Below are 144,179 nucleotides of genomic sequence, written 5' to 3' on the forward strand. Positions count from 1 at the left end.
AAAACTTTCCTTTAATGCTTGCTTTACATCCTTCCAATCTTTCAATACCTGGCAGTGTGCTTTCCACCATCTTGTCGATGTTGCCATGAGAACAATGTCCAAGAAGGGAATTCTCTGGTCTTCTGGTACATCTTGGTCCATCCTATCCAGGAACTGTTCTATCAGTTCAAGGCCACAGTACTTCGGGATGTCTTCCTTTCCTATATCTCCCCGATTTAGTCGGCTCATCATTGCACATCGTTAGGTTGTTAGTTCATATCCACCCTACTGTCATGCATCCCATGTAGCTTCTGAACTAGCTTCTAAAATTTGGGTGATCCTCCAGCTAACCGAACCTCTGGCTATAGGATTTATGTAATCTTCCCTCTTTCTTGTCATGAGAGTATACAGCTGATCTAACATCCCTAGTTCTTCCCTGTTGTTTGTTGGTTCTGTAAACCTGGGTCCTTGATAAGGGTCCAACGGCTGAATCACCCTCAAGCCTTTTGCTTTGAAGATCACCAGTTCCTTTTACAAATCTATGACGGCATAGCTTTCATATGCCTAGTCAATCCCCAGGAGTGTTGGATATGGGTCTCTATCCCACATAATGTCTATTACTTCAAATTCAGTGTGTGTTTTTACTCCTGCTACATCAACCTCTACATTCTCTAGTCTTCGAATGGGCTGTATACAGTACTGATTTTCCATTCTCAACTGAATTGGCGAGTACTTCAGTTGCGGCTTCCCCATTGCCTCCCAGGTCTTTCGGGGTAGGATGTTTACATTTGATCCTAGATCTAGCATGGTGTCCTTTATCTAGAATCCTGCCACCTGCGCATTGATTCGGAATTCCTTCCTGCTTCTCTTCTTATTCCACTTTACCCTCCTGGAGGCTTTCTCTGGCCAGACTTCACAAGGTTGTCCCACGTCCTCTCGCTCTATGGACACCGTGGCTTTCAAGATTTTCCATAATTCCCTTAGCATGGTCTCATCTTCAACAATTTTTAAGAACAATTTAAACCATTCCCCAATGGGTTGGGCAGGGTCGAGCCCGCAGACTTGCAGACCTCGGGTGTCCCTATCTTCAGTCATCCCTTCAAACAATTTGGCTGCTTCTTGGTAATATTTTTTCTGGCACTTGGGTTGATACACCTTTGGTGGTGATGTTTCTTTGATGATCACGGTGGTTTCCTCGGCGTAGCGATCTTCCCCTGTCTTCTTCCCTCCTCAGGTGACTATATTGATATTTGCTGCGAGGAGACCCTCGTCGTTCCGAGGCTTGGCATTCACTAGGCTAGCCCCTCGCTGTCTGGTCCTCTCTTCCCATTTCACGATGAGCTCTGGGCAGTCTTCTGTTGTGTGGGTGTTAGCATTGCACTATGAACACCATGGTCTTCTCTAGAGCGGGCATTCCCTTGTGACATGTCCTTCTTGATCGCGATTGTAGCATCTTAGGGGTCCTCTGCCCCATGATCTACCTCCGCGTCCATTTCCTCCTCACCCCCCTCAATTTGCTTCATTGACTCAGAACGTGGATTTATCTAGTCTTTCTGCCAGAGCATCCAGTGCGCGGCATTGATCGGTGTTATGCGTAGTCGATGTACAGAACTCGCAGTAGTTGTTATTGGGGACACTAGATTACTTTTGCAGCATTGGACACATCCGCGGTAGGTGTCCATATGTTCTACAAATTTCACAGAAATCTACGTTATTCCTTCCTGGGAAGGGTCCTTGCACCCCAATGGCCGCAACCCCTACGGTCAGAGTGGTTCACGATGACCCCGCCACCCCTCCTGCTTAGTTAAGACCTCGCAGTCGTGGGCATTCCATCGTAACGTGCCCCTCCACCAAGCCATGGGTGCACCAAACATTGGGCCTGGCCGGTCGTACGGGCTAAAGATACCTCAGCTTCTCGGTCAGGTTCCCGATCTGGCTTTGCAATCCCATGATTGTTGGATCTTACAGACTTGTGCCTCCCTAATATTCATGGGATGCCCTGCCATCACTTTTATCCGCGATTCTTGCCCTAAAGCATCCTGCAGGGTTCCTATCTTTTGTTGTGTCAGTGGTGTCCTGGTCAAGGGCATGAGCGCCTTGATGAACCAGTCCCGCTGGTGGTTCAGGTCCAAAGTATAACTTAGCTTGGCAATGGTGTCCTTAAACATTTGCATGAGCTCCCACATAGTCTCTCCCTCCCTCTGCTTAATTTCCTACAACTCCGATAGCCCTTGCTGATCAGTTTGTGGTACCCTGAATTCTTGCACAAATCCCTTCTTAATGTCATCTATGGTTGGGTTTTGGTTTTTCTCTACCCACTTTATGAACCAGTGTAGGGCCCGTTCCCTTAGCGTGGTCTAGAATTCCACCGCCTGAACGTTATCCGGAGTCTGGCGAGCTCTCCAGATGGTTTTGCAGAGGTACCAGTGTTGCTCCACATCCTCATTCCCCTTACTTGCAAACTCCAAGTATCTTGTAAATGATCCCGCCATACTGTTTTGAATATTAGCTAACAACACAAACCCGTTGGTTCCCGGCTGTAGCGACCCCTATAGTCCCAAGTTACTACTATAGCCAGTTCTGGTATCACTCCCAGTATTGAGACCAGTCCTATATTTTTCTCGTGTCCTGTATACTCGCGCTGCTTTTATTAGGTTAAAGATGAATTCTTCTGGTTTGTGATAAGGTAGCACAGGAAGTTTGGGGAGATCGTCACTTGTGATTTGGGGTTGGGGCTACTGAACTTTGGTGGATGTTGGTTCTTCATCGAATAACTTACTCATTTTGTCACCCATGTTGTCATCATCTTCGTGCCAACATGGGTGTTGATCCTCCGGTTCTTCTTCCGAAGCCTTTGAGGAGGATCCCCCATATGTTCCCAGTTGTGATCCCACATCTGCAACATTCTGAGATAGTCCTTCTCCAGTTCCCTATTAAAATCCTATTTCTGCAACTTACAGGGAATGTCTTTCCTCCTCTTCCCGATTCTGACATCCTTTCGTCCCATCTTTTGGTGCCCTAGCGTCCTCTTCCCCCTTCATCTCAGCTTGGGAATTTTCCATTGCAACTCCTATTGGGAAGGACGCTCTCCTTCTTTTCCCTAGGGCTTGAGCTGCTCTTACCTACCACTTATCTGCTAATAGTGCCCTTCTTTGTGCTCTAACATCCCTCACTTTCTTTAATCCTTTTGCATCCATCCCCCCTGCAGCACCCTTATCCCCTTGTGGGCAGCATTTTCCCCTTTAGTTCCTTCCCCTGATAGTTGGGTTTTATGCTTCCATCCTGACAATGGCTAGAGATAGCATTCCCTCTTCTACCAAAAGCATCTTAATCCACATCAGGATTTCCCCTATCAATTCCCCCCTTATCTCAGAGTTGAACACCGCCTCCGCCTTTGAGTAGGACTGATAGATTTCTGCAGCAAACTCAACTACATATCCCTCTACCATAGTTCTTACCCAAAAATCAACTGCTCTCATCTAATTATTATCCAGTTGTTGTAATAGTGCAGTCTTGGACAAAGTCTAACTATGGCAGGCTCTCACCGATCCACTCGAAGGACTTTGTCACTTCAGTTCCCTCAACCAATTGTACAAGTCCTCAGGGAATTTGCACCAGAAAATTTCATACTGGTCATCTGATCTATCAGCTTATAGGGTCTACTTATGCACCCTACCGATCGGCTGATTCTTACGGGCAGCTCTTTCTACCACAAATTGGTCTTTTTTTTTTATTCCACTAGCTTCCGATCTCTCTCTTAAACACCCTCAATAACATATTCTGAACTAGTTCTCCTAATTTCAAGTCTCAACAATGGAACCATTTGTTGGCTCGAATCATTCATCAGGGGAAAGACCCTGGGTTCAGGCATGGAAGGCCAACAATGGTCCGCTATAGTCTAGGACAACGCTGGCATTTTCACCTCACCCTGAAGGGCAAAGAGTCTCCCCCAAAGCGCGTCGCGACCAAAAGAGGAGAAGGGCCTAGCATGGAATTGAGGAGGTCTAAGTTAGACATAGGTAGTCATACCCATATGCTTTCATAATACATGGAACAGATATAATGATATCCTAAACTCATACACAAGGACTCATCATATATACCACATAACTAACAACATACTAGTATCGATCTATCAAGCACCAGCTTCATGTAATAAGGACACTATTTAAAATTTTGATAAGCCACAATACATGATATGAAATACACTACGAGTCTTAACAATCATCAACTTGGATTACATTAAAGTGACAAAATAAAATAAATTATAACTTGGCCTCTCACCATCAACAATACATAAAATACCCGGCTCGGTAGCTTGGGTTAGATCTGCTCCACAACCCAGTTCCTTAGTTTCCAGCTCTTCCTGCTTTTGCTCTTGTGTTTATGTACCTCCTCAATGGCCCAATCCTTTAGTGCCTGATAGGTCCATCCTTAGCAACAACCCCGACGATCAATGAAAATCAACACCAATAGTAGCAACACCAACAACAACCAACCTCTTCATTTCTGCTCTTCCTCTTTTTATATCCTTCCTGGCTGCCTAGACTGCCAGTTCTCATTCGACTGTTTGCTTCCTTAGTTGCCTCTGCGCTTTCTCACCTCCTCAGCTGCCTTTTCCTTCCACTGCCACCTTTCCATCACCTCCCTGCAACTGCTTGTTCTGCCTCCAAACTGTTGCTGCCAATTGTACCTTCCCACCCTACAGTTGGTTAAAATTGGTCAAAACTCTTCAAAATTAACGAAGGCTCCAAAAGGTGTTTCTCTGCTACCAGCAAGCCTGGACAGTACATTTGCAGAGTGACATAGGAACACAATTATGGCTCCATTTCCAACAAGCCTGGTCAGAACCCTGGTGGAGTTACTTTCATCACCTCTCTGCACAAGAAGCCTTTCTCTTTTTTCGCCTTATTCATTTTCATTTTTTTTCAAATTTTTTTCACTTTTCCCTTTTTTTCATTTTTCATCTTCGTAATTGTGCACAACACTTATTCATTTCAGAGGCCGAAGAGGGATCTCTACTTATTTATAGCAGAAGAGGTTTGTTACACAGTAATTTGTCACCATTGGTCACCGTCCCTGTTACCCCTTTCCCATACTTTGGAGGACTCATTCCGGGACCTGTGAGCAGTGACATAACCTAAAAACACTTGCATTATGTTCCCCTAAGTATGTACTTCATGTTCCCTGAAGACACCTGCTGCGAAATATTCCTAAAAAGTGCTCTTTTTCCATTAGCGCGGGTCCACAATGTACTACCTGTGCCAATCAATGAGATTCTCAAAAGAGGGTGCGACCATTGGCGCTCTGTCTTAGAACAACACCCGCGCCAACCAAGTTTGGTAAAGATTTTTGACAAACGCGCGCCTAGATGTTTTTTCCCTTCAAGTCACGAAGTCTTTTGAGGATAAAGCTCATCTTCTAGATGTCGAGAGTCATCATCTATCCTTGACATCTATCCGCAGCAGCTTTTTGGAGATAATGCCAATCCATAATGGGTGTCCTGATGCATTGTATCTTCCTCCCCTTCTCCATCTATAAAATTCTGTCCTCATGCATTTGACAAGCTAGTTTTGGAGTAATGCTAGTTGTGATAACGCTTGTCTTGAGTGATAGTAAGAGTCTTGAAGCATAGGGAGGTTATGCTGCCGGAAGTCTGAGAGAGAGAAGGTCTATTGCAAGACATACATAGCTGCTCGCCCAGCCAGAGGAGAGGTTCAACGTCAGAACCTTGGTTGTATCTTTATCTGTTGATTATTCATTAATAAACGACTATCATTATGGTTCCGATCTTACTGTTTATGATGATAATGTTTGATCTATTTCCTTTCTGACTAAAATATAGTTGTACTTTAGTGGATTTTATGCTTGTATTCGCTTCGTTCTTTGCATGTGCAGGTATCCATTCGCGGAGATCATGAGGATTGTGACCTGCCGAAGCAAGGGAACGGGAGTATCAACTCTTCTTCGACATTAGCGTTGGACTCCAGGTTGGTTCTCATAATCCACTTTCAGTTTGCAACTAGGAACTTGCATGGTAGCGTGAATTGATTGTTGCTAGACCCATTTTGGGCTAGTGGGATCACCTCTGTCCGCAGAGGGGATTTACCTCTCCAACAATTTGGCGACTCCACTGGGGAGGAGCTATTGTTGTTTGATTCATAAACCTTGGACGGAGCCTGAAGCACGGCCAGGCAGCCTTCAAAACGCTATTGCTTTGCATTAGCGGAGTAGATCAACGCCACTTCAGTCAATCTCCGGTTTGGTTTATGAACGGAACAGCTTGGAGTTTGTCTTGCATGTTAGTTTTCTCTTGCTTGCTTGCGTAAATGAGCTTTCTGGGTCAGTTTTAAAGTTGTTTCTTGCTGTTGGATCTGTCTGAATACTGTCGACCAGACCCTAGGCTGCTTTATTTATTTTTTGGGCCAGCAAACTGTGTTGGTGCGTTTTTCTGCCTGACAGTCGCGCCAGTTGGTGCATGTTGCACAAGAGCAACTCGCGCTAATTCCTTAATAGCGCTAGTTACAGGCTGACAGTCGCGCCAGTCCTGTGAACTTTGCCAGTGTGTTTGTTGGAAACTTTGTAAACTTAGATTTCTGTCTTTTCTCAGCTACTGGAGTGTATCAGAACTCTGTTTGACTGGTTTTTACCGTTATCCTTTGGGTGTTTGCCTATTTCCATCGATTTTATATCCCAGCCCTAATGCATCTAGTGGCTTTGTATATCGAGCCTTCCGTGGGATCTTTCGGTTCTTTGATTGTCCAGTTAACTTTTTGGTTGTTTTCTACACTTGTCTAGTGGTTGTCAAAGCTTATTATTCTGTGCTTCGAGCAATTCACCTCTAGCTTGTTTGGATTTTGCTTGGCTTCGTTTGAGCTTAGATCACATGGTTCATTGAGGTCTTTGCGATTTTCCTTGTTTTGACAGTTCATCTTGGTGTTTCAGACTTGGTTCTATTTGCATTGAGTGAAATTTGCCTATTTATGTTTATTAATATCTCTTGAGATTTGTTAAGTGCATTATGCCATTTAAAAAAAAAAAAACAAATGATCTTTTTGCATTATATTAGTTAGCATTTATTGTTATTGGCAATTAGTCACTTTTAAAAGAAAAAGAAAAAGTTTCATTTCTTGCTATTAGCTGCATTAGGATCTTTGTTGCTTGTTTGGTGATCATTTTGTTTTTTTGAAAATCTCAAATCTTCTGTAGTTAGCATTCATTGAACGAAATGATATAATTTTGGCATATAGTTTGCATTTAGGAAGTTTTGAGAGATCACATACGGTAGGACCTAAAAACTGAAACCTAATTGAAGATCAACTGTAAAATAAACCGAATGAATCTAACAACGCATTGGAACCTAACGCATACATTCTAGAGGTCTAGGCTAGAGACGTGTTCCGGCGTCGTTAAACCTAGTCACTGTTGTTTCACATTACGGTTGGGTGATTCCTCCTCTTGTGACTCGATAGTGGTCTAGCACGGACTGAGCTCCCACGTACCGTCGCGTATATAAGGGAGACCCCACTAGGTTATCATCCTTTATCCACAGGAAGCCGTGTCTGCCGCCTTACAAGCCGTAATGCACTGAACACAGCATTCGGGAAGATTGACTGTCGTACAAGAAGTCCTTGGTTTTCATCTGATTGCCAAGGTGTATAAGCAGTTTTACGGATTGTTTGGTAAACCCTTTGCCTAGAGTCTCCAGAGTAGTCACTTTTGATCCTTTTCGGACTCCTTAAAAGAAAAGGTGCCAGTGAGCGTCTTGTCACTTCGTGCTCATTAAACATTCGAAGGAGACTAGAGTCATCTTTTTGTCCTTTTCTCGACTCTTAAAACATGAAAAGGTCAAGTTGTGTCTTTATGTCTTAAAATTTATTCGGCCACGATACATATTTACCCGGTTAGATTTTGTTTGCGTTAGCTTGAGTAAGGTTCTTTCTCATTTTCAATGGCAACCTTCCCTGAGTCTACCGGCCAAGGTGTTCCCCCGGATGGAAACCCTAGTTCATTTCCTTCTTTTGGAAATGCCGGTGCTCCGTATATGGCAACTTTGTCTTTGCCTGGGTTAACCATCGGTTTGCCCGTATGGTTGTTTTCAACCTCGGTGGTCCCGAGTGTGATGACTCCTGTTCCACCGTCTCCTCCACCCGAACAACATCATGTTGATTCCAAGGTGGACCTCTCCCCTTCTTCGCCTATTTCTGCGTCCTCATCTTCTACTTCGCCTGGTGAAAGTCTGGATTCAAGTAACCAGGTGGCTAAGAAGAAGAAGAAGAAGATGAAGAAGAAGAAGACTCCTAAACGAGAGGTTAAAAGTACAACTCAAGTCGAGCCACCTTCTGCTCCTCCGCGGAAGGTCAAATTTCCTTGTAAGTTGTGCAAGGAGGACCATCTTCTTCGCGATTGTCCTGGCATTCCGAGGGTTTTAGAAGTATGGTCTCACGATCCAGCCCGCCCCTCATCGTCCTCTGGAGATCACAGCGATGTTACCTTATCACCTGGAAATGGTAAGGGAAAAGGGAATATTCAAATCCCCTGTAGATTTTGTGAAGGCAATCATCCCCTTCACCTTTGTCCGCTCAAGGATAAAGCATACGCTGTTTTGGAAAGTCTTACAGTTTCCTCACCCCAACTTCCCACTGGTTATCAACATCTCTCTGCACCTGCAGATCATCCCCCTGTTGACAAAGAGATTGACTTAGAATCTTCTCTTGTCCAGGATCCTCTTCCCGAACCTAACTGTGCCACACCTGTTCCAGACCAACCATTGGTCGGAAAGAGTGACGACTTGAGTTCACCACCCGTCGACCACTCTGTTCTGGAAGAGCATCATTCCCATGTTCTTCTCGTCTCCTCAGATTCTTCTGAGTCCAGAAATGACTCTCCTATCCCAGCTGCTCCCGAGAGTCCTACTTCGGTCCCTTTAGAGCAGGGGGGCAATCATACGATTCCCCCACCAAGTAGTTCAGTCATTTCCTTCGACTGGAGTCGTTTGACTACCTCCCGCCTTCCATCCCATGTGCCTTTCTGGGTCACGGTACACGCCTATAATAAGGCGATACATGGCACTGTTTTGGATGAGGGTGCATCTGTTAGTCTTATGCCTACCACTACTTGGCAAGCGTTGGGTTCCCCACAGCTTGTGCCAGTCGCACCGAATCTGATGGCTTTTGACGGAGGAACTAGCCAACCATTAGGGATCCTTCCAAAGTTCCCTATTACTTTGGGAGGCAAGACCGTCTATATAGACGTATCGGTTACCCAAGGTGCTTTAGATTTCAATCTTCTCCTTGGTCGTGACTATGTATATGCCATGGGGGCCCTTGTCTCTTCACTTTTCTGTGTGGTTTGCTTTCCACATGATGGAAGAATTGTGACTATCGATCAATTATCGTTCGTTCGTCCACAAGTCCCTCCTGCACAGTCATCATCCCCTCCTGGTTTTCATCCACCAGTTGCATCTGCCCCAGCACAGATCAACTACGTGGCCACCTATCCCATGCATGTATCCAGTGATGCCGCCGTTGTTCATAGTGTCCTGGGGGCATTGGGTCCTGACTTCCGAGATGTTATCCTTCCACCGGGAGTGGCACTCTTGGAAGACCCAACTTCCTGTTCATTATGATGAAGTTTGGGCCGAGGATAGTTTCGATCTTATGGCGACCTCTTTAAAAAATGAAACAAGATGTTGGAGCATAGTTCCTTTCCAGTGTCAAGCTCCTTAAAAAATGAAACTGGGTCTGGGGCAGAGCATAGTTCCTTGTCTTGTGTCAAGCTCGTTAAAAAATGAAACAAGGGTTATGAGGATAGTTCTTTTACTGTGTCAACCTCATTAAAAAATGAAACAACTCCCTTTCCAAATCGAGTCTTTTGATTAAGATCTCGTAAAATTCAAGTCGAGTCTTTCACAGATCTCGAGAGTGAACCTTCATTCCATCCACCTCGTTGAATGCAATGAAGCTTTGGGGGCATGTACCTCGATTTGCGTTATCATGCTGGGGGCATTCGAACTTATAACAAGCATAGTTTTTCGTTTCAAGCTTGTGTAAACATGAAACCGAATCCAAGTAGAGTTCTTCATGGTTCAAGCTTGTGTAAAAATGAACCCATATCTGATTTACATCTCATGACTGCTGCCTATCTGCTAAATTCTGCTAGATGAGCCTTGGTTGTTTCTTTCCATCGCCACCATCTCTTTGGCCGATCATATGCTCTCACTTGATTGTTTATCCTTTCCTGAGGAACCGCAGCGATGAGTGGTTTTATTAGCCAGCCTCTTAACTATTATATGTTTTGAGCAGTTCCACCATTGCCGGAACCAGTTGCTACCCTTTATACCACTCGTTCCTTCAGGACGAGTCGCCTTTACGCTCTTTTCTGACTCGTAAAATATGAAAAGATTGCCGAGTATTTTTCCTTTTTGACTCGTTAAAGAAAATAAAAATGGAGGTCTACTTTCAGCTCTTTTCCGACCATTTAAAGACGAAAAGATTGCCGAGTTTTCCCTCTTGACTCGTTAAAAGTAAATAAGAGGCAGTCATTTTAAGTTCTTTTTGTTGACCGTTAAAACATAAAAAGATTACCGGGTTTTTGTCATTTCAGACTCGTTAATGGTTACGAAACGACGTGGTTTTGATCACTTTTTTACTTTTTCAGGTCGAAATCACTATTTATGAAAAGTACTCCTCGATCGTAATGGTCGGGCGGTTCTTTCGAGCATTGTTTTATACTTTTTCGGGCTCGAGAGACACAACTTTACGAAAAAGGACACCCTTGGAGTTTCCTTTTTTGCTGTCTTTTCAAACTCTCTAAACATGAAAAGACGCCGAGTTCTTCCTTTGTCAGACACGTTAAAACCTGATGACAGCGGATTTTGTCGAAATGACGCACCACAAGCATATGTTATCCCCATCAAGCTTGTTAAAAATAATTGGGGTACTTGCCAGAAATGGCAGGGGAAAAAAAGGAACCATAATTATTGTCATGTTGGCAGTATGTCGCTCTTGAACATGGCACTTGTCTGTTTTTGTGTCTGGGTGGGGATATCTCATCTCATTTTTCACTTGCCTCCGTGGATTTGGGTAATCCTGTTTGACCTCTCATCTGCTCATTGCCTCGTCACCATGACCTCTGATCCATTGATGTCAAATACTGCCAATTTCCACTGTCGTGCCGCCGATATGTTCAAGAGAAATTGACCTCTGCAAAGAAACAACCTCCCTCTGATAGCTCACACAATCCTGATTCACAACTTTATCTCAATGTCTCGTGTCGATGATGTGGGAAACATTATGGCCCACCTTCGATCAAGGTCACTTCCTATCGACTTCAGCTCATTATCCAGGAGGCTGATCTAGAGACTCCCTTCCGGTGCCTTGGAGCCTGCATGCCTCAATGGCAAGTTCTTCGTGTTCGACATGAGGTTTTCATCATTGGCCTCCGATCGAATGATTCTACGGGTGTTCGACGTCAGATCACTAATTCGCACGTCGTAGATTGTACCTGTAGTACCTTGAGGGCCATTGTTATTATTGGTGGTACCTCTTGCGTCTATTAACAGTTTTCATTATTGACTGGTAATCAGACGATGTTCATGCATGTTCGACTTCAGCTCATATATTCGTATGCTTGAACTTGTACATTTGTTCGGGTCGAGATGGAGCCCAAGACCCTGGATTTTGTATGTTGTAATCCAGGCATGATTCTTGTTACATGACTCATTCACTGGATGGCTGTGACCATACCTGAGTCGATTCATTGATCCTAACCAGATGGCTGCGCCCATACTATGGATCTAGATTATTATGTACTCTCTTATGGATGGCTGCGACCATACCACATATATCATGTACTTGAGCTATCATTTGTATCTCTCGATGCAGATTCTCGGCGGCAGCTACATGTGTTCTTGTAAAGCATTTCACCCCTCTCTCTCTCTCGGGCCTCATGCTTTAGGGGGCATCTGTTACACAGTAATTTGTCACCATTGGTCACCGTCCCTGTTACCCCTTTCCCGTACTTTGGAGGACTCATTCCGAGACCTGTGAGTAGTGACATAACCTAAAAACACTTGCATTATGTTCCCCTAAGTATGAACGTCATGTGTCCTTAAGACACCTCCTGCAAAATATCCCTGAAAAGTGCCCTTTTTCCATTAGCGCGGGTCCACAATGTACTACCCGCGCCAATCAATGAGATCCTCAAAAGAGGGTGCGACCATTGGCGCTCTGTCTTAGAACAACACCCGCGCCAACCAAGTTTGGTAAAGATTTTTGACAAACGCGCGCCTAGATGTTTTTTCCCTTCAAGTCATGAAGTCTTTTGAGGATAAAGCTCATCTTCTAGATGTCGAGAGTCATCATCTATCCTTGACATCTATCCACAGCGGCTTTTTGGAGATAATGCCAATCCATAATGGGTGTCCTGATGCATTGTATCTTCCTCCCCTTCTCCATCTATAAAAGTCTGTCCTCATGCATTTGACAAGCTAGTTTTGGAGTAATGCTAGTTGTGATAACGCTTGTCTTGAGTGATAGTAAGAGTCTTGAAGCATAGGGAGGTTATGCTGCCGGAAGTCTGAGAGAGAGAAGGTCTATTGCAAGACATACATAGCTGCTCACCCAGCCAGAGGAGAGGTTCAACGTCAGAACCTTGGTTGTATCTTTCTCTGTTGATTATTCATTAATAAACGACTATCATTATGGTTCCAATCTTACTGTTTATGATGATAATGTTTGATCTATTTCCTTTCTGACTGAAATATAGTTGTACTTTAGTGGATTTTATGCTTGTATTCGCTTCGTTCTTTGCATGTGCAGGTATCCATTCGCGGAGATCGTGAGGATTGTGACCTGCCGAAGCAAGGGAATGGGAGTATCAACTCTTCTTCGACATTAGCGTTGGACTCCAGGTTGGTTCTCATAATCCACTTTCAGTTTGCAACTAGGAACTTGCATGGTAGCGTGAATTGATTGTTGCTAGACCCATTTTGGGCTAGTGGGATCGCCTCTGTCCGCAGAGGGGATTTACCTCTCCAACAATTTGGCGACTCCCCTCTGCGGACAGAGGCGATCCCACTAGCCCAAAATGGGTCTAGCAACAATCAATTCACGCTACCATGCAAGTTCCTAGTTGCAAACTGAAAGTGGATTATGAGAACCAACCTGGAGTCCAACGCTAATGTCGAAGAAGAGTTGATACTCCCATTCCCTTGCTTCGGCAGGTCACAATCCTCACGATCTCCGCGAATGGATACCTGCACATGCAAAGAACGAAGCAAATACAAGCATAAAATCCACTAAATACAACTATATTTCAGTCAGAAAGTAAATAGATCAAACATTATCATCATAAACAGTAAGATCGGAACCATAATGATAGTCGTTTATTAATGAATAATCAACAGAGAAAGATACAACCAAGGTTCTGACGTTGAACCTCTCCTCTGGCTGGGCGAGCAGCTATGTATGTCTTGCAATAGACCTTCTCTCTCTCAGACTTCCGGCAGCATAACCTCCCTATGCTTCAAGACTCTTACTATCACTCAAGACAAGCGTTATCACAACTAGCATTACTTCAAAACTAGCTTGTCAAATGCATGAGGACAGACTTTTATAGATGGAGAAGGGGAGGAAGATACAATGCATCAGGACACCCATTATGGATTGGCATTATCTCCAAAAAGCCGCTGTGGATAGATGTCAAGGATAGATGATGACTCTCGACATCTAGAAGATGAGCTTTATCCTCAAAAGACTTCATGACTTGAAGGGAAAAAACATCTAGGCGCGCGTTTGTCAAAAATCTTTACCAAACTTGGTTGGCGCGGGTGTTGTTCTAAGACAGAGCGCCAATGGTCGCACCCTCTTTTGAGGAGCTCATTGATTGGCGCGGGTAGTACATTGTGGACCCACGCTAATGGAAAAAGGGCACTTTTCAGGGATATTTTTCAGGAGGTGTCTTCAGGGCACATGAAGTTCATACTTAGGGGAACATAATGCAAGTGTTTTTAGGTTATGTCACTGCTCACAGGTCCCGGAATGAGTCCTCCAAAGTACGGGAAAGGGGTAACAGGGACGGTGACCAATGGTGACAAATTACTGGTAACAAGGTTGTTCTCGCAGAGAAGTATTTTACTATACCTCTGATGTGCCTGTTAAGGTTTTCCCACTCACCTTACTCTACTTGACTGGGCTGACAAGGGTTAACCCAAAAACAACTGACTATAGTAGGTGATACTAGTTAGCATGCAAGCATTGTGTTTTCACCAAGGTTTACTTCAAATAGTACGTATTTTCCATTGATGTATCATGCACTAAAGACAACAAGTTCTTACATAAGAGAGTGGACAACAGATAACCAAATGTTGATAGTTGTACAAGTCCTCTTGTAATTTACCCAGCTTGTTTCAAGAGTCATACATGGTTTCATGCGAAACTAACCTACGAACAAAAAAGAAAACAAACAACAAAGAAAAGCAGAAGTAGAAGCAAAAGCGAAAGCAAAGCAAGTAAGCAAACAAGCAAGAAGACAAACAAACCAACCAAGCAAGTAAGAAAACAAGCATGCAAGGAAACAGACTAAAAGAAAACACTACTTCTACTCCTAAGCTAACGGTGCATGGGCCATATCATGTGAAGTGATACTTCCAATGCAGCCACTGTGCATTGGTTGACCCATGTTGGTGAAGGCATGGTTCGCAAACAAGACAATTATGCAAACCAGCAAACAAGAAAGATGTAACAGTGAAGACAAACACACTCTGAGTTTAAAAGCATCCACATAACAGAAATGAGTGAAAGCGCATGACATGCATTATGTGGAGCTGCCATGGTGTTGTGCTACACTGCATGCAGATGTTGAGTGTATCCATTCTCTTAACTGTAACATGCAAGCAAAAGTGAGAGAGGTAGATGTGTGCTTGCTATGTAAGATTCCTCCAATGTATGAGCGATGGGGTCGTGTAGTTCGAGTGGAGGAAATGAAATCTGGGTGTTTGGTTGATCTTCAATGCAAAGCAGAGAGTGATGAGGAGCCTTCAGTGTTTCAACAATTTCCTGACCGAAAGTGAAACCAACCTTAGGACAGAAAGGGCCTGACATAACCACCAACTCGGGTTGAAGTGCCCCAACAGTCTATAGGGTTTCAACTTTGTTGACAGATAGATCATCATAGACCAGTGCCTTGGGCATATTAACTACAATTGAATCAACATCGTGATCAGATGAGGAAGTGGATAGATCAAGACAACCAAGATCAGATAATTCAGGATGTTTGTTGGCATCCTCATGATTTGATGAATCGTGTAGAGGGGTAGATAAGAAGCAAATATGTTCACCCTCTATGTTTTCAAGAAATATAGATGACAAATTGGATGGATTTTCCAAGGAAGATGTGTCCTCTCTACACTGTAATGACAAACTAACATCCGACGTGTCATGTGAATGATTGGAAGTAGAAACATTCGGAAATGAGTTTTCACAGGGGAAATCAGTAGTGATAGAATCACAAAGGATGTCAAGATAAAGCGGATGAGGCACGGCTAGAAGGGAGTCATCCTTCACCATAGGTTCTTCTTTATATCCCTTCAAACACTCATCATGAATGATGACGTAGGTTGGTTGCACAACACCAACTCCGTCTACAGCTTGATGCTCATTCACAGCAGGTGAGGAGTCTGGAATGGAAGAGAACAAGACAGTACAATCCTGAGGATCAATAGAACATGGGGATGAAGGTTGAGGGAACAAATCCACGTGACAACCAACAAGCTTGCAAGCCAAATCTATGCAAATATCAAGAGCAGGTGGGGTGGGAGGATGTGACAGTTCAACATATGTGTGTGCATGATCTCCCACACCACTCCGGAGTGGTGGAGCTATTTGATGAGGTGAAGGTGGGAAGTCGCTTATGACAGAAACTGTGCCTACCTATGATTGCACAACTCCATCACCAAAGTGTGTTGAGTGAGATTCAGATATGTGAAGAAGATACTCAAATCTTCCATCAAGAAAATCCCAATCAATATCATCTTCGAGGAATCGGTATGCAGGATTACAAAAGCATGTGTAAAACTGTTCAATGGATTTATCAGGTGTTTTTCGTACTTTCATAATTTCTTTGTTGAGTGCTTTACAATCAAAGTGATTAAAATCACGGCCTATCTCTACGACCATATGAGTAAGAGAATGAATATATTTTTCAGGTAGCTTGGCACACCAGTGCATTAGGTGCCCTCGAAGCCTATAGACGAATAGCGTGCAGGTCGTGTATTCTTCAAAGATTCCATGCCTTTCGCATGAGCCTACAACGCCGACGCATGACTAACACAGGCTGTCCGGCCTCCACCATCATATGTTTTATGAGACAAGTTATCTGAGAGCTTTTTTGAGATAATGAAATTGTTTCCATAAGACATACATTCCGGAAGAGCAACTTGATAGTTAGTCATGATAGATATGTAGAGATTCAAAAAAAATGTGAGGACTCATCTTGTCATCTGGCCCTCCTTCTAGCACCAAAATGTTGATGGTGCTGGAACCCCCAACCTGTAAGGGAATCTCCCCAGTAAGAAGTCCCAATTAGACCTCAGATCGTTTGGTGTAGGAGTCCCAGCAGTGGGTCGTATGGTAATGCCTTGACCGCGATTTCGCACAGAAACAAGTACGATAACTCTGTTGGTAGCAAGGGTGTGACAGCTACAGTGAGCCAAGGAAGATGCATGAGAGGTTCTAACACATGGGGGTTAAGATGAGTGTGCCCCTTGGAAACCTGTGATAGCATGCAGTTAAGAAGAGAACACACGAGCAAAGATGCATCACAACATGGAAGTCAAGTTAGGAAGAAATTCAAAATGATGGTTAAACCAACAACACATTTCAGAAAGATTCATACATACATACATACTTACATACACAGATAGCTATACATGCATGCGTAAGAAAACCAATACATATATCATTTAGAGTAGACTAGATAGCATAGAATACAATACAACATATGCATGAAACGTGTTGGCTCTTGTTATATTAAGAAGTGTAAGTTCCGGTCATACAATACATCCATGTCCAACCACCAATTCTGATAGTGGAATGTTACAGCCACAACCGCCTGCACCTCCAAAGAGATATACTAGCTCTGCACAGTGGAGAAACCAAGGCTCATTACAATATTGTCCAATCTCTCTCCAAGATAGTCTTATCGGAAGCTTGGCTGACCAAAAGCCTCTACAATGAGCTATGAGGTTCTATTTATATCAAAGGGTGGGGTGACCCTTCACATTCCCCTTTGTGACAGTTCATCGACCCTCATGACTCTTCATCTACTCTATGGCTGTTACATCCAACTATTGACACTTGAACTTCCACTTGAGAAGACGTTACATTACAATGCACATGTGCCCATGTGAGACAAAATAGCTTGAGCAAGCCATGCAAGACATCACTGACACTCGGTCCGTTGTGGTGAGACCAACTCTTTGGCATGCCTGTGATGGTGAAGGTGGTGAGCTGATGCCAATCTTGGTCGTTCGTGATGGTGTGCATGCGCTCCATGGTGACATCTTGTTGAAAGCAAACTCTTGCCTCTGTTGCATCCCATTGGATTGGTGTGGCTCCTCCATCCAAATCATCTGCTAACATGAGCATGGTCTTCTTGGGTGTGGCCGATCCAAAAACACAATGATGCATAGCGTCCGTGTTGATCTTCCAGTGTGTGTTGTTGGTCATGCGCATCAACTGTCAACTACATGTTTAGCTCCAGTTGGACTTGTTTCTTATCTTTGCCTCAGTGAGTGTGTTGAATGGGTAGGATTGCATGCATGCACACGATGACATGCATGCTGCTGAATTCCCTTGCATGCAATCAAAAACACTACTCACCATGTCTGCTCTATGCCAACTGCTAGGATGGATCTTTAACTTGCACAAGCACAGTTTCATCCATAAGTGCATGTTCTGCACGCTATTGTACTTTTTCTTCCTTGAGTTGTTGCTTCAACACATGCAACTCCTTTTTTTGTTCCAATCTCTGTCTTCACACGATCTTCATGTCGCGCCGTCACCTCATAGCCTAAGTCTCTAAAGTTGTGTTCATCACAAGTGGATCTACTTAAGCTTACAACTTTGTTTCTCCTTTGTGTTGTCAATATCCTTCCTCTTGTGTTCATTGCATCCGGTATGCTGCCTTCAGCTGTTGTTCATGGTGCTACTTGTTGTGATGTTATTTCCATCATATCTTGATGTGCTTCTCTACGAACAACTTGATGTCTTCATGGATAGGCAAGTTCATAGACACTTGATCAACTTCATCCCCAAGTGTGCTCTCAACCGTGTCTTTGTTTCTGCTATCTTGGAAATCATTGTAGCTATGCTGCTGAGAGGCAAATGAATACCTATGATACCTAGAGACATGGCAACACTCATGGCAAGCAATCTATCAGTTGAAAACAAAAACAAACTTGAGAACTGACTTGCAACATACTTGTGTGACTGATCATGAAGGTTATGCAATTTTTGCTGGGAGGTTGGGAGACTGGCTGCCAAGAATGTGCAAGGCATAGTCTGGGCTTTTGGAAGGATGACTGACTATTGGAACTACACAATGCAAAGTCCAGTCTGGCTTCTGACTACTGGAATTGTACAATGCGCAATCTCCGCTAGGAATGGTTGCAGGCTTAGTGACTGGATTACACAATTTTATAGGCCAACAGTCATTGTCCCTCAGAATTGCAGAATGCAAGACTGGAGGATAGTCACTGGATAGAAATGCGCATTTCTTGAGAGGAAGACAGATCATTCCCTCTCAGGATTGCGCAATGTTGTCTTAGTGAGGCAGAGTCCAGGCCAAGGCTGCCCAGACTCGCTAACGGGCAATTGAAAACAAATGCGAATGTGAATGCATGGCGATACTAAGTGTAAGCATAAGTGAATGATTGTGCATGCAAACTGTGAATTACAGATTCAGAAAACAGAACAACATACATGTGGGTGAGGTGAGTCGTTGAATTGGTGACCATTTGTGAAAAACAGTTTTATGCATGTGACAGTAGTGAGATATTAACGAAAACTTAAATGGTGCTAGTACAAGCTAGTATGTATCAAAACAACACAAGCGCTCACTGAAATCAAGCAGACAACATTCATACGAAGCGAAACACAAAAAACGCCAGAAATGTAACACAAGACATGGGAAGCGGGCATACCCCAAAATAGCTGAGTTGAATGTGCCAATAGCTTCTAGATGCGATGTGGGATGTCAGAGCTGCAAGATTGATGTTAGGAATGAGCTCTACAGTGTCTAGTTCATGAGTTTTGATAAAATCGAAGATGTGACGTGCATGCCACAAATCTAGGAAGAGCGACACTTGGTGGGAGGTTTCCGAGATGATCCTTACATGCAACCTCCAACTGCTAAAAGTAGATACCTGAATCAAGGGATGCCTTTGCATGCTGCCTTGGGAGTAGTCCATGCATGCAAATCTATTTTTCTCAGTCTGGGAGGGAACCAGTCAACTCAACTTCACATGCAAGAGGTTGCTCAACTGCTGGGAGAAAATGCGCATTTCTTGAAGGGAGTTGGGTTGGCTTACCACGAGATTTGCGCATTTTCTGGGCAGAGCAGCTGACTACTTCCCAGGATTGCGCAATTCTTGGGCTGAGCAGCCCTGCCAGGAGGAATTGCGCAATTTTTTGGATGAAGCATGATTGGCATAATTGCACAATTCTGGAGCCCAGCAGGCTTCCAGACAGAATTGCACAATTTCTTGAGGGCGCTGCTCAGCCTACAACTAGACCAAGTCTGGAGGAACAACCTGTGAGGGGAATGCGACAAGCTTTGATGGACAAGCTATCATTCTGCAAGAAAATCACTGAAGCTTGTGTACTTGACGAAGCAAGACATGCTGTTGTAAAAGGTTGGTACTGCATATTAAGTGTTTGTTGTAGTGGCTACAACCACTCTTGATAAAGACAGAACACCAACTAATGAAATCAATGAATTCATGTTTTCTATAAACACATTAAAAGTGACAATATTGTTGTATTATAATAATTTTAATAAACACTAACCAAACATGTATACATAGTGTGTTAAAAGTAACAATATTGATGTATTATAATAATTTTAATAAACATTAACCAAACATGTATACATAGTGTGTTGAAAATTACACATCGTGCTCGTACTATGGTAGAAAAATATGTCTATAGAAATCATTGTTTGTGAACTATATATCAATAGGATTTTCAATGTTATAGACCAATTATTTACCAACATTTTAAATATCTCTATTAAATGTTCTATTAATAAACCATTCATCTTTTCGACTAACTATATATATATTTCTAATTTAACAATTAACCATCAAATAGTTAATTTATTAGTTCTGAAATTTTTAAATTCCCATAATTATTATTAGATGAATTCTCACCATGCAATCTTGCATCTTTCATATGAAAAAAAAAAAAAAAATCTCAATTATAAATTTAAGCATCCAATAAATCAACCGTTAACCTCTCTCTATACACTTACAACCTAGATAAGAATACCGAAATAAAAATGCATATTTAAATACCGAAATAAAAATGCATATTTAAATAGAAAATTGTCTAAACAAAAAAACATGTAGTAATTGCACATTTTCTGTAATTCAACCAAATCAAAGCTGTAAAAACATGTATTAATTTCACATTTACTGTCATTCAACCAAATTAAAGGTATAAATTGATAGATAAGAAATACCTAAATAAAACGCATATTTAAATATAAAATGCTCTAAACAAACAAAAAGCAATTCACTAACTACACAATTTCTGCCATTCAACGAAATCAAAGATATAAAATGATAAATGGATGGATAGAGAGAGGGAAATTCCAATGCAATCAATGATACCAAATACTCACAACTTAAGTCTTGGGATATCTCTTAATATCCCACGACTACCTACTCTGGTTAAATAAACCAGTAGTAGAAATTGTTTTAGAGGAGCCAACCCTGTCTTTTGCAGTGAAAAAGAATTTGGTCCAACTAGACAAGGCTAGGGGAAGATCCATTCATTCCCAAAGATTTGTGGATGTGGGGAAAGGCGAAAAATGGCTAGTGAACAAACCAACACCAATTAATCATCCACCGGCGTGCCTACAAAAAATAAACTTTACACAAAATAACGATTTTAATATCCAGTTCTGGTAAGTGATATCACATTCCCTTGGAGAGTACGCTAGCTCCTGGTTTCAACGTCTCTCAAATGTCTCTAATGGCTTTCCCACTTTCTTCATCCTTCAATAGCATAGTATAATCGCCATTGAAGTTTATTTCCAATATTGGATCTGAAGGCACCTACAAATTTATAAGGTTAGTTGTAAATAGTTTTTTAAGAAAGAAGAAAACAAAATTTGATTATTTAAATATTATTTTTCAAAAATATAACGTTACTTATTAATATTTGTTTCTAATAAATTAATAAACTAATATCATAATTTAAATATTATTTTTCAAAAACTAGTAATATTTGGTTTTAACAAATTAATTTAAATATTATTTTTCAAAAACTAACCGTTTAATATAGCCATTACTTATTAATAATTTTTAATAGATTAATAAACTAATATCATTATTTAAATATTATTTTTCAAAAACTAGTAATATTTATTTTTAATAAATTAATTTAATTATTATTTTTCAAAAACTAGCCATTTAATATAGTCATTACCTATTAATATTTTTAATAAATTAATAAAATAATATCATTATTTAAATATTATTTTTCAAAAACTAGTCGTTTAATATAGTCGTTACTTAATAATATTTGTTTTTAATATATTAATAAATTAATATCATAATTTAAATATTATTGTTCAAATATAGCCATTACTTGGAAATTATGTCTCTACATTGCTCTCTATTTAAGCCTTTGTCATGGTCTGCCTCTTCATGTGGTCCTGATGATGAACTACACTTGTTGGTTCGAAACACACCAGCCAAAAATTTCTCTTATGTGATTTCTACCGAAAGGCTTTGCTGAATTTATTATGGATAGCAAAAGCTTGAATACAAAAACTCTGATTATATTAAATATATATCGAAGTTTACATAGGACGTATTTATACTTCACCATAGGTCATATTTATGTATGTAATTAGCAAAAACAGATCATAGAAAAATTTCTTACCCAAAGCATCAATAACAAGCCACAAATCATGAAAAAATTGTAAACAAAGCACCATCATGAGGAAGTTTATCAAAGTAAAATCATGGATGCACAATGTGTATAGACCTGAATAAATTCCACAATAAAAAAGCGATAGTATTAATTATAAGAATCACTTATTTATACATATGCAATCTAGGTACAAGACAATTGTATCTTGGTAACTTATTAATGGTAAGAACGAAATCTAAAACTAATTACATGACATATAATAACAATCCTGAAGGATTAGTTAATATTCCCCTCTTAATCTGAAGGGACATATGACATGCAAAGTAACATTACAAACTTTTGAAACTTTTCATGTCCTAGTGCCTTAGTAAATATGTTTGTGATCTACTCTGAAGTAGGACAATGTGTCAAATGAATAACTTTGGCCTTTACATAAAGTCGAATCAAGTGGTATTTGGTATTAATATGCTTGCTTCGATCAAGAAACTTAGGATTCTTATGCAATTGAATTGCAGAAGAGTTGTCAATAACTAGTGGAGTTGAAGCATTTTGTTTCTCCTGTAAGTCATCAAGTATTTTGCGAAGCCAAATGATTTATTTTGTAGATGGAGTTGCTGCAATATATTTGGCTTCAGTGGTAGAATCAGTAGGAACATATTTCTTTTGTGATCTCCAACTGATGGTTGTTGATCCAATATTCATAAAATAACCAGAAGTAGAGACCTCATTCTCCTTATCTCCATCAAAATAAAAAATCCAAATAACCCGTGAGATGAAAATCTGCAACTTTGTAATAATTGATGCCATGTGTTAGAGTGCCTTTCAAATACATGAGCACTTGCTTTTGTGCACTCCAGTGACCTTCATATCACTGATGTATGAACCTGCAAAGTATCCCTGTATCAAGAGCTATGTCAAGTCTAGTAGTAGTTAAAAAATTCAAACTTCCAACAAGTTGACTATACTTTGTTGGATCTTCAAACATACTTCCTTTAGTGGATGTAACCCCCCCTTCAGTGTGGAGAACATCATTACCAGATTCAAAATTAAACTTTTTGGATTAAAATCTCTCCAAATGAGTCATTTTCCTGTCAATATGGAATTATCATTATTTGTTTCAAGAAAAATAACATCTCTGAAAAGAATGAACTCTTTATTTTCTTCATCATATAGCCTGTATGCTTTGGAAGCATTAGAATAGCCTAAGAATATACATTTTTTACTCTTTTCACATATTTTATTTTGTTGTTGCTTAGGAGTTAAAGCATAACATTTAGATCCAAAATCTATAAAATGTTCAAAAGTTGGGAGCCTATTATACCAAAGTTCATAAGGAATTTTGTTATTGATAATAGAAGAAGGACAACAATTTCTAATATATGCTACAAAAATAATTTCTTCCTACCAAAACATCAACTTCACATTTTTAAAAAACATATTGGATCTAACCATATTAAGCAGTGTCCTATTCATACGTTCTGCAACACCATTATGTTGTGGATTATAGGGTATTGTAGTCTGATGTTTGGTGTCATTGTCCTTCGAATATTGTTCAAAAGCATTAGAAGTGTACTCACCACCATTATCAGTTCTCGGAATGCCAATATTCAGTTGAGTTTCATTTCTGATCATCGAATAAAAAGTTTTAAAATTTTCAAATACTTTGTGAATTTTCTTTCAACAAATAAACCCAACAAATTCTTGAAAAATCATCAGTGAATGTCAGAATATATTTATTACCATTAGCAGTTGCTATAAGCATAGGTCCACATAAATTTGAATGTATGAGACCTAATTTTCTTGAAGCTCTGGAAGAAGAACAATAAAAATGCTACTTAGAATGTTTCCCCAAAATGCAAGCATCACATGGTGTAAGATTTTTGGAATTGTATGAAATCATTTTATATCGTATTATCTCATAATTCTAATGTTGTCATAGTTAATATGACTAAAACAAGCATGCCATAATAAACTAGAAGACAATATCATTTTGTTGTACTAAAAGAGCAGAACTGTCATGAGAATTTATAGTAGATGATGTGTCATTTAGTTTTAAAAGTGTACCTTCTTCAACACCAGTCATAATGAATGTATGATCAGATGCTCTATGTATCTAAAAGATGTTATTGAAGATATGTATGGAGTTCCCTTGTTGTCAAATATGTATAAGAGACATTAAAATTCTTTGAAATTGTGAAATATAAAGGACATCTTATAAAACATAATTTGCAAGATTTGGTATCTTTAAACGAATGGATCCAGTTCTTGAAGGCTTGATTTGAGATTTGTCAACAAAATATTCTACCCCATCAACTTGGTTAGTGAATGTTTCAAAGAAATCTCTCCTAAAATTCATATGGCATGTAGCTCCTTAATCCAAAATCCAACTATCTTGCCAAGAAAAAAAATTGTACTAAAAACATCATTAATATTAAAATTGCAATGAGCAACAATGTAATGTGGATATTCTGATGATTTTCCCTTATTTGGTGGTGGCTAATCTTTGTTTTGATTAAACTTTTCTCTCCTTTCACTAACTTTCTCCCAAGGAATTCTACAATTAGTAGCAGTGTGACCAATTTCACCATATCTAAAACATTTGATAGTTGATTTATCATTAAAATTAATTTGTTATCTACATTCATGATTATTCCCCCTCCCCCCCCCCCCCTCTCCCCTCCCCCCCTCTATAATTTCTCCTACCACAATCTTTGTCATTATTATTACTTCTAGCATACACTTCCTGAGACTTTTATTCTTTTTGTGCTAGACACAAAGTCTCAACATTGGGATTGGGAAGAGGCTCTTTCTTTCCAAAGGCCTTCTCTCTTTCAACAATTTTACCTACTAATTTATCAAAGTCTAATTCTTTTAATTTTCCACTAGCTTGGAGAGATTCCAAGTAGTGTGAATAACCAAGGTAGAGAGCTTTTATAAAGGTGGTAAGTTGTAAATCAACCTTAACACCAGTAGATTCAATTTCATAATTGATAGCTTTAATTTCATAAGCCAATTTCAAAAGATCATTATCTTTCATCTCTAGATTAAACAACTTCAATAGTAATTGAATGATCTCCAATTTTGAATGTGAATCATATTTTAATGTTTCTAATGCTTCACATGTTCTTCTACTTTGAATAATATATCAACTTACACAATTTTATTCTTATTCTACCAAATTGCTAGTTGTTTTTCCTCTTCAGGCTACTCTATCATGTTACCTCATTTTCCTTCACAAATTTTGACAAAAATTGAAGAGAACAAAACAATGGAGCAAAGGACTTGCTCTTCTTAGTATTACAAATCACTTAAATAAGATTACATTGGAAACATCATTAATAAATTACTGGAGTCAAACTCAAATTAAACTGGACTTAGTGAAATTGAACTAGGACACTTGGAGGGGAGGTTTTGACACCTAATAGGTGGTTGGAATTATATTATCCAATACTCTCCCTTCATTGCAACCACATAAAATTCAATTAAGATACCTGCTAGTCTATGTCTCAACTGGGTTTACAATTTGAAATTGACTTCAACTTTTCTTCTTCTCTTTTTATAGATCCTATAGCCTCTAAATTGTTTCAATATTTTCTTCTTGTCGTAGGATTCAAATTTCATATTCTTCAGTTGTTGGTGCAGGTATTTCATAGTTCCAAGCTGTCTAAGAAAGTCCTGGAATTCTTCAAAAAACAAGTTGTATGTGGGCTGCTACCACATATTATCTTTTGCAATGCGCTTTTCATCTTTAATCTAATGCAACATAAGACCATAATACAATTTCATCTCTTCAGGACTCCAATACCTGAAATCTTCATTAATTTGTTCATCATGCATGTTGTCTTCAAGGTTCATTTCTACAGCTTCTATGCATACCTCATCAAGGCATGGTGTCCAAGCCATGCTTCAAGGAAATTTAATTCTTCTTCATAATCATTTTGTGTACCTACACATTGGAAATCAATGTTAGAATTAAAAATATTTGTAGAACCACAATGGTTCTGTTCATTCTGCTCTGCAATGATAGCTTTCTCTTGTTGTGATTATTTTCATGCCTCTTCCTCTGTATTTGTTTTCTCTTTGTGGGTTATCTCTGTCTCTTTCTCTGTCTATTCCACTTTTATATTAACTTGTGCTACTACAAATAAGTTGTTTTCTACTTGGTTTTCAGATTCAAGTGGCATTATCTCACCAAATAGCATCATGTCAATATGATGTTTTTGTTGCATCACCTGCAACCATTCATCTTTAGCCAACAATTCTTCATCAAATTTTACATCAGCAATATTAATTGTTGAATTCATCATAGCATTGACTGCTCCAATGGCAGTTTCATTGTCCTCATCAAGATTTTTTGCTGGATTCACCAAACTTTCATCAACAAGTTGTGTTGTTGGATTCACCAAAATTTCATCAGCAAGTTTTGTTGTTGAATTCACCAAACCTTCATCGGCAAGCTCTGTTGCTAGAGAACCAAATTTTCATCAACAAGCTTTGTTGTTGGATTTACCAAATCGTCATCAGCAAGATCTATTGTTGGTTTTACCAAATCTTCATTAGCAAGATCTGTTGTTGGATTCACCAAACATTCGTCCACTTGTGGTTGTGCGCAATGGGGCTCACAAGCATCTTCATGCTCCTTTTCTACTTCTTCTGCAAATTCTTCACTCATCATCCACTTATGGCTGAGAACAGTGGGATTCACTAAACTTTCATCTCATTGTCGATCTGTTGTTGTAGATCCACCTTCATCATCAACTTCAGTGCTACCCCTTGCACCAAAACACCTCTCAATCATATCCTAGGCCTCCTGGGTTGTCTTGTCTTCTAAAATCAGGGGAAGAATGTTGTCATCTACATATTCTTTTATGCATGTCAATGCAAAGGAATCATTTTTCCTCTTCACTTCTACATCTAAAAAGATCTCAAACATCTCTTGTTGTCGCTTTGACCTTCTTAGCCTCTTGGCTTTTCCCATTTGTTCACGATCTTCACACATAAGTTGGACACTACAATTCCAACTCTCTCTCTTTACTCTATCAACACTCCCACCTTTTGATTTTCTTAAAAAAAAATCCTTCTTTGAAGAATAAATTTTCAATTTCACTAAACAAATTTCACCTTCACTTAAATTCTTCACCCTTTTTTAATTTTTTGAAAAACCTCCTCAAAAATTTGAATGCCCTGTTTAAAAAAAAATTACATCTCTCAAATCTCATAAAAACCTCATCTCATAAAAATAATCAATGCAATGAAATATTACATGGGCACTTTTGAAATTACGTATCTTTTTACAAAATAATACCATGCACTTCTCATTCAAATCACATGGACAACTTTAAATGTTTCGTTCAAACCTTTAAACCTTCCATGTTGTGCACATTTACTTTGCATGCTTCATGCACCCAATGGGATTCACCATACTTTATCTTCAATAAACACTTTTCTTTTTACTTTTCAGATAGAATGGTGGCTGTGGACTTTTATGAAGGAACTTTGACATTGTGGAATTTTGTTACCTTAACGCTCTGTGCGTTGAAGAGAACGTGCATTGAAACTAATGCGTGCGTTGAAACTAACGTGTGCTATGTAGTGTCTTTGAGCATTAGTAATGCTAACGCATTCTCTAAACCTCTGGGTTACATTAATAAAGCAGGTGCATTGACTTCTCTAATGTTTTGCTGTGGATAGTGTTCAGCATTCTTCTTCAGAACTAGCTCGTTCTCTTGTTGTTTCTTCGTAGGCTTCTTCAAATTTTTGTTGCTCTCTCAAAGAGTCTTATGCTCTCTCTATTTCTTCACAACAGGATTCTTCAAACTTCTACTACTCTATCAAAGAGTCTTGTGTCGGCTCGTCTATTCTCTCTGCTTCTCTCTCTTTGCTCACGTTGTTTCTCTCTTAGGGATTCTTATGCAAACTAGCTTATCTTCTCTTCTGTTGCTCTCAAGGAGTCTAGCGCAAGCTAAGATTTGATACCATGACAAAAATTGAAGGCAACAAAATGAAGTGGAGCAGACGACTTTCTCTTCTTAGTATTACAAATAACTTAAATAAGATTACATTGGAAACAACAGTAATAAATGACTGGAGTCAACCTAGACTTAAACTAGACTCAGTGAAACTAAACTAGGACACTTGGAGGGGCAGTTTTGACAATGTTGATGGTGCTAGACCCACCAACATGTAAGGGAATCTCCCTGGTAAGAAGTCTCAATTAGGCCTCAGACCATTTGGTGTAGGAGTCCCAACAGTGGGTAGTACGATAATGAATTGACCGCGATTTCGCATAGAGGAAAGTAGGATAACTTTGTTGGTAGCAAGGGTGTGATAGCTGCAGTGAGCCAAGGAAGGTGCATGAGAGATTCTAACACATGGGGGTTGAGATGAGTGAGCCCCTTGGAAACCTGTGATAGCACGCAGTTAAGAAGGGAACACACGAGTGAAGATATATCACAACATGGAAGGAAAGCTAGCAAGCAATCCAAAGTGATGGTTAAACCAACAACACATTTCAAAAAGATTCATACATACATACACAGATACTTATACATGTATGCGTAAGAAAACCAATACATATATCATTTAGAGTAAACCAGATAGCATAGAATACAATACAACATATGCATGAAACGTGCAAGATCTTGTTATATTAAGAAGTGTAAGTTCTAGTCACACAATACATGAGTGTCCAACTACTAGTTCCGATAGCAGAATGTTACAGCCACAATTGCCTACTCCTCTAAAGAGATATACTAGCTCTGCATAGCGAAGAAGCCAAGGCTCGTTACAATACTATCCAAGCTCTCTCCAAGATAGTCTTATCGGAAGCTTGGCTGACCAAAAGCCTCTACAACGAGTTATGAGGTTCTATTTATAGAAAAGGGTGGGGTGTCCCTTGACATTCCCATTTGTGATAGTTCATCTATCCTCATGACTCTTCATCTACTCTATGGTTGTTACATCCAACTATCGACACTTGAACTTCCACTTGACAAGACATTACATTACAATGCACATTTGCCCATGTGAGACAAAATGGCTTGAACAAGCCATGCAAGACATCACTGACACTCAATCTGTTGTGGTGAGACCAACCCTTTGGCATGCTTGTGATGTGAAGGTGGTGAGCGAATGCCAAGATTGGTCATCCGTGATGGTGTGCATGCGCTCCATGGTGCCATCCTCCCGTTGAAATTCTTCTGCATATACCTCCCTCTTCATTGCTGGGAATTGGAACCCGTCTGTGAAGTCATTGTCAATGAGGTTCGACCGGTCGTATTTCCCATACAGGTCATCCATAACTTTGATTCTTGCATCTAGTGCGATTTGTGGAACTGATGTGATTCTCTTGGCCATTGCTCCCCTTCTTCTGTAAACAATTTGCACTGGTGGTCTTCTGTTTCTCCTGTCCTGCTCCTGTTCTTCTGAGTGCTTCTGGAATCCTTCTGGTGTTTGAAATTCTACCATTCCCTGCATTCTCCTAAGATTTATGTAGCTGGTTCTAACACGACATCCCCTAACTGACGAGGCTTTAATCAACTAATTACTCCAGCGGCCTTTCCATGTATTCTAGCTATCTTTTTGCCGCCATCGGCTGACTGGTATGTGCCAACTATGACATGGGCTTGAAAAGTACAGAGTGGGCTGCATGGCGTCTTTATTCTACCATGATGGGCTTATTTATTAACTAATTCTATGCTTAACAGGAAAGATTTTGCGACCCTACCTTGACAGTTTCCTTATTGATTACTTAATCAGGAAATAACTATTGGTATGACAGATGGGACGGGTGCGTGTGTGGCCATCAATTTTGGAAAAAGTTCAAACCTACGTGTATTCTGCTGATGGTGTTTGACACACACAGCTACTGTTCCTACCAACTAGGCCTGTTGACTCTACTGACACTACCCCCCTGACCACAAATGGGTTGCAGTATCTCTCTACTGACCGCAACCTTATTATGAAAAGTAATTTTTTTTTGCGGAAAGGTTTCAGGCATGCGCCATTCACCCATCCTGGCAGTAGGACTCCATCCAGTTGCACGAGTCTCACCGCATCTGATTCCTTTATATGTGAAATTATGAACAGGCCTAACCAGTGCATCTATAATTTTCCTGGGAACTTGAGGAACTTGCTGTCATAGAGGAGCACTTGGTCGCCAACCCCGAACAATTTCTTCTTGATGTGCCTATCATGCTAAGCCTTCTGTCTTTGTTTCTCAATAGACTGATGGAACTCTACCAGGAACCGCATTTCATCGAGCTCTAACAGCTCGCTCAGTCTGTCCCACAAGGCACTGCTATTGGTCATTCCTATTGCCTTTGAAATGAACATGCTGGGAAGTACAAACTCTGACGGCACCACCGCCTCTCTGCCATATACTAGCCGAAATGGAGTTTGTTGTGGAGTCTTTTAACTATTTTTCTATATGCCCATAGTGTTGTTGGAATTCTTTCATCCCAGTCATCTCTATTGGTTGATACGATTTTGGTTAGCCCTTTTTCTAGTATCTTGTTGAATGCTTCTACTACACCATTTTCTTGTGGATGGTAAGGGTTTCTCTTGTGATGTTGTACCATAAAAGTTGTTAATACAAAATGAATTGTCTCATTCATGAAGTGTATACCCTGGTCTCTTGTGAGACTCCATGGGCATCTGAACCTTGAGATGATGTTTTCAAAAATGAAGCGCGTTGCAGTTTCTGCTCTGTAGTCTTTTACTGGCATGGCTTCTGCCCATCTTGACAGGTACTCTGTGGTGGTAATTATGTGTTAGGCTTTGGAGTGATGTGCTAGTGGGGATATTGGACCAATGAAATCTATCACCCACTTATCGAATATATGCACTCTGTGGACTAGGTGTAGTGGTAGCTCATCGCATCGGGAAGGCCTTCCAACTCTTTGACAGACATCGCATTCATTGGCGAATGCCTTCGAATCCCTATGTACTGTAGGCCACCATAGTCCTGCTTGTAGTATCTTCCTTGCAGTTGCCTTACCCCCTACATGTCCTCCCACAACCCCTACGTGGCACTCCCATAAGATATCTTCTCTTTCATGTTGTAGGACACAACGTCTGAGTATCTGGTCTAAGCCCATTTTGTAAAGGTGTCCTGCTATGAGTTGGTAATCCGCTGCTCTGACCACCAGGTGCCTTTTCTGCGTTGCAATGTAGCCCTGTGGACAACTGCCTGTTGTGAGAAAAGTAGCAATTTCCTGCAGGTGGTCGGGTATGGCTTCTATCTTGAACAAATCGGCATCGAGTAACCGGTCATCTATTGCTCCATCGCTCTCCCCTGTTTCCAAGCGAGAAAGGTGATCCGGGCCTACATTTAGTCTGCCTGGCTTAACAACTACTTCAAACATGAACTCTTGAAATAATAATAGCCATCTGCATATTCTTCCCTCCAGTACGGGCTTGTTTACTAGGTATTTTAGTGCAGAATGGTCTGTGAAAAATTTGAATGGCGCCCCCAATAGGTAGTGCCTAAACTTTTGGAGAGAGTAGACCATTGCTAGAGCCTCTCGTTCTGTTGTTGTGTAATTATTTTCTGCCATGGAGAGCTTTCTGCTTGCGTAGTATACTGGATGATCCATCTTCTCTCGTGGTTGCGCTAGGACTACTCCTAGTGCTATTCCAGATGCATCAATATGCACATGGAACATTTTGTTCCAGTCAGGGTACACCAATATGGGTGCACTTACTAACCTTTGTTTTAGTTTGTCCAACATTGCTTAACAATCTGTTGTCCAAATGAATTCCTCCGTCTTCTTTAGCAGTCTCTCCATTGGGGCTGCTATGGTTGCATAGCTTTTTATGAACCTTTTGTAGTACCCCGTGTGGCCTAGAGTTGCTCTTAGTTGCTTTATGTTGCGGGGTGGTTCCATGTGGATGATTGTTGCTATTTTGGCAGGGTCCACGCAGACTCCATCTTTGCAAACAATATGGCCTAGCAGGGTTCCAAAGGGAACCGCGAAAATGCACTTCTTCAAATTTAAAGAGATCTGCAATTGTCTGCATCTTTCGAACATTACTCTCAATAGACTGGTATGCTTTTTCAGTAGGCTATACATTGTCCAGTCGTCCATGTAGACTTCTAGGAACTTATGAATATAGTCTCGGAAAGTTGCTATTACAATCCTTGAAAAGATTGTTGGCACATTCTTTAATCCGAATGGCATTACATTGTATGCGTATGACCCCCACTCCGTCGTGAATGTTGTTTTCCTTTTATCTTCTTTGGCTATTCAGACCTGGTGGTAGCCCGAGAAGCCATCTGTGAACGAGTAAGCCTCATTCCCCGCAACATTGTCTAGGACTTCGTCGCTGAAGGGTGTGGGGAACGGGTCGTGCACGCATGCATTGTTTAGGCTTCTATAGTTGACGCATACTCTAATCTCAATCGCATCCTTCTTGTTTTGAATAACTATAGGGCTTATCCGGTCAGCTTCATCGACCAAAAAAATGATTCCTACATCTAGCATTTTATCAATCTCCCTTTTAAATTTTCTTTGACCCTTGGGTTATGTTATCACTCAGGTTGTTCCCTTTGACTCCTAAGGGAATACGGCCGAGGTAACCACAAACCAATCTTTGGACTGCAGGTCCTAGCCTACCTGCAGTCAGAGAGGGCTCTCTCTTTAGGATTTAGCTTTGTTTAAGGGATGATTTTAGGCTAGATATGATGCACATGGGTTTAGTTTGAGTTTGGTGGGATGGTTGATCTATTCAAGCAGAGTTGGCATACAAAGTGTAAGAAGTTCAAACCAATGGGCATGGAGTCAATGAATGTGAACTGAAGGGTGCGTTTTCCTTGGAAGAAGAGGGGAATATGGAGCAGGATAGCTACGCATGGAACAATGATTAAATGCTGGAACAAGGATGAAATGGAGGTTAGGGGATGAGAGGCAATTAAGGATCTCTCATCCAGCCAAAGAGGGAAAGTGGATGAAGACTATATAGGAGCAATGAAGGATTCCTAAACAGCATTCAGAAATGAGAAATAGCTTAAACATGATCAACTAAGTATGCATATTTATCACTAATTCAGAGGAAATCATAGAAAAGTTACAAGAATTGAGCACAGAGGGCATGAAAGCCAGCTCTGAACTATTCCTTCTTCTTGCAACTTAGATTATGATATACAGATGATACATATACATATAAACTGATAAATAGAGGGAGGAAAGACTTATTGAACCATGAGCAAGCACATGAATTCCACATCAAGCTCTTCAGCCATTGAAATCACAACCAGCCAGTTCAGATGCAAATATTCCAGCAATCTTTGATTACAGAAGTTCTTAAGCTTATAGCGCAAGTCTGGAATGAGAAATACAACCAACCAACCCTTTACACTATAGAGAGGGTGGTCTTTATAGAGAAAATATCTAAAAATATGTACAAACAGCAGATCTGAGGGCAGATCTGGAGAAATGAATGATTGTAACCTAACATTTATTGGAATGAATGAAAAAATATCTATCTAACAGCTGCGCAGGGACAGCAGCCTCAAGAATGAATTAATATGGTCCTTTGGAGCTCTGCGCTGGCAATTTGCCATAACTGCACCTTGGGAACTTGCAGCGCTACTCTCAGGTGTCTTTATACACTGTTCTGGCAATAACTGGGCTTTAAACACTTGAATTGCCTCTTTAGGCGGTTCTGCTACTGCAAAGTGGCTTTAATGCTGGCTTTAATGCTCATAACTGTGATCTGGTGGGCTTTGATGGCTCTGAGCTGCTTTATTGACTTTGATGGGGGCCTCTTTAATGTTCTGTTGCTTTTAGGCTGCTGATATTTTGAACTGATACTCTTTGCCGCTTCCTCTGATACACTTTGACACTGAATTGGGCTACTTTCTCTCTCTGATACTCTTTAACTGTCAAATCGCCCCATTCTGCTCTTTGAATGCAAAATAACTGCTGTAAGTGCTTTTCGTGGCCCCTAGAATGCTATTGGCGCATGGCCGATCAAAAATGGTCCTTAAACTGATAAATTTTGCAATACTGGGTCGAATAAAGGAGCTCTGGCAGCATGCCGAGGAGAAATCTCTGCATTTGGAAGTATTTGGGCCCGGAGAAATCTCAAAATGGCCAGGGAAGGCATCGCTCCTTTGCAGTTGTGGCGGGTGAGAGCGCTATACACAAAACTTTAAAAATGGCCCTTTTATTATAATACAAAAATGCTTTCAAAATTGCGCAAATTCATGAAATTTGGGCGCAGGCGGCAACTGTTCATTTTATTAAATTCTGGCCGTTGGATCCGGCGCGGGCCGATCCAACGGCCCAAATCTCATCGCCATATCGCATCGGGGCGGACCAGAGGGGCAGCACATAAACAATTGCCGAAACGCGCGGACCCGAAATGCTTATAGGCCCTTTCTTTATTTCAATCAGGTCCGGCCCATCGGCGAGTTCAAATCGGCGGAACAAAACATAAGCTCCCCGAAATCATCAGACCCGAAATGCTTTTACAGGCCCACTTTATCTCTTTTTGGGTTCGAGCCATTGGGACCCGCATATTGGCGGATTTACAATTGAAAGGGTCCGCGGACCCGAAACCCTTAACACTGCATTTATATACCATTTCGGCTCCGTTGGTCGGAGCCATATACATGGGGTGATCGCCGATATAATATGGGCCGTTGATTTGGTGAGGGCGATGGACGGCTGAGATTGAGTCGGCACTTCGCTATCGGCGGGGTCATGGGGGCTGCCACATAGAAACGCCGAAACCCATCGGACCCGAAAACTTTATAAGCCGTGCTTTATATCTTTTCGGCTCCGCCCAGTCAGAGCCATATATAGGAATGAAGCGATAAAACATTAGCCATTGATCTGGGGCCCAAATGGATGGCTGAGATTTGGTCGGCGTTTCGCTGTCGGAGCAAGCTGGGGGCGGGACATTATATACATATGACTGCCGATGCGATATCGCAATCGGCGATCGGTGGACCATTTGTCGGGCTTATATACATTGTTTGCAACCATGCGATACGCCGATCGGCGAAATCGCAATCGGCCTTTATTGATCGGACTCCCATATATGCATTGTGTTAACACACGACTCCCCTCCCGACTGCGATATCGCATCGGAGGGGGTCCAAATAGAACTCTTTTGCAATCAGAGCAAGGCCCAAGGTAAGTGATGCGGGCTTTTATGATCGGAGGCAGAATTTTTGATGTTTTGAAGGGATTTCAAGGCATCGGAAGGGGTTCGAAAGCCCAAAAAGGGATTTTTCATGCCTTGGAAGGATTCCAAAGGCACCTGGGAGGATTTTTATGTGTTTTGAGAGGGGTTTAATGGCCTTTAAAAGGGTTTGTGCCTTGGAAAAGGTAGAAACAAGGCCAAAAGATGGTTTTTTATACATATGAAGGGAATTTATGCTTTGTGAAGGAATCAAAAAGCACTAGAAGGGTTTTATAGAGTGATGAAGGGCTTTATGCATCGAAAGGAGTCCGAAATGCATCTGGAAGATGGTTAGAGGAGGACAGTGTGGGTTCTTGCTGAGTTTCTGATAAACTTAGCAATTCCCGAGGATGTATATGGTTATCTTTCAACCAGGGAAGGGGATAAGTATATAGGGGAGTAATATACATAGCTTTAGTAGGGGAAGGGGAAATAGATAGGGAGCTACATAGTAAAGTTAATAGTTAATATGACAATGACGAGAAAAAGCGCTAAGTATGATGTCTTAGGCTATCAAATGGGGGAAAACGACTGATAGAAGAAGTGTGAACATTCCTTGAGTGAAGCAGATCTTCACCAAGGCAAATGATATGGAGAATGATGAAACTAAGAGGTATCGAGTAGATCTTGACCTCTTTAGGGGAAATTAGTGAGTGACTTGGGGAAAAAGGAAGAAGGGAGGAGTTAGACATGCCTCGCTTGAATTCCTCCAACTGAAAAATTGCCTCAAACCAAAAAATGGATTGCTTATCAAAATTGGAACACAGTAGTGGCAACGAGACTAGCACACTCTCATGGACACTTCTCTGGCCATCTGTAGCAAATATGGAGCATTGCAGCATGCATAGTATGAAATATTTGGCATGTAAAAATGTCGATCATGAAATATGATTAACCTGCTGCAACAATAGGCTAACAGTGGCTCCACTTGGGGATGGCTTTTCCTTGTGAAAAGCCAAGAACAGCAGGTCAGACTGCCTTGTATTCAATTGTTGCTGTGCTCTGCAAAATTCCCTTGGTTGGCTGCCTTATTGATCCTACCTACCTACCTACCCTAACTAGCACTTACTTTGCTGTTAGGTGAAGTGAAATAGCCAATGCAGCCACTTAAGCAATAAAAACATGAGTGGGCTTTGCTGCTTGTGCTTGCTGGTGAGACCAACTGAGATCTTGCAATCTGATGTGGCTTTGTTAATCTTTGAGAAGATCAGGAAGCTACTGATCTCCTTCGTTGAACCTAAAGACTGTACAAAAGGGTCCTGCAACATATATACAATAGTGCTGAGCTGAAATAAACAACTGTACAAAGGTTTAGGATCGTTATCATGCCTTGGAATGTGGAAACCATCAACATTTTGATATTGAGGCACACAGCCCGCTAATGGAGAAAAGCGCTGATCTCTTTCATTATTCTGCCAGCCAGTAGATGGGTCATTCAAAACTTGCAAAGGTGCTTGCACTTTATTACATACAGGCTCATTTGGAACCTGAATGAACTGCACAGGCTACTCCTCTTCTTCTTCAAATACCTGAGATGGCTGAAAACAAAGCGGCAGGGAAGGAAATCGATTTATTTGCTCAGGTGATGCTGCCGAGTCTTCCTCAATCTGATATTCGATGGCTCTTTGGGGCTGCAAAACTAGAGGTGATGCATCTGGAACAATATTTTGATCATCCTCCAGGTAGTCAATAACAAGACTTGCTAACAAATGCTTATTAATTGCATGATAGTTCTCCTTAATAAATTGAAAAGATTCAAAACAGAAAGGTAAAGTTCCTTCGCTGATATCAAAATTTTCTGCGCTTTCCTCCTTTACTTCATAGCTGAACTGGGCAAGCTGATCATTACATTCAAGCCGCTGAGCCTGAACTACGCTTCCTGCCAAAATAGGAACTGATTCCTCTGCAAGGCTGATTTGGTCGTTAGGCTCATAAAAATCATCATACTCGTCGTATTTTGGCAAGCAGCTGAAAGAGGGGAAGCTATTATATTCATATAGCATATCCGGAGACTTCTCCTTCACGTATGGCTGTATGAATACATCATCTGTTCTGTGGCAGGTTTGTTCGTGAATGTCACTACTTTCCTCTTGCACAACAGATGTGTTGTGGTGCTCTAAACATTCCACTTTCATTGTGATCAGCTGCATCATTTCCTCTGTCCTTTGTAACACACTATGAAGTCTCTCTTCTTGCTCTGCTTTGCGTTGTTCCTCCCTCCTCTTTAGATTTGCCTCCACGTCCACAGCGATGTCCTGCATTTGTTTCAAAGTGGACGGGCATCTTTCTCTCAAACGGAATTCCATCTCTGGGTCAAATGCTCTAGGATACTGCAATAGAGCTAAATCAGGGGGAGGTCTTATATTTAAAGGCATGGACTGATAGACTTGATTGAATCGATCAGAAAATTTCTGAACAGATTCATTTGGAAGCCTTTTTAACTCATCATAGTCTTGAATGAGTGAGAGGAAACTAACTTTGATCATCCATCTATCAAGGAAGAGCTTGGAACACTACTGAAGATTTGAGATGCTGGCCTCAGGCAATTCTTTAAACCAAGTCCTAACTTTGCCTTGCAAAGAAAGGGCAAATAGTCTAAGACTGACATCTTCATCTTCTACTTCAAATATATTAAGATAATCTTCAAAAGCCTAGATATGTTTCTGGGCAGTAATACCATTTTCTCCATCAAATCTAGGGAGATACTCAGGATGATTTGCAGGTAAAGGATTCAGCACAGGAGGCAAAATGAGAGGCTTATATCTATCAGGAACTTTACGAGACACAGGAGTATATACAAGAACTGTAAGACTGGGCTCTATTTTTGGTTCCTCCTTGGTTGTATGATGATCTTTAACAACATTTGAAGACTGTTGCTCTAATGTGCAAGGAGGCTTTTCAACAACATTTTCCAAAGGAAAATCATAAAAATCTGATATAGAATCGTCTTTAAAATACAATATACATATCTAAACTTTATGGAGAAAAAACATGACCTCTTGGATAGTAATCCAGGTCAAAACCCTGATCTGCTCATATATCTCTTTTGGGTTCATTTCTCTAGTGGAGTCTTTATTATGAGGATGATGTGGAGTCGCCAGGTGGATGAATTAACCTTGAAGTGCCTGATCTCTATCCACCGTCACAGATCAGAGCTAAACATGAAAAGCTCTGAAGAAAAGGAACACTTTCTCCAGAAAACAAGGCAAACTGGTCAAAATTGGGGGTTTACAGTAATAAACAAATGATTCAGGTCCCCAGTGGAGTCGCCATTATGTTATCACTCAGGTTGTTCCCTTTGACTCCTAAGGGAATACGGCCGAGGTAACCACAAACCAATCTTTGGACTGCAGGTCCTAGCCTACCTGCAGTCAGAGAGGGCTCTCTCTTTAGGATTTAGCTTTGTTTAAGGGATGATTTTAGGCTAGATATGATGCACATGGGTTTAGTTTGAGTTTGGTGGGATGGTTGATCTATTCAAGTAGAGTTGGCATACAAAGTGTAAGAAGTTCAAACCAATGGGCATGGAGTCAATGAATGTGAACTGAAGGGTGTGTTTTCCTTGGCAGAAGAGGGGAATATGGAGCAGGATAGCTATGCATGGCACAATGATTAAATTCTGGAACAAGGATGAAATGGAGGTTAGGGGATGAGAGGCAATTACGGATCTCTCATCCAGCCAAAGAGGGAAAGTGGATGAAGATTATATAGGAGCAATGAAGGATTCCTAAACAACATTCAGAAATGAGAAATAGCTTAAACATGATCAATTAAGTATGCATATTTATCACTAATTCAGAGGAAAACATAGAAAAGTTACAAGAATTGAGCATAGAGGGCATGAAAGCCAGCTCTGAACTATTCCTTCTTCCTGCAACTTAGATTATGATATACATATGATACAGATACATATAAACTGATAAACAGAGGGAGGAAAGACTTATTGAACCATGAGCAAGCACATGAATTCCACATCAAGCTCTTCAGCCATTGAAAGCACAACCAGCCAGTTCAGATGCAAATATTCCAGCAATCTTTGATTACAGAAGTTTTTAAGCTTATAGCGCAAGTCTGGAATGAGAAATACAACCAACCAACCCTTTACACTATAGAGAGGGTGGTCTTTATAGAGAAAATATCTAAAAATATGTACAAACAGCAGATCTGAGGGCAGATCTAGAGAAATGAATGATTGTAACCTAACATTTATTGGAATGAATGAAAAAATATCTATCTAATAGCTGCGCAGGGACAGCAGCCTCAAGAATGAATTAATATGGTCCTTTGGAGCTCTGCGTTGGCAATTTGCCATAACTGCGCCTTGGGAACTTGCAGCGTTGCTCTGAGGTGTCTTTATACACTGTTCTGGCAATAATTGGGCTTTAAACACTTGAATTGCCTCTTTAGGCGGTTCTGCTACTACAAAGTGGCTTTAATGCTGGCTTTAATGCTCATAACTGTGATCTGGTGGGCTTTGATGGTTCTGAGCTGCTTTATTGACTTTGATGGGGGCCTCTTTAATGTTCTGCTGCTTTTAGGCTGCTGATATTTTGAACTGATACTCTTTGCCGCTTCCTCTGATACACTTTGACACTGAATCGGGCTGCTTTCTCTCTCTGATACTCTTTAACTGTCAAATCGCCCCATTCTGCTCTTTGAATGCAAAATAACTGCTGCAAGTGCTTTCCGTGGCCCCTAGAATGCTATCGGCGCATGGCCGATCAAAAATGGTCCTTAAACTGATAAATTTTGCAACACTGGGTCGAATAAAGGAGCTCTGGCGGCATGCCGAGGAGAAATCTCTACATTTGGAAGTATTTGGGCTCGAAGCGATCTCAAAATGGCCAAGGAAGGCATCGCTCCTTTGCAGTTGTGGCGAGCGAGAGCACTGTACACAAAACTTTAAAAATGGCCCTTTTATTATAATACAAAAATGCTTTCAAAATTGCGCAAATTCATGAAATTTGGGCGCAGGTGGCAACTGTTCATTTTATTAAATTCTGGCTGTTGGATCTGGCGCGGGCCGATCCAATGGCCCAAATCTCATCGCCATATCGCATCGGGGCGGACCAGGGGGTGGCACATAAACAATTGCCGAAACGCGCAGACCCAAAATGCTTATAGGCCCTTTCTTTATTTCAATCGGGTCCGGCCCATCAGTGAGTTCAAATCGGCGGAACAAAACATAAGCTCCTCGAAATCATTGGACCCGAAATGCTTTTATAGGCCCACTTTATCTCTTTTCGGGTCCGAGCCATTGGGACCCACATATCGGCGGATTTACAATTGAAAGGGTCCGCGGACCCGAAACCCTTAACACTGCATTTATATACCATTTCGGCTCCGGCCCGTCGGGAGCCTTCTTTTCGCTGCACTAGGGGCCCTTACGGACCCGAAAACTTTATAAGCCGCGCCTTTATAATATTTCGGCTCCGCTGGTCGGAGCCATATACATGGGGTGATCGCCGATATAATATGGGTCGTTGATTTGGTGAGGGCGATGGACGGCTGAGATTGAGTCGGCACTTCGCTATCGGCGGGGTCATGGGGGCTGCCACATAGAAACGCCGAAACCCATCGGACCCGAAATACTTTATAAGCCGCGCTTTATATCTTTTCGGCTCCGCCCAGTCGGAGCCATATATAGGAATGAAGCGATAAAACATTAGCCATTGATCTGGGGCCCAAATGGATGGCTGAGATTTGGTCGGCGTTTCGCTGTCGGAGCAAGCTGGGGGCGGGACATTATATACATATGACTGCCGATGCGATATCGCAATCGGCGATCGGCGGACCATTTGTCGGGCTTATATACATTGTTTGCAACCATGCGATACGCCGATCGGCGAAATCGCAATCGGCCTTTATTGATCGGACTCCCATATATGCATTGTGTTAACACACAACTCCCCTCCCGACTGCGATATCGCATCGGAGGGGGTCCAAATAGAACTCTTTTGCAATCGGAGCAAGGCCCAAGGTAAGTGATGCAGGCTTTTATGATTGGAGGCAGAATTTTTGATGTTTTGAAGGGATTTCAAGGCATCGGAAGGGGTCCGAAAGCCCAAAAAGGGATTTTTCATGCCTTGGAAGGATTCCAAAGGCACCTGGGAGGATTTTTATGTGTTTTGAGAGGGGTTTAATGGCCTTTAAAAGGGTTTGTGCCTTGGAAAAGGTAGAAACAAGGCCAAAAGATGGTTTTTTATACATATGAAGGGAATTTATGCTTTGTGAAGGAATCAAAAAGCACTAGAGGGGTTTTATAGAGTGATGAAGGGCTTTATGCATCGGAAGGAGTCTGAAATGCATCTGGAAGATGGTTAGAGGAGGGCAGTGTGGGTTCTTGCTGAGTTTCTGATAAACTTAGCAATTCCCGAGGATGTATATGGTTATCTTTCAACCAGGGGGAGGGGATAAGTATATAGGGGAGTAATATACATAGCTTTAGTAGGGGAAGGGGAAATAGATAGGGAGCTACATAGTAAAGTTAATAGTTAATATGACAATGATGAGAAAAAGCGCTAAGTATGATGTCTTAGGCTATCAAATGGGGGAAAATGACTGATAGAAGAAGTGTGAACATTCCTTGAGTGAAGCAGATCTTCACCAAGGCAAATGATATGGAGAATGATGAAACTAAGAGGTATCAAGCAGATCTTGACCTCTTTAGGGGAAGTTAGTGAGTGACTTGGGGAAAAAGGAAGAAGGGAGGAGTTAGACATGCCTCGCTTGAAGTCCTCCAACTGAAAAACTGCCTCAAACCAAAAAATGGATTGCTTATCAAAATTGGAACACAGCAGTGGCAGTGAGACTAGCACACTCTCATGGACACTTCTTTGGCCATCTGTAGCAAATATGGAGCATTGCAGCATGCATAGTACGACATATTTGGCATGTAAAAATGTCGATCATGAAAGATGATTAACCTGCTGCAGTAGGAGGCTAACAGGTTCAGCTGGTATGGTTTGTGCTTCACTGGTCGGACTCTTGGTTTCAGAACAATTTTCATTTCTCCCAAGTTACCTTTTATCCCCTTGAGTTCAGCTACCGAAGCTAGGAACAGGTCCTGGTATTCTTGTAGCAACTCAAAAATTTCTTTAGTGGTTTGTTCATCCCAGTAGTCTCCTACTGATGCTATCTTGGGTTTATCCTCCGTCCCTACATTCTGCTTTCTCAGCTTCACTAGTAAGAGATGGGTGCCTTCTATCGAGGGACTCTCACGGATCCCCCTTTCTCCCTCTGTTTCTTCAAAGGCTAGGTGTCTAAGCCCTTCCAATCCATCTTCTTCTGGTTCTGCGTCGATTCTATCATAGGTTACAAGTCCTGGAGATTCCATGTCAAATAAGTATTGTAGGAAGTTTTCTTCATGCTCCCCCTCAACTAGTGTCTCCGGAGTGAACAAAACCCCTTTCACCACTTGAAGCGCTTCTGTCATTTGTGCTTCACTATCCTTGAATGAGAAATCGTCGATGAACTGTGTTTTCAAGGCATCCCAAGCAGTTGTTTGTCGTTGTAGTTCTTCATGGATGTACCATGCTCAGAGGATGGCGTTGAGGGTGTGTATAAAGGCATGCACCCATAGGTTCCTTGGTAGTCCCTGGCTTTCCTAGTTGGTCGTGCACCCTTTGACATGTTCCTTGGGACTTGAATTCCCCGTGTATTCTTTTTGGTCTAGTGGCTGCTCTTTCTTCTTGCTAAAACTTTCCTTTAATACTTGCTTTGCATCCTTCCAGTCTTTCAATACCTGGCAGTGTGCTTTCCACCATCTTGCCGGTGTTGCCATGAGCGCAATGTCCAAAAAGGGAATTCTCTGGTCTTCTGGTACATCCTGGTCCATCCTGTCCAGGAACTGATCTATCAGTTCAAGGCCACAGTACTTCGGGATGTCGTCCTTTCCTATATCTCCCCAATTTACTCGGCTTATCATTGCACATCGTCAGGTTGTTAGTTCATATCCACCCTACTGCCATGCATCCCATGTAGCTTCTGAACTAGCTTCTGAACTTTGGATGCTCCTCCAGCTAACCGAACCTCTGGCTATAGGATTTATGTAATCTTCCCTCTTTCTTGTCGTGAGAGTATACAATTGATCTAACATCCCTGGTTCTTCCCTGTCATCTGTTGGTTCTGTAAACCTGGGTCCTTGATAAGGGTCTAGTGGCTGAATCACCCTCAGGCCTTCTGCTTCGAAGATCATCAGTTCCTTTTTCAAATCTATGACGGCATAGTTTTCGTATGCCTAGTCAATCCCCAGGAGTGTTGGATATGGGTCTTTATCCCCCATAATGTCTATTACTTTGAATTCAGTGTGTGTTTTTACTCCTACTACATCAACCTCTACATTCTCCAGTCTTCCGATGGGCAGTATACAGTACTGATTTTCCATTCTCAACTGAATTGGTGAGTACTTCAGTTGCGGCTTCCCCATTGCCTCCCAGGTCTTTCGGGGTAGGATGTTTACATCTGATCCTAGATCTAGCATGGTGTCCTTTATCTAGAATCTTGCCACCTACACATTGATTCAGAATTCCTTCCCGCTTCTCTTCTTATTCCGCTTTACCCTCCTGGAGGCTTTCTCTAGCCAGACTTCACAAGGTTGTCCCGCATCCTCTCACTCTATGGACACCGTGGCATTCAAGATTTTCCGTAATTCCCTTAGCATGGTCTCATCTTCAACAATTTCTAACAACAATTTAAACCATTCCCCAATGGGTTGGGCAGGGATGAGCCCGCAAACTTGCAGACATCGGGTGTCCCTATCTTCAGTCATCCCTTCAAACAATTTGGCTGCTTCTTGGTAATATTACTTCTGGCACTCGGGTTGATACACCTTTGGTGGTGATGCCGCTTTGACGATCACGGGGGTTTCCTCGGCGTAGCGATCTTCCCCTGTCTTCTTCCCTCCTCGGGTGACTATATTGATATTTGTTGCGGGGAGACCCTCGTCGGTCCGAGGCTCGGCATTCACCAGGTTAGCCCCTCACTGTCTGGTCCTCTCTTCCCATTTCACGATGAGCTCTGGGCAGTCTTCTGTTGTGTGGATGTTAACATTGCACTGTGAACACCATGGTCTTCTCTGGAGCGGGAATTCCCTTGCGACATGTCCTTGATCGCGATTGTAGCATCTTAGGGGTCCTCTGCCCCGTGATCTACCTCTGCATCCATTTCCTCCTCACCCCCCTCAATTTGCTTCATTGACTTAGAACATGGATTTATCTAGTCTTTCTGCCAGAGCATCCAGTTCTCGGCATTGATCAGCGTTATGCGTAGTCGATGCGCAGAACTCGCAGTAGTTGTTATTGGGGACGCTAGAGTACTTTTGCAGCACTGGACACATCCGCGGTAGGTGTCCATACGTTCTACAAATTTCACAGAAATCTGCATTATTCCTTCCTGGGAAGGGTCCTTGCACCCCAATGGCTGCAACCCCTACAGTCAGAGTGGTTCCCGATGACCCCGCCACCCCTCCTGCTTGGTTAAGACCTCGCAGTCATGGGCATTCCGTCGCAACGTGCCCCTCCACCAGGCAATGGGTGCACCAAACATTGGGCCTGGCCGGTCATATGGGCTGAAGATCCCTCAGCTTCTCGGTCAGGTTCACGATCTGGCTTTGCAAGCCCATGATTGTTGGATCTTACAGACTTGTGCCTCCCCAATATTCATGGGATGCCCTGCCATCACTTCTATCTACGATGCTTGCTCTAAAGCATCCTGCAGGGTTCCTATCTTTTGTTGTGTTAGTGGTGTCCTTGTCAAGGGCAAGAGCGCCTTGATGAACCAGTCCCATTGGTGGTTCAGGTCCAAAGTATAACTTAGCTTGGCAATGGTGTCCTTAAACATTTACATGAGCTCCCACATAGTCTCTTCCTCCCTCTGCTTAATTTCCTACAACTCCGATAGCCCTTGCTGATCAGTTTGTGGTACCCTGAATTCTTGCACAAATCCCTTCTTAATGTCATCTATGGTTGGGTTTTGGTTTTTCTCTGCCCACTTTATGAACCAGTGTAGGGCTCGTTCCCTTAGCGTGGTCTAGAATTCCACCGCCTGAAGGTTATCCGGAGTCTGGCAGGCTCTCCAGATGGCTTTGCAGAGGTACCAGTGTTGCTCCACATCCTCATTCCCCTTACTTTCAAACTCCAAGTATCTTGTAAATGATCCCGCCATACTGTTTTGAATATGAGCTAACAACACAAACCCGTTCCTTCCCAGCTGTAGCGACCCCTATAGTCCCAAGTTACTACTGTAGCCAGTTCTGGTATCACTCCCAGTATTGAGACCAATCCTGTATTTTTCTCGTGTCCTATATACTCGCGCTGCTTTTATTAGGTTAAAGATGAATTCTTCTGGTTTGTGATAAGGTACTACAGGAAGGTTAGGGAAATCGTCGCTTGTGATTTGGGGTTGGGGCTACTGAACTTTGGTGGATGTTGGTTCTTCATTGAATAACTTACTCATTTTTTCACCCATGTTGTCATCGTCTTCGTGCCAACATGGGTGTTGATCCTCTAGTTCTTCTTCCGAAGCCTTTGGGAGGATCCCCCATATGTTCCCGATTGTGATCCCACATCTGCAACATTCTGAGATAGTCCTCCTCTGGTTCCCTATTACGATCCTGTTTCTGCAACCTGCAGGGAATGTCTTTCCTCTTCTTCCCAATTCTGACATCCTTTCGTCCCATCTTTTGGTGCCCTGGTGTCCTCTTCCCCTTCATCTCAGCTTGGGATTTTTCCATTGCAAATCCTATTGGGAAGGACCCTCTCCTTCTTTTCCCTAGGGCTTGAGCTGCTCTTACCTGCCACTTATCTGCTAATAGTGCCCTTCTTTGTGCTCTAACATCCCTCACTTTCTTTAATCCTTTTGTATCCATCCCCCCTGCAGCACCCTTATCCCCTTGTGGGCAGCATTTTCCCCTTTAGTTCCTTCCCCCGATACTTGGGTTTTATGCTTCCATCCTGACAATGGCTAGAGATAGCATTCCCTCTTCTACCAAAAACATCTTAATCCACATCAGGATTTCCCCTATCAATTCCCCCCTTATCTCAGATTTGAACACCGCCTCTGCCTTTGAGTAGGACTGATAGATTTCTGCAGCAAAATCAACTACGTATCCCTCTACCATAGTTCTTACCCAGAAATCAACTGCTCTCATCTACTCATTATCCATCTATTGTAATAGTGCATTCTTGGACAAAGTCTAACTATGGCAGGCTCTCACCGATCCACTCGAAGGACTTTGTCGCTTCAGTTCCCTCAAACAATTGTACAAGTCCTCAGGGAATTTGCACCAGAAAATTTCATACTGGTCATCTGAGCTATCAGCTTATAAGGTCTACTTATGCACCCTACTGATTGGCTGATTCCTGCGGGCAGCTCTTTCTACCACAAATTGGTCTTTTTTTTTATTCCACCAGTTTCCGATCTCTCTCTTAAACACCCTCGACAACATATTCTGAACCAGTTCTCCTAATTTCAAGTCTCAGCAATGAAACCATTTGTTGGCTCGAATCATTCATCAGGTAAAAGACCCTGGGTTCAGGCAAGGAAGGCCAACAATGGTTCGCTATAGTCTAGGACAGTGCTAGCATTTTCACCTCACCCCGAAGGGCAAAGAGTCTCCCCCAAAGCGTGTCGCGACCAAAAGGGGAGAAGGGCCTAGCATGGAATTGAGGGGGTCTAAGTTAGACATAGGTAGTCATACACATATGCATTCATAATACATGGAACAGAGATAATGATATCCTAAACTCATACACAAGGACTCATCATATATACCACAAAACTAACAACATACTAGTATCGATCTATCAAGCACCAGCTTCATGTAATAAGGAGACTATTTAAAATTTTGATAAGCCACAGTACATGATATGAAATACACTATGAGTCTTAACAATCATCAACTCGGATTACATTAAAGTGACAGAATAGAATACATTATAACTTGGCCTCTCACCATCAACAATACATAAAATACCTGGCTCAGTAGCTTGGGTCAGATCTACTCCGCAACCCAGTTCCTTAGTTTCCAGCTCTTCCTGCTTTTGCTCTTGCATCTATGTACCTCCTCAATGGCCCAATCCTTTAGTGTCTGATAGGTCCATCCTTAGCAACAACCCTGACGATCAATGAAACTCAACACCAATAGTAGCAACACCAACAACAACCAACCTCTTCCTTTCTGCTCTTCCTCTTTTTATATCCTTCCTGGTTGCCTAGACTGCTAGTTCTCGCTCGACTGTTTGCTTCCTTGGTTGCCTCTGCACTTTCCCGCCTCCTTAACTGCCTTTGTCTTCCACTGCCACCTTTCCATCACCTCCCTCCAACTTCTTGTTCTGCCTCCAAACTGTTGCTGCCATTTGTCCCTTCCCACCCTACAGTTGGTTAAAACTGGTCAAAACTCTTCAAAATTAACGAAGGCTCCAAAAGGTATTTCTCTGCTGCTAGTAGGCCTGGACAGTACATTTGCAGAGTGACATAGGAACACAATCATGGCTCCGTTGCCAGCAAGCCTAGTCAGAACCCTGGTGGAGTTACTTTCATCACCTCTCTGCACAAGAAGCCTTTCTCTTTTTTCACCTTATTCATTTTCATTTTTTTTCAAAATTTTTCACTTTTTCATTTTTTTCATTTTTCATCTTCATAATTGTGCACAACACTTATTCATTTCAGAGGCGAAAGAGGGATCTCTACTTATTTATAGGAGAAGAGGTTGTTCTCGTAGAGAAGTATTTTACTATACCTCTGATGTGCCTGTTAAGGTTTTCCCCCTCACCTTACTCTACTTGACTGGGCTGACAAGGGTTAACCCAAAAACAACCGACTATAGTAGGTGATACTAGTTAGCATGCAAGTGTTGTGTTTTCACCAAGGTTTACTTCAAATAGTACGTATTTTCCATTGATGTATCATGCACTAAAGACAACAAGTTCTTACATAAGAGAGTGGACAATAGATAACCAAATGTTGATAGTTGTACAAGTCCTCTTGTAATTTACCCAGCTTGTTTCAAGAGTCATACATGGTTTCATGCGAAACTAACCTACGAACAAAACAAGAAAACAAACAACAAAGAAAAGCAGAAGTAGAAGCAAAAGCAAAAGCAAAGCGAGTAAGAAAACAAGCAAGAAGACAAACAAACCAACAAAGCAAGTAAGAAAACAAGCATGCAAGCAAACTGACTAAAAGAAAATACTACTTCTACTCCTAAGCTAACGGTGCATGGGCCATATCATGTGAAGTGATACTTCCAATGCAGCCACTGTGCATTGGTTGACCCATGTTGGTGAAGGCATGGTTCGCGAACAAGACAATTATGTGAACCAACAAACAAGAAAGATGTAACAGTGAAGACAAACACACTCCGAGTTTAGAATCATCCACATAACAAAAATGAGTGAAAGCGCATGACATGCATTATGTGGAGCCGCCATGGTGTTGTGCTACACTGCATGCAGATGTTGAGTGTATGCATTCTCTTAACTGTAACATGCAAGCAAAAGTGAGAGAGGTAGATGTGTGCTTGCTATGTAAGATTCCTCCAATGTATGAGCGATAGGGTTGTGTAGTTCGAGTGGAGGAAATGAAATCTGGGTGTTTGGTTGATCTTCAATGCAAAGCAGAGAGTGAGGAGGAGCCTTCAGTGTTTCAACAATTTCCTGACCGAAAGTGAAACCAACCTTAGGACAGAAAGGGCCTGACATAACCACCAACTCAGGCTGAAGTGCCCCAACAGTCTGTGGGGTTTCGACTTTGTTGATAGATAGATCATCATAGACCAGTGTCTTGGGCATATTAACTACGATTGAATCAACATCGTGATCAGATGAGGAAGTGGATAGATCAAGACAACCAAAATCAGATAATTCAGGATGTTTGTTGGCATCCTCATGATTTGATGAATCGTGTAGAGGGGTAGATAAGAAGCAAAGATGTTCACCCTCTGTGTTTTCAAGAAATATAGATGACAGATTGGATGGATTTTCCAAGGAAGATGTGTCCTCTCTGCACTGTAATGACAAACTAACATTCGACGTGTCCTGTGAATGATTGGAAGTAGAAACATTCGGAAATGAGTTTTCACAGGGGAAATCAGTAGTGACAGAATCACAAAGGATGTCAAGATAAAGCGGATGAGGCACGGCTAGAAGGGAGTCATCCTTCACCATAGGTTCTTCTTTATATTCCTGCACACACTCATCATGAATGATGACTTAGGTTGGTTGCACAACACCAACTCCGTCTACAGCTTGATGTTCATTCATAGTAGGTGAGGAGTCTGGAATGGAAGAGAACAAGACAGTACAATCCGGAGGATCAATAGAACATGGGGATGAAGGTTGAGGGAACAAATCCACGTGACAACCAACAAGCTTGCAAGCCAAATCTATGCAAATATCAAGAGCAGGTGGGGTGGGAGGATGTGACAGTTCAACATATGTGTGTGCATGATCTCCCACACCACTCCGAAGTGGTGGAACTGTTTGATGAGGTGAAGGTGGGAAGTCGCTTATGACAGAAACTGTGCCTACCTATGATTGCACATCTCCATCACCAAAGTGTGTTGATCGAAGTTCAGATATGTGAAGAAGATACTCAAATCTTCCATCAAGAAAATCCCAATCAATATCATCTTCGGGGAATCGGTATGCATGATTACAAAAGCATGTGTAAAACTGTTCAATGGATTTATCAGGTGTTTTTCGTACTTTCATAATTTCTTTGTTGAGTGCTTTACAATCAAAGTGATTGACATCACGGACTATCTCTACAACCAGATGAGTAAGAGAATGAATATATTTTTCAGGCAGCTTGGCACACCAGTGCATTAGGTGACCTCGAAGCCTATAGACGAATAGTGTGCAGGTCGTGTATTCTTCAAAGATTCCATGCCTTTCGCATGAGCCTACAACGCTGACCGCATGACTAACCCAGGCTGTTTGGCCTCCACCATCATATGTTTTATGAGACAAGTTATCTGAGAGCTTTTTTGAGATAATGAAATTGTTTCCATAAGACATACATTCCGGAAGAGCAACTCGATAGTTAGTCATGATAGATATGTAGAGATTCAAAACAAATGTGAGGACTCATCTTGTCATCTAGCCCTCCTTCTAGCACCAAAATGTTGATGGTGCTGGAACCCCCAACCTGTAAGGGAATCTCCCTAGTAAGAAGTCCCAATTAGACCTCAGATCATTTGGTGTAGGAGTCCCAGCAGTGGGTCTTATGGTAATGCCTTGACCGTGATTTCGCACAGAAGTAAGTATGATAACTCTGTTGGTAGCAAGGGTGTGACAGCTACAGTGAGCCAAGGAAGATGCATGAGAGGTTCTAACACATGGGGGTTGAGATGAGTGTGCCCCTTGGAAACCTGTGATAGCACGCAGTTAAGAAGAGAACATACGAGCAAAGATGCATCATAACATGGAAGTCAAGTTAGGAAGAAATTCAAAGTGATGGTTAAACCAACAACACATTTCAGAAAGATTCATACATACATACATACACAGATAGCTATACATGCATGTGTAAGCAAACCAATACATATATCATTTAGAGTAGACCAGATAGCATAGAATACAATACAACATATGCATGAAACGTGTTGGCTCTTGTTATATTAATAAGTGTAAGTTCCGGTCATAAAATACATCCTTGTCCAACCACCAAATCTGATAGTGGAATGTTACAGCCACAACCGCCTGCTCCTCCAAAGAGATATACTAGCTCTGCGCAGTGGAGAAGCCAAGGCTCATTACAATATTGTCCAATATCTCGCCAAGATAGTCTTATCAGAAGCTTGGCTGACCAAAAGCCTCTACTATGAGTTATGAGGTTCTATTTATATCAAAGGGTGGGGTGACCCTTCACATTCCCCTTTGTGACAGTTCATCTACCCTCATGACTCTTCATCTACTCTATGGCTGTTACATCCAACTATCAACACTTGAACTTCCACTTGAGAAGACGTTACATTACAATGCACATGTGCCCATGTGAGACAAAATAGCTTGAGCAAGCCATGCAAGACATCACTGACACTCGGTTCGTTGTGGTGAGACCAACTCTTTGGCATGCCTGTGATGGTGAAGGTGGTGAGCTGATGCCAATCTTGGTCGTCCATGATGGTGTGCATGCGCTCCATGGTGACATCTTAATGAAAGCAAACTCTTGCCTCTGTTGCATCCCATTGGATTGGTGTGGCTCCTCCATCCAAATCATTTGCTAACATGAGCATGGTATTTTTGGGTGTAGCTGATCCAGAAACACACTATTGCATAGCGCCGTGTTGATCTTCCAGTGTGTGTTGTTGGTCATGCGCATCAACTGTCAACTACATGTTCAGCTCCAGTTGGACTTGTTTCTTGTCTTTGCCTCAGTGAGTGTGTTGAATGGGTGGGATCGCATGCGTGCACACGATGAGATGCATGCTGCTGAATTCCCTTGCATGCAATCAAAAACACTACTCACCATGTCTGCTCTATGCCAACTGCTAGGATGGATCTTTAAATTGTACAAGCACAGTTTCATCCATAAGTGCATGTTCTGCACGCTATTGTACTTGTTCTTCCTTGAGTTGTTGCTTCAGCACATGCAACTCCTTTTTTTGTTCCATTCTCTGTCTTCGCATGATCTTCATGTCGCGCTGTCACCTCATAGCCTAAGTCTCTAAAGTTGTGTTCATCACAAGTGGATCTACTTAAGCTTACAACTTTGTTTCTCCTTTGTGTTGTCAATAACCTTCCTCTTGTGTTCATTGCATCTGGTATGGTGCCTTCAGCTATTGTTCATGGTGCTACTTGTTGTGATGTTGTTTCCATCATATCTTGATGTGCTTCTCTACAAACAACTTGATGTCTTCATGGATAGGCAAGTTCATAGACACTTGATCGACTACATCCCCAAGTGTGCTCTGAACGGTGTCTTTGTTTCTACTATCCTGGAAATCATTGTACCTATGCTGCTGAGAGACAGATGAATACCTATGATACCTAGAGACATGGCAACACTCATGGCAAGCAATCTATCAGTTGAAAACAAAAACGAACTTGAGAACTGACTTGCAACATACTTGTGTGACTGATCATGAAGGTTATGCAATTTTTGCTGGGAGGCTAGGAGACTAGCTACCAAGAATGCGCAAGGCATAGTCTGGGCTGCTGGAAGGATGACTAACTGTTGGAACTGCATAATGCAAAGTCTAGTCTGGCTTCTAACTACTGGAATTGTGCAATGCGCAATCTCCGCTGGCAATGATTGCAGGCTTAGTGACTGGATTACACAATTTTCTAGGCCAACAGTCACTGTCCCTCAGAATTGCAAAATCCAAGACTGGAAGATAGTCATTGGACAGAAATGCGCATTTCTTGAGAGGAAGATAGATCATTCCCTCTCAGGATTGCGCAATGTTGTCTTAGTGAGGTAGAGTCTAGGCCAAGGCTACCTAAACTCGCTAATGGGCAATTGAAAACAAATGTGAATGTGAACGCATGGCGATACTGAGTGTAAGCATAAGTGAATGATTGTGCATGCAAACTGTGAATGACAGATTCAGAAAATCGAACAACATACATGTGGGTGAGGTGAGTCGCTGAATCGGTGACCGTTCGTGAAAAACAGTTTCATGCATGTGACAGTAGTGAGATATTAACGAAAACTTAAACGGTGCTAGTACAAGCTAGTATGTATCAAAATGACAGCAAGCGCTCACTGAAATCAAGCAGACAACATTCATACGAAGCAAAACACAAAAAACACCAGAAATGCAACACAAGACATGGGAAGCGGGCATACCCCAAAATAGCTGAGTTGAATGTGCCAATAGCTCCTAGATGCGATGTGGGATGTCAAAGCTGCAAGGTTGATGTTAGGAATAAGCTCTACAGTGTCTAGTTCATGAGTTTTGATAAAATCGAAGATGTGACGTGTATGCCACAAATCTAGGAAGAGCGACACTTGGTGGGAGGTTTCCGAGATGATCCTTACATGCAACCTCCAATTGCTAAAAGTAGATACCTAAATCAAGGGATGCCTTTGCATGCTGCCTTGGGAGTAGTCCATGCATGCAAATCTGTTTTTCTCGGTCTGGGAGGGAACCAGTCAACTCAACTTCACATGCAAGAGGTTGCTCAACTGCTGGGAGAAAATGCGCATTTCTTGAAGGGAGTTGGGTTGGCTTCCCAGGAGATTTGCGCATTTTCTGGGCAGAGCAGCTGACTGCTTCCCAGGATTGCGCAATTCCTGGGCTGAGCAACCAGGAGGAATTGCGCAATTTTTTGGATGAAGCCTGATTGGCATAATTGCACAATTCAATTGCACAATTTCTTGAGGGCGCTGCTCAGCCTGCAGCCGGACCAAGTCTAGAGGAACAACTTGTGAGGGGAATGCGACAAGCTTTGATGGACAAGCTGTCATTCTGCAAGAAAATCACTGAAGCTTGTGTACTTGATGAAGCAAAATATGCTGTTGTAAAAGGTTGATACTGCATATTAAGTATTTGTTGTAGCGGCTACAAGCACTCTTGATAAAGACATAACACCAACTAATGAAATCAATGAATTCATGTTTTCTATAATATTTGCCAGCCTATCAACACTTAAGAATGCTCAATAACTTTCGTTATTCTCTAAATGCACCTAACTTAATTATTTCTTATTTAGTTTATCTATTTGTGAAAGACAATTTTATCATATCAAATACCTTTGTCGTCCTCATAAACAGTCCTTTCTGCTCAAACGGAATGTCTCTTAACACTTTATCAAAATGATAATAGCATCCAGCATTATTAAAATTTATCATAAACACGGGAAATAGTGTAAGAATCTAAGTCCAACCATGCTATCAAGAGAGTAAACAAAACCTAATCTCCATAAGTAAATCAAATATGGAATAAGTGATACTCAACAAACCACTGAATTGCCCTGTTATATCAATTCTTGGTCTGGTAGTTTGTTGTTCTATACTGTATAAGTCTTATATTAAAAAAATTCGAAGCATCCTATAACTATGCTACCAACTTGACATCAACAGCAAGGTTACGTGATTCATACTTGTATGATTAAAAAAAAATTGATCTTTGGTAGCATAAATGTCTTTGGGTACCAAACTTCGCAAAAGAAATCACAATCCGATCTCTGGAAGTGCAAATGTTTTTCAAAACACCACCAAATTCGCAGAAACTCCCGGATCTGAGATGGAGGATCGACCCGACGCAATGTTATTGACACGCGGCATCAAATGCATTGGAAACGTCAGTCTGCTTATTGCAGTTTGGATTCTTTAGTTACCCTGCAACTCTCTGTTATTGTATTATAAACCAAACTATGCTCGGTAGGACCGTTTGATGGTACAAAATTTGAGCCAGAATCCTAGCAAGTGATTATGCACTGCACAGTCCGCCCCTCACACGGTTTGAACCTTCTTCACGACCTCATGGCAACTCAAACCCTCTTCACGGTAGTGCGTGAACCCTTTTCACCGTTAGAAATCGTAGTACAAAATTGTAATTAGTATTGTATGTGGAGTTAGTTAAAATTAGGGACTCAGTAAATTAAGAGTGGAGGGTTGAGTGTCGGAGTGTTGAGTCAAGTCAAGTTAAGTAATAGACTATTTTTAGTGTATGGTTGCATGTTAAGATATTTTAGACGAATTTTTAGTTGGAAAAAGGTAAATACCCTTTAACGAGTTCATTGATTGTAAGAATCAAATTTTGTGTAATCAATAAAAGAGCTGTTTAAGAGCAACTGACTGAATCCTTCCATGAATGCTGAACGCCTCTTAATTGAAAAACAATCCTAAAATTTATAAATTGACTACTGCTATGATTAAAAAACAATCATAAAATTTATAATTGACCCTACTATAATACCACTATACCACTGTACAAGCTTGAATAAACTCCAGAATGAAAAACTATAACGTTAATAATAAAAATCACTTATTTATATATATGCAACTTAGGTATAAGAAAAATGTAACTTAATAACCACAAAAACTAAATTTAAAACTAATGACATAATATAATAACAATTCCTGAAAATTAGTTAACACAATGGAACTGGAACCTCGAAAGACCTACCAAAAGACCAATAGATGTGGCCGTAGGAGGCCCAGGACGAGATCCCCTACCGCATCAATTAATGGATCATCTGTTACCCAATTGGAAAATAACCTGTTTCCAGGACTTCTTGGTTGTGCACTCTAAGAACATGGAAGAAAGAGACCGATTGAAATAACCTTTTAATCTTATGAATCATTTTCCTCCAATGTTCCATAATGCGAGGGCAAAGGATGTTTGCTTGTTTACCTTGTCTATAGTAAATTCAGAGTCAACAGATATATGGATCTCATTTAGTTTCAACCAGCTGGCGCAATGTAAGGAATCCCAAAGTGCAATGAAAATTTCCAATAGATATCTGTGTCCATGTTGATCATCACGCCGCACCCACAGGTAGCATTCTGGGCCGCCCCAACAGTCAATGGTTTTAAGCCTCGCCTAACCAGATCTTGTCTCGTCGTTTAGTTTATTGGATATTAATAGTATTGGCATCTCATAAATGCATATTTTATGATGCAGATGAGAGAGTGCAATCAAAGTGGCAACCCCCTGTGCGGGGGTTGCAGGACGCTGAGAAGGCGGTGTGGAGACAAATGTGTGTTGGCTCCTTACTTCCCACCAAATGATCCTCACAAGTTTGCAGGTGTGCATAGAATATTTGCAGCGACCAACATCATCAGGGTCCTTCAGGTTTTATGTTTTTGAGCATCTTTAATGATGGTAATGAAGGTTATTGATGCACTGATACCAATTTTGATTTATATTAACAGTAAATTAATTGGAAATGAATTCATATGTGTTAGTCTTGTGAGAATAGATACATCATTTTCGGTTCCGTCGTGTACTCTATGTTTTCCTCCTCTACCTTTCCAATAAAGCAGACGTATCTATTTGCACTGGAATGTTTTAGCCCTTGTACTGTCTGCCATGGCCGCTGCACTGGAAAGTATTCAGTGCTTGTAGGTAATCACAAGAATCATATGTCAATAATGGAATTAGATGCAGGTGAGTTTTATGTACTCTTCGGAAATTCTGATTGAAATACTGAAATCATGGGTGAAATCGAAAGTAAATTTAGACGACTTCATGGTCAATTGAAAAATAGTGCAGCTTTTGATTTCCCGGGTGGCTGAGTAGGTGTTATCTTTTTCAACCTTTGTCTTTTCTCACTTTCACATGTTTATAATCATATGTCGCTGTCACATTTGGTAGACATTGGACTAAGGGCACAAAGATGTTGGACATGGAATTATAAATGATATTGTGAAGATTTAAGATTTTAAATATTTGAATTTATTATAATTTTAGTCACTTTCACATGTTTATAATCATATGTCGCTGTCACATTTGGTAGAGTTTGGACTAAGGGCACAAAGATGTTGGAATTGGAACTATAAATGGTATGGTGAAGATTTAAGATTTTAAATATTTGAATTTATTATAATTTTAGTCATGATTTAATTCATTTAATTCATTTGGGATGAATTAAGAATGAGTCTCACTTTTAATTTTGAAGTGAATAAATGTCATTTCATTTGATATAGAATTATGATTTACTTTTTCCTTAATTGAAATATTTAATACCATCTATTTATATAACTAATTCTCATACATTTGAGGCCATATTTATCAAAATATAACAATTCACGTTTGTCAACTTTTTTTTGTTAAATAAAATGTGACTTTGATTTTATAATATTGTTGGATAACATTGAATCTTTTTTATAAATTCTATCAAGAATTTTTTCTCCGAACAATATGATAGAAAATGATGAATATTATATAAAATTTGAAAATAGAGTTGGTTAGAAAAAAGTCAGATGGAAATAATATAACAAATAACAATTCACGTTTGTCAACTTTTTTTTGTTAAATAAAATGTGACTTTGATTTTATAATATTGTTGGATAACTCCAAAGTAATTTTTTTCATTGAATCTTTTTTATAAATTCTATAAAGAATTTTTTCTCCGAACAATATGATAGAAAATGACGAATATTATATAAAATTTGAAAATAGAGTTGGTAAAAAAAAAGTCAGATGGAAAAATTTTATTATTTATAGATTTAAAATTAAATTAACTAACCAGCATGCATTTTTTTAGTTTTATAAAAATGATTGTTTTTTCGTGAACAATATTGTTATGGTTAAGTATTTTATGTATAATATTAAGATAAAAATATAGATAATAAAAAGTTCGTGTTTTAAAATTTATATAAATAATCCATAATTTAAATAAAGATGGAGTAAAGATACCAAGTTTTAGTGAAATCATTAAAAAATAAAAGAATAAATCATTTTATAAAACATTAAAATTTTGATAATATTAAAACTAACACAATTATATAAATTAAATGATTGGTAAACATTGAGAGACATCAAAACACTTACCTCATGATACATCTAATATTGTCAATATTTAAAATAATCATTAAAAATGACTAAATTATAACTTTATTATTATTATTATTATTATTATTAAACATATATATATATATATATATTTATAGAAAACATGTAATAAGATTTCATCCCAACTTTACCATGGAAATTCTTATTTTTTTTAAATACTTCGTTATAATATCATAGGCGTATACCATCAACTACTTTTGACATAAATCTCAACCTTTGATTTGTGAATACTAGTATGAATATTCTAGAATACTTGGTGAACATTAAATATCTAATTTCTTAATAATTAAATTAAAATATTGAAAACTCTATTAAAAATGCATACACCTATCATCATAAATATTCTCAAGTCCATGGGATTTATTGGGAAAATTGTTTGTTTCCCCTTCAACTATGACCAATTCCAAAAGGGAAAATGGTTTGTTATGTTTTGTTTTCCCCTCCAACCAAAATAAATTCCATTGGTTTACTTTGATAATGCTCAAAGAGTAGATGACTCTGGTCAAGGATAGCTCTTGCCAAGCCATAAGTTATTGATATAAAAAGAGAATTTATAATGAATAAAAAGTTGGAAAAATAAAATAAATTTAAGATATTATCATTTTTGTTACACTAAAAAAGTTGAAAATAAAAAGCATTTTCTCTTAAATTTTATAGATATACTTAAATTAGATCCAAATTTCAAAATATCTATCACAATATTATTTTTTGAACTATTCAAGTTGTTAAATATATGGTGGGATTGCAATTTTTTTCATAAGTCTTTTCAATTATAAAGACAAAATTTTAAGGAAATCCAAATAATCCTTTATCTTTTTCTTAATATCCAATAAACTAATTCTAATTCATTGAATGTTAATCATCATCATCATTAATTATATATCAAATAAAATTATATATATATATATATATATATATATATATATATATATTTTTTAATTTTTTATTATTAAATTTAAAATAGTCATATACAAGATTAAAAAAGTCCAATCTAAACATGATTCCAAAATAATTTTTAAATTACTAGAAAATATATTTATTTTTGTTTAATTATATATATATATGATTTATTAAATAATTAGGAGTAATAATTAAATTTTTTTATCCAGTTTCTTTTTTGTAAATGCATAATGTGATATAATTAACGAATATAAAACATGTGTATTCTTCCTCTAAAATATATAAATATTTATCTATTTACGCATAGAAATAATTAATATAACCATTAACATGTTAAAAGTAAAATAACCTAAACAACCATTACAACCCGCCGACCTCAGCTACTTGTACTTTCTATCTCAATCATGAAAACTCATAAATGTTAATAAATGGATTAATACAAAATCCCATCTCAGACTTTTGAAATCCTTAATTTAACAAAATCCCATCTCAGACTTTTGAAATCCTTAATTTTCATTCATATATTCTAAAGCATTAACGACATCAGAATTATAATACTTTTATAATCATCTCATTTCCTTGTAGTGAGCATGACCTTGGTAGCAAATTATGGATAGTGACGATTCATGATCACATGAAATTTTGACATTGCCTAAATTTGCCCAGTGAAGATTTGGTGTAGTTATGAAAGTTTAATATTTTAATAGTGGTATGGTTGGGATAGATAACTATGAGAATAGGAAGAATTAGACCTATTAAGTTACCATAATATATGAGTGAGTGGAAGTAAAAGGTGTTATATTCGTTATTAAAATTTATTCAAAGTATAATTATTTAGTTAAATGATCAGATTTGGTAGGTTTTTCACAAAGTCGGTATTTAGAAAAATAATGAGGTAATTAAAGAAAGTATTCTTATAGGAAAGTGGATATGTTTATAGAAATGTGCATGTTTTTATATTAGAGGAATGAAAGAAATTAAATGGAAATTATCCTAAAATATTAATTTAGGATATAGTATAAAAGAAGAATTTCGAGTGTCTTGGTAGGAGCGCTTTTTGTAAATTTAAAGAGTGACTATTCAAAATAGGTGTAGCTGAAAGTGGAGGTACTTATAAGATCTAAAAATGTTTATCTAAGGGAATATATTGAAATAAGTTTGAGGAATTGGATTGGTAATCCACAAATAATGGTTTTTAACAACCTTCCATTATAGTGTCATAGAGGATATGATTTGCTAGGAACATTTCATTTTTTGAAAAAAATGAGTTTTGTTCATAAAGTGTGCAACAAATAGGTTCACCATGGTAAGCAATTTCCCATAGGATAAGGAATAAACCTACTAAGAATAGTGCTCAAGAATAAATTGATAAAAGTTTTCCCTTGCTTTTTGGATGGGGTATTATGAGGAGGTTGTTAGGTAAGTTTGACTAGGAAAGAGTTAAAGTTGATCAAGTCAAACAGTAATGGTTTTGGGAATGTGGTTTAGCAAACCTACCATTTTGTTCCCATGGGATTCATGTAATGAAGCCTTTAAAAAGTTGGAAAGAGTCTATTATAATGAGGCAACAGAGGTGAGCGATGAAGGATCACTTGGCAAGCATGGTCAGGGCTTTTCCCAAAAGACTAATAGAATTTGTTATGCTGAGTTTTCCTGCAGTTTGGGTTTTCCAAGGTAAATATTGTGTAATATGTTTTTTCTTTTTTTGCTAAGGGTAAATATTTTATATTCTCTTCAATCATTTCTAGAAGGTGTATGTATTTTGGAGGGACGCTTTTGTTGTCTAGGGTTTATTTTCCCAATAAAAATGTGAAGTTCGATTCTGGAGATCTACGTAAGCTGGATCAGCATAAGTCTGGTCAGATCTGTAGTGAATCTACAGCTGAGGGCAAGGTTTGAAGCTACCTACAGGTGCAAAATTTGTTGAGGATTGTTGCAAGGTTTGATGGCTCGAGAATGAAATTTGATAGTGTATGGGACGTTGGATTTGCGGCATACCCGATGTGGCATGAAGCACCTTTTGGAGATGTGGGCCTTGGTGGATGCAATGTAAGACAAGTTGGGCACAACAATATTCATGGTGAGTTGGCTCCCAGGTGATGGCTTGATGTTTGTGGAAGTGTAGGCTTGATGGCATAGCAACGACACCACCCAAACCCAAACATGGTGCAAGTGGGGATGTAGCCGACCACAAGGCATTTTTGGCCCAAATGATCAGGGCGGAAATCTCGGAGGCACTAGTATCACTCAAACATATCATTGGTCTCACACTATTACCAACACGATTGTTAGGCAGGAGAATGGCGGAAATCATGGAAGGTTCGAGTTGTGGGGCAAGTTGGGTGTGCGTGAGGGTTGGAAAATCCTTGAAGAACTTGGCATGAGTGCTAAAGGTGCTTATATCCAAACCGTTTTATAAAGGAAAGAAATCATTGGACAAACATATTATAGATCAACCCTTTCCTGATAGGCTACTTATTTTTTTGTTGTTTTCATTTAGCTTTAGAAATTTTATAGTGAGCAAAGTTGGTTGAAAACAAATACAGGATTGGAGTGGCATATGATGGAAATTCACTTAACGTGGTTGAATGTGTGGTGAAAGGTATGTTGGATGGGCTGGAGGATTAACTCATCAAACTACTAGATTAGAGATCTAGGATCGACTAAAGGTATTGGGAGTTGTTGATATCCAGACAGGATTCGGTTCTTCTCAACACCAGAAAGAATTGAGGGAAGCCTAGCTACCATTAGACCCAGATAACATGTTAATCTTGGAGCAAGCACCATAATTGACTTTCAGATTTGTAATTGGCTGGAAAAAATGCACAAAAAATGGCAGAACTTGAAAATGGAGATGGATATATACACAGATGGAAAATGGCAGAACTAGAAGGCATTTCAATGAGAATAGACAATTTTTTTGTGCACTCTTTTTTTATCGGAAGGCTTAATCATCTTTAGTCATCCTCCTATATAGGAATTTTGGACCACAACATGATCATTCTTGAATGGAGTTACACAAAGGACTCGAAGGCCTTGCCTTTCAAGTTCAACCATACCTGGTTGAATAACCAACCTTTACTGAGGTGGTACGCGAGTCTTGGTTTCAACCATTATAATATGCCCTAGACAAATGGATGGAAAAGATAAATCATAAATTGAAAAGATTAAAAAAGGTGGTCAGAGCTTCGAATGGTGATCAAAAAAAGATCATGTGACAAGAGATGATGGAAATAGAGCAGGAAATTGAGGCACTCACTAATCCCATGGTGTCTACATACTTTTCAGAACAATCCAAATAGACAGAAAAAATATGAAACAACAAGAATATGAATGGAGGCTTAAAAGCAGGATGTGTTGGATTAGGGGCAGAGATAAGAATACACATTTTTTTCACAAGGTTGGAAGGTTAGCCTCCAAATTAAAGAGTGAAAATTCCATTTGGTATATCCGTGATGGAGCCAATCAGATACTCACCTCTCAAATTGACATCAAAAAGGTAGTAGTTAATTTCTTCAGGTCTCAATACAAGTCATCAAAGGCTATTGAATTAAATGATCAAATGGACTTGGCTAACCTATACTCGCAAATGGTAAATGATGAAGTTCTAGAGATGATGGACAAACCCATCACATTGGAAGAATTACAAGGAACTTTAAAAGAAATGGTGAAAGATAAAAGCCTCGGTCCGAATAGGTCGTCAGTGGAATTTTTCTTTTTTCTCTTCAATATCATGGGCTCAGACCTTCTAGATATGGCATAGGAATCTTGCATTTCAGGATCCATAACAAGTGTAATCAACTCCACCTTCCTCACTCTTATTCCTAAAAAAACAATTTATTTTAATCTTTTGGATGACAAACCTATTTCTTTATGAAACTTTGTCTAAAAAATGATTTCCAAATTGATTACAAATCAAGTTAAAAGGATTATAGCAGGGCACATTACTCCAGAACAATTTGGTTTTCTCCTTGATCAACGGATTCAAGATGCAGTGGAAATTGTTCAAGAAAGCATTCATTCCATTAAATCTTGCAACCTGAATGCATGTTCGATGAAACTAGACCTCATGAAATCCTATGGCTGTGTTGAATGGGACCTTCTATGTTTGATCCTCCATAGGATTGGCTTTGCAAGTTATCACATTAATTGGATTATGGCATGTGTCTCCATTGCAAACATGGTAGTGCTTATTAATGGTCACCCAATTTATTTTTTCAAGATCTTCAAGAGTTTACCCCAAGGCTGCACACTTTCCCCACTGCTCTTCATTTTGGTAATATACACCCTCAGCAAAAATGTGAGATAGATTAAAGAAAGGGGATTATTTACTAGTTGCAAGGTATTGAAAAACATATCAATGACACATTCCATATTTTTTTCAAATGTCCTTTACATTGTTGCGTCTAAAGTCATTGAATCGTAGCACGTACATCACAACTCATACAAGTTCAAAATATCCTTTGGCCTCTCAATGAACTTGGACAAACCAGAGCTCATTTCTACCAGGGTGGACGAGGAGGAAATCCTTCAGATCATAACCCTCTTTGGAGTTAGGATCCAGCCACTGGTGGGTAGTTTTAAGTACCTGAGTTTCATCTTGAAACCTAATAAATATGAGCTATGGGATTGGTTCAGGTTGTGGTAGGTTGACAAAATCAAAAACAAGATTTCATGTTGGGAGCACAAATGGCTATCACTGGGAGGTAGGCTAATCATGGTTAAAGTCGTTGTTTAGGGTATTTTTGTTTACTGGATGCATGTATACCATGCCCCATTGGAAGTCATAAACAAGATCAACGTTATCATCTCTAATTTTCTTAGGGAACACGGCCACTGGAAATCAAAGAATACACTTGGTCTCTCTATCAACATTACCCAAAGGAGGGTGGGGCACCAAAGACATGAAAAGTTTCATTTAGGCCCACCATAGCAACAGCTTATGGAGGGATTTCAATGGCACATGCGGTTGGAAATAAATTATACAATAAAAGTACACACATAACTTAAAACTAGAAGAGTGTGTGTCTTCTGGGGCTCGAGTGATCTGCAATTGTAGGTTTTAACCCTGTACAGAAATTACTTGCATAAGAATTCTAAAAATAGAAAATAAACAATGGTGAGAACATAAAACATAATACAAATATACACAGACATTTTCCCTTGGACCCCAAAACCAAGACTACCAGATTGATTTTTCATTATATTCCTTTCAATGTTACAATACATATGTATATATATACATACGGAAGCATTCATAAACCCCAATCTAGTAACCTTGGATTAAAACATAATCGTAGTTCCCTTGAACGGATTTACAAAGTACCATGGGCAGAAAACTATCATGCCCAAAACCATGTGCAAAAGCCATGCAAAAAACCTTAGGTAGGTTCGGCCACCTAATATAGTCGTGGAAAAGATATAACACACACCCAACATTATCCCACTTGTTATTTTATTTTCCACACATGCGATCACAAGTGAGCTTAGCCATAGGTCCATCCCTGCAATACCCATTGTTTCTCTACACCAATAAAATTTCTCAATTCTCACAGACTTCGTCAATGCATCTGCAACATTCTTCAAAGTGTCCACCTTTACGAGAAACAACTTTTTGTCCTCATCCGTATCCCTCACAAAGTGATACTGAACGTCAGTGTGCTTTGTCCTTGAATGATAAGCACAGTTTTTTGCCAAGAAAATTGCACTTTGGTTGTCACAGTATATCCTTATAGCTCGTTCTACGAACCCCATACTTGAACACAATCTATGCAACCAAACTGCTTCCTTGCTTGCATGAGCCGTTGCCATGTATTCTAATTTTGTAGTTGAAACTACCACTACAGATTGTCTCTTTCTCATCCAACTGATTGCTCCTCCAAATAGCTTAAACACATACCCACTTGTAGATCTCCTCTGATCTAGATCTCCAACCCAATCTGCATCAACAAAGCCATGGATGTCTAAAAATTTTTCCAATCCTGGTCTTCCTTGGTACCACAGACCATAATCATTAGTGCCACGCCTACCTAGAAACCTGCTTCATTATTGTCAAATGCTCCTTCCCTGGTTTTGACATAAACCTGCTCAATACTTCCACTACATGTGCAATGTTTGGTCTAGTGCAGACCATTTCATACATCAAGCTACTGACTACACTTGCATATAGAACACGAAACGTGTCATCTTCCTCTTCTTGTGTTTTCAGAGACTGTTCCACATATAAGCTTACACCTAAAGGAATAGGAATCTTCATCAGTTTACTATCCTTCATATTAAACCTCTACAATATTGTCTCAACATACTTCCTCTGGTTTAACCATATATTTTTCTTTTCTCAAACTCATTTAATTTCCATGCCCAAAATATAGTTTACAACACCAAGATCCTTCATGTCAAATTTGGAGGACAATTGGGTCTTCAAATCCTGGATAATTTCTTTGTTATTTCCAATCAACAACATATCATCCACATACAAGACCAAATAAATAACATGGTCACCAATTAATTTAAAATACACACAGTGATCTGCTTTGCTTCTGGTGAAGCTAAGTCCCCGTATATATGTACCAAATTTCTAATACCACATCCTTGGTGATTGTTTTAACCCATACAAAGACTTTATTAACTTGCATACCAATTCTTTCTTACCCTTCACTACAAAGCCTTTAGGTTGCTTCACGTATATTTCTTCTTCCAGATCCCTATGAAGAAATGTCTTCACATCCATCTGTTCAAACTCAAAATCAAAAGTATAAACAATAGATAAAATTAATGTAATAGAAGCTACCTTGGCCACATGAGAAAAGATATCACCAAAATCAATTCCCAGCACCAGGGAATAACCTTTCTCTACCAACCGATCTTTTTATTTCTCCACTTTTCCTTTTGCATTCATCTTCTTTTTAAACACCCATTTTCTTCCAATGGGTTTCTTTCAGCCGACAACTCCACGAGATCCCAAGCCTCATTTTGGTCCAAAGATGCCATTTCATCAACCATGGCCTCTTTCCAAAGTTTTCCATCCTCTTAATCTACTTCCTCCTTGATAGTTCAACGATCATCATCAGTAATAGATAAAGAAAAATTTGAAAAGAAAGAAGATGGACTATACCTTTTTGGTTGCCTTCTTTCTTGAATTGATCTTCTCACAGTTTGAGTTTGTGGCTCTTCATCTTCTGATTCTTGTTCTGTTGTAGAGTCTGACTCTTCCTCCTTTAGCTCAAAATATATATTCTTAGGTTCCTTTGGTATGATTTCATGTTTAATAACATATTTCACCTCTCTAAATACCACATCTTGGTTGCACACAACCTTCCTTGTTTCTAGGTTCCAAAGCTTATAACCATTTAAACCATCCTTATACCCAATAAATATGCACCTTTCAAATTTATATCCAACTTTGTGTTGGCATTATGATACAGGTGTTGTCCTTGATGGCAACTCATTCAAATGAACAATGACAGTACAGCAAGTTAACAACAAAGAATTACAGATCAGATTACACAGAATGAAGAAAGAAAGGTATACACAGGTTCACCTTGACCAAGTTGCGTATACACGTAGGTTCACTGACCACAAGTAGCATATACATACACACACACTTTCACAGAAGGAAAAGCACGTATACCTTGGAAAACTAAGTTTTTGGTCCGAGGTATTTGGTCCATGGTATTTTGATCCATGGTATTGGTCCAAGGTATCTGGTTCAAGGTATTGACCCTAGGTATATGGTCTAAGGTATTATTCCTAAGTGGTTTTGGTCCATGGTATTGAGAAAGGCATAAAACTATAAAAGGAGGAGAAGATCATTAGGCCAAGGGTGCAAGTATCGAATATCTGATGAAGTGTGAGATCTAGTATGCAGGTTATTGGCTTATGGTGTTGTGCTTGATCTGAACCAAGGATGAACCTTAGCAGTTGATGAAGGATAAGCTCTAATGATGGATCAGGATCTTAAGGCTTGAAATGAATTATCATTGTGTGGTTTGATCATGTATCGTCTAGATCTGAATACTGACGCATGTGTTATGTTATAAATATTATGATCTAGGTATAACTGAAGTCTGGAATAACTGTAGAATTATGAATTAATATTTGCAGATGTATACGCTGGTTAGCTTTGAGAAAAGTGCATATACACGTAGGTTTGACACATGGAAGTAGCGTATACCTTATAAAGTATGTTTCAGTTGTTTCTGTTTGTTGTTGCAGAGTTCTGGGTTCTGGTTACTATATTCTGGTGACAATATTCTGAATGATCAGATTGATTGTGGTTTAACGATGGGTTGTCAAAGTGATTGATTTATTCAGTTGTGGTTGATTCAGAAAGTGATGATTGAGTCTCAATGATTGGTTGATGTAGATGTATTTGATGATTGAATGTCAGTTATGATGTAGTTGATGGATCCAGTCTGAAAATTTATGAAACGTGGTCCTTGGAGGAAGAAAGAAGGTCATAGACTTTTGTAGGTCGCCGCCTACATACTAGTAAACATATTGGCTAGTACAAGAGTCAGGGGGTTGTAGCTCCCTTCCAGTAGAAGCTCGAGAACGAGAGAAGGTTGTAACCTTCTACAGGTAGAAGCCTTCGTACCGGTATAAGTCTGCACCAGTACAAGATTGTAAACATATTTTCTTATTATTAAAAGAAGACAGAGACAACAAAAGCAAGTAGTTTTCACCCACATTGGGTTTCCACCTTATATCTTGGTGTTCATGTGTGTTGCTTATGTGTGATGCTTTATTCCACTTTTACTGCACTATCTAATAAATCTCTGATATACTGGTTAAAGTTCAATGCATGATAAATTGGGTAAATCAAAAGTTCTCTACATATACGCTGGTTGCTTTAAGTATAGTCGCGTATACATGCTAGTTCACTTAGTTGAAGTAGCATATACGAATCTATTTGGGAAATTAAATTATTGATCTAATAAAACTGATTCACCCCCCCTCTTAGTATTTTTTCCAACAATTGGTATCAGAGTAGATCCTTTAGAAGAAGCTTGATCGCTTGAAGGGAGATCCAACATCATGAGTAATCAAGAAAGTGTGGAATCCATTAGATCGCCAATCTTTGATGGGAGAAACTTTTTTTATTGGAAGATAAGAACCACAACCTATCTACAATCACTTGGAATGGATTTCTGGGAAATCGTGGAAGGAGGATATACATTTCCATTAGCGATTCCTACAGATACGGCAGGTAAAAGCAATATGAAACTCTCAGAATTCAATATGAAACTCTTAAGTTGCACAATGATGAAAGTATAGCTAGTTACTTCTTACATATAGATGAGGTTGTTAATTGTATGAAGAATCTAGGTGAAGAGATAAAGGAAGTTACCTTAGTTGAGAAAGTTTTAAGATCCTTCTCTACTAAATTTGAATAAAAAGTATCTGCCATAGAAGAGAAACAGGATCTACAGACTATCACTATGACACAGCTACACGAAATCTTAACTTCCTTTGAGATAAGAAAAGGAGGACCATCAAATATGATAGAAGCCACATTTAAAGCTTAAGCAAAAGGAAAGGAAGAACTCAATGAATCAAGACATATTTCAGAAGAAGAAGATGAAGTAAACTTTTTCAAGAAGCTTCAACGAGGTTTCGGAATATTTAGAGGTAAACTACCCTTCAAATGTTTTGTATGTGGTAGAGTCGGTCATTATGCTGCCAAATGTCCTCATAAAGATAAATATGATAAAGGGAAGGAATCTGCAAAATGGAATAGAAAACAAAGTGTAAGTAAAAAGAGTTACTATACTCATGAAGATAGCGATGGTTTATCAAATAGTGATGAAGATGAAAATAGTAATTACTATAGACTTCTAATGGCTTACGACGATGATAATTTTTGGGATGCTTTGGAATAAGATGACCTTCATGAAGAAATCTCTAAACTCAAAATCTGTTTAGGAGAAAAGAATATGATTATAAATACCTTGACATACCAACTTGCTGAAAAAGACAAACATAATGAAAAACTAGAATGTGAAATTGTGGGTCTAAGAAAGGATCTTGAGAAAACAAAATCTCCCAATATTAGATTTTCTAAACGATCAGAAACCTTAAATGAAATTATCAAAGTGCAGTATTCTCCTTTGATAAAGATAGGTCTTGGTTACATTGAAGAATCATCTCAATCACAGAAGCTATCAACCTCCACTAAAAGCTATCTTGATGCAGCAAACAACAGTGAACAGTGTGACAATCGTCAGCGAAGGCATAAAGTAGATCACCAGATAAATCATACTCAATTTGCTTCAAAGATGAATATCAATAGAAATTACAATCACCAGGTCAATAGATTCGATAATCGTAGGAACTTCTTTAATGGTCAATGTTTCTGATGTCATAATTTTGGAAACAAAGTTGCTCAATGTGTTGCTTACAAAACCATCATGACTAGAGAAGCACGAAATCAAAGGAATGTGACAAGGATCAAGAAAAGTTCCTATAATAACTTTTCTAAGATTCTTTAAAATGAAATAGAATGCTCAATCTATAACAAATTTTGCCATGAAGAATCTGAATGCAGGAGAAAATTTTTGCAAACATCTCAAAAGGAGCAAACTCCATTAAATCCCAAGATATGGAGAAGGAAAGAACCTCAAACAGAAAGATGTGGTATAGCCTTGTATGTAGAAGGACAAGAAAATCAGTGGTACATCAACAGTGGATGCTCAAAGCACATGACTAGTGACAAAGAAAAACTTCACTCATATAATGCCTTAGAAAAGGAAAAGAATGTCTCATTTGGAAACGACACTCCTACTGTCATAAAAGGTAAAGGCTCTGTTTTCTTGAAAGAAAAGATTAAAACTGGGAATGTTATGTATGTAGATGGTCTAAAGCATAACATGTTGAGTGTAAGTCAAATGTGTGATCAAGGAAATGAAGTTGTGTTTCGATCAAACGAATGTGTTGTTCGTGAGCTTGATACAAGAGAAACCGTGATCAAAGGTACAAGAACTCCAAACAACTTGTACATATTCAAGGGAGGACAACAACAGTGCTATCAAAGAAAAATGATGAAAATTGGCTATGGCATAGAAGATTGGGACATCTAAGCTTTTCTCAAATAAGAAAAGCATGCAGATTCCAGGTTATTCGTGATATTCCAGATATCAACATTCCTGAAAATACAATATGAAAACCATGTCAATTCGGTAAGCAAACCAGATCTCACTTCATTGAAAAACAAGGGTCAACTAGTAAGCCTCTTGAACTTGTTCATACTGATTTATGTGGACCATCAAGAAAAAAGTCATCTCATGGAGAAGAATACTTTATTTTGTTCATCGATGATTTTTCCAGAATGTGTTGGATAGGTCTTCTAAAGCATAAAGATGAAACATTTGAAAATTTCAAAGCCTTCAAAGCTTTGGTTGAAAATGAATCAGATCGCAAAATCAAATGCCTCAGATCTGATCGAGGAGGGGAATTTACCTTGGATGAATTCTTTGACCTTTGTGAACAACATGGAATAAAAAGGTAGTTCTCCACCGCAAGGACTCCACAGAAAAATGGAGTGGTAGAAAGAATGAACAGAATTTTTCAAAAAATGGCTCGAGCTATGCTAGATGAATCTGGAACTCCTGCAACCTTCTAGGGTGAAGCTGCATTCGTCGTCGTAACTATTCTAAACCAAGCAAATGTTTGGGTAAATAGCACTCAAACTCCACATGAACTTTGGTATGGTAAGACTCCCACTATAAAATACTTTAAAGTTTTTGGAAGCAAATGTTATATCAAAAGGACTAATGAAAAACTTGGTAAGATTGAGCCCAGAGCAGATGAAGGTACTTTTCTTGGTTACTCTTCCCAAAGTAAAGGATATAAATGTTATAATAAAAGACTTGGGAAAATTGTTGAAAGTATTGATGTTGTAGTTGATGAAGCATGAAAAAATCCAAAACAGATAAAAACCAAAGATTATGACAATGAAGAAGATGGGGATTATTTTCCCACATCAAATCACAATGATTATGAAGAAGAAACCAATGAAGCACCAAAAGAAGAGATAACAGTAGAAGAAAAGACTCCATCCAGGTATGTTCAGAAAAATCATCCAGAAACTCAAATTTTAGGGGAAATAGAGGCAGGTGTATAGACAAGAAGAACTATTACTGAAACCTCAAGCTATCTAGCATTACTATCCTCCACTGAACCTCAAAAGATAAATGAATCATGCAAAGATGAATGTTGGGTCAAGCCCATGAATGAAGAACTTGAGCAAATTGAAAAGAATAATACTTGGGAATTAGTTCCTAGACCTCATGATAAAAATATCATAGGAACTAAATGGATATTCAAAAACAAGTTGAATGAAAATGGAGAAGTTATTAGAAACAAGGCCAGACTTGTTTGTAAAGGGTATGCTCAACAAGAAAGTATAGATTTTGAAGAAACTTTTGCACCTGTTGCTAGACTTGAAGCCATAAGAATTTTTCTTACTCTTTATAGCTTTCAGAAATTCGAAGTATACCAAATGGATGTAAAATCTGCGTTCCTTAATGGAGATTTAGAAGAAGAAGTCTATCTTGAAAAATGAGAAGGATTCATTCTTGGAAATGATGCAAAACTTGTATGCAGACTCAGAAAGGCTCTTTATGGTCTAAAACAAGCTCCAAGGGCCTGGTATTACCGCCTTGACAAATATCTAAACCAACAGGATTTTTCAAAACGGTCAACAAATAGCAATCTATATACAAATATTGACACTGATAAATTGCTAATAATTGTTGTTTATGTTGATGATATCATTTTTGGTAGCAATGAAGAATCCATGAGTCAGAATTTTGCTTCAGTAATGCAGCAAGAATTTGAAATGTTCTTGCTTGGTGAACTTACCTATTTTCTTGGTCTACAAGTTCAACAAAATAAAGATGGTATTTTTCTTTCACAAACCAAATATCTCAAACAAATCTTGAAAAATTACAGCATGGAAGATTCTAAACCTGTATGTACCCCAATGATAACAGGATTCAGTCTTAGCTCAAATGATGAATCAGCAACAATACATCAACCAACTTACAGATCCATGATTGCCAGTCTGCTTTATCTAACAGGTACCCGACCTAACATCATGCATGCAATAAGAATAGTTGGAAGATTCCAAGCAAATCCAAAGGAATCACACCTTCAAGCGGTCAAAAGGATTTTCAAATATCTTCAAGGAACACAAAACTTTGGTTTATGGTATCCTAGAGATACAAATCTTACTCTTCATGCATATACAGATGCAAATTGAGCAGGAAGTGTTGATGACAGAAAAAGCACTAGTGGTGGTGCATTCTATATGGGTTCCAGGTTAGTGTCTTGGTTCAGCAAGAAACAAAGTTCAATTATGTTATCTACAGCTGAAGCAGAATATGTGGCTGCTACATCTTACTTCACACAACTACTTTGGATGATGCAAACATTACAAGACATTCAGATCACATGCACTCCACCCATCTCTATTCTATGTGATAATATAAGTGCCATCAATATTTCAAAGAATCCAATCATGCACTCCAAGACCAAGCACATACCCATCAAATACCATTTTCTACATGAACAAGTGCTTGAACAAAAGGTCAAATTGGAATATGTTCCCTCCAAAGAACGGGTTGTTGATATATTCACTAAACCACTGCCCAAAGAGACATTTGAATATCTCAGACAAAAACTAGGAGTAGTTGTTGGATCATATTGCTGTTAAATCAAACTTTTCAGAGAAAGGTGATTATACACGTGTTTCCAAAAGTGAAGTCATGTACACACGTGGGTTTCTGTGGGTCAAGGAGCATATATGTTTTTCAAGCAAGAAAAATAGTGGGGCAGGCTCTGATATGGGTGCTCTGACTGATATTGATGATATGCTCTGTTCATTAATTTTATCTGACTAACAAAGATGCCTTGATCTTTGACCTATTAACAATGCACAAGTAGCACCGGTTCAGGGGGAGCATTAGCCTTCACATACATCTAACATTGTTGGCATTATGGTTGTTGAGTCCAGCTATGGCTTCAGATATTTATACCATTGGCTGCTCAAGTCATGTAAAAGTCTAGGGTGTGATATGTCTTCTCATACATTTGAATGGGTCCTCTTGGACAAATGATGTAATTTATATCCCCACTTTACATGGGATGGATGGTGTAATGTTTCTTTTTTTTGCCATGTATAAACAATTGGTATATCCCCACTTGGTTGGGTGGATGAGTCAAATTTGGTATATCCCCACTTGGTTGGGAGATGGATGTATGTATGAGTCATTGGTGATAGGAAGGTCATTGGTGATGTATGTATAGAGTCATGTTATTCTTTTAGAAAATCTTTTTGCAGACTTTGCTTGTGCTCAGGGGGAGCATGGACTCAATCATGGGAGCTCAATCAGTACACTTCAGCATATCAAAGAATTCAGCATGTACTCAGGGGGAGCATGACCAGCATAATGTATGTCAAAGGGGGAGCATGACCCTTTGCCCTTGATGTCAAAGGGGGAGAGTGACTTGGTGTTGTTGTTGCCATCAAGTCCAAAGGGGGAGATTGTTGGCATTATGATACAGGTGTTGTCCTTGATGGAAACTCACTCAGATGAAATATCACAGTACAACAGGTTAACAACAAAGAATTATAGATCAGACTACACAGAATGAAGAAAGAAATGTATATGCAGGTTCACCTTGACCAAGCTGTGTATACATGCAGGTTCACTGACCACAAGTAGTGTATGCATACACACGCACTTTCATAGAAGGAAAAGCACATATACCTTGGAAAACTAAGTTTTTGGTCTGAGGTATTTGGTCCATGGTATTTTGATCCATGGTATTGGTCCAAGGTATCTGGTCCGAGGTATTGGCCATAGGTATTTGGTCCAAGGTATTGATTCTAAGTGGTTTTGGTCCATGGTATTGAGAAAGTCCTAAAACTGTAAAAGGAGGAGAAGATCATTAGGCCAGGGGTGCAAGTATTGAATATCTGATGAAGTGTGAGATCTAGTATGTAGGTTATTGGCTTATGGTGCTATGCTTGATCTGAACCAAGGATGAACCTTAACGGTTGATGAAGGATAAGATCTAATGATGGATCAGGATCTTAAGGCTTGAAATGAATTATCATTATGTGGTTTGATCATGTATAGTCAATATTTGAATACTGACGCATGTGTTATTCTGTAAATATTATGATCTGGGTATAACTGAAGTCTGGAATAGCTGCAGAATTATGAATTAATATTTGCAAATGTATACACTGGTTGGCTTTGAAAAAAGTGTGTATAAACATAGGTTCAACACATGGAAGTAGTGTATACCTTATAAAGTATGTTATAGTTATTTCTATTTGTTGTTCTAGAGTTCTGGGTTCTGGTTTGGGTTCTAGTTACTGTATTCTGGTGACAATATTCTAAATGATTAGATTGATTGTGGTTTAACATTGGATTGTCAAAGTGATTGATTGATTCGGTTGTGGTTGATTCAGAAAGTGATGATTGAGTCTCAATCATTGGTTAATGGAAATGTATTTGATGATTGAATTGCAGTTATGATGTAGTTGATGGATCCAGTCTAAAAATTTATGAAACATAGTCCTTGGAGGAAGAAAGAAGGTTGTAGCCTTATGTAATTCCCTGCCTACATACTAGTAAACATATTGGCTAGTGCAAGAGTCAAGGGGTTGTAGCTCCCTTCCAGTAGAAGTTGTAGAACGAGATAAGTATGTAACCTTCTGTAGGCAGAAGCCTGCGTATTGGTATAAGTCTGCACCAGTACAATATTGTAAACAGATCTTCTTATTATTAAAAGAAGACAGAGACAACAGCAGCAGGTGGTTTTCACCCACATTGGGCTTCCACCTTATATCTTGGTGTTCATGTGTGTTTTACTTATGTGTGATGCTTTATTCTGCTTTTACTGCACTGTCTAATAAATCTCTGATATACTGGTTAAATTTCAATGCATGATAAATTGGGTAAATCAAAAGTTCTCTACATATACGTCGGTTTCTTTAAGTACAGTCACGTATACACGCTAGTCCACTTAGTTGAAGTAGCACATACAAATCTGTTTGGGAAATTAAATTATTGATCTGATAATACTGATTCACCCCCCCCCCCCTCTTAGTATTATTTCCAACAATTGGTTCTTTTCTCCTTTAGAACATGTACATATACATCACAGCCAAATACCCTCAGATGTGAAAGAGAGAGTTTCTTACCAGTCCATACCTCATGTGAAGTCTTATCCTCCAATGCTGATGATGGTGATCTATTAACCACGCAACATGCAGTCTCCACCGCCTATGCCCATAATTCCTGTCCTAACCTAGCACCACTAAGCATGCTTCTTTCCTTTTCCATCAACGTCCTCTTCATTATTTCTGGAACTCCATTTTGTTGAGGTGTGTATGGAGTAGTCTTCCATCATGCTATACCACACTTCTTATATACTCTTCAAATTCCTTCTTGCTGAAATCTCCACCATTATCTATCTCAACACCTTTATCCTCTTCTCTGTCTGGTTTTCCACGAGAGCCTTAAATTATTTAAACCTCTCAAAGACTTCAGATTTCTTCCTAAGGAAATATATCCTTGTATTCCTTGAGAAGTCATCTATAAATGATACATAGTACACAAACATACCCAGTGATGGAACTAACATAGGTTCAAACACATCACTTTGAACAAGCTCTAATTTCCCTTTTGCCCTCTTAGAACCAGAGGGAGAACTCACCCGATTCTTCTTCCCATATACACAATGTTCACGGGAATCGAAATCCATAGAGAAATTAGACATACCCTCTACCATATTATTACCATGAAGTATTTGAATGCTCTTCTCTCCAATATGTCCAATATTTTGATGCCATAGCATGGTATTTTCTCTAGATACCACTAGATTTTCTGCCCCTCTTTCAGGAACCACGGAACTGTTGTACCCATCAAGAACAGTGCTACCCAGAAACTTGTATAAAGTTCCAATTTGAATTCCCCACATCAATACCAATGCTCCCCAAACCATCTTGCATGTATCTTTCTCAAACACTATTTTTACACCTACATCATCCATCTTGATTATGGAAATCAGATTTTTGGCCAATGCAGGAATATGGAGAACACTTGGAAGTGTTCTAATCCTTACACCTTGCAACTTCAACTTGACTTTTCTATGTCTAACAGTTCTAGAATTCCTGTCATCCCCTAAGAAGACATCACCACCATCATATTTCTCATACTCGTAAAACCACTCCCTATGGGAAGTGAAGTGAAAGGATACACCTGAATCAGTCAGCCATGTCTCATGATCTACATATGTACTTGAAGAAGAAGCCAAGTACACATCCCCCCCTTCACCTGAGGAGGTTTTCACCTCTGCAAAAGGAACATCATCAGATCCCTTTCCTTTTTCAACATCTTTAGATCTACAATCCATTTTGAAGTGCCCTTCCTTTCCCCATTTCGAGCACACCTTTACAGGTCTCCCTGGAGATTTAGATCTCCCTCTATATTTATATCTCCCACTCGAGGACTTAGCTTTGTTTCTAGTCGAGGACCATCATCGTACAAACAAGGCATCTCCATTCTTTCCCTACATATTTTTCCGTCTCATCTCCTCTAATAGCAAGGATGAGACTATTTCATCAAACTTCAAGGTAGTTGTATTGCTACCTATTGCAACAACCAGACTATTCCACGAATATGATAGAGAACACAACAAACTAATGCACTTACCTTCATCTAAGATTTTAATATCAATAGATAACAACTGTCTTACCACAGTATTAAAAGCATTCAGATGCTCTGTCACCTAGTCAACATCCTTCATCCTTAGGTTATAAAAAAATTTCCGTAGGAAAAATTTGTTCATGAGAGACTTAGATTGGTATAAAATCCCTAACTTGTCCCACAAATCCTTTCCCCTAGCTTCCCCTGATACATTTAACAATGCTTAATCTGAGATACACAACCATATTGTGCTCTTTTCTTTCGGATTCAACTTTGCCTGGTCTTCATTTGACATTGTCGTTGTTTTAGTACCCAAATCTACCATGATCCATTGATCTTTATCCACCAATAGATCCTCCATCTTGAGTTTCCACAACTCAAAACTTTGACCATTAAATTTCTCGATCTCTATCTTTCCACTGCTCACCATCCTCTTTCACTACAAGAATCAATCCTACAGATCTCCCACTGAATAGGGTATACCATAGGCTCGAACAAAACCCCTCAGCAACAAAGGCTTCCCCTTTAAGATGAAACAAATCTGATACCAAATGTATGTTTTAACCCCATACAAAATTTACCTACATACGAATTCTAAAAGAAAGAAAAAACCAATGGCAAGAACATAAAACATAAAATAGATATACATAGAGATTTTCCCCTGAATCCTAAAACTAGGACTACCAGATTGATTTTCCATTATATAGCTTTCAATGTTATAATACATATATATACATGTCAAAGAATTCATAAACCCCAATCCATTAACCTTGGATTAGAACATAATTGTAGTTCCTTTGACCAAATCTACAAAATACCATGGGAAGAAAACCATCATTCCCAAAACAATGTGCAAAACCAATGCAGAAAACCATAGTTACATCCACCCATCTAATATAGGGTCCAAAAAAATAAAATTTGAGACGTTTCCCCAGACCTCGTATAGGAGGGCTACCTTGCCCTTGAAACCCCCTATTGTGCCCAATACAATGAACAACATAGGTTATCACCCCCCCCTGCGCGTGTGCAACTAGTCGTGGAAAGAACATAACACACACCCAACAACAATGCCTCCTATATATGGCACATCCTGGTGAAATCCATAATTGGCTTTGTGTTAATCTATATTGTGAGGTGGGCTATGGAGAAAAGGTCTACATCAGTCTAGATCCAACTAAAGGGGTGAACACATGACATTACTTGCTTGCCTTTATTATCCAGTGCCTCAATGAGAGAGGATTCTCCACCTTGGCTCACATTGGGAGGATAAGTTGATCTCCTTTCACCTCCCCCTCGTGGCCATATGCACAATATTTGGGTATCCCTGAGGAATTCGAGGATAGCTAGAACACGTACCACATACATCTCATTAATGTTGGCATCTTTCTCACTACCGAGCTTGATAAATTGGCATGGGCTGATTCACATTTTAAATGGGACATCTCTATCAAAGATGGCTATACATATATCACCTCTTTGTCTCTGGACAAGCCCCGGGCCTAGTGCTCATAGTAGAGTGGTCTCTTTCATTCAGTTAGATTTCTCCTCCCTTGTATGATTCGTTGATGGATCTTTTTCACAGGATGCATGTGGTTGTGGCACTTATATCGTGGTGGACCAATCTACTCCTTACATATTCTATTAGTTGGATAGCATAGGGTCCAACTGTCAAGTGGAGGTCCTAGCCCTATGGCAGTCCTGAAACTTGCGAAGTGGCTTTCCATTAAGGAGATGAAAATTATTGGAGACTCCAAGTCCATAAGTGATTGGGTGTTGGGTCTCTAATCATTGAATGTCTAATCCATGTTCTACTGGCTTCGACAGATCATGGGCCTTAAAGACTCTTTTAACAAGATTTATATTTCCCATATTTACTAGGAACACAACTATGCAGTTGACGAGTTGTCCAAGCGAGGATTATCATCAAATCTAGGTTACTTTCATTAGATTCTCTAGATCAATTTTGTTGTCCATGCAAATGGATTCTTCTCTTCTTTCTTATTGGATTCATCATTTTTAAACTTTTTTGTCTTTCTTGTAGTTGTTCTACTGGCTTTGGGCGATTGTGTGTTTTTTATTGCATCCTCCTTCTCTAGGGATTGCCTTCCTATTTCAGTGGATCTTCGTACCTTGAGGTTTCCTATGTTCACTGTTTGGTTTGAATCTCCATTTTCAACCTATTTTTGTTTTGTTGGAATGTTGTATTATGTACTTTAGTTATATTTAACACATTTTATTTAATAGAAGTAGTTCATTTTATCGCTTGAAAAAAAAGATAGCTTTCATCAGAAAAATTCTTGGTATCATACAATTTGTCTCCTATGGTGATCATAATGAGAGATAAGGGTGTTAATTTTTTTAATGAAAAAGGAATTGAATGGGCTTAGACAAGAAATGGTGTATAATTCTTCTAAATGGGCATACTTTTGTAAGACCTGGTAAGGCATGTGTACCCATGGGAAAGTGTTGGTTAAGTTTGATGTGAGATCTAGATGATAAGGGGACTGGCAGGTTAACGAATACTCTAAGTATAAAATTTTAGGGCAGTAAGGGCTACAGTGAGCATAGTTGACTCACTTGAATAGTCTAACCAGATTTGGTCAAGGCAAACCCCAAGTGAAGCTTTAAGGGGGGAATGTTAGGTAAATTTGACTTAGACAAAGAGACAAGGTTGACATGTCAAACAATTGTGCTTTTGGGCACATGTTTTAGCATACCCATGTTTTTCTTCCCATGGGATTCATGTAATGAAGCATTTAAAAGGTTGGGAAAACTCTATTGTAATGGGGTCAGGGATGAAGGGAGTGGTGAAGGCTCACTTGGTAGCTTGCCCATGGTTTTGGAAAAGGAGACTAATGGAATTCCATTAGGCTAGGTTTTACCCTACAATTGGGGTTTCCCCAAGGTAAATATTGTGCATTGTGTCTGTGTTTTATTGTTGTTTATTAATTCTATTGGTAAATATTTTATTTTCTCTCCAGCAATTTCTACATATATCCTATTATATATGGAGGGGGAGAGATTCTATTCTTTACAGATAATCATTCCACTAATAGTTACGAGAATCTATACATAGGTCACTTCCAAATTATTTGAAAGAATGCATTGATATGGGAACAAACACGAATTCTCTACTCAGGTGTAGGCTTCACACCATGGATAGCAAGGACAATCTGAACTCTTGTCAACAATATTAATTAGTGCACCCCTGCTAAGAATCAAACTTGATTCAAACAATGATCTGACAACCAAAAAAACTTAGGAGGAAGCGATGTAATTCTATCTCAACACTAGGAAACATAAATTTTCACCTTGATCCAATCTCAACATCGGGAAGCTCTATTGATAAGCTACATAATTTTTTCTGATCCCTAGATGTGACACACAATTCAGTCTCTAGATTTTAGTGAATGGATTCATCCCACCAAATTTGGCAGATTCGCACAATTATGCCACCCAAAAGATGCTCTACCAAATGCACCCCAAAACCAATACTTCCACTATGTTAATATGGAAAAATCATATACACATTTCCACACGATAGATGGCACTTAGATTCAGAAAACAACATGTATAAGTGAAGCATTTCCTACTAGAAACATCATAAGCATAAAAATTAAAAGGTTTCCAAAGTCCCATTTAAAAAATCAACCCTTGTGGGTGCACCAAAGGTGGGTTTTACCATACCTCATGGATTTTTATTTGATACCCGTGAGGGTTTGGTAAAGAGAATAGTTAGGGTACTAGGACCACACCACATGATTATATTTGACTCTCCTTGACAGTGCTAGGTCAGACATCCAATTTCGAGCTTCTTCATTTCAAAATCGAGGAGTGACAGCCCCCAAATAGATCTTTCTATCCTTCCCCATATCTATTTCCCATCAATGAGAAGGAGTGATTCAAATTCTATAAATTCAAGGCGTTAGAAAACAAAAAACACATGAAAATTTTAAGCACTATTTCTCTACCCAAAATTTCCCCCAGCAATCAATCATCACATTGCAGAAGGAGGATTCCCTCAGTTTGATAGTTTTTCTTCACTTCTTTCAGAGAGAGAGATCGCAAGGAGATTGGAAACAAAATTCCTTGCTAGGATACATTGAGCACCATTTCTCTAGAATCCCTTCTAGTGTATTTTAAGTCTATGTAACTCTTCTACCAATAATCAATAAATAGGGCCCTTTTCCCATCAGCTTTGTTGATTTGTTTCGCATAGTTTTATGTGCTTGTTTTCATTGTTTAGTTGATTTTGTTATATGCATTATTTTTCTTCAATTACAATTTTTTCTTTGTTTCACACTTAACCATTAACATCATCATCTTTTGTGTGACTCTTTGTAGCTTTCAACCAACTACAAGGAAAGAGGATTTGGGACACCTCTCCAATCAAATCCAATACAGAAATTGGCAACTCCACTGATTGTTTTTTTTATCTTATTGGTTGTTTGTAGGCATTTGCTCTCTATCATTTTGATTCTATTTAGTCACTTAAAAATCTTTGTAGGTGATTAGGTCACCTTTAAACCTATTTGTGGCCTAAATTATCCTCTAATTTTATTTTATGGGATGCCCTCATGGCTATCGAAATGACAGTCATGACATACTCATGGTTGTGCCGACAAAAGCCTGCAAGTGTGTAGATAGAACCATTTTTTCATTGTAATTTCCTTTTCCTGAGTGATAGGTAGCCTTTACTAAACTTCCTACACTCTTGCAAAATGTTTACATGCTAAATAGGTTTCAATTTTTCTTTACTAACCATTATAGTAAAGTATTTTTGTTTATCTTTCCTTTAAAACTTTTGTAAGTTGGGACTAGGAGTATTGTGATTAAGAGAGAATGGGCTCTCCCCCCTTAAACCATTCGGAAAACCTATGGGGGATTTGAAACTTTCCTAAAGCACTATCTACCATCTCTCTATTAATTGGAAATTCATCACATATCTTAATTAGGAAGGATTAAGTGGCCCCTTGTCCACACATTCATTTTCTTGTTTTTTAACCAATATTATTTTGGGACCAATATTTGGTGTTAGTAAGAAAGAGAGTAGGATCTCCCCCCTTGCACCATTTGGCAAACCTGTGAGGGATATGAAACATTTCTCAAAGCACCACCTTTCCATCTCCCTATATTCTCACATAGCTTAAGTACGAAGACTAAGCAACCCATCATCCACACATCTTTTCCTTTCTGCAAGGAACAACATCACATAGTTTAAATAGAAGGATTTGTAATGTATCACCGCATATCCACATTGTTGCAATTCAAACACTTTGTATGTTCACAATTTACCTTGCACAGAAATTAAATTAATTTAAACTTTGTTCAAAGGGTATGCACTCTTGCAATAATTGTTCTTAGTTTATTCCAATTTTCATTTTGGTACGCCCTAAGCAAAGTAAGACTCTTTAAGAAAAACCTTAACTTGACCTCACTTAATTTCCCCATAAGGGCCATAAAAGAATTTATGGTTTAGGTCACATCTACAGGGGTAGGCATCCCAATAATATACTATGGTTGTTTAAATTGAAAGAAAAAATCTTTTTTTTTTAGGGAGCCTGAAATCCTACACAACCTAGTGTCAAATGTTAATGATGAGAAGGAACTTGTGAAGGTGGTAAGGAATATATTGTGGACTATGGTAGACATCCTTGGATCTCTTTATTCTTTGTAAGGGCTCTAGGTCCAAATTTGTTAACCAGAAGCTGAGATTCTCTCATCCCCACTAGGTGTAGATAACTTAATGACCAAAATTTAGGGCATCTTTCCCTATAGTTGGCGGGTGTAGGAGAACTTGCACTTGGAGGGGATTTTGAATGTTTGATGGAAGTTTCACCAGTTTCTTTGGTATGTGACCTCAATACCCCTTGTTATAACCCTCTTTCCATACCTCTATTTCTTTTTCAGCTGGTGGTGTGAGACCCCACTGTCGAAAAATCTTCAAAATTCGTAGTTATTGGTTAAGCAAAAGTATGTTAGTGTTGAGTGATAAAAGGTTCCTTTTTAACTCCTAATTATCTTCACATTAATTATCAATCCGAGCATGTCTTTCTATTTCAAGAGTGTACACAGTATGTGGCGGCTATTTAACTCAAAGAGTAATGCTTCTAAATTGCAGTATAGATATTTTAAATACAAGAGTAAATGGATGCAGCAAGTAAATTCTAATTGCAATTAAAAGAAAACTCAATCCTTCAATGAAATCAAATCCTACAACAATTCAGGTAACAGCGATATGCAATTCAAGTAACAGCAGTATTGGTATAGAGTACAACAATGATAGCTCTTCTCTCAGAGACTGTTTGAATTTAAATCAAATGCACTACTCTGTAAAACAATGATGACATCAATCTGAGACACTAATAGTAGTAGTTAATTCTCATTACAGTTGATTACATCGAGCAGGATATTCATCTAGGAAACTCAATCCAAAGCGAAAGGAAACTAATTAACAACAATGTTGTAAATTATATAAAATAGAGTTATTATGTCAACGTAAAGAAATAAGGAACGGCAATGAAATAATAATAGCTGAAAACAATAAACTATCAACTGTCACACTTGCAAGAATCAGAAATATATGACACAGGTGAAGCAGTGAATTCCACCGGAAGCTAGGCCCTTATCCGCCAGCGTACACTACTGGTTACTTCAGATAAATGGAAAAGAACAACAACTCCTTTTATATATTAATCATGAAATAATATCACAACGTATTTGCGTTCTTCGCTACAGTGAAAGTCTGTAATTCAGAATTACAATAACAATAACAATAGTCGTCCCCTTTCTGCTTAAAATCATTGCCTATTATAATGAGAAAGGGGTAAAAAGATAGATGATAAAAGTGATCCCTCGGGATCTCTTGATCCTGAGGGATTTGCACAATTTTTTAACTTCAGACATCTTTCCCTTCTTGTACTGATCCTGTTGATTTGCTTTTGGACGTATCTACAACCGCCACGTCCTTCCTTAGCTCATTGATTTTTTGTTGTCCCTTAGTTAGGGAACAATAGTTGTCTCTTTTCGTACTTTCCTGCATAAAGAAGGATGATAATTAGCCAAATCTTAACTGTAAATAATTTCTATATTTCTTACCGTAATTCCTTAATAGATTAGTGCATTGAGATATAGAAAGGATGAAAATAAAGGAAAAGGATAATAAGTTAATAATAAATGCATACCTTTTCCATGACCCAACATACTCCCCTACTTACCCTTTTTCATGTCCTCATGAAAACTATGTAGTTTGTATGCAGAGCATTCAAGGAATAAGCTGGAGAAGGGAGGTCGTAAAGTGGTCTGAAACCATGATTCTTGGCCAAGATTTCAAAGATGTACCATGTCTATCCTTCAGGTAGCTCATATATAGCCTTGCACCCTTCATCAGGATACCAAAGAATAGGGTTGCGGAATCGACAGCCTAACCAATAAGGGCTTTCCCTTAGGATGAGATTACTATAAATGACAAAGCATTCTGTAGCCAGATTAAAGTTTTTGTAATTAAATGGCTCTCTATTATGTACATTGTTATTGGAAACTGTCCATCTAAACTTTGCTGCAGCCAGGGAGCTTTCCTGAATGGAGAGAAAATACTCGACTCCTTTTTGGAAAATTTCTTTTTGCATAGGCCCCAGAGTTTTGATTACTCCTTCCCCCTTCATCAAACTTTTGTGGTTGGCCAGCATTTGCAACAGGTGTTTTGGTTCACCTCTAACCCAAAGGTCTAGTACATTTTCCTACCTTTGGAACTTGTTGTAAGCTTTGAACCATTTCAGTTGGTTAACAGCGAATGAAATAAAAGCTTGAAATTGTACATCCCCTACAAAAGGACTGGGATTCTTTTCAGTTTCTTCTTCTAATACAAAATTGTGTAAATAAAATTCACACAACAGTCTATGTACTTTTACCCCATGATGTTTACAACAGTTTATAAAATCATCAATTGTTTTCAACTCTATCGGTTTTCCATCTTTGACAGCTTTGATATTTAATTGTAAGTATCTTTCCATAAAAATAAGGCATAGTTATTTGTAGGAGATATGCATGCCAATATGTCAGTATATAAAGAGAAAATAGTATCCATTTGACTCCTAGCCTTTTCCAATCTGAGCTTTATTTTCTCAATCATTTCTTCTACCTTTCTGTATTTACCAAATGCCTCACTTTCTGAGATGTTCATGTCCCAAAGCTACTTTTGTAATTCCTGGTATTTCTGCTGGGGGAGTGTTTCTAGTTCAAGGTGTTCTATGGTGAACCGAGCCTGTGACAGATTTTCTTGAAGATTTACTATACTGGGGTCACTACTTGTCATAACATCTTTGGCTTGGATATATGTCTGTGTATTCTTTCTATGAGAGTGGATTTTTATTGTCTGCGTGTTCTTATTATGGGACTGAATGCTTATAGTCTATTTACTTTTATTGTGGACGATCTGTCCTTCTGTCTGGGTGGCCGTACTGTTGGAGGGTACCACCTCCGTTTGAACAACTAAGTTACGAAAATGTATACTCTTTTTTTGGGCAGCTACTTCTGCAACAGTTGCATGTTGTTCCTCAACAATTTGAGTGAATATGGGCTCAGTTTGAGTCCCAGTAACCTTTGTATCATGAAATTTAGTTTGAATGGTTGCATCTATTGTTTCCGGGGTTTTTTCTGAAACTTTCCCCGTTGTTAATGTCCTTATCTTTTGTTTGAGTCTTTTTACTAATTTTTGCATCCTCTATTGTTCCTTTCTAAGCTTTTTAATTTTGTTTTTCTTCTTTTTAGGAGGAACAATTTTTCCACTAATCGTTTCCACTCATAGTGAGCTCAATTGCTCATCTAGGCTTTGTTCTACAAGAGCTGTGTCCTTACCCTGGCTTGTTTCTATTTCCCCTATTTGGCCCACATCCTTTGTCTTTAAACTGACCCGACTAGGTTCTCCTAGAGGTGTATTACTAAATTGGTTCACCTCTTCTTGCGTAGGTTCTGCTCCTGTTTCTTCTTCACAAATTACATTTTCTAGACTCCTGTTGTGGCCAGAGTTTTCTTCTGATTGAGCTGCTCCAATGTTAAAGTTGAGCGGGCTTTCGGGCTATATAAATTCGTTCATATTGGCCAAAATCTGGGGTCAATTCAATATCATGCAATAAGTCTCGTGGTGGACTTGTGTTTGGCATTGAGGGATGTTCTGTTTCATCTCTTTCCTCTTCACTAGAGTGCTCTGTTTCCTCCTCAAGTTACAACTCCAAGTCATCCTGTCCTTCCAACTATACATATTGCTCATTTTCTAGACTAGCTAGTTCTATGGGTTGGCTGCTGCTACCCTAGGGATTTTTAGTTGTTCCCAAGCTTGTCCTTATTCTGGCAGAGTGTCTTTGTTTTTGTGGAATGTTTGCTATGCGGGTAGTCCTTTTCCTTTTTGGAACATGATTAGGAGCAGGTATAGCTAAACTCCCTTCAATGGCAAATACTAATTCCTCCCAACTTCATTGTTGATGAACGAGGTTGTAACTTAATATCAACCTAATCAAGCAATGGCAGCTCATGATAGTCTCTATATGACAGGATTTTTTTATGCTTTGAGCAGTGTCATGCAATAAGAAATTCAAGTACGTAAGCAAGTTTACAAAACATTTTTGTTTCAGAACTGCTAATAATTTAAGGTGACGTGGCCTTACCACATATTTTCTCCCGTCGCATGTGATATAGCACTGAACAACTCTGGCTAGTTTTGTCCACGGTTCTCCAAGGGATGAAAGTTGAACTCCTTTGCCTTTGACAATCAGGTCCGGTCCCTCATCCTGAAAGATTGGCAATAGTGTCCTGCAACCTCAATTTTTTATGAGTCCATATGGTTCCGACTGCTGGTAATCCAAACACTTCAGCGATTACTGCATCTGTCACTATAATTTGCCTTCCTCTTATCGTAGAATGTTCGTTCTGTAAATTCTATAAGAATTCGATAGCAATTGCTTCATTGGGTTGCTACAATCGTGTGAAATGTGTTATCCAGCCAACTCAAGCTAGAATTTCTCTGGCTGCATCAGACACAGCCAGTATTAATGGCTCCCTTCGCTCTGTTCATCCTCCCATACTGCCTGGATTCTACAAACCGTTAGTATCCCAAAAATGTTACAACAATAGACAGAATTGCACTTATGGAACAGAAAGTTGTTATAATGGTTATTTCAAATGATGCTTTACAGGAAAAAATATCGTTATTCTCGGACTTGCTATTGTATCACATACTTCGTAATCATGGAATGTTGAATTGCCCTGCATAATCTAATAAAGAACTGACATGCCTGCATAACTATAATATGGATTTTCCCCCCTTAAAATGATAGGTCACCTTCGACCGATTAAATGAAGGAATGACGTACCAGTGGCAATGTACAGGAGTGGTAGAAATGGAAAGGTATACATATTTATGATAGGATCACAAAAGATATCGTGGTGCTAAAATCAATTCATAGAACAAGAATTATGAATAAATGTGGAGATGTCGTGGAGTGATTCGAAAAGGGAGAAAGGACATCTGATGTGGAAAAGATTCTTTGCAATCATTATTCCACTTAAACCACTATGATTGACTTTTAAAAGATATCTCATGCATAAAATGAATTAGGAACATAATCTCTTTGTAGTAACGATAAAGAATAAGAAAAGGGAGTTATAATAACTATTGATGTTGAAAATATGACTCCAATACCATCAGCAAAGCTTCTGTTGCCCACATGTGTTTACAACCTTGACAGAGTTGCATTTTCACCCTTTGGAACCATGATCCTTTATGTATAATTAGGAAAGTGCCTTATGATGTCAGAATGGAGGTCATTATGCTGGCTTGGTGACCAGATGAACACAATGCCATTCACTGAGGAGGAGAGAAAGGTGGGCAGGCCGACTCGTGATGAGACCTCCTGTTCCAAGGACTTTATTTTTCTGATGCATCCATTGGATCATATCCCTGGTGTGGTGGCCATAGTGAGAATGCCACTTCACTGCTTCCTTATGATCATGGTAGGCTGGCTCATGATGAGACCCCCTATCCTCCATCTGACAAATCATAGAATTGTTAGTAAACAAATGTATCTATATATATATATATATATATATATATATATATATAGATATAGAGATATATATATATATATATATATATATATATATATATATATATTAGAATGCGCTTCCTATTTATATATAAAGGGTGGCTCAACACTCCTTAAGAGTAGGGATGGTGGAAGAAGTCTGAACATACCAATAGAAAAAAATATGCCTTTACTATTATTCAATGATAATGAGCAGAGAGAATTATAGGGGTTAGGGAAGAACCAGCATGGTACAAATAGTCAAACATTTTTATTTATAGTAAAGATAAGGATAACAAAGTGATAAATATGGTTGTGTCCTTCCCTTTTTAATCAATACAAAGCAATCTCATTAAAGATGATAATATTCAATTTGTTTGTTCCAGTAACCTTAAAATTTTGTATTCCTACATATATGTTCGTATTCTTGCCCCATAGAGGATCATAGAGAGTGAAATAATATTCACAAGGTGCTTATTTCCTAAAGAAAACCTCACACAAAGAGTGTTGTTCCTTAAAGGGAACAACAATTTGTTCCTTGTAAGGATCAGCGAATGAAAAATACACACGGATGGTGCTATTTCATGTTGGGAACAGCAAGAAGAAAAATTGCACACCGAAAGTGTTGTTCTTTAGAGGGAACAACAGATGTTCCTTGGAGGGAACAACAACTGTTCCTTAAAAGGAACAGCAAAAAGAGAAAAATAATTGGATGCGAAATTTTTGTTCCTTAGAGGGAACAATTGTTATTCCTTAGAGGGAACAACAGTTGTTCCTTAGAGGGAACAACAGCTGTTCCTTAAATGGAACAGCGGAAAAACAGATGCAAACAAAACTGTTGTTCCTTAGAGGGCACAATGGTTGTTCCTTATAGGGAACAGCAAGAAAACAAGTCCAAACGAAACTGTTGTTCCTTAGAGGGAACAACAGCTATTCTTAAGAGGGAACAGAAAAAAGCAAATAGACAGGAAGGTGATGTTCCTTAGAGGGGACGGCAGTTGTTCCTTAGAGGGAACAACAACTGTTCCTTAAAGGGAACATCGCGAAAACAAATAAACAAGGAACTGTTGTTCCTTAGAGGAAACGATAGTTGTTCCTTAAAGGGAACGACAATTGTTCCTTAAAGGGAACAACAAAAAACAAATACACATGAAAGTGTTGTTCCTTTAGAGGGAACAACAGTTGTTCCTTAAAAGGAACAACGAGAAAACAAATACATATGGGATTGTTGTTCCTTAGAGGGAAAAACAGTTCTTCCTTAAAGGGAACAACAATTGTTCCTTAGAGGGAACGGTAACTGTTCCGTAAAGGGAAGAACGGGAAAACAAATCCAGACAAATCTGTTGTTCCTTAAAAGGAACAGTGGTTGTTCCTTAGAGGGAACAACAAGAAAACAAGCACACATGAAACTGTTGTTCCTTAGTGGGAACAATAGATGATCCTTAAAGGGAACAACAAAAAAACAAATATACGCAAAATTGTTATTCCTTAGAGGGAAAAACAACTATTCCTTAGAGGGAATAACAAAAAACAAATACACGCGAAACTGTTGTTCCTTAAAGGGAACAACAGTTGTTCCTTAAAGGGAACAGGAAAAAACAAATACACGCAAAACTGTTGTTCCTAGGAATGGGCCTGGCATCTTTCTCTGTATAAATGTGGTGCATTCATAATTGGGGATCAATCCCTTTCATGTCTGGGTAATCCCATGCAAAGGTCTCTTTATATTTTCTCAGGAGTTGAACAAGCTTCTGCTCTTGGTTAGTAGTCAGATTTTTGTTAATATTCAAAGTTTTTCCTAGCTCAATTTTTATGGTTTTTTTGTTATAAACAGAAGTTGTTGGTATTGATTGATCATTAATATATTTTAAAGGATCTTCTTCTATGTCATTATCTAGGGTTGCTTTGATCATGTGACATTTTAGATGGGATACGGCATCTGGTTGGTTAATGTAAGTGTTAATGATGCCGTCTTCTGTTTAATCCTTAAATTCGAGAGCATCTTTTATGGTTAGCGGTGATCTAATGTTTTCAGTTAGATATGATACAGGTTGTTTTCTAGTTTTGATTATTGTTAAACTTGGTTGAACTGGAGGATATAAGGCTAAATTCTTCACATTTCTTCCTCTTGCTATAGTCATGCTACCTATTCGGCAGCTTATGTAAGCATCTGCGGTTGCTAGCCAAGGTCTACCTAGAATTAGGGGATGTCCATCAAGTCGGTTTCTGGGATTGATGATCAGAAAGTCTATAGGGTATTCCTAGGAGTCTACTAACATCATTACATCCTATAACGTGCCTTCTGGTTTGACTACCGATCGGTCAGCCAGTTCCAACAAGGTCATGGTTGAGTCCAAGGATGTAATGCCAAGCTTTTGACAAGTTGTGGTTATAAGAATATTGATTGTCACTCTTAAATCAACTAATGCATTGGAGAAGGAGCATCCATTTATTTGCACATTGACTATAGGATTTCTTGGGTCCTCATATTTTATAGGTGTTTCTCTTCCTAATAGTAAATCAGATAAGGTATCGACTACATGGACAGTTGGGGTTGTTTTTATTTTCCTCTTTGGCTTTTTCATACACAATTCCTTAATAGTTTTTGCATAAATTGGAATGTCCTGAATAGCTTGGAGGAGTGGTATTTTAATACACAAATTTTTTAATTCTCATAGAAGATCAAAATCAGGGAATTCTATTGGGTGGGGTATGATTAATCTTTTTGGGAATGGTGGAGAGGAGGTGATCATTTGATTGTGAGTTTTCTGTTTAACAATGTCCTCCACTTGTGGTGATTGTTCTATAGGTAACTGATCTTCAATTTGTTTGTTTTTATCCCCCTCTAATTCTATTATCCACCCAGATTTTAATTGAAGCTCATTGCACTCCCTTAACTCAGTCTCTGGCTTTGGTCCTTCAATAATTTGCACAGATTGAACCGGTCTATTGTTGGGGTTCAAGTTGGGTTGGGCTGGGAGCTGTGGTCGTAGGTTGGTTTGAGGGTTTTGTTGTAATGTGTAGGGTGTTGGCAGTGTGATTTGAGGTAGGGGGATTGTTCCTACTATCTTATTTGTAGGTATTTGCCAGCTTGACTACCAGTTCTGGTTCTGTGAAGTTGAAGGTGGCCATTGGGATTGATATGCATTATTTTTCCAAAACGGTGGGAAGTAAGAGGAATTTGGCCAATTGTTATTTTGATTTGATTGGTTTGGCCAGGATGGCATGGGGAATGGGTGTTATGACCAATTGGAAAAGGGTGGTTGATTCTGCCACATGGCTCTTGGGTATTGTTGTGAATTATATTGCAGATTTTGAAAGAAAGAAGATGGATCAGTCAACGTACTTATTTGTCGTGGTTGCCATTGGTGATGTTGATTTAGCAGGTAAACTGGTTCTGTTTCTTCCTTTGCCTCCTTATAGATTGCTTTTAACCCTGGAAGTGATGGGTAGCTTTCTGTAGCGTGATCTTTCATACATATGGTGCAAGTTTGTACCATATCCAGCGGGCACTCTTTGTGACTATGCTTCTTTCTGCATCTAGGACAGAATATCACCAAGTTTTGTTCTACTTCTTCCTACTTTTGTTTGGCTTGAATAATGTCCAATCGCATTGTCAGAGTTCCCAAGATATCTGTTTTGAAATCCTCTAGCAGATTTCGAATTTCTGCATGAGTTATACCTCCACCAAAGATTTTGTTGTCCCTAGTGATCATGTCGCATTCTGTTGGTTTCAATCTCGTACTACCTCTTGAAGACCTGATACACAATTTAATAATGTCAGCGTATTCCTCTTGATATACATCACCTTTACCCATAATATTTAATGTTTCTATCCATTGTTCCTTCATCCCTTTAATCAATGTAGTTTTTAGCACATTATCAGTTAAAGGCAGAGTTGCATAGGGAGACTGCTGGAGGTTATATTGAAATCGTTCCACATATTCTTCTAATGTTTCACTAGGTCTTGCTACCATTTGGAATATTTCGTGTTTGAATTCCCTAGATCTGCAATAGTCCTGATATTTTTTTAGGAAAGCGGATTTCATTTGTTCCCAATCATTTATTGTGCCACCACCTAATCCCATTAACCAACGCAAAGTTGATCCTTTCAGTGTGGAAGGAAATAGTTTTAGTTTTTGGGGGTCGGTGGTATAATCATAACCCCGACATAATACATCAAATTCAAACAGAAATGCATCTGGATCCTCTGATGTTAATCCATGAAAGGTGGGAATGTTTTGGAGAGGGATAGCTTTCATGGGTGTGTTGACTGCAATGTCAACGATGGGATATTGCAATGTAAAGGTCTGAGGTGCTTGTGGGTTGTTGGCCATTTGATCAAATATGTGCCAATACCCTTCCGGGATCTCTAGAGAGTTATTCTTAGGCTGATTAGATGGGGTGGGAATGATCTTAACAGCACTCCCTCGATCCAAAATACTAGGTGTTCCTTGTTGAATTACTACCTGAGGGGATCTTGGTTCCTCTGTTTCCCCTATTTCTCCTCCTCCTTCACGAAGATTACAATAATTCCCTTCTTGTATAGAAATTGGGTGAGAATTTTCAATTTCTTGAAAACTCTGCTCAGTCCCTTCTATTTTTCTGAGGACCTCAGCGAAGGCTACAGATGGTGAACCTGTGGCTCGAAGGGAGATAGTAGGCTGTCTGGAAGCAACTTTTCTAGGACCTACTGATGGCTGAGATTCGTCTTTCTTTAAGATGTCGTCTATGAAATTTGATTTTACAAGGGTCACCAGTCCCTTAGATCTATCGGGTTTGGGTAGTGGAATTGGATTATATTCAGGTTTTTCTTCTTAGTCAAACACGCAATTCAAATGTTTATCTCTACCCTAAGTTCTTAACAATTCTGCTGGAAAGCGGGCGAGGAAGCGGGCATTTTACGTGCTCTGTACGTAGGTTCTTACCTTTCATTTTTAATACCCAGTTCTCTCCCAAAAGATAAGCAGCAAATATCTATTTCAGATTTCTATAATTGTGCTAAAAAGCAGGCAAAGGCGCAAGCACTTTACTTGCTCGTTACGTAGGTTCTTACCTTCCGTTTTCAAAACCCAATTCTTCTTCAACAGAAATCATCAAATGTACATTACTCCTTAGAAATGGCTACACTTTCCCTGGCAACGGTGCCAAAATGTTGAGTGATAAAAGGTGTCTTTTTAACTCTTAATTATCTTCACATTAATTATCAATCCACACAGGTCTTTCTATTTCAAGAGTGTACACAGTATGTGGCGGCTATTTAACTCAGAAATTAATGCTTCTAAATTACAGTATAGATCTTTTAAATACAAGAGTAAATGGATGTGGCAAGTAAATTCTAATTGCAATTAAAAGAAAACTCAATCCTTCAATGAAATCAAATCCTACAACAATTAAGGTAATAGCAATATGCAATTTAAGTAACAGAAGTATGAGTTAAGAAAACAGCAGTGATAACTCTTCTCTTAGAGATTGATTGAATTTAAATCAAATGCACTACTCTGTAAAAGAACGATGACATCAATCTGAGAGACTAACAGCAACAGTTAATTCTCATTATAGTTGATTACATCGAGCAAGATATTCATCTAGGAAACTCAATCCAAAACGAAAGGAAACTAATTAAACAACAATGTTGTAAATTATATAAAACAAAGATATTATGTCAACGCAAAGAAATAAGGAACAACGATGAAATAATAATAGCTGAAAGCAATAAACTATCAACTGTCACACTTGCAAGAATTAGAAATATATGACACAGATGAAGCAGTGAATTCCACCGGAAGCCAGGCCCTTAGCCGCCAGCATACACTGCTGGTTACTTCAGATAAATGGAAAGGAACAGCAACTCCTTTTATATATTAATCATGAAATAATATTACAACGTATTTGCGTTCTTCGCTACAGTGAAAGTCTGTAATTGAGAATTACAATAATAATAACAATAGTCGTCCCCTTTCTACTTACAATCATTTCCTTTTATAATGAGAAAGGGGTAAAAAGATAGATGATAAAAGCAATCCCTCAAGATCTCTTGATCCTGAGGGATTCGTGCAGTTTTCTAACTTCAGACATCTTTCCCTTTTTGCGCTGATCCTGTTGATTTGCTTTTGGACGTATCTGCAACCGCCGTGTCCTTCCTTAGCTTACTGCTTTTTTGCTGTCCCTAAGTTAGGGAACAGAATTTGTCCCTTTTTGTACTTTCCTGCATAAAGAAGGATGATAATTAGCCAAAGCATAACTGTAAATAATTTCTGTATTTCTTACCGTAATTCCTTAATAGATTAATGCATTGAGATATAGAAATGATGAAAATAAAGGAAAAGGATAATAAGTTAATAGTAAATGCATACCTCTTCCATGACCCAACAGTTAGGACATTAGGATTGTCCACACGTGAAAAACTATTGCCAAAATTTTTTCTTTGATTGTTTAACACATTAAGATTTTAAAGGAAAATTAACCCTTTTATTTTCACTTTGTCTTACATGTGTATAATTTGGTTTCATAAACAACCCCCCTCACAGTATTCACACACAATTATTAAGAAACTATAGGGGACCCTACAGTGTTGTGTTTCTCTAGGCACTTACAACACCTCCCACCGTTATCAGGAGGAGTGCATAGTCTTTCACCATCTTGACCTTTCAATTGAAGGAGATAATATATAGCTACTTTGATAGGCTCATCCATTCTTGGTGCTACTTTGTTAGGAACCAATTCCTCTCAAGGTACCACTAGCACCCTTCCTTAAGGTAACACCAATACTACCCCACAAGGTATCACTACCACATCACATCAGGGTCATATGACAATGGCTAATACCAACCCTACCCCACCACCCCCACCAATTCCACCACCCCCACATACCCAACCATGGATAATACCATGTGTAGCTTCATTGAAACTTCCATATCATTTAAAACTCACAAATGACCCCATTGCTTAGACCCTCAATGGTCAGTCATGGTGACCAAGTTACGATCAGTGATTCCAAATTTTGAACTTGGTAAATAGGGGTATGATCCAACCAACCATGTTATGACCTTCCATTTATTTTGTTCATCTAGTAGGATTATTGAGGACTCAATTATACTAAGACTATTTCAGCACACCTTGATAAGCCCTGCGATGAAATGGTATATTAGCGAAGTCATGGGATCCCATCGCACCTTCGAGTCTTTGGCTAAATATTTCCTAAACTTTCTCGAGCTCCGAGTTCGTCATGAAACCGGGATGGAATTGTTAACCCATTTTTGATAGACTACTTCCACACACATCCCAGACCATGTCCATGAATGGAATAAGTGTTGTATTTTTTGTGAAGTGGATGTTTCACGTGCCCTTCTTTATTATTTCTTTCTGAAATCACTTTTTCCCATTATAGCAAAAGATGTAGGAACCACTTTTTCTCAAAACGAAGAAGAGCATATTAGTAAGGCTCAACAATTTGAACTCATTTATACTCAATCATGGTAGCTTTACTCAATTATACCTAATGCTTCTTGCCTGCAATATTTAACTCAAGATAAACCTTGGACATCTAATGATGTTGATGAGTTGATTAAAAACCTTAGGTAAACTCAACTAAAAAGCCCCTCCCATAGCTTAAGAATTCCTATGGTCCACAACCATCATTCTCATCATTTGTCTGTACATCCATGTACCAATGGATGTACCAACACCATTTGATGTTGAATATTATCCCAACCAACTCACACCTTCTCCTAACCCTCCCATGCAAAATAATTAATACCCATTACGCACCCATCACGCACATTGGAAGACATGTCGACCTTTCAACCTACCTATGTGACCCCACACCAAGAGAATCCATGATTTCCTTTCTGAGGACCACCACAAAATAATACCACACCTTCACAAAATGAGGGGGTTATTTTTTCCTTACCTTCCTTCCGTCATCAACAATAAGAATTTGAACGACTCTATACTACAAATCCATCCTACGCCAACAAAAAGTGGGGAGAATAAAGAAAAAGGAAATCAAGGATGGGAACCGATGACAACAATAGAAAATGAGTGCACAGATTAGAGGAAACCGCCCCTCATAACCAAAATCATAACATAATACTATGAAATCTAGATTTCAGACAATTGTGTCTCAATAACCTATTGATGATAAAATATAAATTTAAAATTAATTTAATAATATACCATAACAATTTGGAAAATTTAATTAAAATAATAAAAATTGAAAACTAAATCTAAACTAATTAAATAATATACCATAACAATCCAGAAAAAATAATTAACACAGTAGAACCGGAGTATCACCGCCAAAAAAACCTGCCAGAAGAAGCGGAGGACGAGATCCCCTACCACATCTAAAAATATAACTTTTCTCAAAAAATTTTGTTAAATAAAATGTGACTTTGATTTTATAATATTGTTACATAACTCCATACTAATTTATTTCATTAAATTTTATTTTTTTATAGATTTTATAAAGAATTTTTTCTCCAAAAAATATGATGAATATTATATAAAATTTGACAATAGGGTTTGTTAAAAAAATTCAAATGGAAATAATTTTATAATTCATAAATTTAAAATTGAAAATAACTAACGAACATGAATTTTTTTATCTTTATAAAAATGATTATCTCTTCGTGGACAATATTATTATGGTTAAGTATTTTATGTATAATATTAAGATAAACAAAATAAATAATAAAATATTTTTTTATAAGTGTTTCAAAATTTATATAAAATAATTTACAATTTTGGTAAAAATAGCATAAAGATATTAAGTCTTAGTACAATTATTAACAAATGGAGTAGTCTACCTAGGCGGAGGAATGGCCCGTTTTTCGTCACCGGCCGGAAAATCGTCCGGCTTCGGCCACTGGCAATCCCTTCGCCCTCTGCCACCCTCCCCTAGCTCCGCCACCCTCCTTCTCCACCACCCTCCCCTGGCAATCCTGACATTCCCTGACAAAAAATCTGATCGCAGCTAGAGGGCCTGACATCCCCTGACAGATCGGGGACAAGCTAGAATTGCAACCACGGAGAGTAATTGCTGGTTCAAATTCGAATTGAGGAAATGGTCACCCACGGGCTGCTCACTCACCTTCCTCCTCGACTCGGCGCCTCCCACTCTGCAATTCCTCCGCTCCGCAATTCCGCTCTGCAGCTCGCCACCCAGGTACTCTTCAGTGACACCTCCGACTCTATTAACGACTGATTGAGACATGCACTTGATTGTTTTCCCTTTGCTTCAACACTGATGCATCACCTTGGAATGAGAAACATATGCTAGCTAAGTTTTTGATCCAATGCTTGTGTAAATTGGAATAACTTGTGATTTCCTTTGTGAAAAGAAGATGGTAGCCCAAGATTTTGACAAATTGCATGCGGAGATGTGATTGTTATGCAAATCAGAGTACATCATGTGTTAAAGGAAGTCCTACTTTCCTGTGTTTTAAATTTCGACCGAGAAACAATCATCTTTTAATCATCTTGAGACCTGTAAACCTTGGTGGACAGCAGTTTCAAGCTTGTAAATCCAAACATACGCTTCTTTTGGTATGGAATTCTCACATCCTCTATAAGTCTGTATATCCTAAAAGGGGCAACAATAGATTTTTTTAAGATATTTTTATGCCCGGGACCTGCACCTGGTGTCAATTACTAACTAGCACAAGCATGCCATGTCTTGTCACTGGCAGGACATAGAACCCTGGTAAAACCATATTAACTACCCCTTCCACCCACCAAGAAAGCCGCATTGGATAATATAATAGAAACTGATACTACATACCTGAAATAGTTGGAAACATCCTCCTCCATGAAGGTGCTTTCAGCAGGAAATGTCATGTAAATTTGACGGGATCCAAAGCTGACACCACTCAAATAGTAGGGATCTCGTTCACTTGGCCTATAAGTTGTGAACCTGTTAGCATCCTCTGCTAAAACAATGGCGTGCTGAGCATGAGGCCTATCAATGAGGCTTATTGTATTCTTCAAGCGTGCTATTAGATTGTCAAGTTGTATCCTACTTTCCCATGCCTCTGGCTCTCAGTTAAGTATCCCTCGGCTTGCAGGGTTTTCCCAAATCTCTCGTAATAGAGTTGTGGTAGGGAAGCAATGGAAACAGGGGACTGTCTTCCTCTCAATAATTCTTGAAGTTCTAACTCTAATCTCTCCAATGATTCCACAGAGAAAGCTTCTTCGAAGCGGGGATCCAAGGGAATTGAACTCGAGACGTTGTCAGAGCGTGAATAACTATGAGTAAAACGACAGTTGGAGCCATGCTTGCAATATCCCCTGGCAAAATATAGGCATGGTTTCCAAGAAACTGGCTCACAGCTTACAGAAACGTCTGTCATGGAATAAGATCCCCTGTGATTCAATCTTGTCTTGCTTCCATTCAAGAAAGAGAGCATCTCTATATAGACATGACTATCATTTGGTAGGCTGTAGGAATCAAGATTCTCAGTGGGATAGAAGAGATGATCTTGGAGCTGACAATCATCCCTGAGGTTTAGTAACTGGTCATGATAGTCTGAAAATTTGTGATCACTGGGTAAGCTTTACTGGCGGCTCAAATTGATAAATTCGTTGTGCTCATTAGTTACAAAACGGTTTGGATTCAAGACTTCATGATGGGTGAACAATGCTGAATCCTGCTGTTGCTCATGTGGAATGTGAGTTCCCCCATGAAAGCCATTGGGTGCTACAGAAGAGAATGAGCGAGACAACAAATTAGAAAACTGAGTGTAGTGCAGAGGTGACTGAAGAGGGGACGGAGATGATAAACCAAGCTCTGTCTTGGCCTTGGAAATCATGGACTGTAAGAGTGTATTAGGCCCAAATGCCAAGCGAATCATTTCTTGATCTCTCAGGTCTTGAAGAAGCAAATACCCAATGATCTTGGACACATTCTCTGGTTCTATGCTCTGAATCCTTGTGAACACAATCCTTGTTGCTTCATATGTATCCATTTTGCCTTCTACAACTGGAAACATCAAATCCATAATGTACACTGCAACACAATATATTACGATTACATTACATTACATTTCCTACAACTAACTTAACTTCTGAAAAAACCACACAATGCATTTTCAAAAGCTCACCGTAAGGCCACTCAACCTAACTAATCTGGTCTAACAATCCTTCTCCATTAAATTCATAGAAACACACAGAAATTGAAACTCTCTGCTATCAAATACTACGAACAAAGACACTGAATCAGTAAAGCTTCCAACCATTGAAACTTGGTAATGGGCAAAACAATTTTATAAGAAGCCTCAAGGATTCAAAAATAAGAGTGTTGGGAAATGATGATGTTGTATAGGATGGTATTTATGACACACCATAATACACTATAATTATCCCCCCTTTAGTGTAATGGTACCTTTGTGAGGGGACTAATATACATAAATGTTTGAGAATAATGAAGCAATATGTTCACTGAGATCTGAATTAATCTATTCACACATCCCAAAATAAGGGAATCTGTACTTACTATCTACAGACACACCAAAGAATGATGTGAATTAGTCTATGATCAGAATTATTCCTATTCACACATCCAAAAATAAGGGAATTGCATACAATATTCACTTCCTTGAGTGAGGACAAACCAACACAGCAAACACAAGTGATGTTCACTCCAAAATTGCACTGAAATGACTTGTGTTTACATAATTATATGCATGAACTGATCTCCTTGGATGAAGTTTTGACTAAGATAACCTGTGATATAAAGGACTTATTTTCATGTTCTGTCTGTAGCTAGAGAGGCAGGGGATGTTCATTAACTACTTCTTTGGATTTGCAACATTACTAATTTGAGTCTGTGGCTGTAAGGTTAATGCATTTCTCTATTTTCTACCTATGGCCTATTTATGAGATACAATTCCATGTGTATTCAAGTAATAATGTCTGACCTCTGACCTCTGACCTTTGTTCTATGTCTTGTACAAAGATCTCTGTCTTCAGTGTAGCTTGCACAACAGTTAGTGGGCAATGGAATAACAAGATTTACCTTTGTTGTTCAGTATGCCAATCAGGTCTTTGAGTTTTAGTTTTTGTGTTCGATGCAATTCTGAGTGCAACTTCTCTACGATCACCTCTATACTCACCATTCTTTTGAAGGCATGTGAAGTTGGTGTTGTTTGTAGAAACTAGAAATGACAATATCAAAGCCTCCATTCTAGATTGGTCCACTGCTTGGCTGCTTGCTTGCAATGCTAATTGAGTAGATAGAGCTGTATTTAACAGAGGCACTCCATATTTGTTATGAAGTTGAGTTTATCTTCTGCCCTGAGGATCATAGCCTTTGAGATTTGTGGGTTTATGTTGAGTGAATTCTAGAAGCAGTTTCCAAGTATTCTTGGAGATATTATGTTGGGAATGTTCTTGTACAAGTCACAACACTAATGAAGCAATTGAAATTTTCCAGCCAATACCAATCTCCAAGCTTCTATAGTTGTGTTTAGAGCAAGGTTATTTTGTCCAGTTGAACCTTCTATCAACCACATGCATAAGGTTCAATTGGAACACACTGTGTAAATGATACGAAACATAGACCAAGATTCAACCTAGACCATGCCCTTAATGCCAATCTTGAATAGAAAGCTAATGCTCCACTACTATGTTGGGAATCTTCTTCCAATTACCAAGTGGATTCTTATTGAACACTGGCTGGTATTTGTGATCTGGCAGACTATTTGCCTATTGCTTCAACACAATGCATCACCTTGGAATGAGAAACATATGCTAGCTCAGTTTGTGATCCAATGCTTGCGTAAATTGGAATAACTTGTGATTTCCTTTGTGAAAAGAAGATGGTAGCCCAATCTTTTGACAAATTTCATGACAAGATGTGATTGTTATGCAAATCAGAGTACATCATGTGTTAAAGGAAGTCCTACTTTCCTGTGTTTTAAATTTCAACCTAGAAACAATCATCTTTTAATCAAAACCCTTGCAAACGAGTCAGGGGACCTATAAACCTTGGTGGATAGCAGTTTCAGGCTTGTAAAGGATGAAAATTTCTTCAGCTCCTTGAATACCTTATGTACACACTCTGGCTATCGCTTAAAAATAAGAATGTAGGGAAATGATGATGTTGTACAGGATGGTATTTATGACACACCATAATACACTATAATTCTCCCCCCTTTAGTGTAATGGTACCTTTGTGAGGGGACTAATATACAGAAATGTTTGAGAATAATGAAGCAATATGTTCACTGTGATCTGAATTAATCTATTCACACATCCCAAAATAAGGGAATCTGTACTTACTATCAACAGACGCACCAAAGAATGATGTGAATTAGTCTATGATCAGAATTATTCCTATTCACACATCCAAAAACAAGGGAACTGCATACAATATTCACTTCCTTGAGTATCATTTATTTTAAAACTCATAGATGTATTTGGGTCCTATAATGAGCATTTCATCTATATAAAGTGGTGATTGCTAAATGTGTTTTTTGCAGAATAGTTGCCAGTATTGAAAGTGTTGCAATGTAAATGAACACAAATTCTCTGCTTTTTTAACTATATATGATTGAAAAACATGTTGAGTATTAGGAAATAGATAATTGTCTACTTGTTTAACTTGAATTTATCGTTATTTATTTTTCAGGTTTTTGAAGTGTAAAAAATGGTGCAAAAGTGGCGTTTATGCATTGAAGTGTCTTGCTTTCCAAATCCAGGTCGAGCAGTTATTAAATTCATCCTTTACAATATGGCAACAAATCATTTATTTCATGGAAAGAGAGAAGTGCCTGGAATGACGACAAACAATGAGGCATATTACATTGCCCTTGTTGAAGGGTTAAAAAAGGCAAAACAACATGATGTAAATGATATTGAAGTCTTCACCAACTCGGAGTTGATATGTAATCAGATGAAAGGCATCTATCGAGTTCGGAAGGATAATTCAAAACCTCTTCATAAGGAAGCAGTAAATTGGAGTTGTCAATTTCAACATTTTACCATCAATCATTTTGTAGATATTGAAAAGATGTCCACTCATATAATGTCCAAAGCATTTTTAAGCACATATGTAGATGCCAAATATGACATAGGATCACCATCCACTACAACAGAAATCATTGATCACCATCAATATAAATCCCCATTGTGCAAATGGGTTTTTGTTATCATTTTTCTGGGGTCTATCATAGCATGGTTCTTTCACTAAAGAAGAACCTATTAATGTTTTATTTTTCCCCAACATGCAATGATAACAATTTTTTGTATGGGAGACAAATTTATGGACAAATGTAATATATTCCATGTACATGGACAAATGTATTTTGAGAAAAGTAACTGGTTCATGATTTTGTGATTATCATCAATACATTATGATGTTGTATGATCCTTCCAAACACCTTCTCAGATATTTGTTTCTGGAGAGATATTGATATGCTATTTGATTTGTTCGTTGGTTGTGGATCAGTGATGAAAGGTTTCTTTACCTATGTGTGCTCCTAATCCAATAGATAATAGATAATTGTCTACTTAGGGTGGGAAATCTAGAATGGTATGTCAATGAGGTTTATGCATGCTCCCTCTTCAATTTGTCTCATCTCTTATAGTGAAAATATAGACATCCTTGTTTTAGGCACTGTTTCTATCCTTTAATTGTTGTTATCAATTTATAGGAAAAGTGCATGGTAGATGAGGTTTCCAGTTTTAGAATAGTGTGCATTAGTCTAGGAGTGAGGATCTCTATTCTAGGAAACTTCTAAAAGCACCTTGGGCGCACTTTCCTAGAAATGAATTAGGGTTGAATTAAGTTAATTAGGATGATGCAATAGTAGTAGTGTCCCTCTACTTTTGTTATTCATTCAGTTTACAAAAGAGCGGATCCACTTTGTTTGGTTTTCTTTTCGGAGTTAATAAAGAAAACAAAGATGTTTTTCTAAGTTCTGTGGTTTTCTTTTGTTGTTCAAAACTTTTTGGTTAGCTTAAATGTTTTCAGATCTTGCATAAAGAAGCAGTTCTGAAAGTTTCTTATAGCTTTTCAGTTTTCTAAGTGTTCTTAGTTGCAGGTTTGGTTAGTGTTTACCATGTACTGAAATTTAACTATCTTCAATCAATAGAAGCACTATCAATAGTACTTGCATGCATGATAAAAGGCATAATATCATAATTTCATGAAAAATGTAAGTCTTCTCAACCTCCCTCTAACTCTGATAAGATATGATGCTTACAATTGCATGATTTCATATTAAAAATCATTGCTTCTTTTCAGATAGATATTTTGAGGATCAACTCTGCCTAAAATGGGATTCAGTCTTAAGAGGAATGGCACAATCCTAATGTCCAATGCTATTCTTGAAATTTCTATTGTATTCTTCAATTCAGATTCAGTGTGTTCTACAAAGAAGAAGAGTAGCATACATTCCCTAATTATCATGCAGATGTAGAGCTAATGTTATATAGTTGAGCACTGCTCTATTACTGATCGTTTTGGAAGATAAGTGCTATTGTTAGAACTTCTATGCTTGGACAGTTTGGTATCACCTTCAGCTATAAGAGAAAAAGAAGAATGGCAGTTTAATAATCAATGCCCAATGTCCTTCACTATTCTTCAGAGAAATCACAACTTTCTCCTCATCTTATTTCTGAGTTAATGGCTACGATCAAGCTACTCTTGTAGGTCACTAAAAGGAATTAATTTGTGACATTTATCTCATGTCTCCTTAGGTTCTTTTGAGAAATAGTTAGATCCAAGATTTGTTCAGACCGTGTTTGTAACAGGTCTGATTAATTGAAGACATGTTGTTGGGTTTATTCAAGTGGTTTAATTGCTAAAAATTCCCTTGTAGGATATTCTCTGTAACTGAAACTTTCAGATTTAATATTCATAAATCAGCAAGATTCGATTCACAACTCCCTTATTGATTTTCTTCTTTCCTACCCTCTTTTCTCACTCACAAGGACAAGGCCCCGGTCAATCACATAAATAGATACCCTTGACTGCTGATTTCGAAGATTCATTTGCAGATTTCAAGAATCTGTTCACTGATCTGCAAGTTTTATTTGCAGATCTATGTATTTTACTTGCTGGTTTGAAGTGTTCAAATAGCATATTTCTAAAGTTTGGATCAACAGGATATATTAGGGACATTCCCCTCAGATTTGCATGCACTAATCCAGAAGTGAGAGGCCCATTGCCAGTGTTAAAGCGGTAGAGATATTGATATGCTATGTGGTTTTTTCATTGGTTGTTGATCAGTGATGAAAGGTTTCTTTGCCTATGTGTCCTCCTCATCCAATAGATAATAGATAATTGTCTACTTGGGGTGGGAGATCTAGAATGGTATGTCAATGAGGTTTATGCATGCTCCCTCTTCAATTTGTCTCATCTCTTATAGTGAAAATATAGACATCCTTGTTTTAGGCACTGTTTCTATCCTTTAATTGTTGTTATCAATTCACATAGCATATCAATTTATTGTCTGATCCTTCCAAACACCTTCTCAGATCTTTGTTTCTGGAGAGATATTGATATGCTATGTGATTTTTTCATTGGTTGTTGATCAGTGATGAAAGGTTTCTTAAATATGAACACCATAAATAAAATTAGATTTTTTTTTTATCATATAACAGATCTAACATTTGAGAATATATTTGAACAACAATTTAGATTGATGTCCAAAACACTAATTCATTCCCAAATTTTGGTGTGTATACAGCATTGTTACAGCTTAGTCTGTAGTATTAGACCAATTACATGAGAAAATACAGAAACATTGCAGTAAAAAAAACCGACAATTCAATTTGTTGAACAATTACAAAGCCATGTGAATTAGCTCGACATTCCATGTCAAAGTTCAAAATTTCATGAAACTTCAGGAGAGTAGTGGCATATAATTGATCTTTTACTTTTGCATTGATGAGGGCTCAAACATTCATCGATGCTCATCAGGCACCCATATTTTTAATATTGCACTAATTAAGGCTCAAACTTTCCTCAAATTTTGCAGGCACCCATGTTCTCAATGTACCTAGAGCCTTCTGAAACAACCCAACATTCCATGTCAAAGCACAAAGTTTCATGAACTTTAAGAGAACAGATTATGTCCATGAATAGATTATGAAAAAGGTATTTTTATAACAACATAACAATGGGAAAACATAAATATAGTTATCATATGATAAAGGGCCACCTGACGACACCATGATAACCTAGCTTATCTATTCTTTGTGCTTATCTATTATACATTGATGTCGTGGTGATCATATATCTCATTGATTTCTTATCCCTTGCATCTATAATTACTTGTTTACAATGAACAACCATTCTTTGGATTTAAATCCTTTGAACAAATGTTCCTTTTTTTTATAATAACTATAGTTTGCTAGGCCTCGTTGAAAATTTGAACTAGGGGCTCCATTTGTAAATGAGATAGCAACACTCATAGTTAACGCTGAGTGAAACACCATCCCTGACAAAATCGTTTCTTTGAGTTCATGTCCAGTGAAGAAGTGTTTGTCGCATTTGTTCTCAAATTGTTTTTTGTCATTGGTTTGTAGCATAAGTTATAAAGCCACTAATGCCCTAAACTCTGCATATACAGTGCTTGTATCCTGCAAGTCTACACCCCGAAATTGGTAATTAAGTGTGTAGGATTTAAACCAATAAATTGACCAACATTTGTGTTCCTTGTTGTTTAACTTGGTTAATTCATGTCTTACAATATTACCAATTTTGTGATATCTCTACAAGAAAGTAAACTAGCGAGTCAATTTAATCAATGTCAATTCATTGCTCACTAAGGGAATGTTTTTTTCACATCAAATGCCTACCTATGGAAAGAAAATTTCCCATGAGTAGCACTTCGGAATGTTCAACATTCATGCAAAAGATGAGTGTTATCTTCCATTTAAGGTCTGGTCTTAATGCAATCCCTAAATAATCATGATTATAAAGTTTTTATGATATAAATCTACATACATGTGGGTCTAAATATTAGACACATTGATAATTAATAACATGGAATGCTATCATCAATTTCAATGTTGAACAGGGGTTTGTCGAATCTTATAAATTTTTGCATTAAGATGAATCACATCAGTTCCTCATTTTCCGAAGAAGTTAGATAAAAATGTCATAGTGCACAATGAAGCAGTGTCAAGTTAGTGGTTCAAGTCATTAATTGACAAGAGGATGGATCATCTACAACACAAATGTTAGGCCCCTATACTACTAGTGTAACCCCTTATTGTTATTAGTATAACCCACTTATTATATTGATGTACCCAAGTAGTGCCCATATTGTTACTATTGTGCCCCATAGAAGCCCACTATTGTTATTATTGTGCCCTTACATTATTGTTGTTATGTCGGCTCTGATTATGTTATGACCCCTTAGACTCCTATATATAGAAAGGAGGTCTTTTCATTTGCATCATCGAAGAATTGTTCATTTATGTAATGTAAAGGAGGTTGCCCCCTCGAAGAGGCTGAATTCTAAGGCGTTGATCTATCTTTTCTATCTTTTCTTGAGCTGGTTTCATAACATTTGGTATCAGAGCTTTGGATTCTAGGGTTTCGCTGCTCCAAACAGGTCATCGTGGAATTTTCGCTATAACTTTTTTCTGTGATGTTTTAGAAGTTTCAAAAAAACCCATTTGAGAAGAAATTGCGCTAAACCTCGGGTCCAAATTTCAGAGCTTTTTGCGCTATATTTGTGGAGATATGATCTGAGGAAGTTGGTCTTTTTACAGACTCCTGAATTACATTCCAAACAAGTGACCTGGGGAAAATCGTCATAACTTTCTCTCTGGGGATCGGATTGAAATTTCGTAAGAAGGTACAAAAAGAGGACGGACTACAATTTCGTGTATGCATTTTTCAGATCCAAAGGTCGAAACAGTGACATGTGGCACTTCATACAATTTCGCTCTTCTTGAAAGGTCTATAATCAGGTCATCTTGGGAGATTGTGCATAACTCTTTCTTAGAGAATTCAATTTGGATCAAACTGGTGGCATTGGAAAGAGGACATAGAGGGCTACTATAGATCACAATTTCAGAACTTAAAGATCTGAAAGTACATAGTTACAGTCATTTCAAGGTCGAGCTCCTAAAATCAAGAAAAAGCAAGATGAGGAAGTTTGATGGCAAGGATCCGGTAAATTGGATACTTCAGATGGAGCAATATTTTGATCTACATGGTGTACAACTGTTACAAAAGGTATGTATTGCATCTTCATATTTAGAACTAGATCAATTTTTATGGTATGAAGGGCTTTGTTCTCGTAAACAACTTGTTACGTGGTCAATTTTCACGGAGGAAATGATAGCACATTATCAGGATACAAAGAGCAACACCTTCTTTAGAGCAACACCACAACAATTGGAAAGAGTAAAAGGGCTTTGTGACATAGTGGAAAGCAAAATTATGGAAACCAGGAAGCGTACCCCTCACAACTATAAAGATGGAAGTGTTGTTTCTCTTAGCCTTCCACAACCTACAAGGGTTACACCACAACAATTGGAAGAAAAAAGAGAAAAAGGGCTTTGTTACAATTGTGATAGCAAATGCACTAAAGGTCATAAGTGTGCTGAGAAGAAATTATTTTACATAGAATATGAAGAGGAGGAAGAAAAGGATCAAGAAACATCAAAAGAAGAAGATATACGCCAAGACCCCACCCCAGAGAAAGAAGAAATGAATCAGACCATATCTTGTAAAGCATTGGCAAGAATTACCACTCCTCAAACTCTCAAGATAGAAGGACATATCAAGAAGAAAAAGGTGCAAGAAGTGAAAGATCACATCGAGAATGAACAAATGAATCCAACCATATCTTGTAATTCATTGTTCGAAATTACCACTCCTCAAACTATCAAGATAGAAGGACGTATCAAGAAGTGAAAGATCACATCGAACATCAAGAAATGAATCCGACCATATCTTGTAAAGGATTGGAAGAAATTACCGCTCCTCAAACTCTAGAGATAGAAGGACATATCAAGAAGAAAAAGGTTCAAGCAGTGAAAGATCACATCAAGCATCAACAACAAGTTCTCCAACTTTTAAAGGATAACGCCACTTCAGTGCAAAATCAAACGAAACAACAAGTAGATCAACATCGTAGTGAAAATTGTTTTGATGTAGGTGATTGGGTATTTTTACTACTACATCTCAAGCAAGCTATTTATGAGAAGGAAATGTTGGCAATACTACATGCACTTAAAAAATGGTGACCTTACCGAATGGGAAGACTCTTCAAGGATGAGGACGTGGAAGCATTGTTTTATGCTATTTATATTATCCAACCAGATTGGATAAACAAAGCAAGGGATGAATGGAAGAAGGACGAAGAAGTATGGCCACTTATTCAAAAGTTGCAAAAGATCCCAATTCAAACAATATTGCCAGAAATTGAAGAGGAAGTAAAAATCATATTGGAACTTGGATCAGTCACAGAAACAAGAACTCGACAGCTACGAAATCGATCAATTTCAGCGTATCTCATCAAGTGGAAGATCTTACCCGCTGAATATTCCACATGGGAGGACAAGAATTTTATACAGAAGCATCAAGAACTACTCAAGCGTTGAGGACAACGCTTTTTGAAGGAGAGGGGCATGTTAGGCCCCTATACTACTAGTGTAACCCCTTATTGTTATTAGTATAACCCACTTATTATATTGATGTACCCATGTAGTGCCCATATTGTTACTATTGTGCCCCATAGAAGCCCACTATTGTTATTATTGTGCCCTTACATTATTATTGTTATGTGGGCTCTGATTATGTTATGACCCCTTAGACTCCTATATATAGAAAGGAGGTCTTTTCATTTGTATCATCAAAGAATTGTTCATTTATGTAATGTAAAGGAGGTTGCCCCCTCGAAGAGGCTGAATTCAAAGGTGTTGATCTATCCTTTCTATCTTTTCTTGAGCTGGTTTCATAACAACAAATGATAGGAGGAAGGCATCAAAAGCATGGACAGCACCATGATTTCTTATGTAAAGGAGACAGAATGTGTTGGTTGGTATGGATATATTTTTTATTTGTGTACTTTATAAAACTACAAACTTGTATTTATGTAAGCATTGAAGGTTATAGAGTATGGACAGGATGCATAATGTATTGGTTGGTATGGATGTAAGGGTTTATTTGTGTACAAGGAGAAAAAAGAAACTATAGCCTCTAGAAGTGATTCATTATGTCCATCTAAACAAAGATATGACATGCAGATCCATGATGGAAAGATAATAAATCCACACAAGCATCCAATGTATCAAACATTGACACTTGAATATGCAATACCAAACTTTCAAGTGGTATCAGACCTAGGCATGGGCAAGTTTGTAATCTTCTTCAAAAATATCAAATCAGGCTACAAAATTCCAAATAAGGGGTTTGATTTGTGTCTTGTTCGCTTCATGTTTTTAGAACTCATGGAAAAGTTGGTTGTGCAGTTGGTAATAGAGTTCATAATTGAAGCATTAGAATAACTAAGAATGCATGTTTCAAGTTGACTTGGTTCAAAAGCAACAAGTTCAGAAAACTACACATCAAGATGCTATGAACCCAAGAGCTTCTTTCTTAAATATGAACACCGTAAATAAAATTAGATTTGTTTTGATCATATAAAAGATCTAACATTTGAGAATATATTTGAAGAACAATTTAGATTGATGTCCAAAACACTAATTCATTCCCAAATTGTGGTGTGTATAAAGCATTGTTACAGCTTAGTCTGCAGTATTAACCAATTACGTGAGAAAATACAGAAACATTGTAGTAAAAAGAACCAACAATTCAATTTGTTGAACAATTACAGAGCCATGTGAATTAACTCGACATTCCATGTCAAAGTTCAAAATTTCATGAAACTTCAGGAGAGTAGTGGCATATAATTGAACTTTTACTTTTGCATTGATGAGGGCTCAAACATTCCTCGATGCTCATCAGGCACCCATATTTTTAATATTGCACTGATGAAGGCTCAAACTTTTCTCAAATTTTGCAGGCACCCATGTTCTCAATGTACCTAGAGCCTTCTGAAACAACCCAACATTCCATGTCAAAGAACAAAGTTTCACGAACTTTAAGAGAACAGATTATGTCCATGAACAGAGTATGAAAAAGGTATTTTTATAACAACATAACAATGGGAAAACATAAATATACTTATCATATGATAAAGGGCCACCTGATGACACCATAATAATCTAGCTTATCTATTCTTTGTGCATACCTCATTGATTCCCACTAGAGTTGAAGTCCTTCCATAGATGATCAGTCATGGTAGAAGATGATGCTTCTCCACTTATTCTATAGTTACCTAGAAAAATGTCAAATGTTATTGCAAAGAAATTTTCTAGAGCATCAAGGTATATCTGCACACACAATGAAAGAGTGTCAAATGTACCTGGCATGGCAAGTAAGGTTGGATGGTCTTGCATATCCCTTTGGTCTTAGGTTATCGCCATGGTTGGGGATTGTTGCATTGCTGTAAAAATAAACATACCACATGTTAAATAATAGTGATGATTAAATACTTAAATCTAAAACCATGACTCTATTCAACACATGAAACTAACTTGGAACCATAGAGACGGCATTATTTTATCGATGACGTCCTCGCTTATTGAGGTATCGAAACTCAAATGGTTCATATTCTGATGGATCAACGTTTAAATCAATTTCCAAACCATTGTTTTTTCTGCTGCTTCTTCTTTTCTTTGTGGGGCTAAGGAAACTCTTCTTCCTCTTCAAAGATGGATCAAGAGATTCCAATCCAGGTGTGAAGTCAAAATCAGTAACGTGCAAATTATTGGCTTCATCCAACATTTTTTTAAGCATACCAGTCAACTAGATTGTCTTCACCAAAGTAGTAGGAGGGTTATCTAAAATGAGATGTGTATAGCTAGACAACCCCTCCCTTAGCAAATGAAGTGCCTCGGCATCTGCATCAATAACATTTGTGGCCATAAGAGTAGCATCGACATCTTCATCATGGTTTTGAGGCTCTATAGTGATCTCAGGTGGGTCATTGCATATGTTACCCTCTGCATGCTGATGAAGCAATGGATTTGAATTATCCAAGTGGAAATACAACCAATTAACCTTTATGGCATGCTTGCAAATGTTTCCATGGATAGACCATGGACATTCACACATTATAAAATCCTTACGATACCAGGTGACAAGGTATTTTTTACCTCGATCTGTCTGACTTCTCACCCAATAAGCACGGGTTATGTTCTCATGAGGACAACAATCAGTGTCCATAATTTTTCTTGCTCGTTCCACTAATGATTCTAGCTGCTTTTCTCTCTTGTAGTTGTTTAGAAATCCTTCTTCTTTTAAGATTTCCTTGAACCAATAACAAGGTTCAACTGTTGTTAGTAGCATATGCAATAACCAATCCATCCTCCAGGCACATTTTTTCCTTCTATCAGGTAAAAATGTTGTTTTTAGGTAACAATGGTATGACTCAACAGCATTATTGGTCTCCTGATTTGCATGAGGAAATTCCCGACAACCTTTCACCCACATACCTAATTTCAAATAGAACGATGTCAGTCTCACTATATCACCTTTATAAAAGAAAAAAATGCATATAATACGAAAAAAAATGTTTACTTACGAATCTTATCTCCAGTGAGCCAATTCTTGTTGAAATAGTCTAAGAACTTCTCTTCATCTACAAACTTGATAAAAAATTGATTGATTGTGTCTTCCACTTCATAATTGAGAGTGTGTTTCATGATAAAACCTTACTCACTGAACATCTCTTTGGCTTTTATGGAACTAGTGGCCAACCGATTGACATTTTTCAACCAAGCCATCCGTACATGCCAAATGCATAAGATCACATCACAACCTATGATCCTCCTACCATATTCAATGCATTTTAGTGTGGTATTTTTAGAAAAAAATGCAAGTTTGGTTATATCATGACAATGTTAAAGTTACCTCAAGGCACTGATTTCAGCCAGTGCATCATCAACCATGAAAGCATTGACTTTCCAATCAAGATGGGTTTGGAAACACTTGCGCATGAGCTGCTCCAGCCATATTGCAATATCATCTGATGTGTTTCGTGATGCCACGACCCATGCAACAGGCACCCCGCTTTGTTGTTCATCAAATGCCACGAGTGTATACAACTGATGCTGTCATTTTCAACATTACATAAATTCAAATACAATTTATTAATCATTTTGAATGTATACAACTTAAATAAATATATTCAATAAATCATTGACATCTGACTTACCCCATATTTGTTTGTGTTAAATGTTGAATCCATGGCTATTAAGCTATTGTGCGATAGCTTGACCATTGTCTCAAACATCCACTTTGTTTGAATCCCAATTATAAAAGGGACCTCCACACCATTGGGCTTTTGATAAAAGAAAAAATCTTTCCGATGCTTTTGATACCAAAGGTTTACACTCATTTCATCCTTTTTGTGAAGTTGATAATTTCCCTTCGCCAACCTATTATAGATTTTTACAATATATTTCTTGCATAAGAAGAAATCTCTATCTCGAGCTGCCACATCGATGTCAACATGTCTCTTAATGTGGGTTCTATACACTACATCAATAGGCACTCCCAAAAAGAAACAACTCTCTACATATGCAACAATGTCTCTCGAAAGCTTTTGCCTAAGCAAGGCCCTGGTCTCACCTGAAGTGTCACATTGACCATGACAAGCCCAACCTTCCCCATATTCATGTTCATACATATTGAAAGTTAATATTTATCTATCAGGAATTTCATGCATAACTTTTACAATAAAGTGGCATTGGCAACCCCTCTTTGCACAAATGAGGTCCTTCGTTTAGCTGAAAGATTTCTTCTTTTGTCCTCTGGGCCAAATGAACAACGATAACTAAACCAAAAATTTAAATTGTTAGTACATACAAAGAAAGATAATTGTGGTTTCAAAAGATCTAAACAATATATATTTTAAATACTCACATATCATATTGCAATGCAGCAGAGATCTTTCTTTTGGTTTTTTTTTTTTGTTTTTTCGTACGAATTTACATGGAGCAATAGGATTTTCTTCCTCTCCTTTGATAAAGTCAGCAACTCGTCATAACAGGATTACAGCGACATGATCAATACCATTGTTTTTTCTATTTATTTCCGTCCAAACCAAGTCTTTACTAGAGAATGTCATTTTGCCTTTGAGGTCTTGCACCTCAAGATCCATGATATATTGCCATTTCTTTCACTTGCCCATTTTGAACTGATCTGGTCAAACAATATGCAAGGACATCAAAACCAAAATTTCAATCTTAGCAAGTTATTCAACATATATATAAATATAAAACCTCTTTTATGCTTTTTTTGAGGTCTAAAATATCAATCACTCAATAATGACAAAAATAAATAGCACAAAAGGATGCAAAAAATTTTGGATGCAAGTATTTCCTTTAAGATGTTGCTTCTTGCCTCATTCACTTTCAACAAGGCATTCCTTAAAGGAAAGATTCCTTTGACAACATGAACAGATGCAATCCAATGAATGTTGGCCATGTTTTTTTTAGGGTGACCATTCGCTAAGCAGGACTAGACTTGAATGAAAGGGCTTTCTACAATGTACGTTTACATCACAACTCTACTAGTAGTTTGTCCTCAAAGATTCTCGGTGCTACCATAATATATGTGAAATTTATAGCAGGCAATCATTACACTCACATTCTGTTACCCGTGGCAAAAGAGATGTGTTAGAACAAAGAAAAGGCAATGAAATCTTCAATACCAACACAAACACCAAGAGCACTAGTGAAAGTAGCAGTTCAAGCCCTTAAGGCTTCTTATAAAATTGTTTTACCCATTACCAAGTTTCAATGGTTGGAAGCTTTACTGATTCAGTTTATTTGTTCCCAGTATTTGATAGCAGAGAGTTTCAATTTCTATGTGTTTCTATGAATTTCATGGAGAAGGATTGTTAGACCATATTAGTTAGGTTGAGTGGCCTGTATAGAGGTGATCGTAGAGAAGTTGCACTCAGAATTGCATTGAACACAAAAACTAAAACTCAAATACCTGATTGGCATACTGAACAACAAAGGTACATCTCGTTATTCCATTGCCCACTAACTATTATGCAAGATACACTGAAGACAGAGATCTTTGTACAAGACATAGAACAAAGGTCAAAGGTCAGAGGTCAAATATTATTACTTGAATACACATAGAATTGTATCTCATGAATAGATCATAGATAGAAAATAGAGAAATTCATTAACCTTACAGCCAGAGACTCAAATTAGTAATGTCGCAAATCCAAAGGAGTAGTTAATGAACATCCCCTACCTCTCTAGCTACAGAGAGAACATGAAAATAAATCCTTTATATCACAGGTTAGCTTAGTCAAAACTTCATCCAAGGAGATCATTTCATGTATATAATTATGTAATCACAAGTCATTTCAGTGCAATTTTGGAGTGAACTTCACTTGTGTTTGTGGTGTTGGTTTGTCCTCACTCAAGGAAGTGAATATTGCATGAAATTCCCTTATTTTTGGATGTGTGAATAGGAATAATTATAATCATAGACTAATTCACATCATTCTTTGGTGTGTCTATTGATAGTAAGTATAGATTCCCTTATTTTGGGATGTGTGAATAGATTAATTCAGATCACAGTGAACATATTGCTTCATTATTCTCAAACATTTATGTATATTAGTCCCCTCACAAAGGTACTATTACACTAAAGGGGGGAGAATTATAGTGTATTATGGTGTGTCATAAATACCATCCTCTACAGCATCATCATTTCCCAACATTCTTATTTTTGAACCCTTGAGGCTTCTTATAAAATTGTTTTGCCCATTACCAAGTTTCAATGGTTGGAAGCTTTACTGATTCAGTTTCTTTGTTCCCAGTATTTAATAGCAGAGAGTTTCAATTTCTGTGTGTTTCTATGAATTTAATGGAGAAGGATTGTTAAACCAGATTAGTTAGGTTGAGTGTCCTTATAGTGAGCTTTTGAAAATGCATTGTGTGGTTTTTTCAGAAGTTAAGTTAGTTGTAGGAAATGTAATATAATGTAATCATAATATATTGTGTTGAAGTGTACATTATGGATTTGATGTTTCCAGTTGTAGAAGGAAAAATGGATACATATGAAGCAACAAGGATTGTGTTCACAAGGATTCAGAGCATAGAACCAGAGAATGTGTCCAAGATCATTGGGTATTTGCTTCTTCAAGACCTGGGAGATCAAGAAATGATTCGCCTGGCATTTGGGCCTAATACACTCTTACAGTCCAAGATTTCCAAGGCCAAGACAGATCTTGGTTTATCATCTCCATCCCCTCTTCAGTCACCTCTGTGCTACACTCAGTTTTCTAATTTGTTGTATCGCTCATTGTCTTCTCCAGCACCCAATGGCTTTCATGGGGGAACTCACATTCGACATGAGCAACAGCAAGATTCAGCATTGTTCGCCCATCATGAAGTCTTGAATCCAAACCATTTTGTAACTGATGAGCACAGCGACTTTATCAATTTGAGCTGCCAGCAAATCTTACCCAGTGATCACAAATTTTAAGACTATCATGCCCAGTTACTAAACCTCAGGGATGATTGTCAGCTCCAAGATCATCTCTTCTATCCCATTGAGAATCTTGATTCCTACAGCCTGCCAAATGATAGTCATGTCTATACAGAGATGCTCTCTTTCTTGAATGGAAGCAAGACAAGATTTTATCACAGGCGATCTTTTTCCATGACAGACGTTTTTGTAAGCTGTGAGCTAGTTTCTTGGAAACCATGCCTGTATTTTGCCAGGGGATATTGCAAGCATGGCTCCAGCTGTCGTTTTACTCACAGTTATTCACGCTCTGACAATGTCTCGAGTTCAATTCCCTTGGATCCCCGCTTCGAAGAAGCTTTCTCTGTGGAATCATTGGAGAGATTAGAGTTAGAACTTCAATAATTATTGAGAGGAAGACGATCCCATGTTTCCATTGCTTCCCTACCTCAACTCTATTACGAGAGATTTGGGAAAACCCTGCAAGCTGATGGATACTTGACTGAGAGCGAGAGGCATGGGAAAGCAGGATACAACTTGACAAATCTAATAGCACGCTTGAAGAATACAGTAAGCCTCATTTATAGGCCTCATGCTCAGAACGCCATTGTTTTAGCAGAGGATGCTAACAAGTTCACAACTTATAGGCCAAGTGAACGAGATCCCTACTATTTGAGTGGTGTCAGCTCTGGATCCCGTCAACTTTACATGACATTTCCTGCTAAAAGCACCTTCACGGAGGAGGATGTTTCCAACTATTTCAAGTATGTAGTATCAGTTTCTATTATATTATCTAGTGCGGCTTTCTTGGTGGGTGGAAGGGGTAGTTAATATGGTTTTACCAGGGTTCTATGTCTTGCCAGTGACATGACATGACATGCTTGTGCTGGTTAGTAATTGACACCAGGTGCAGGTCCTGGGCATAAAAATATCTTTAAAAAATCTATTGTTGCCCCTTTCAGGATATACGCACTTGTAGAGGATGTGAGAATTCCATACCAACAGAAGTGTATGTTTGGATTTACAAGCCTGAAACTACTGTCCACCAAGGTTTACAGGTCTCAAGATGATTAAAAGATGATTGTTTCTAGGTCGAAATTTAAAACATAGGAAAGTAGGACTTCCTTTAACACATGATGTACTCTAATTTGCATAACAATCACATCTCTGCATGCAATTTGTCAAAAGCTTTGGCTACCATCTTCTTTTCACAAAGCAAATCACAAGTTATTCCAATTTATACAAGCATTGGATCACAAACTGAGCTAGCATATGTTTCTCATTCCAAGGTGATGCATCAGTGTTGAAGCAATGGGCAAACAATTTGGTGCATGTCTCAATCAGTCGTTAATAGAGTCGGTGGTGTCACCGAAGAGTACCTGGGTGGCGAGCTACAGAGCGGAGGAATTGCAGAGTGGGAGGAGCCAAGTCGAGGAGGAAGGTGAGTGAGAAGCCCGCAGGTGACCATTTCCTCAATTCGAATTGGAACCGGAAATTACTCTCTGCGGCTGCAATTCCAGCTCATCCCCTTTCTGTCAGGGGATGTCAAGCCCTCCAGCTGCGATCGGATTTTTTGTCAGGGAATGTCAGGATTGCCAGGGGAGGGTGGTGGAGAAGGAGGGTGGCGGAGCTAGGGGAGGGTGGCGGAGGGCAGAGGGATTGCCAGCGGCCGAAGCCAGACGATTTCCCAGCCGGTGACGGAAAACAGGCCATTCCTCTGCCTAGGTAGACTACTCCTTAACATATAAAGTAATAAGTTATTTTATAAAACATTAATATTTTGATAATATTAAAACTCAAACAATTATATAAATTAAATGATTGGTAAATGTTGAGAGACATCAAAATGCTTATGTCATGATACATCTAATATTTCTAATATTTAAAATAATCATGAAAAACAATTAAATTATAACTTCTTATTTATTTTTTTTTATTATTATTATTAATAAACATATATATTTTTAAAAAACATGTAATAAGATTTCATCTCAACTTTATCATGGAATTATTATTTTTTTTAAATACTTTGTTATAATATAATATGCCTATACCATGGCTTACTAATACCGCATGCCTAAAAATCCATAAACAAAATCATGTTCATATAACACATGCTCATATCACATTTTCTTTTAATTAATCAATTGAATTAAAAAGACAAAAGAGACATAACTACTTTGGACATAATCTCGACCTTTGATTTGTGAATACTAGTATGAATATTCTAAAATAATCCATGAAGATAAAACTTTTAATTTATTAATAATTAAATTAAAATATCTAAACATATATTCAAAAATAGACACGCCTAAACATAATTATTCTCAAGTCCCTTGGATTTAGTCGGAGTAATTGGGAAAATTGTTTGTTTCCCCTCCAACTAGGATCAATTCCAAAAGCGAACATGGTTTGTTATGTTTTTTTTTTCCCTCCAACCAAAATCAATTATGGAAGAGGGACATGTTGGTTATTTTAATAAGGCTCAAAGAGTAGATGACTCTTGCCAAGGATAGCTCTTGCTAAGCCATAAGTTATTGATATGTATGGTTAGAGGGAAGGAGAATTTATAATGAATAAGATAAAATAAATTTAAGATACTATCATCTTTGTGATACTAAAAAAGTTGAAAATGAAAAAAAAAAATCTCTTAAATTAAAAGTTGAAAATGAAAAAAAAAAAAAAAAAACTCTTAAATTGTGATAGATATACTTAAATTAGATCCAAATTTCAAAATATCTATCATACTATTGTCTTTTTAACTTTTCAAGTTGTTTAAACTACGGTGGTATTGGAAAGGTTTTCTTATTTCCTTTTCAGTATAAAGACAATAATTTAAGGAAATCTAAATAGTCCATTACCTTTCTAGTAATACCCAATAAACCAACTCTAATTTTAATGAATGTTAATCATCATCATCATCATCATCATCATCATATATATATATATATATATATATATATATATATATATATATATATATATATATATATATATATATATATCAAATCTAAGATAGTCATAAGAGACACTACTTCAAAAGACAAAAAAAAATAGTGGTTGATGTGGTTTAGGTCCAAAAAATCTAGTTATATTAAATGTTAGTGTAGGAGAAACTAAACATAATTCAATGAAACTGAACTAAGACACTTATGTTGGCTCCCCATTAATGGCGGTGTAGAAGGTCAAAGCTCCCTGTGTTTTTCGTGGCATGTGCTTAAATCTAACGATGTGTCTGTTTACGAACACCTACGGGTTTTGGTGTAATGACAATCGTGACTCTAACAAGTGGGGTTTGAGAAATAACTTGACATATACATGCAAGCTTGATGTAAAAAAAACTTACGAACACCACGTTTCAAACTCCAGCAACACGTTTCAACATAGATCCATAACCTTGTTTTTCTTGCAGCAACTGCCTTTTAGTTCCAGCGTTACTCAGCTATTTACTGAACAGATCCTTCAACAGCTCTAGGGGTAACAACCAACATTTTAACAAATGTTGCCAGAGTAAGGCGATGGCACTATGCAACTTGCACAGTGGATATTCGACCCTAGCTTCGATACCAGTTGTTAGACTAGAGCATACATAACACGCAGCAGATTTATACTCAGAGACTTAGACAGCAATAGCATAGAATAATTCACAGAGACAGACAAATGGAGAAACAACAAGATTACTCAGTCAGAAATAGCGGAATAGATAAAACAATCACTGCAGAATAGAAATCACTTTGCATTACATAACAGCCTTGGGCCTTGGCTTGCTTTCCTTGGCCATAGAAATTACAAATTTATAGAGGCAAAAGAAGGATCTACAATCTTGTATGTGATTCAGATGGAGATCTGGAATGATCTAGAAACTAATGGCGGTGTAGAAGAATCTAGAATCGTTCATGTGATTCTAGAAACTACTGTCGGTGTAGAAAGATCTAGAATCTTGGAGATCCATAATGGCCATGTAGAAGAATCTAGAATCCTTCATGAATTTGGCTTCACACTTAACATTCTCCCACTTGAAGCCAAATAAGAGTCATCAAGTCACACTGAGTCCTACCATGCCTCTACATAAATCATGTTTATTTCGTGGTAGAATCTTAGTGAGCATATCAGCAAGGTTCCTATATGTATGGATCTTTTCCGAGGATAATTGTTCTTCTTCTAACACATGCCGGATCTAATGGTACCTTAATTCAATGTGCTTGATTTTTGAATGAAATGTTGGGTTTTTTGCCAAGTGAATGGCACTCTAACTATCACAATATAACACATACTTGTCCTGATTTATTCCTATCTCTCCTAGGAATCATTGCATCCATAACATCTCTTTACAAGCTTCTGTTGCAGCTATGTACTCTGCTTCTGTTGTAGAGAGGGCTACTATTCTTTGTAGCCTTGACACCCAAGATATTGTTGCACCTGCAAATGTATACAAATAACCTGTAGTGGACTTTTTGGTATCCATATCTCTAGCCATATCTGCATCTGTAAATCCTTCAAGCACAGTCTCATCATGACCAAAACATAAACAATAATGACTAGTACCCTTGAGATACCTCAAAATCCATTTTACTGCTTGTCAATGTTGTTTGCCTGGATTGGCAAGGAACCTACTCACTACTCCCACTGAATATGCAATGTCTGGTCGTGTGCATACCATAGCATACATCAAACTGCCAACTATTGAAGCATAAGGAATCTTTTTCATCTCTTCTTTCTCCTTGTCATCACTAGGACATAATTCAGTACTCAGCTTGAAGTGGGCTGCAAGGGGTGTACCAACTGGCTTGGCATCCTTCATATTAAACCTTTGAAGCACCTTCTTGATATATTTTTCTTGTGACAGCCACAACCTTTTGTTTTTCCTGTCACGCATAATCCACATGCCGAATATCTGTTGTGCTGGTCCCAAATCCTTCATTGCAAATTTGCTACCTAAATTTTTCTTCAACCTATTAATCTTATTCTTGTCATGCCCAACAATAAACATGTCATCCACATATAACAATAATATGATATACTTTCCTTGATCATACCTCTTGATATAGACACAATGGTCAACTTCCAACCTCTAAAAACCATGTTCCAACATGAATGAATCAAATTTCTTTTACCATTGTCGAGATGCCTGTTTCAACCCATAGAGACTCTTCTTCAACCTACAAACAAGGCCTTCTTTGCCTTTTTCTATGAAGCCTTCTTGTTGCTCCATATAAATTGCTTCCTCCAATTCACCATGAAGGAATGCAGTTTTTACATCTAACTGTTCACGTTCTAGGTCTAAAGCAGCAACTAGACCAAGAATGAATCTAATGGATGACATTTTAACAACAGGTGAGAAAATTTCGGTGAAGTCAATACCTTATTTTTGGGAAAAACCTTTCACCGCCAGCCTTGCTTTATACCTCTCCTTCTTTTCGTCACCTTCATACTTAATCCTATAAACCCATTTGTTTTGTAGAGCCTTTCTACCTTTTGGGAGGTTTACCAACTCCCAAGTTTTATTTTTCAGCAAAGAGTTCATTTCTTCTTCCATTGCTTTCTTCCATTCTTTATTGTGCTCGACTTTACAAGCTTCTTGAAAACAATTAGGTTCACCTTCATCAGTTAACAAAATATAGTTTGAAGGAGGATACCTTTGTGAAGGCTTATGAGGCCTGGAAGATCTGCGAACCAACTATGGTGGTGCATTATCAGGTTGAATTTCCTGTAAAGGTTCATGCAATATTCCTTCTTTTTGTTGTTCATCATTTTCCACTTATTGTTCTTCATGCTCCTGAATTTGCTGTTCATTTTCTTGTATTGGTGGTATGTTTTCATGCTGCTCTTCAAACTTGTCAATAAACTTCTTGACCTCCAACTCACCTACAGTCCTCTTGAACATTTCTGACTCATTAAACATAAAATCCTTGCTTCTAATAATTTTATGTTTGACTGGATCTCATAGACGATAACCAAAATCTTCATCTGCATATCCCAAAAAAATGCATTTCATAGATTTATCATCTAGCTTAGTTTTATTTTCTTTGGGAATATGTATGAATGCTTCACATCCAAAGATTTTCAATTGAGAATAATTCAAATTCTTACCAGTCCAAACTTCTTCAGGGATACCGCCATCCAAGGCTGTAGTTGGGGATCTATTTATGAGGTAGCAAGCGGTCCTGACTACTTCAGCCCAAAAATTCTTCTCCAAACCGGAATTGGACAACATACTTCGCACCTTTTCCATAATGGTGTGATTCATCCTTTCTGCGACACCATTCTGTTGAGGAGTACCAAGCACAGTTTTCTCATGCTTTATTCCAAACCTATTACAATATTCCTTAAATGCATTTGAGCAATATTCTCCACCATTATCTTTTCTTAAACACTTCAACAATTTGTTAGTCTCTCTTTCAACAACAACATGGAATTTTTGAAATATTCCAAACACTTCACTTTTACTTTTCACAGCATATGCCCAAACCTTCCTGGATGCATCATCTATAAATTTTACAAAATATGATGCTCCTCCTAATGATTTGATGTTAATAGGCCCAAACACATCTGAGTGTACCAATTCTAACACATTTTTCTTTCTGTCATGGCCACCTCTAAGGAATGAAGCCCTTCTTTGTCTACCATATATACAATGCTCACAAAGATCAAGATTGAAGGATTTCAAACCTGGCAATAAATTTTTACCAACAAGTATTTTTAAGCCCTTCTCACTCATGTGACCCAAACGCTTATGCCACAGATCTTTTGAATTTCCTTCTTTTGTGACAGCAGCCAAATCTGATTTTCCTATCAGTGTCTTCAATGTGTATAATGTTCCTGTCTTGGGTCCTTTGGCCATGACCAAAGCACCTTTGCTAATTTTCCAGCCTCCTTTTCCAAAGCTTGTCGAATAGCCTTCATCATCCAGTCGTCCTATAGAGATTAAACTCATGCGCATTTCTCGTACATGCCTAACCTATTTCAACAATATATCTTGTCCATCTTTCATCTTGATCTGGACATCTCCCACTCCAACGATACTGCAAAAATGATTATTCCCCAAATGCACTCTACCATAATCAACGGGATTATATGAAACAAAACTATCTTTGCATGGGGTTACATGGTGAGATGCCCCAGAGTCAAGGATCCAATCAAAGCTACTACTAGATGTATATACACATGCATCCTCTACTGAAACAGTAAAAAACACATCACCATCTGTGGCTATAGCAGTAGTCTCACTTTCATTTGTGTTGGATGACTTGTGATTTGTATTAGATGGTCTGATCCTTTTGTCCTTTCTTCTAGAATCGACATTCTTTCTTCATGTGCCCAAGTTTGCCACAATGAAAGCAGATGATTCTGCCTCTCCTTGATTTTGATCAACCTCTCGATCTTGATCGCCCTTGCCAGCCTCGATCCATTCTCCTACCATGATCAACTAGAGCTAGAGACTCTCCTCCCTGGTTTTTCGCAATTGACTTGTGTCGCAGCTCCTCATTCATTAAACTGTTGCTGACATCATCAAACTTCAGGGTCCCTACAGTTGTTGAAGTGCTCATAGCTACAATTAAATTACCCAAGCTATCTGGCATAGAACACATTAACAAAATAGCTCTAATTTCATCATCTAAAATGATTTTAACAGAGGCAAGCTAATTAGTGATAATATTAAATGCATTCAAGTGCTTAGCAACTAAAGCACCCTCCTTCATTTTGAGATTATAAAGCTTCTTTATCAAGAACACTTTGTTTGATGCCATGTTCTTCTCATATAGATCATGGAGCTTCTTCCATAATCCTTCTACCATATTTTCTCCAGACACATTGAAATAATCATTCTTTGCTAAATATTGGCAGATTGTTACCACTCTTTATTTGTCATCGATGAGGGTTTCTTTGTTGTGCCCTCAATTGGAAAATACTGATCCTTTAAAACTAGTATATCCTCCATCTGTGATTTCCATAGGGCGAAATTAGCCTTGCTCCATATCTATAACTGATGTCTCCATTTTGAATCAAATTCACACCCCAAAACACAAAAAACTCCACTTAAAAATAAAACTTTAATTATTACTCTTTAGTAATAATGACGTTCCTCCTTTTAAAATACCCTTTCAAAATTCCTGCTCCTTTTTAAAATATACTTTTCAAAATTCCAACATATAATTATATATGTTTCATAATAAATATCAAAACATATATAATGTTTTAACCTTTTCACATTTCACAGATACATATGTTGGTTTGAGAAAAAACTTGATGTATACGTGCAAACTTGATGTAAAAAAAACTTACGAACACCATGTTTCAACTCCAAACTCCATGGATCTCCACGTTTCAAACTCCAGCAACACGTTTCAACATAGATCCACGACTTTGTTTTTTTTGCAGCAACTGCCTTTTAGTTCCATCGTTACTCAGCTATTTCCTGGACAGATCCTTCAATATCTACAAGGGTAACAACCAACATTTTAATGAACGCTGCCAAAGTAAGGCGATGGCACTAAGCGGCTTGCACAGTGGATATTTGACCCTAACTCTGATACCAGTTGTTAAACCAGAGCATACATAACACACAGCAGATTTATACTCAGAGACTTAGATGGCAATAGCAGAGAATAATTCATAGAGATAGACAAAGGGAGAAACAACAAGATTACTCAGTGAGATCAGTGAGAAATAGCGGAATAGATAAAACAATCACTGCAGAATAGAAATCATTTTGCATTACATAATAGCCTTGGGCCTTGGCTTGCTTTCCTTGGCCAGAGAGATTACAAATTTATAGAGGCAGAAGAAGAATCTACAATCTTGTATGTGATTCAGATGGAGATCTAGAATGATCTAGAAACTAATGGCGGTGTAGAATTGTATGTGATTCAGATGGAGATCTAGAATGATCTAGAAACTAATGGCGGTGTAGAAGAATCTAGAATCATACATGTGATTCTAGAAACTACTGACGGTGTAGAAAGATCTAGAATCCTGGAGATCTACAATGGCCGTGTAGAAGAATCTAGAATCCTCCATGAATTTGACTTCACACTTAACAACTTAAAGGGGTGGTTTTGACACTTAATAGGTGATTGGAATTAGATTCTCCAATAAATTACTTCCAACTTAAAAACAAGTGCATTTTTTGTTTTTATATACCATTCATGTTTTCTATAATATTTGCCAGCCTATCAACACTAAAGAATGCTCAATAACTTTCGTTATTCTGTAATTGCCCGTAACTTAATTAATTTTTATTTAGTTTGTTTGTTTGTGAAAGACAATTTTATCATATCAAATACCCTTTGTCGTCCTCATAAACAGTCTTTGCTGCTGAAACGGAATGTCTCTGAACACTTTATCAAAATGATAATAGCATCAAGCATTATTAAAATTTATCATAAACGCCGGAAATAGTGTGAGAATCTGAGTCCAACCATGCGGTCAAGAGAGTAAACAAAAGCTAATCTCCATAATTAAATCAAATATGGAATAAATGATACTCAACAAACCACTGAATTCCTTGTTATATCAATTCTTGGTCTGGTAGTTTGTTGTTCTATACTGTATGCGTCCTGTATGAAAAACTTTCGAAGTATCCTATAACAATGCTACCAGCTTGACATCAACAGCAAGGTTAAGTGATTCATACTTACACGATTCAAAAAATTTGATCTCTGGTAGCGTAAATGTCTTTGGGTACCAAACTTCGCAAAAGAAATCACAATCCGATCTCTGGAAGTGCAAATGTTTTTCAAAACACCACCAAATTCTCAGAAACTCCCGGATCTGAGATGGACGATCGACCCGACGCAATGTTATTGACACGCGGCATCAAATGCATTGGAAACGTCAGTCTTCTTTTTGCAGTTTGGATTCTTTAGTTACCCTGCAACTCTCTGTTATGGTATTATAAACCAGACTATGCTCGGTAGAACCTTCGCACGGTTTGAACCAGAATTATGCACCGCACAGTCCGCCCTTCACACGGTTTGAACCTTTCTTCACGGCCTCATGGCAACTCAAACCCTCTTCACGGCTTGACGGTAGTGCGAGAACCCGTGAATGAACTCCACAATGAAAAAACTATACTATTAATAATAAAAATCACTTATTTATATATAAGTAATTTAGGTATAAGAAATTTGTAACTTCTTAAGTAACGAAATCTAAACCTAATGAAATAATATAATAACAATTCCGAAAAATTAGTTAACACCATGGAACTGGAATCGTGAAAAGACCTACCAGAGGCCCAATAGACGTGGGCGTAGGAGGCCCAGGACGAGATCCCCTACCGCATCAATGAATGGATCGTCTGTCACCCAATTGGAAAATAACCTGTTTGCAGGACTTCTTGGTTGTGCGCACTAAGATTTCCAACCCAATTGGAAAATAACCTATTGGCAGGACTTTCTTGGTTGTGCACTCTTAAGAACGTGGTGTTAACTTTTTCAACTCACTTTCACATGTTTATAATCTTATGTCGCTGTCACATTTGGCAGACGTTGGACTAAGGGCACAAAGGTGTTGGAATTGGAATTATAAATGATATTGTGAAGATTTAAGATTTTAAATATTTGAATTTATTATAATTTGTGATCATTTAATTCATGTGGGATGGAAATAAAATTGAGTGTAATTTTTAATTTTGAAGTGAGTAAATGTCATTTTATTTGTGATAGAATTATTTTAAAATGTATGAATGATTTATTTTTTCTTCAATTGAAATATTTAATACCATCTATTTATAAAACTAATTCTTATACATTCGAGGCCATATTTATAAAAATATAACAGTTCATTTTTTGTAAAAATTTAACAATTCACTTTTATCATTTTTTATATAAAATGTGATTTTGATTTTATAATGTTGTTGAATAACTCCATAGTAATTTCATTCATTGAGTTTTTTTATAAATTCTATAAAGAATTTTGTCTCCGAACAATATGATAGAATATGATGAATATTATATAAAATTTGAAAATAGAGTTTGTAAAAAAATTCAGATGGAAATAATTTTATAATTTATAAATTTAAAATCAAATTAGCTAATGAGCATGCATCTTTTTTATTTTTATAAAAATAATTTTTTTTAATGAACAATATGGTTATGGTTAAGTATTTTATGTATAATATTAAGATAAATAATATAGATAATAAAAGGTTTTTTTAGTGCTTCAAAATTTATATAAAATCATCTATAAGTAAAGATGACATAGAGATACCAAGTCTTAGTAAAATTATTAAAAAATAAAAGAATTAAATCATTTTATAAAACATTAAATTTTTTATATTATTAAGACTAACACAATTATATAAATTAAATCATTGGTAAATATTGAAAGACATCAAAACGCTTACCTCAGGGTACATCTAATATTGTCAATATTTAAAATAATCATAAAAACAACTAAATTATAACTTTATTATTATTATTATTAAACATATATACTTATAAAAAACATGTAATAAGGTTGCATCCCAACTTTAACATGGAAATTCTTATCTTTTAAAAATACTTTGTTATAATATCATAGACCTATATCATGAATCACTAATACCACATGCCCAAAAAGGCATAAACAAAATCATGTTCTGATCGAGATGGCTCCATACACATGCAAAAGTCTAAGAGGACTCAGAAAGGGTAAAAAAATCAAAGTATTTGGATTGTGCTCGAACTAAGTTCATGTTGAATATCGAGTCATCGCGATCACAGTGGTGTGAACGGTTCGTCAAACCAAGCCCATATGCGAAAGTTAGGAGCAGTCAAAGTTCAGAGTTGACTTTGGTGACTGGGGAGGCTTAAGGAGGTAGCAAGTTGAACAAAATACAGCCACCAGAATCAGCGAACCTGGGTCAGATTCTGGGCGAATTTGTGGCCTACTTAAATTGACTCCTTCGGTCAATTTTCTAAATTTTCAAAAATGACCATAGATGTAAATAAAAAACAAAAAATATATATGTTTTGGGTGGCGGGCCACCAACCCCGCTACCCCCCCAACAACCAACTATATTGTAAAAATAAATTTTAAATTTGGGCTGAAGGGCCAAGACCCTCTGCCCCCGGCCCCCCAACGACCATACCCCAACTTATTTATCACCCAAAATAATGTTACGGGTTGGGTGGGCCACCTCCGGTGGACCCGGCCCACACCCACCACCTTAACTCAATAGTTGTTACACCGGAGGCAGCGGGGCTTGAACCCGCCCGGCCAGCCTGGTTGGCCCGCCTCCTAGGAGCCTCCACACCTTAATACAACAGCGCACCAAAACGACCGCCCATTTCCAGCTAGCATGCGGCCAGCGGAGGTTAAGGGGTGGGCCATCCAATGCTGACCTGTCCCCCAAAAATATTAATGTTGTGTCAAAACCAAAACAAGATGGGTGTTAAATATGAAGGGGTTAGGATTTGACCACCCGACCTCCTCTTTATAATTCGACTCTTTACCAATTCATCTACAACGGTACATCTTGATTAATTCACCCACCAAAAGTATTTCAACCTTTTTGCATAGTGCGTCGGGGAGGCCAGGAGCGGGCACACATTTCTATGCATGTGGAACCATGAGCATTCCAGAGAGGGGGCTGGAACGATGATCTGAGCAATTTCTCCAAGGGGCCAGATTTTCACTTTGTCAATTTCGACAAATTTTATATGGTTTCAGCATTTCTCGATGCCTCGAACTCAATGGTGTTATCCATTTCTCCATCAGAGATCTGCAATTTTTGGGCTTCTTCAATTTTGGAGGTATAAGGTCGTCATTTAGACTTCTGATGCAATTTCATTATTTTGCCATCTAATGAAAACAGGGTCTCCCCACTAATTCGAGCAAGGCCCGGAGACGTAGTCCCTCTTGAATGAACTCTGATATCAATCATGTGTCTTCTATGCGTGACTTGCTATTCTTTTCTTTCTCTTCTTTTATGCATTTGTAATTTCATGGTTAAATGTAAGCTTAATATGTAATTCTTTAATGCATCACAAGGAAAAGATTTTTTGGGATCATGTTCATATAAAACATGCACATATGCTTTTGATCAATCAATTTAATTAAAATGGCAGAAAAGATATAACTATTTTTTACATAAATCTCAACCTTTGATTTGTGAATACTAGTATGAATATTCTAGAATAAATTGTGAAGATTAAATATCCAATTTATTAATAATTAAATTAGAATATTCAAAACTCTATTCAAAAACACACACACCTATCATCATAAATATTCTCAAGTCCATGGGATTTATTGGGAAAATTGTTTGTTTCCCCTTCAACTATGATCAATTCCAAAATGGAAAATGGTTTGTTATCTTTTGTTTTCCCCTCCAACCAAAAACAATTCTGAAAGATGGAAATATTGGTTTATTTTAATAAGGTTCAAAGAGTAGATGACTCTTGTTAAGTATAGCTCTTGCCAAGCCATAAGTTATTGATATATATGGCTCGAGGGAAAGAGAATTTATAATGAACAAAAAGTTGGAAAATATAATAAATTTAAGATATTATCATTTTTGTTACACTGAAAAAGTTGAAAATGAAAACCATTTTCTCTTAAATTTTATGGATATACTTAAATTAGATCCAAATTTGAAAATATCTATCATAATATTATTTTTTGAACTATTCAAGTTGTTAAATCTATAGTGGGATTGGAATGCTTTTCATAAGTCTTTTTCAATATAAAGACAAAATTTTAAGGAAATCCAAATAATCCCTTATCTTTTTCTTAATATTTAATAAACCAATTCTAGTTTAATAAATGTTAATCATCATCATTAATTATATATCAAATAAAATTATATATATATATATATATATATATATATATATATATATATTTTAATTTTTTATTGTTAAATTTATGATAATCATATACAAGATAAAAAATTAATAGTTTATGTAATTTAAGTCAAATCTAAACATAATTCCAAAATAATTTTTAAATTACTAGAAAATATATTTATTTTTGTTTAATCATATATATAATTCATTATAAATAATTAGGAGTAAAAATTAGATTTTTTATCCAGTTTCATTTTTTTTAAATGCATAATAAACATTGATATAATTAACTAATATAAAACATGTGTATTCTTCATCTAAAATATATAAATATTTATCTATTTACCCATAGAAATAATTAATATAACCAGTAAAATAACCTAAACAACCATTACAACCCGCCGAGTCTTAGCTACTTGTTCTTTCTATCTCAATCATGAAAACTCATAAATGTTAATAAATGGATTAATACAAAATCCCATCTCAGACTTTTGAAATCCTTAATTTTCATTCATATATTTTAAAGCATTAACGACATCGAAATTATAATACTTTTATAGTCATCTCATTTCCTTGCAGTGAGCATGACCTTGGGAGCGAATTATGGATAGTGACGAGTCATGATCACACGAAAAGAGTCTATTATAGTGAGGCCACGGAGGTGAGCGATGAAGGATGACTTGGCAAGTGTGGTCAGGGTTTTTCTCAAAAGACTAATAGAATTTGTTAGGCTGAGTTTTCCTCAATTTGGGTTTTCCAAGGTAAATATTGTGTAATATGTTTTTGTTTTTTTTCTAAAGAGTAAATATTTTATATTCTCTTCAATCATTTCTAGAAGGTGTATGTATTTTGGAGGGACGCTTTTGTTGCCTAGGGTTTATTTTCCCAATAAAAATGTGAAGTTCGATTCTGGAGATCTACATAAGACGCATCAGCATAAGTTTGGTCAGATCTGTAGTGAATCTACAGTTGAGAGAAAGGTTTGAAGCTACCTACAAGTGCAAAATAAGTTGAGGATTGTTGCAAGGTTTGGTGGCTCGAGAATGAAATTTGATAGTGTATGGGACATCGGATTTGCGGCATACCCGATGTGGCATGAAGCACTTTTTGGTGGTGCAGGCCTTGGTGGATGCAATGTAAGACAAGTTGGGCACAAAAATATTCATGGTGAGTTGGCTCCCAGGTGATGGCTTGATGTTTGTGGAAGTGTAGGCTTGATGGCATAGCAACGACACCACCCAAACCCAAACGTGGTGCAAGCGGGGCTGTAACCGACCACAAGGAAATTTTGGCCCTGATGATCAAGGCGACAATCTCAGAGGCACTAGTATCACTCAAACATATCATTGGTCTCGCACTATTACCAACACAATTCTTAGGCAGGAGAATGGTGGCAACCATGGAAGGTTTGAGTTGTGGGGCAAGTTGGGTGTGCGTGAGGGTTGGAAAATCCTTGAAGAAGTTGGCATGAGTGCTAAAGGTGCTTATATCCAAACCATTTTATAAAGGAAACCAATGGTTGGACAAACATATTATAGATCAACCCTTGCCTGATAGGCTACTTATTTTGATTTTGTTTTCATTTACCTTTCGAAATGTTACAGTGAGTAGAGTTGGTTGAAAACAGCTGTAGGATTGGAGTGGCATGTGCTGGCAATTCACTTAACGTGGTTGACTTCGTGGTGAAAGGTATGTTAGATGGGCTAGAGGATTAACTCATCAAACTGCCAGATTAGAGATCCAGGATCGACTTAAGGTATTGGGAGTTGTCGGTATCTAGACAGGATTCGATTCTTCTCAGTACCAGAAAGAATTAAGGCAAGTCTAGCCACCATTAGACCCAGATAACATGTTAAGCTTGGAGCAAGCACCATAATTTACTTTTAGATTTGTAATTGGCTGGAAAAAAAATGCACAGAAAATGGCAGAACTTGAAAATGGAGATGGATATATACACAAATGGATAATGGTAGTACTAGAAGGCATTTCAAAGAGAATAGACAATTTTTTTGTGCAATTTTTTTTTATCAGAAGGCTCAATCATCTTTAGTCATCCTCCTATATAGGAATTTCGGACCACAACATGATCATTCTTGAATGGAGTTACACAAAGGACTTGAAGGCCTTGTCTTTCAAGTTCAACCATACCTGGTTGAATAACCCAACCTTTGCTGAGGTGGTACACAATTCTTGGTTTCAACCACTAGAATATGCCCTAGACAAACAGATGGAAAAGAAAAATCATAAATTGAAAAGATTAAAAAAGGTGGTCAAAGATTCAAATGGTGATAGAGAAAAGATCATGCAGCAGGAGATGATGGAAATAAAGCAGGAAATTGAGGCACTCACTGATCCCATGGTGTCTGCATACTTTTCAAAACAATCCAAATAGATAGAAAAAATCTGAAACAGCGAGAATACAAATGGAGGCTTAAAAGCACGAAGTGTTGGATTAGGGGCAGAGATAAGAATACCCACTTTTTTCACAAGGTTGGAAAGGTAGCCTCCAAAAGAAAGAGTAAAAATTCCATTTGGTATATTCGTGAAGGAGCCAATTAGATACTCACCTCTCAAATCGACATCGAAAAAGTAGTAGTTAATTTCTTCAGGTCTTAATACAAGTCATCAAAGGCTATTGACTTAAATGATCAAATGGACTTGGCTAACCTGTACCTGCCAATGGTAAATGATGAAGATCTAGAGATGATGGACAAACCCATCACATTGGAAGAATTACATGGAACTTTAAAAGAAATGGTGAAAGATAAAAGCCTCAATCTGGATAGGTTGTCGGTGGAATTTTTCTTTCTTCTCTTCAATATCATGGGCTCAGACCTTCTGGATATGGCATAGGAGTCTCGCATTTTAGGATCCATAACATGTGCAATCAACTCCACCTTCCTCACTCTTATTCCTAAAAAAACAATTTTTTTTAATCTTTTGGATTACAGACCTATTTTTGTATGTAACTTTATCTACAAAATGATTTCCAAATTGATTACAAATCAAGTTAAAAGGATTATAGCAGGGCACAATACTCCAGAACAATTTGGTTTTCTCCTTCATCAATGGATTCAAGATGCAGTGGAAATTGTTCAAGAAAGTATTCATTCAATTAAATCTTGCAACCTGAATGCATGTTCGATGAAACTAGACCTCATGAAAGCCTATGACTATGTTGAATGGTACTTTCTGCGTTTGATCCTCCATAAGATTGGATTTGCACATTATCACATTAATTGGATTATGGCGTGTGTCACCATTGCAAACATGGCAGTGCTTATTAATGGTCATCCAATTGATATTTTCAAGATCTTCAAGAGTTTACCCCAAGGTTGCACACTTTCTCCTCTGATCTTCATTTTGGTAACATAAACCCTCAGCAGAAATGTGACATATATTAAAGAAAGGGGATTATTTACTAGTTGCAAGGTATTGAAAAACATATCAATGACACATTCCATATTTTTTTATGATGTCCTTTACGTTGGTGCGTCTAAAGTCACTGAATTGTAGCACTTACATCACAACTCATACAAGTCCAAAATATCCTTTGGCCTCTCAATGAACTTGGACAAACCGAAGCTCATTTCTACCAGGGTGGATGAGGAGGAAATCCTTCAGATCATAGCCCTCTTTGGAGATAGGATCCGGCAACTGGTGGGTGGTTTTAAGTACCTGAGTTTCATCTTGAAACCTAATAAATATGAGCTACGAGATTGGTTATGGTAGTTTGACAAAATCAAAAAGAAGATTTCATGTTAGGAGCACAAATGGCTATCACTAGGAGGTAGGCTAATCATGGTTAAAGTCGTTGTTCAGGGTATTTTTGTTTACTGGATGCATTTATACCATCCCCCATTGGTGTTCATAAACAAGGTCACTGTGATCATCTCTAATTTTCTTTGGAACGGGACCACCGGAAATCAAAGAATACACTTGGTCTCTCTATCAACATTATCCAAAGGAGGGTGGGGCATCAAAGACATGAAAGGTTTCAATCAGGCCTGCCATAGCAACAACTTATGGAGGGCTTTCAATGGTACATGCGGTTGGCAATAAATTATACGAGAAAAGTACACACATAACTTGAAACCGGAAGAGTCGCTATCTTTTAGGGCTCCAGGGATCTACAATTGTAGGGTTTATCCTTGCACAGAAATTATTTGCATACGAATTCTAAAGACAAAAAAGAAACAATGGTGAGAACATAAAACATAAAAAAATATACACAAATATTTTCCCTTGGACCCCAAAATTGGGACTACTAGATTGATTTTTTATTATATTCCTTTCAATGTTACAATACATATATATAAATGCCGAAGCATTCATAAAACCCAATCCATTAACCTTGGATTAAATCATAGTCATAGTTCCCTTCACTGGATTTACAAAATACCATGGGTAGAAAACTATCATACCCAAAACCATGTGCAAAATCCATGCAAAAAACCATAGGTAGGTTTGGCCACCTAATATAATCATGGAAAAAATATAACACACACCCAACATTATCCCACTTGTTATTTTATTTTCCACACAGGGGATCACAAGAGAGCTTAGTCATAGGTCCATCCCTGCAACACCCATTGTTTCTCTACACCAATAAAACTTCTCAATGCTCACAGACTTCGTCAATGCATCTACAACATTCTTCAAAGTGTCTACCTTTATGAGCAACACCTTTTTTTCGTCATCCATATCCCTCACAAAATGATACTGAACATCAATGTGCTTTGTCTTTGAATGATAAGCACAATTCTTTGCCAAGAAAATTTCACTTTGGCAGACGTTGGACTAAGGGCACAAAGATGTTGGAATTGGAATTATAAATGATATTGTGAAGATTTAAGATTTTAAATATTTGAATTTATTATAATTTGTCATAATTTAATTTATGTGGGATGGAATTAAAATTGAGTGTAATTTTTAATTTTGAAGTGAATAAATGTCATTTTATTTGTGATAGAATTATTTTAAAACGTATGAATGATTTTTTTTTGTTCAATTGAAATATTTTAATACTATCTATTTATATAACTAATTCTTATACATTCGAGGCCATATTTATAAAAATATAACAGTTCATTTTTTATAAAAATTTAACAATTCACTTTTATCATTTTTTTTATATAAAATGTGATTTTGATTTTATAATGTTGTTGGATAACTCCATAGTAATTTCATTCATTAAGTTTTTTTTATAAATTCTATAAAGAATTTTTTCTCCGAACAATATGATAGAATATGATGAATATTATATAAAATTTGAAAATAGAGTTTGTAAAAAAATTCAGATGGAAATAATTTTATAATTTATAAATTTAAAATCAAATTAACTAACGAGCATGCATCTTTTTTATTTTTATAAAAATAAATTTTTTTATGAACAATATGGTTATGGTTAAGTATTTTATGTATAATATTAAGATAAATAATATAGATAATAAAAGGTTTTTTTCAATGCTTCAAAATTTACATAAAATCATCTATAAGTAAAGATGACATAGAGATACCAAGTCTTAGTGAAATCATTAAAAAATAAAGGAATTAAATCATTTTATAAAACATTAAATTTTCTATATCATTAAGACTAACACAATTATATAAATTAAATAATTGGTAAATATGGAAAGACATCAAAACGCTTACCTCATGGTACATCTAATATTGTCAATATTTAAAATAATCATAAAAAACAACTAAATTATAACTTTATTATTATTATTATTATTATTATTAAACATTTATACTTATAAAAAACATGTAATAAGGTTGCATCCCAACTTTAACATGGAAATTCTTATTTTCTAAAAATACTTTGTTATAATATCATAGACCTATATCATGAATTACTAATACCACATGCCCAAAAAGCCATAAACAAAATCATGTTCTGATCGAGATGGCTCCATACACATGCAAAAGTCTAAGAGGACTCAGAAAGGGTCAAAAATCAAAGTATTTGGATTGTGCTCGAACTAGGTTCATGTTGAATATCAAGTTGTCGTGATCACAGTGGTGTGAACGGTTCGTCAAACCAAGCTCGTATGCGAAATTTAGGAGCAGTCAAAGTTCAGGGTTCACTTTGGTGACTGGGGAGGCTTAAGGAGGTAGCAAGTTGAACAAAATACAGCCACCAGAATCGGTTAACCTGGGTCAGATTCTGGGCGAATTTGTGGCCTACTTAAATTGACTCTTTCGGTCAATTTTCTAAATTTTCAAAAATGACCATAGATGTAAATAAAAAACAAAAAAAATGTATGTTTTGGGTGGCGGGCCACCAACCCCGCTACCCCCCAACAACCAACTATATTGTAAAAATAAATTTTAAGTTTGGGCTGATGGGCCAAGACCCCCTGCCCCGGCCCCCCAACAACCATACCCCAACTTATTTATCACCCAAAATAATGTTACGGGTTGGGCAGGCCACCTCCGGTGGACCCAGCCCACACCCACCACCTTAACTCAACAGTTGTTACACCGGAGGCAGCTGCGCTTGAACCTGCCCGGCCAGCCTGGTTGGCCCGCCTCCCAGGAGCCTACACACCTTAATACAACAGCACACCAAAACGACCGCGCATTTCTAGCTAGCATGCGGTCAGCGGAGGTTAAGGGGCGGGCCATCTAATGCGGACCCGGCCTCCAAAAATATTAATGTTGTGTCAAAACAAAAACAAGATGGGTGTTAAATATGAAGGGGTTAGGGTTTGACCACCCGACCTCCGCTTTATAATTTGACTCTTTACCAATTCATCTACAACGGTACATCTTGATTAATTCACCCACCAAAGGTATTTCAACCTTTTTGCATAGTGCGTCGGGGAGGCCAGGAGTGGGCTCGCATTTCTATGCATGTGGAACCATGAGCATTCCAGAGAGGAGGCTGGAACGATGATCTGAGCAATTTCTCCAAGGGGCCAGATTTTCACTTTGTCAATTTTCGACAAATTTTATATGGTTTCAGCATTTCTCGATGCCTCGAACTCAATGGTGTTATCCATTTCTCCATCAGAGATTTGCAATTTTTTGGCTTCTTCAATTTTGGAGGTATAAGGTCGTCATTTAGACTTCTGATGCAATTTCATTATTTTTCCATCTAATGAAAACAAGGCCTCCCCACTAATTCGAGCAAGGCCCGGAGACGTAGTCCCTCCTGAATGAACTCCGATATCAATCATGTGTCTTCTATGCGTGACTTGCTATTCTTTTCTTTCTCTTCTTTTATGCATTTGTAATTTCATGGTTAAATGTAAGCTTAATATGTAATTCTTTAATGCATCACAAGGAAAAGATTTTTTGGGATCATGTTCATATAAAACATGCACATATGCTTTTGATCAATCAATTTAATTAAAATGGCAGAAAAGATATAACTATTTTTTACATAAATCTCAACCTTTGATTTGTGAATACTAGTATGAATATTCTAGAATAAATTGTGAAGATTAAATATCCAATTTATTAATAATTAAATTAGAATATTCAAAACTCTATTCAAAAACACACACACCTATCATCATAAATATTCTCAAGTCCATGGGATTTATTGGGAAAATTGTTTGTTTCCCCTTCAACTATGATCAATTCCAAAATGGAAAATGGTTTGTTATCTTTTGTTTTCCCCTCCAACCAAAATCAATTCCAAAAGATGGAAATATTGGTTTATTTTAATAAGGTTCAAAGAGTAGATGACTCTTGTTAAGTATAGCTCTTGCCAAGCCATAAGTTATTGATATATATGGCTCGAGGGAAAGAGAAATTATAATGAACAAAAGGTTGGAAAATATAATAAATTTAAGATATTATCATTTTTGTTACACTAAAAAAGTTGAAAATGAAAAGCATTTTCTCTTAAATTTTATGGATATACTTAAATTAGATCCAAATTTGAAAATATCTATCATAATATTATTTTTTGAACTATTCAAGTTATTAAATCTATAGTGGGATTGGAATGCTTTTCATAAGTCTTTTTCAATATAAAGACAAAATTTTAAGGAAATCCAAATAATCCCTTATCTTTTTCTTAATATTTAATAAACCAATTCTAGTTTAATGAATGTTAATCATCATCATTAATTATATATCAAATAAAATAATCATATATATATATATATATATATATATATATTTTAATTTTTTATTGTTAAATTTATGATAATCATATACCAGATAAAAAATTAATAGTTTATGTAATTTAAGTCAAATCTAAACATGATTCCAAAATAATTTTTAAATTACTAGAAAATATATTTATTTTTGTTTAATCATATATATATAATTCATTATAAATAATTAAGAGTAAAAATTAGATTCTTTTTATCCAGTTTCATTTTTTTTAAATGCATAATAAACATTGATATAATTAACTAATATAAAATAGGTGTATTCTTCATCTAAAATATATAAATATTTATCTATTTACCCATAGAAATAATTAATATAACCAGTAAAATAACCTAAACAACCATTACAACCCGCCGAGTCTTAGCTACTTGTTCTTTCTATCTCAATCATGAAAACTCATAAATGTTAATAAATGGATTAATACAAAATCCCATCTCAGACTTTTGAAATCCTTAATTTTCATTCATATATTTTAAAGCATTAACGACATCGAAATTATAATACTTTTATAATCATCTCATTTCCTTGCAGTGAGCATGACCTTGGGAGCGAATTATGGATAGTGACGAGTCATGATCACACGAAATTTTGACATTGCTTAAATTTACCCAAAGAAGATTTGGTGTAGTTTTGAAAGTTTAATATTTTAATAGTGATATGGTTGAGATAGATAACTATGAGTATAGGAAGAATTAGACTTATTAAGTTACCATAATATGAGCGAGTGGAAGTAAAAGGTGTTATATTCGTTATTAAAATTTATTCAAAGTATAATTATTTAGTTTAAATGATCAGATTTGGTAGGTTTTTCACAAAGTCGATATTTAGAAAAATAATGAGAGGTAATTAAAGAATAAAAATAATGAGAGGTAATTAAAGAACATATTCTTATAGGAAAGTGGATATGTTCATAGAAATGTGCATGTTTTTATAATAAAGGAATGAAAGAAATTAAATGGAAATTATAGTAAAATGTTAATTTGAGACACATTATAAAAGAAGAATTTGAAGTGTGTTGGTAGAAGCATTTTTTGTAAATTTAGAGAGTAACTATTCAAAATATGTTTAGTTGAAAGTGGAGGCACTAATAAGAACTAAAAATGTCTATCTAAGGGAATCTATTGAAATAAGTTTGAGGAATTGGATTGGTAATCCACAAATAATGGCTTTTAAAGACTTTTTATTAATAGTGTCATAACGGATATGGTTTGCTAAGAACATTTCACTTTTTGAAAAAAATGAGTTCTGTTCATAAAGTGTGCAACCAATAGGTTCATCATGGTAAGAAATTTCCCATAGGATAAGGAATAAACCTACTAAGAATAGTGGTCAAGAATAAATTGATAAGAGTTTTCCCTTGGCTTTTTGGATGGGGTATTATGAGGAGGTTGTTAGGTAAGTTTGACTAGGAAAGAGTTAAAGTTGATCAAGTCAAACAATAATGGTTTTGGGAATGTGGTTTAGCAAACCTACCATTTTGTTCCCATGGGATTCATGTAATGAAGAATTTAAAAAGTTGAAAAGAGTATATTATAGTGAGGCCACGGAGGTGAGCGATGAAGGATGACTTGGCAAGCGTGGTCAGGGTTTTTCTCAAAAGACTAATAGAATTTGTTAGGCTGAGTTTTCCTGCAGTTTGGGTTTTCCAAGGTAAATATTGTGTAATATGTTTTTGTTTTTATTGTAAAGAGTAAATATTTTATATTCTCTTCAATCATTTCTAGAAGGTGTATGTATTTTGGAGGGACGCTTTTGTTGCCTAGGGTTTATTTTCCCAATAAAAATGTGAAGTTCGATTCTAGAGATCTACGTAAGACGGATCAGCATAATTTTGGTCAGATCTGTAGTGAATCTGCAGTTGAGAGCAAGGTTTGAAGCTACCTACAGGTGCAAAAGAAGTTGAGGATTGTTGCAGGGTTTGATGGCTCGAGAATGAAATTTGATAGTGTATGGGACGTCGGATTTGCGGCATACCCGATGTGGCATGAAGCACTTTTTGGTGGTGCAGGCCTTGGTGGATGCAATGTAAGACAAGTTGGGCAGAACAATATTCATGGTGAGTTGGCTCCTAGGTGATGGCTTGATGTTTGTGGAAGTGTAGGCTTGATGGCATAGCAACGACACCACCCAAACCCAAACATGGTGCAAGCGGGGCTGTAGCCGACCACAAGGCAATTTTGGCCCTGATGATCAAGGCAGCAATCTCGGAGGCACTAGTATCACTCAAACATATCATTGGTCTTGCACTATTACCAACGCGATTCTTAGGCAGGAGAATGGTGGCAACCATGGAAGGTTTGAGTTGTGGGGCAAGTTGGGTGTGCGTGAGGGTTGGAAAATCCTTGAAGAAGTTGGCATGCGTGCTAAAGGTGCTTATATCCAAACCATTTTATAAAGGAAACCAATGGTTGGACAAACACATTATAGATCAACCCTTGCTTGATAGGCTACTTATTTTGATTTTGTTTTCATTTACCTTTCGAAATGTTACAGTGAGTAGAGTTGGTTGAAAACAACTGTAGGATTGGAGTGGCATGTGCTGGCAATTCATTTAACGTGGTTGACTTCATGGTGAAAGGTATGTTAGATGGGCTAGAGGATTAACTCATCAAACTGCCAAATTAGAGATCCAGGATTGACATAAGGTATTGGGAGTTGTCGGTATCTAGACAGTATTCGATTCTTCTCAGTACCAGAAAGCATTAAGGCAAGTCTAGCCACCATTAGACCCATATAACATGTTAAGCTTGGAGCAAGCACCATAATTTACTTTTAGATTTGTAATTGGCTGGAAAAAAATGCATAGAAATGGCAGAACTTGAAAATGGAGATGGATATATACACAGATGGATAATGGCAGTACTAGAAGGCATTTCAAAGAGAATAGACAATTTTTTTGTGCACTTTTTTTTTATCAAAAGGCTCAATCATCTTTAGTCATCCTCCTATAAAGGAATTTCGGACCATAACATGATCATTCTTGAATGGAGTTACACAAAGGACTTGAAGGCCTTGTCTTTCAAGTTCAACCATACCTGGTTGAATAACCCAACCTTTACTGAGGTGGTACACAAGTCTTGGTTTCAACCACTAGAATATGCCCTAGACAAACAGATGGAAAAGAAAAATCATAAATTGAAAAGATTAAAAAGGTGGTCAAAGCTTCGAATGGTGATAGAGAAAAGATCATGCAGCAGGAGATGATGGAAATAGAGCAGGAAGTTGAGGCACTCACTGATCCCATGGTGTCTGCGTACTTTTCAAAACAATCCAAATAGACAGAAAAAATCTGAAATAGCGAGAATACAAATGGAGGCTTAAAAGCACAAAGTGTTGGATTAGGGGCGGTACCCACTTTTTCACAAGGTTGGAAAGGTAGCCTCCAAAAGAAAGAGTAAAAATTCCATTTATTATATTCGTGAAGGAGCCAATTAGATACTCACCTCTCAAATCGACATCCAAAAAGTATTAGTTAATTTCTTCAGGTCTCAATACAAGTCATCAAAGGCTATTGACTTAAATGATCCAATGGACTTGGCTAACCTGTACCTGTCGATGGTAAATGATGAAGATCTGGAGATGATGGACAAACCCATCACATTGGAAGAATTACATGGAAGTTTAAAAGAAATGGTGAAAGATAAAAGCCTCGGTCTAGATAGGTTGTCGGTGGAATTTTTCTTTTTTCTCTTCAATATCATGGGCTCAGACCTTCTGGATATGGAATAGGAGTCTCGCATTTCAGGATCCATAACAGGTGTAATCAACTCCACCTTCCTCACTCTTATTCCTAAAAAAACAATTTTTTTTAATCTTTTGGATTACAGACCTATTTCTTTATGTAACTTTATCTACAAAATGATTTCCAAATTGATTACAAATCGAGTTAAAAGGATTATAGCAGGGCACAATACTCCAGAACAATTTGGTTTTCTCCTTGATCAATGGATTTAAGATGCAGTGGAAATTGTGAAAGAATTCATTCCATTAAATCTTGCAACCTGAATGCATGTTCGATGAAACTAGACCTCATGAAAGCCTATGACTATGTTGAATGGTACTTTCTGCGTTTGATCCTCCATAAGATTGGATTTGCACATTATCACATTAATTGGATTATGGCGTGTGTCACCATTGCAAACATGGAAGTGCTTATTAATGGCCATCCAATTGATATTTTCAAGATCTTCAGGAGTTTACCCCAAGGTTGCACACTTTCTCCTCTATCTTCATTTTGGTAACATAAACCCTCAGCAGAAATGTGACATATATTAAAGAAAGGGGATTATTTACTAGTTGCAAGGTATTGAAAAACATATCAATGACACATTCCATATTTTTTTATGATGTCCTTTACGTTGGTGCATCTAAAGTCATTGAATTGTAGCACTTACATCACAACTCATACAAGTCCAAAATATCCTTTGGCCTCTCAATGAACTTGGACAAACCGAAGCTCATTTCTACCAGGGTGGATGAGGAGGAAATCCTTCAGATCATAGCCCTCTTTGGAGTTAGGATCCGGAAACTGGTGGGTGGTTTTAAGTACCTGAGTTTCATCTTAAAACCTAATAAATATGAGCTACGAGATTGGTTATGGTAGTTTGACAAAATCAAAAAGAAGATTTCACGTTGGGAGCACAAATGGCTATCACTAGGAGGTAGGCTAATCATGGTTAAAGTCGTTGCTCAGGGTATTTTTGTTTACTAGATGCATTTATACCATCCCCCATTGGCGGTCATAAACAAGGTCACTGTGATCATCTCTAATTTTCTTTGGAACGGGACCACCGTAAATCAAAGAATACACTTGGTCTCTCTATCAACATTATCCAAAGGAGGGCGGGGCATCAAAGACATGAAAAGTTTCAATCAGGCCTACCATAGCAACAACTTATGGAGGGACTTCAATGGTACATGTGGTTGGCAATAAATTATACGAGAAAAGTACACACATAACTTGAAACTGGAAGAGTGGGTGTCTTTTAGGGCTCCAGTGATCTACAATTGTAGGGTTTAACCATGCACAAAAATTATTGCATACGAATTCTAAAGACAAAAAAGAAACAATGGTGAGAACATAAAACATAAAAAAATATACACAGACATTTTCCCTTGGACCCCAAAACCGAGACTACCAGATTGATTTTTTATTATATTCCTTTCAATGTTACAATACATATATATAAATGTCGAAGCATTCATAAAACCCAATCCATTAACCTTGGATTAAATCATAGTCATAGTTCCCTTCACTGGATTTACAAAATACCATGGGTAGAAAACTATCAGACCCAAAACCATGTGCAAAATCCATGCAAAAAACCATAGGTAGGTTCGAACACCTAATATAATCGTGGAAAAAATATAACACACACCCAACATTATCCCACTTGTTATTTTATTTTCCACACAGGGGATCACAAGAGAGCTTAGTCATAGGTCCATCGCTGCAACACCCATTGTTTCTCTACACCAATAAAACTTCTCATTGCTCACAGACTTCGTCAATGCATCTACAACATTCTTCAAAGTGTTTACCTTTATGAGCAACACCTTTTTGTCCTCATCCATATCCCTCACAAAGTGATACTGAACATCAATGTGCTTTGTCTTTGAATGATAAGCACAATTCTTTGCCAAGAAAATTTCACTTTGGCTATCACAACCTATCCTTATAGCTCATTGTATGAACCCCATACTTGAACACAATCTCTGCAACCAAACTACTTCCTTGTTTGCATGAGTGGTTGCTATGTATTCTTCCTTTGTAGTTGAAAATTCCACTACAGATTGCCTCTTGCTCATCCAGCTAACTGCTCCTCCAAATAGGTTAAACACATACCCACTTGTAGATCTCCTCTGATCTAGATCGCCAACCCAATCTGCATTAACAAGGCCATGGATGTCTAAAAATCTGTCCAATCCTGGTCTCCCTTGGTAGCACATACCATAATCATTAGTGCCACGCAAATACCTAGAAACCCGCTTCATTGTTGTCCAACGCTCCTTCACTGGTTTTGACATAAACCTGCTCAATACTTCCACTACATGTGCGATGTTTGGTCTAGTACAGAACATTTCATACATCAGGATATTGACTACACTTGCATATGGAACACGAAATGTGTCATCTTCCTCTTGTGTTTTCAGACACTGTTCAACATATAACCTTACACCTACAGGAATAGGAACCTTCATCGGTTTACTATCCTACATATTAAACCTCTACAATATTGCCTCAACATACATCCTTTGGTTAAACCATATATTTATCTTTTCCCAAAATCATTTAATTTCCATGCCCAAAATATAGTTTACAACGCCAAGATCCTTCATGTCAAATTTGGAGGACAATTGGGTCTTCAAATCCTGGATAATTTCTTTTTTATTTCTAATCAACAACATATCATCCACATACAATACCAAATAAATAACACGGTCACCAATTAATTTAAATACACACAATGATCTACTTTGCTTCTGGTGAAGATAAGTCCCCGTATATATGTATCACATTTCTGATACCACATACTTGGTGATTATTTTAACCCATACAAAGACTTTATTAACTTGCATACCAATTCTTTCTTACCCTTCATTGCAAAGCCTTCAGGTTGCTTCATGTATATTTCTTCTTCCAAATCCTTGTGAAGAAATGTTGTCTTCACATCCATCTGTTCAAACTCAAAATCAAAAGTAGAAACAACAAATAAAAGTAATCTAATAGAAGCTTCCTTGGCCACATGAGAAAAAATATCACCAAAATCAATTCCCAGCACATGGGAATAACTTTTTTCTACCAACCGAGCTTTGTATTTCTCCACCTTTCCTTTTGCATTCATCTTCTTTTTAAACACCCATTTTCTTCCAATGGGTTTCCTTCCAGCCGACAACTCCACGAGATCCCAAGCCTCATTTTTGTCCAAAGATGCCATTTCATCAACCATGGTCTCTTTCCAAAGTTTTCCATCCTCTTAATATACTGCCTCCTTGACAATTCAAGGATCATCATCAGTAATAGATAAAAAAAAGTTTTGAACAAAAAGAATATGGACTATAACTTTTTGGTTGCCTTCTTTCTTGAACTGATCTTCTCATAGTTGGTGTTTGTGGCTCTTCATCTTTTGATTCTTGTTTTGTTGTAGAGTCTGATTCTTCCTCCTTTAGCTAAAAATCTATCTTCTTAGGTTCCTTTGGTAGGACTTCATGTTTAATAACATCTTTCACCTCTCTAAAT

General features: G+C 37.8%; 1 pseudogene; it reads right to left on the reverse strand.

The window, feature by feature from the left end:
* Nucleotides 1-96,976: 96,976 nt before the first annotated feature.
* Nucleotides 96,977-97,911, reverse strand: LOC149192583 (zinc finger CCCH domain-containing protein 18 pseudogene; annotated as a pseudogene).
* Between the last annotated feature and the right edge of the window lie 46,268 nt (nucleotides 97,912-144,179).

The sequence above is a fragment of the Pinus tabuliformis genome, chromosome 2_2 (assembly GCF_031772625.1).
Source record: "Pinus tabuliformis cultivar Carrire ecotype Pingquan chromosome 2_2, CPIR1, whole genome shotgun sequence".
In the NCBI taxonomy this organism is placed as follows: domain Eukaryota; kingdom Viridiplantae; phylum Streptophyta; class Pinopsida; order Pinales; family Pinaceae; genus Pinus; species Pinus tabuliformis.